Raw genomic sequence first — 136,092 nt, 5'->3', positions numbered from 1 at the left:
GATTAAAACCAGGAAAAGAACTGGGACCAGGAGCAGGAATGAGACTAGGACCAGGACCAGGACTGGGAGCAGGACCAGACCAGAACCACAGCCAGGACTAGGACTGGGACCAGGATCAGGACCAGAACCAGAACCAGGACCAGTACCAGGACCAGGACCAGGACCAGGACCAGGACTCACGCAGACCCCAGCAGTTTGCAGCAGACAGCCCCGGGGCATCGCTGCTTTGGGAACAGGACGGCACCAACAAGGCAGCTTGTGGCTCCGTCAGGAGGGAAGCTCGGGGCTGAAGCCATCGTCCAGGAGCTGCTTTTGCAATTCCCGCCAAAAAGCAGCTCCTTCGTCTTTCTACCAAGTGGAATTTTCCCGGCAGTTAATGGGCAATGTACCGCCGGCCTTTCTCACACCAGGGAATGGCTGAAGCAGCCTTTTCTTCCATACAGGAATGAGCAGACCCAGACTTTATGGACTTTACGCTCCCTTCAACGCATTAACATTACCAGGAATTAGCTGCAGAAGTCTCCCTGGCGTCATTCGGAGGAGGGCAGCCCTGGTCGAGCGCTGCTGCAGGGCCACAGCTCCCAGCCAAATGCCTAATAATAATAATAATAATAATAAAAATAATAATAATAATAATGATGATGTGAGGGGAACGGCCCCGGACAGCACGGGCCAGGCTTAATTCTTTTGCAAAGAGCCAGGAGGGGAAGTTTTGCCCCCCTATGGAAGCCCCGACCCAACGCACAGAGGGGCAAGGAGCTCTGGCGGCGCAGCGCCTGGCTCAGCAGGCAGCTCACCCAGCAGCAAGCACGGAGTGAAGGCGCTGAAATCCCACAGCAAAGCCACGTTTAGCAATTGAACCTCCAGCTCTGCTCCTCCACTCACGCAGGATGTGTTCCCCGTTCTCCCCAACCACCGAGGAAGGGATGGGGCAAGGACGTGGGACCCCGTGCGGGTCGGGGATGCTCTGGCGCGGCGGGGCAGGACCAAGTTGTGCCCAAGGTGATGCCCAGGAGCACCCACGGCCTCCAGCTGAGTCCCACTTCTTCGGGACAAACAAAAGGGTCACCAGCAGTGTGGACAGCCTCCCAGTCCCCCTACACACCCGCCTTATCCATGAGTTACTGCCCGCGGAGCTGCCCTGTGCCCGAGCTGGGCTGGGTGCTGCCGTGGGGCAGGGGGCAGCACCTCGGCTGTCCCCCCGCAGGGACCTTCCCCCATCCATCACTGTCCCACGGGGGTTTGATCACACGTAGCCTGTGCCCGGGATGTGATTTATTGCCTCACCACGGAGAAATCGCTCGCTGGGCTGCGAGGCTGGGTTTGGGTGACGGCGGCAGACGCGGCGTCCTGCCCCCACCACGGCTCGGTGGGAGCCCTCACGCGCCACTCGTGGGTAATTTGAGGTGCAAAAAAACATAAAATACAAATCCAGACCCAGCAATTAGTGGAAGAAATATGGAATTCGTCATGTTTTAATCATGTTTTTTTTTTAATCAAGTTTATCGGGTGGACCTGCTGCGGTGGCTTGCAGCAAGGGGAAGGTCCTCGAGGTCCCTGCGATGCTCACGGGGCCTCAGGACACCCCAGGAGGATTTTTGCCTGCTCCAGCCCCAAAACCTTAAACTCTGGGCCCAAAGTCACTGCAGGGCCCCATTGATCCTGAAATACCCCACATCTCAGGGCACAGCTGGCTCCAGGCAGATATGAAACGGTTGCAGATGGGGAGCTGCTGCCCAGCCTCTGGCACGACCCCATCCGTCCCCTCGACCCCATCCATCCCCTGGTGCCCCGAGCTGTCCCCTGTCCCCTCCTCCCCAGCTGTCCCCCGGAGCAGCAGCTCCTTGTGATGCGTTTGTAGGGCAGGCTGATTTATGCCCTGCTCCCCCAGGACCCACCGACAAATGAGATGTTGCCTTTCAGGAGTTTATCCTGGGGAGCAAATAAATAAACCGAGGAACGGAAACCTCATGAATTTTTTAAGGAGCTTATCAAAATCTTTTCTTCTTCCCTTCTCCCTAAGGCAGGATGGCTGAAAGGGGAGCCAGCCCCTCGCTCTGCCTTCTCTGCACTCCTTTTCCCTTCAATCTCTTAATCGTCTTGCTTCCAGCTTTAATCCACTTCGTTGCCTCTTTCTCAATTATTTTTTTTTATCCCGCCCCTCTCCAAATAATCACAAAAACAATGCCAACACATGGGAGGCCACATCCACCCTGGCCAAGCCGTGCGCCTCCATGGAAGTCTGTCTCACCCTTACAACACCCCTCTTCCTTTTTTTTTCCTTCTTCTTCCCCAAATTTTCCCCCAATTCATGGCCGTGGGGCACTTGGGCTTGCAGGAACTTGGGCTGCCGCGCTGGGAAGGACAGGAGATCCCATCGCTCCCGGGAGGCTCGCATCCCCACGGCTGGCATCCTGATGAGTTAATTAAGAAAAAGCAGGGCAGGAGAGGTGCGAGCCCCTGGGGACAGCTCCTGGGAGATGCAGTCTCCGGGAGAGATGCTCGTGGGTCCCAGGGGGCCGCTTCCCAGGGGGCCGGGAGATGCTGGTGCTGGGGACAGCCCCTGGGGAGCCTCAGCTGCAGGATGCGGTGCTTGGGGTGCTTGGCTTGCGCCCACCAAATTTCCCCCGAATTTTGGCATGCCCAGCCCCCCCCAAGTTCAGCTCCTTCTTCTTGCTCCTGCCAAAATCGTAATGATGTAAAATGGAAATGGAGAAGAAGAGGAGGACGGGCATCTGCACTGCCAGCAGAAGCTCATTAGTTGGCGGCGCCTGGTTTCTCCAGGCTCTGTTTTTTTGTTTTTGTTTTTTTTTTTCTGGCCCCCCTCGCTCAGGTTGGCCAGAGCGGGGACAGGCACCGGCAGCTCGAGGTCTGCTGGGTGTTGATTTTTCGTCAGCTGCTCCCCGATAACGCGGCCCCGCTCCCCCCCCCCGGCGTCTGGCAGGGACACCTTGGGGACAGCGGTGATTTTGGGGACATTTCCTACTCCCTGTGCACTCGTCCTTAGCAGGGATGTAAGGAGTGGGTGACCCAAACGGGTCACTGTATCCCCACCACCTCTGTGACCCCGTTAGGGCATCGCTGCAGGCTCCGGACTCCTCCTCGGGAGGAAGGCAGAGCCCCCCCTGCCCCGCTCCAACCCCAGCAGCACCCCCCTGCAACAGCCTTGGCCTTGGGCATTTATTTTGAGCACTGGCTGCTCAAAACGCTGACATTTCGAAACACAAGAGGCCTGAGTGTGGTGGTGGCGGCTTCAAAACCAAACTTGTTTTTCTACATCCCGGCTCATTAGAGGCACAGAGCAAGAAGGCAGCGAGCGAGCCATTTAAATTGTAGATTCTGACCTTTACGCTTAAGATCTCTTCAGACATCCTGTTTACAGCTTTTTTTTTTTTTCTTTCTTTTTCTTTTTTTTTTTTTTTTTTCTTTTTGTGCTGGCACTTCATAATCCTCAAAATGAGATTTTACGCAGCCCTTTTTCGCTCCCGTAATGCACCACATCCTCTTTTCTTTCCCCACTGAGGAGCCTCCCCATGAGTTTCTGAGCAGGGCCGCCGGTCAGCACCGCAGCCCGTGGCCGTGGCGGGGAGGGGACACCCGGCTGCAGTGTCCCCAAATAAATGGGGACACCGGGTGGCCTCACCAGGGTGCCCCCAGTCCCTGCGCTCACGCAATGGAAGCTGCGGGCTCTGCTGCCCTTGATAAGGCTGTTTGTAGAGACCTCAGCGGTCCCTTTTGGCTGCAAACCCTACGTCAAGGGGTATTTGGTGACCTTGGCACTTGGGGACACTTCAGGGCAAGGTCAGATGTCCCCTGGCAATTGCCTGGGGGTGGGAAATGTCCTTAAACACCTGTGGAATGGGGCCAAGCCTCACCAGGAGGAGCTCGGAGACCCAGAGCGTGATCTGGAGTCGCTTGGTTTATATCTGGAGTCACATCATTTATATCCGGAGTCACTCCATTTACATCTGGAGTCACTTCATTTCTATCTGGAGTCATTTCGTTTACATCCTCGGGGGAAACTCCGTGTTTGAGCCTGGCCTCCCCAGCCCAGCATCCCCAGTGGCTCTCGGTGCAGGCCCAGAAAAAAAAAAAAAAAAAAAAAAAAAAAAAAAAAAAAAGAAAAAGAAAAACGAAAGTCTGAGAGCTATTTTTTGTGCGTGCTATTTTAAACCGCTGCCTCTGAGCTCTCCCTCACGCCTGCTGACACGGCTGCGCTCGCCTCGCCTGCCGGGGCTGACCAAATCTTCATTCAGCCGCCCTGCGCATGCTGCAGAACCCCAAAGTTTGCACTTCTCAGCCACTTCCCGCACCGCAGCCCCTCGCCCTGCACCCCCACGGGACCACGTTGGCCCCGAGTTGGAGGCGCAGCCAGGTCTGGGCAGGCAGCAACTTTCTTTGGGGTGATGCCCACGCAGGGCGCATCCCGGCAGGAGACCTGGAATTGAAGACAGGAGCTGGGGGATGGAGCCCCGGGCGCTACACCGCGCCACAACGGGGTGCTGGCCCCACGGAAAAGGGGGGACAGCTCCTTGCTGAGCCTCCAGCCTTGGCTGCGGGGAAGGAGGCAGCGCTGGCGGGGTGTTTGCATGAGCGGAGAGCGCAGCCCGGCGCTGGGGAGATAAAAATAGTGCGCGCAGCTCCGCAGCCCGCTGCGTGGAGCCGAGGCAGCAGCTCTCCAGGCTGGTTTCCTATGGAAACGCCGCCGCCGTCCCTGCCTGCGCCTGCCTGGGGCAGCTTCGGATGCTCCCTCGCACATGGATGCTCCCGCAGCCAGCAAGGACGGAGCTGAGGCTGCAGTTTCCCTCTGCGGGGACGTCGCCAGGATCCGGCCCTCTCCCCGCCGCCGCTCGCCTGGAGCTCGAGGCCTCCTCACCGCCGGCTCGGAGACCTCGTGGGGTGCCCTGTGCGCCCCGAGCCCCTCGCGTGGGGGCCGCCAGCAGGATAAATCCCCCCCTCAGCCCCCAAACCCCTGCGTGAGACAAAGGCACTTGGCAGAAGAAGGGGTTGTGTCGCCAAGGGTCCCTGCCCGAGCGGTGCTGAGGCACAGGTATGTGCTCCGGATCCTTGCTTCCTCGCGTCCTGGCATCAAGGGGTGGCCGGGGGGGGGGGTTGGAGCATCGGGGACTGGAGGCAGCCCCAGGGGTTTCCAGTTCCCTGCACCCCAAAAACTCCCCCGCACCCCAAAAACTCCCCCTGCACCGGCACGGCTGGAAGTTGCCGGGAGAAAGAAGCGGGGGCAAAAATCCCCTCTCCATCCTGATGCCCGGAATTCTTCCAGCTCGAGGGAACTTTCCCATTTTTTATCCTTTTATCCTTTTATTTCTTTTAAATTTTTAATTTTGTAATTTTGTAAATCTCTCCCCCCCCCCTTCCCTCCCCAACCCGTGGCTGACCCCAGCAGGGGCCGGGAGCGCACCGGGGATGGGGGGGGACCGGGACCGGGGATGCTCCGCGCTGCACCCGGAGGCGGGGGAGGCGCCCCCGGTCGGGGCCAAACGTAGCCACGGGGACCCCCGCCACCCCCCCAGTTCCTCCGGGAGCCTCAGGGGGGGCCGGGCTCGGTGGGGAAGGAGTTAAGGGAAGGGAACCGGGCAGCGCCGTTAAATCCCGGCGGCGGGGAGAGGCTGCGGGCAGAGCGCGGCGGCTGCCGCCGGGCCGCATCCTGCATCCCGCATCCCTCCCGCATCCCTCCCGCATCCCTCCCGCATCCCTCCCGCATCCCTCCCGCATCCTCCATCCCGGCCACCGGGCATGGTTTGGCCCCGGGGGGCCGAGCCGCAGCCGGTGCCCGGCTCCCCCCCGCCCCCGGCCCCGCGGGAGGCGAGCGCATGGAGCGGGGGCGGCAGCGGGCGGGGAGGCCGCCGCCAGCAGGTAGGGGCAGGCTGAGGTTTTTTTTTTTTTGGGGGGGAGGCGAAAATCGAGGTCTGGGGGGGACGTTTGGGGGGTGCGGGGTGCGGGGTTTGGGGTCCAGGGTTTGGGGTCCGGGGTTTGGGGACTGGATTTTGCGCTGCGGGGCTGAGAGGAAGGGGTTAACCCCCCCCCCCGTTTTAAAAATAATAATTAAAAAAATCGTCAAAAAAGCAGAAAGCGCAACAAATGAGCTCGGGGAAGGGGGGGGCGCTGTGCTCGTCCCCCCCCTCCCCGTTGCTGGTGGGAACCCCCCCCCCCCCCCTGCAGCGACCTCCTGGGGTCCCCGGGGAGATGCGCTCTGCGGGTGCGGGAAGTTGTGGGGGGCTTCGGGGGGGTCCCCGGAGGCTCCAGGGGCTCTGTAGGAGCTGGGGATGGATCTCCCCCGGGCAGGGGGGGTTCTCTCTGTGTCCTGCTCCTGGGGCGAGGGGCTCCTGGCCCCCAGAGGCGCGGGGGGCAGGCGGAGAGATGCTCTCCTCCTCCCCAGACTTTGTGCAGAAGCGTCCTCGGCAGGGGAAATCAGCAGATGGTGATCCTTTCCAGCCAGCCTCCCCTCTTCCTTTTCTTTCCTCCGGCATCCGCACTGGCAACTTATTGGAATATTTTAATATAAAGTTAGAAAAAAAAATAAAAAATAAATAAGTAAATGAGGTGCGTGCGTGGAAAAGCAGGAGGCGATCGGAAAGCGCGTGAAGGTTACCTTGAGATTGAGGGTTACAGGCACCCGTCCCTGCCTCCCAAAAAAAAAAAAAAAGCAGAATTAAATAAAGTTGCTCAGCGATCTGGAGCTGGGGAGCACAGCACGCTCTGGTAATGGGGTCTGGCCCTGGGGTGTCCCCCTGGACCCCCCCCATTTGCACCCTGCCATGCTGCGACCTCCTGGGGCAGGGTGTGCTGGGTTACCCCTGCTGCTGGAGAGCTGCTGGGCACGGGGCTGGCCCTGTTGTGTCCAGCACCAAAAAGCATTTTTCTTGTCTCAGAGACAAAAACCTCATCTTTAGCAGAGCCCCCCCTTGGCACAGACTCTCACCCTGGCCCAGGCCGGATGGGGAGCAGGGGGGGAGCAGGAGCTGGCCCTCTCCAGCATGGTCCTGGGCATTTTGGGGGGGACCTAGGGGCTAGGAACCGAAGCCACGCAGTAACTCGGTGCAGTGGGAGCTGCTGGATATACGCACAGGAGCAGCAACCGTGGCGTAATTTGGCCAGGTGCAGCCGAACGGAGGCAGCCCCAGATGCAGTGCAACATTTTGGCACCGCACCTCGGTGTTCGCTTGATTTTTAAACACGTTTCCCTCCTGCCTTGCTGCTCCGCCGTTCTGGGGCTGCGCCGCTGGTGCGTTGCAGAGCAGCAGGAGGGATTTTTTTCTTCCCGTTTCTGTCCTTGATGTTCTCCTGGGCTGCAGAGACGGTGGCTGTGCCGTGAGGGGGTTCCTAAAATGAGCCCAAATATGTCAGGTCTGCAAGAGTGGGGGGAGCTGGGGGGAGCCAGCAGCCATGCAGCGCCTCCACCCCTTGGGGACAAGTCACCGTCCCCTGACCCGCTCCCAGCCCCATCCCCTCTGCCGGGCTCCTGGAGCCTGCAGCGCTGAGGGAAAATGCAGATTTCTTCCCAAGCTGTGCCTCCAGCCCCCCGTGCAGCAGGATGCGAGAGCGATGGGTGTGCAGCAAAAGAAATAACTCAGCCCCTCGGGAGAGGAGGCTTTGAAACGAGGGCTGCAGGAGCTAATCCTCCTCGCTGTATTAATTCCAGCAGGCTGCAGAAGGCATTGTCTGCTGCTTGAGGAGCTGGTTTTCCTAATTGCCCCAGTGATGTGAATAATCCCAGATTACAGAGGGTTGAGCAAAGGCCCCCGCAGCAGAGACCTGGAGGAGCAGAGTGTGGGCTCCGCGGGCAAATTGGGTTTGTGTCCCCTCCGCAGGGGATGGGATGCTGGTGGGGACACTGGGACCTCTGGCAGCATCCACGGGGGGTGTTTTGGGGCTGAGCAACCTCTGGGGGACACACACACACCTGCCAGCCCCTCATGGTGACCCCATGGTGGGATTTAGGCTGATCTATGCCCCACAAGGGGTGGTCCTGGTGGTGCTGCTAACGGGGGGCACCTGGGTCACCGTGTGAGGTTTTCCCTGGTGGGGCTGGCTTTGTCACCTGGTGTCATCATCTCATCATCACCCCTAAACCTGAGCAGGAAGGTCTGGCTGCAGGATCCCTTCCTGATCATGAAGCACAAGCGAGAAAACCGCCAGCACTGCAGCTCCCTGGGGAGCGATGAGCCTGGGGTCTGCGGGATGTGGCAGCGATGGCTCGGGGCCACTGCAGCACTGCACCGAGGCCGGTCCCCGTACCCCAAATCCTGTCCCCCAGGGCAAGCAGCATGGATAGGGGTGGAGATGGCCTTGGGGATGCTTCACTGCCTGGGCTGTAGCTGGTCTCACGAGGGCAGAGGCACCAGCGAAGGCGGCTGCTGCCGAACGCTCGTCCCCTCCGGTGCGTGTCTTGGCTCGCCAAGGCTCGCTGAGAACTGTAACTGGATTTTGCAGACTGGGCATAAAAGACCTAGCACATAATGCGTATTAAAACTCATTAGGTTAAGCCAATTTCCAGATGCAGTGTCATTTGAATGAAGTTAAATCACCTTTTTTTTTTTTCACAGGGCTTAAGTGTCGAAAGGGTGCCAGGGGCGAGGATGGCTTTTTTTTTGCTTTTTTTTTTTTTGTGGTTTTGGGGATGAAAGAAGAGGGAGGGAGGGAAATCAGGCTGGGAGCAGTGATTCACGTGGCTGAGATGGAGGAGGCCTCTCTGAAATGCTGCTGGGTGCCATGGCCAGCACCAGCCTGGCCCTGTCTGCATCCAGGGAAACTGCAAGAAAAATGTGCAGACCGGCAAGGTGGCTGCAGGCGATCGAGGCGCAGAGCCCCTGTTCTGGCCTTGCGAGGGAAAAACATGGCAATGATGGCAAAACTGAGGTTGGGCAGCTTTGCACGGGGGTGCTGCTGATGCTGGGACTGGGATGCTCCTTCTCTGAACCCATTCAGGTGCTGTGAAAGGAAACCCAAGTGCTCGTTTGGGGCATCCCATCCCATCCCATCCCACCTGATCCCCGCATCCTCACCCTGCCCGGAGCTCTGGCACGCACGGCTCTTCTCCCACTCTGCCTTCAGCATCGTGGCGTGTGCTTTTTAAATGATTCACAGCTTAAAACATTTGTCTTTACCAGGCGCTTTCCCACTTGCAAGGGGAATGCATCACACAGGAGGATGCAACGGGCTCCGATGTCACTGCGTGCGGGGGAACGGAGCCAGGCAAAACCCAACCTTGGCTGCTCCGCTCAGGCCACGGCAAAGCAAACGAGCAGGGAAGCAGAGGATCCTCCGAGCAGCTCGGTGTGGGGCTGTTCTGAGTCCCTGCCTGTGCCCTGCCCCACAGAAAACCCCGCCAGCCCCTGGGGACCGGCATCCCCTGCACGGGGCTCGGGGCGTTCGGGGGAATTTGCAGCCCCAGCTGGAAACGAGGCGGGCGCGCGGCTGGGTGTCAGCGCAGGGAGCCGGTAGGAGGCTGTGCAATTAGCACGGCACTGTTTCGGGGATCTCGAGGCCTTTTGCAAATGTTAATCAAGCCGTTCTGAGCACAGCGTCCCTGCGGAGGAGAGGAGATGCAATCTGGGTTGCCTCCCAAGCTCGGAGCTCCATGCGCTGCCGGGCTTTTGGCACAATTTTCCCCCTCGCCACGGTCAAGTGCTGAGCCGGTCAGTAAATCCTCCGGAGCAGTTCGAAATCAGTTCCTGCCCATGAGCGAGACAGTCAGCTGCCCAATTTCAGCTCTAACCCTCCATCGATTCCCAGCCAGGAGGAAGATTTGCAAACCTTCAGACGTGTTTGGAAATCTTGAAAAAAAAAATAAAAAAATCTATCAGCAGACGGCCAGATCCTGCTCTGGGTTTACAAATCAGGCCGATACACCCCAGGTTGTTTTCCCTTTGCATATCTCAGGGTCTCAGCCCACAGAAGGGGCTGCAGAGCCCACTGGGGCTGACCCCAAGCCCTGCATCGTGCTCATGGGGCAGAGCCACCGAGCACGGCAGCGCACACGGAAACCTTCCCTGCGCCCCCCTCCCGGCGGGGGCATGCGCAGGCACATTTCTCAGCAGGATTAAGGCAGGGAGCAGCTGAATTCATCAAGTTTCCTTCGGTTTGAAGGCAGCTGCCTGCTCAGTGAGCCCAGCTCCCCCCCCGGCAGAGGCAGTTTTGGGAGCTGGGTGCTGCAGCAGGGAGCACCCACGGGTGCTGTGACCCATCGGCGTGGCCGCAGCAGGGCTGCAGGAACCCCGGCTGCTAATTACCCGTTCCGCTCAGCTTCCTTCCCAGCAGCATTATTTAAATTCAGCCAAACGCATCTCATTTTCTGCTCCTGCTTTGCAGCACGGGATGAGCTTACACCACACCGGGAGCGCGGGCGGAGGCAGATCCCCGGGGAGCTCGCGTTGCCCCGCTCCTGCCGGGGCACCGAGGGGCACGACGTCCCCGTGCTGAGAAGCCACGAGGTCCCCAAACCTGGCTGGGGACTTCTGGGGGACACCAGCACCAGGGACCTGTGCCCTGGGTCCTGCTCCCCGTGTGGGACCGTGCCGTGTGGGTGCGTTGGTGCCCGCGCCACCGGGCACGTCGCCCGGCCCTGCCTGCCAGCCTCATCCCTCACTATTTTAAAGCCCTATTCTTTCCCTGTCCCACTGATAAGAAATGCTAATGACGTGATGAAATTGGATAGTTCAATCGCCTGCTCCTCCTAATGGAACTCTTGTGTTCGTTAATTTGCTGTTTTTAATGGGCTGATTGTTCTCCGCTGCTGGGGGAGCCACGTGAGCACTCGAGCGCGTTTCGCAGTGGTCAGATGTGAGGTGGTGCTTGAAGGCAACTGAACCTTGGTGCTCAATAATTGCAGAGCAATTTGGAGATAAGGCCCAAATGTATAATTTATCGGCGCTCCGTCCACCCCGGTCACGAGCAGCCGCAGAGCACGTCAGGGCCCCGTGCCTCCCCCCCCGGGCACCGGCTGCGCGTGGGGAAGGAGCCTCGGGATCCCCCCAGATCCTTTCAGCAAGACAGGAGCAGGGCACGGGGTGCTGCCAAGCCAGGATCCGCGCTCCCAAAACTTCCCGAAGGTTTCAGCTCTGGCAGGAGCACGAGGGTGGAGGTAGGTGAGGATCCAGCCCCCCCTTTGCTGCTGCTCCCCAGGCTGGATCCATCCCCTGGCACCCAGAGCAGCAGGAAAATAAATTGGTGAGGGTTGGGGGATAAATAAACCCTGGTGGTGCTGCTGCCTGTCCCCAGCCCGGGCTGGGTGTAAGGACGGGCTTGTTAGGGGCTGCTGGCCCCCAGCCGTGTCCCAAGCCCCCGCCGAGGTTGGATGTGGCCCCGTTGCTGGCTCCGTCGGCTGCGCTCGCTGTTGGTAAAGCCCGGCCAGCCAGGGAGCAGTGAGAGGAGCGCATCATCTCCTCCAGACAATTAGCGGAGGCGTTAATGGAATATATGCAAATGGGTGGTAATTGACCTGCGACTCCGCAGTTCATGGTGGAGAAGGATGAGCTCCAGATGGCTTCAGGAGAGCGGCTGAAGCCCCTTCTCTCTGGGGCTGGGGGGACGGGGCTGGGGGACGCGGGTGGCAGCGGGGACAGGGATGGGGACACGGGGCCAGGACAGGGACAGCAGAGCATGAGGTGCCTGCTGATGCAGAAGCCTGATGCCAAATAATCTCCTTGCTCAGCTGCTGCTCCGAGTTTACTCAGCCTTTACTTACTGGGGCTGGAGAGGGCTCGGTCTGTGGGGACCCCCGGAGAACACCCACCAGAGTGGGCTGTAGGGGGGCTACCCAAAATTCACCCAAGAGGTGATTGAATAACGACTCCGGGAGCCCCAATTAAAATATTTATGTATAATTCATGCCATATGTTCCGCCAATATTTTTTATTTAATCAACTCAAGACAGATGGCGGCAACATAGAGGCCATTAAACTAATGGCACTTCGTCTTCCCATTTATTTTCGTCTCCTTTCCGAAAAGAAGACGAGCAAGTGACAGGCGGCAAGGCCCGGGTGTGGGATGGTGGCCACGGGTCGCGGGAAGGCTGGCGGTGACATTTCCCGTGGTGACATTCCCCACGGTGACACCGGGCTTGGCTCGCCCCTGGCCTCTCCGTGGCACGGGGGCTCGGGGTGGGCGCAGCGGGGGGATGCTACGGGTGCCTCCCTCCCCGGGGCAGCCCTGGGAAGGGGCAAAATCACAACCCCACGTGCCCTGAGCCTTCCTGCAGCTCTCCCGTAGCACCCCCTTTGTGAATCCCCCCAGAATTGCTGGTTGCTGGTCACCGATGTCACCACGTTGCCAGCTCCCCCGTGCCCCCTTGGCTTCCCTGCAGGCGAGGGCAGCTCCGGTATCAGGATCCATCCCCGGTGATGGGGAGGTGGCTTTCCACAGGGTTCCCTAATAAGTGCCTTTCTCTTTTTCTTGCAGGTGGAGCTTTCTTGCCCTGGGACCGAAATGAAGGGGGCTGTGCTGGGCACAGGGCCCCAGCTGGCATCAAGGGGCCGGAGACGCGCCCAGGGGCTCCTCACTCCTCGCCCGGAGAGCCGACAGCGCCGCTGCCCCTAGAGATGCTGCCCCCAGCCACTGAGCAGGGCTGCACCCACTGATCAATCCCAAACCAGCCCCTACACCCCATGATCCCCCCCGCTGCCACGTCCCGGGGGGCTCAGCCAGGAGGGGAATAAAACGGAGCCCCCATCAGCGCGCCCCTTTGGATACCCCACGGCGAAGGAGAGCGGCTCCCTGGCTCCCGCCCCGGGGAGGGATGAAGACGCCATGGCCAAATTCCTGGTGAAATTCCAGCGGTATTTTCGGCGGAGACCCGTGCGCTTCTTCACCCTGCTGGCCCTCTACCTGGCGGCCGGCAGCCTGGTTTTCCTGCACGCCGGCTTCACCGGGGAGCCCCGGGTGGCGGGCAGCCCCCGCGGCCCCGCGGCGGGCGAGGGTCAGGAGCTGCCCTACCTGGGGGTGATGCAGCTGAGCCGCGGCTTCCCGGGGGCTGCGGGGGGCCGGCGGCGAGGGCCCTGGTTCAAAAGCACCGCCAAGGAGCCGGCCGAGAGGAGCAAAGTGGGTGACTACGGCGCGGCGCGGAGCCGCCTGCTCAAGGGCAGGAGCGGCCGTGAGAAGGACGAGGACAGAGGTAAGGGCTGGTGGTGGGAGTGGGGCAAGCCTCGAGCTCCAGAGCCTTGGTTCCCGAGGTGTTTTCGGGCGTGCATCCCCTTGGTGAGGTGATTCCGAGTGCAGGCTGTCAGTATATATGTTGGTATTTGCTTATAAGCTGTGTGCGTGGCACAAAGAAATGTTTTCTGCCCGTATCCTGGGGTCTTGTGCACCCCAGGGTGCGCGCGCCCTGTTTTGGAGCCCCCTGGTGCAGAGGATGGTGCTCTCCCTCCCTCCCCCCTCCCCAAATACCAGCTGTCCACTTCCATTTTCCCATTTTCTCCCTCCTGCTCCGGGCCGTGCCTTGCTGTGACAGTGACAGGCACTTTCAGGGCTGCCAGCTGGGGACATGCTGCCGGCGAGGACGGCTCTGGCCGCTCAGCCCCCAGCAGCCAGCACCCTTTGGAAGCTCAGCATCAGTCCCCTCGGCCCCAGGGGACATCCGAGCCTGGAGGTGTGTGGGTTGTGTGCTCAGGCTCTGGGGCCAGGAGCTCCCTGCCCGCAGTGGGAGTGGGAGCGTTGTTAATGAACACGGGTAAGCGAATGCAGTCGCTCGCATTGATTTTTAAAATGTCATCTATTTATCCCGAAGGCAGCTCTGTGCAGAGCTCACCAAGGAGCTGCCTGCGGGGGCTTTTCCAAGGCAGCCCCGCGCATGCACCACGCACCCGGTGCTGTCCCAGCCGCTGTCCCAATGCTCCTGCAGCTGGCACCCGTGGGTGGCAGAGCGAGCACCCTGCAAACGCCACCAAAATGCGGGGAAAACCCTTCGCTTGCCTCTGTGCTTGGGGTTTGGCAGGCAGCAGCCCCCGGTGTGCATTTAGCCCCCGAGCCCTCTCTCCGGCAGCTCCGTGCCCCCGCGGCGAAGCGGTAACTCGCCTCCTCAGCTGAGCTTGAGAGCTGCTGCCATGTGCTGGCGGTAATAACGTGGGCTGGGGAGAAGCAGCAACGCAGCCTGCTCCAGCACGCTGCACCCGTGACAGCAGCAGAACGGATTGCCTCGGTTTTTAGGGTGATTATCCGTGGCGGGGAGCACTGAGCGGTGGCTCCCGGAGAGGTGCCCGTGTGCCACCGGGCTCTCCTCCGCCCTACTGGTGCTGGCGTCCTGCCCCGAGCCCCACGGAGGTGCTGTGGGTGCTGCAGAGCACAAAATGTGCTGGTGGCTGTGACGTGATGCATGTGCCCGGGATGCCCTGGTGCTCCCCGTGTCCCCCATGTCCCATTTGCTCGAGCGCCTGCAAGTTTCTGGCTGCCCCCATGGAGCCAGGCAAGGCTGGCATGAGTGTTCAGGGCTTGGGGGCTTTTACCAGGGGGGAATATTCACCTAAGGCATTTTCTGGTGCTAAAATGAGACAAGGAGGGGTTCCCCGTGGGTGACATTTCCACCCTGGTGCCCCCATCCCGTCGTGCACGGAGGGGCCGTGGGAGCCCGTCCCCGTGACACGTGTGGCTGCTCTGCCCCTTTGATGTGAAGTGACACTTGGAGAGGCTTCACCAGCTGCTCTGCAGGAAGAAACCCTCAGAGACCATAAAAAAATAACAGCAGTGCTCCCATCCCTGGCCTTACACACCCTGTCCTTCACCAGCAGCCTCTGTCCGAGCAACCCTATCCTGGCCACGGGGGTCGGGGCGGGATGGAGCAGAGGAATTGGGCAGCTCCAGATGTCCCCAAATCCCCACCCTTTGCCATGCTCATGTCTGCTGGGCTGCAGGACGAGGAGCTCTGGGCTCGTCTCGGTGTACCTGGGTGCGTCCTCACCCATCGCCGGAGCTTTCCCAACGGCAGGCACCATCTGTATCGGTGCCGTGCGAGTGGTTTGGGGGAAAACATCTGCAAACAAGCTTCATGGGGCTGGGGAACAGCTCAGCGCCGGCTGCGGCAGGCCTTTGATCAGCCAGCTGGAAAATCAAGGGCAGGTATTTGTTTTAAGCATCGCCCTGCAGCACAGCCCCGAGAAAACGCCTCAAAACGCCTCGGTTCTGCCTTTAACGGGCTAAATAAGGGGCTAAATGGGTAAAAGGGGGAGAGAAGACAGACAGACAGAGGTGCTGCCTCCAGACGGACACACGGTGCCTGCCAAACTGTGTCCCCGGCCGTGTGCTCCGTGTGCTGCAGGCTGGGTTTGGCCTCGTGCATCCCTTGGGAATGCATCCGTGGGGTCCCATGGGAGCTGTGTGCTGGAGCAGGTTGGCCCCACAGCTGGCTCCTCGTCCCCGTAGTGTCCTCGCCTCTCCCCAATTATTCCAGTTGCCTTCCTAATCGGTTGCAGCACGCAGATGTCAAGGGCGATGGGTTGGACGTAATGCGCATCAATCGGCAGCTGGGTGGAAATTGCTGGAGAAATCCTGCTCCGGTTAGGTCTGTCCCGGGTAAAAAATGAGCTGACCTGGTGAAACCTGCTCAGCACCGTGGGAATGCCAAATTATGACGAGGGTAATTAGCAGTGAGGGGTGGCTGCCTGGTGGCAGGAGTTATTGGGCACGGTGCTCCTCCACCCGAGGGCCAGGCTGGTGGGGAGCTGCTCGGTGGCACATAGGGGGGGCATGGGGCTGGGGGGCTTGGTGCAGGGCCCCCCAGCAGGTGCAGGGTGCGAGCAGGAGGTGGGAAGTGTTAAAACACGTGGAGGTTTAGCAAGGTGCTAACGAAGGCACCTAACGAGGGAGCCTTATGGGGATGGGGCCGTGCTGGCGGTGCCGTCCCGTCCCTAACACGAGCCCACCAAGGCAAAGAGGAGCAGCACGGGGAAGAACTGCAGCCGAGGACGTGGCTGTGTGCTCTCAGGTTATTAGAAAAGGGTAAATTTGTCAAATACAGGATTTCCTTGGAACTATTTATTCAGCTCTGTTCCCTGTCCACCGGCAGCTCCGTTCGCTCCCAGCGCCGGCATCCATCAGCCTTTGCTTTGCCGAGTGTTGGCACTGGGCAAACACTGCCTGCAGCAGGGTCTGGGGATGGGAGTGAGCTGCTGGCCGGAGAAAATCTGGTTTATTTTTCCATCCCAGCTCCCGATGCGTGCCTGGTGGGGCAGAGTTAAGGGCACGCGTTATTTTACCACTTCTCACCTCAGGAAACTTCTCTTATTTTGGAGCCGCTTTGCTGAGTTTGAAGCAGGAGGACGGGACGAGGACCGCAGAGGAGAGGACCGAGGCTGGGGATGCCAATTTAGGACAAAATTAGGCAGGGGCAGGGTGGAAGGGTGGCCTGCTCCCGGTGCTCGGTGCCTCTCCAGTGTCCCTTTGCCCTGTCCCCATCCACATCCTCCTGGTTCCTCCCTGTCCCCCTCCTGCCCCGAGATGCTGGGGCAGAATAAGAATAAGAATAAGAATAAGAATAAGAATAAGAATAAGAATAAGAATAAGAATAAGAATAAGAATAAGAATAAGAATAAGAATAAGAATAAGAATAAGAATAAGAATAAGAATAAGAATAAGAATAAGAATAAGAATAAGAATAAGAATAAGGAGTAAGAGTAAGAGTAAGAGTATGAGTAAAAATAAGATTAAGAATAAGCATAAGCATAAGAATAAGAAGTAAGAGTAAGAGTAAGAATAAGAGTAAAAATAAGCATAAGCATAAGCATATGAATAAGAATAAGAATGCTGGTGATGACGATGACAATGATGATGACGATGATGATGATGAAGAAATAACGAGCCACAGGCTCCGGGCGGGCTCTGACCCCCATCTCTCTCCCCCCCAGCCAAATACATCGGCTGCTACGTGGACAGCACACGGCGGCGGACGCTACGCGGCGTGTCCTTCCTGGACTACAAGAAGATGACCGTGTTCCGCTGCCAGGACAACTGCGCCGAGCGGTAGGGTGCTGGGCGAGCACCGCGCCTCCTGCCCAGCCCCACGCAGCGGGGCTGCCCTGCTCACACAGCCCCCCGCCCCTCTCCCCTTCCTCCCTCCTCTGTTGTCTATTGGTGTGTGTGATTTTTGCTTTATTTTATTTTATTATTTTATTTTATTTTATTTTATTTTATTTTATTTTATTTTCTTTTATTTTATTTTATTTTATTTTATTTTATTTTATTTTATTTATTTTCTACTCTACTCTACTCTACTCTATTTTAATTCTTTTCTTTTCTTTTCTTTTCTTTTCTTTTCTTTTCTTTTCTTTTCTTTTCTTTTCTTTTCTTTTCTTTTCTTTTCTTTTCTTTTCTTTTCTTTTCTTTTCTTTTCTTTTCTTTTCTTTTCTTTTCTTTTCTTTTTCTTTTTCTTTTTCTTTTTCTTTTTCTTTTTCTTTTCTATCCATTTTTTATTCGAGAAACCCCACTTTCCTCCCCAGGAACAAGAAGCGGGGGGCTTCCCTCCGTGCCATTCCCCCACGGGGCAGGGGGTGCAGGGCTCAGATTTGACACCTCTAGCCGTGTAGGGCCCCCCCCCCTCCAACCTTCCAACCTCCATCCTCACCAAACACCATCCCCACAGCTCTCCAAGCACACCCATGACCAGCAGACCCACAACGATCCCCCCCAGGGAACCTCCTGCACCTCCCCATATTCCCCAAAATTACACAACGGATGTCCCGGGGGGGCTCTGCCTCATGTGAAGACCCCCCCAGGCTACCAAGAACCACCACGGGTGGCCGTGTCCCCATCCCAGGGCTCACCCCCCGGTGCCATCTCCTGCCCCGTGTCCCCGGCGTGGTGCTGAGCCCCCTTTTCCCCCCCCCCAGGGGCTACCTCTACGCGGGGCTGGAGTTCGGCGCCGAGTGCTACTGCGGCCACAAGGTGCAGGCGCCCAACGCCAGCGAGCTCGAGTGCAACATGCCCTGCAAGGGCGAGCGTGGCAGCACCTGCGGCGGGGCCAACCGCCTCTCCATCTACCGCCTGGAGCTGGCCCAAGAGTCCGCCCGCCGCCGTGAGTCCGCGGGACCCCAAAACGGGGACGCCCCCCCCCCCCCCGGGGACCTCGCCGATCACCCGCCGGCAGGGTCGTGGCACCGCGGGAGAGGGGGTGTTGATGGGGGTCGGAAGGGTTTGGGGGCACGGTTAGGGGGTTGGAAGGGTTTGGGAGACAAATTTTGGGGTTGGAGGGATTTGGGAGCAAATTAGGGGGTTGGAAGGATTTGGGAGCACAGTTAGAGGGTTGGAAGGATTTGGGAGCCAAATTTGGGGTTGGAAGGATTTGGGAGCCAAATTTTGGGGTTAGAAGGATTTGGGAGCAAATAAGGGGGTTGTAAGGATTTGGGAGCACAGTTAGAGGGTTGAAAGGATTTGGGAGCCAAATTTTGGGGTTAGAAGGATCCCCAATATCTAACTGGGGAGTCCAGTTAGATATTAAAAGATGAGGGTTTGATTTCTGGTGTTTGTGAATCTCTCCCCAAATCTACATTCCTTCACCTCTCAGCCCACTGTTGGGTGGATGGGGGGGGCTCATTAGCAGGCGTTTAATTATCAAAGGGCTGCCCACATCGCGACCTCGGGGAGGATCCATTTAGGGCCGGGCATTTCTGGTTGTCTTTCCTCACCAAACATCTCCCAGAGGCAAGCTGGCAAAAAGCCCAATTAGAGCAACGCTAACGAGCTGTACCCCAACCATCTCCCCCCCCGTCCCCCCCCAGATGGCAGTGCGGTGTTTCGGGGCTGTTTCCGCCGGCCGGACAACGTCTCCATCGCCCTGCCCGCCAGCCAGCCCATGCCCAACATGTCCGTGGATAAATGCGTGGATTTCTGCACCGAGAAGGTACCGGGGGGGTTGCGACCGCGCCCAGCACATTTGGGGCTGATTCGGTACAATTGGGATGTGTACGGGTTGGATTTGCTGCCCCACTCTTGGGGCTCGCCAAAGGCAGAGGGGAGGGGGTTTTCTTCCCACCCTAATGATTTGCTGAGACCAGCAGGGATGCGGGAGGGGAAGGCTGGCCCCCGTTTTGCACCAAATCTGCCCACAGTAAAAGTGTCCACACGGAGCAGCTCATCCAGGGTGGGCACCGCCAGGCCGGGAGTGGGCATTTAATTTATCCATTTTAATTTATCCATTAAAAATTAGGTGAATTATCCAGCCAGAGGATAAAAAACAAAAAAAAACACACAGGTGAGGACCTCCCTTTGCAGCAGGGAAATAAACTCTCCCTGCTTAAATCACCACGAGCAGCACCACGGAATGGGGATAAATCCGGATACTTTGGGTGCATGCAACAAGCTGGGGGTGCCAACACCCGGAGGGCACCCAAAGCGCCCCGGTGCTGTGCACAGGAGGGGGAGGAAGGCAGCAGGGACGGCTCTGCCCCTGTGTCCATCCCCGCAGGAGTACCCGCTGTCGGCGCTGGCCGGCACCGCCTGCCTCTGCGGCTTCCCCACCACGCTCTTCACCCTGCACGAGCGCGAGGACGAGCAGCTCTGCGCCCAGAGGTGCCCTGGAGAGGAGTTCGAGAGCTGCGGCACCCCCGAGTTCCTGCTGGTCTACCAGACCCAGGTGCAAGGTGAGGGTTTGGGTACTTTTGGGGGGCTCGGGGCAGCCCCGGCTTCGTGGGCACCCCTCCACGTGGGCACCCGGCTCCTGCCGCCCGCGGGCAGCCTGCGTAGCTTTTTGCTTTCCATTAAAAATCGCCATTTATTTTGATTTCCCGGGAAATAAATCCTCCCGTGAACAAACAGCTTTAATTACTGCTTAACTCCGGCGCAGGAGAGAGCAGTTTGCCATCTGCCTCCAGCAGGATCCCTCCCTGCTCCTGCGTTTTTCTCCTCGCCACCGGCGGCAGCCGGCAGGGGAAGCCAACGGGGCTCACCAGACACACGGGGTGGGGAAAAAAAAAAAAGGGAAAAAAGCAAAAAAATAGGCAGAGAAACCCCCGGGAAGGCTCCTGTCCCGTGCATCTCACTGCTGGTGGGGCAAGGGATGGAAATGGAAGCGTGGTGTTGGCTGGCATGGGGGGGGAGATGCTTGGGGAGGGCTCTCGTGGGGTTTTTCTCTGCCCAGAAAGCTTCTTTATCAGAGCTAAAACGAACGAGGTCCAAAACTCGGCTCGTTTTGTCTCAGAATGGCTTGTTCCCATTCCTGACACAGTTCCTGCTTTTGTGGCCGTGCTGGAAACGCTTTTGCAGTCACTGACATCAAAAGCAGCAGCGCCGCGTGGATAATGTGCCCTCATTACATACTCCTAATTAATCAGCGTGCAGCTGGTGATGGCACGGCACCCCCTTCCCTCATCTGAGGCCCTTTTGGGCTGCTCCCACGTCCCCTGGGCAGGGCACAAGGGTACCTCTCCCCGTCACCACCACCTCACACCCTGCCCTAGCATTTTTTGGGGGCAGCTGCAAGGAACCAAGACATCCCCACGGCACAAGCAAGCAACCCCTGCCCGAAATCCTCAAGCAGCCCGGTGCCTCGACCCATTAGCCCTGCCAAAACAGCTCCTGTCCCCCAGCTTTTCTTCTCCTCCCCGTTTCCTCCTTGCAGACAACCGCTGCATGGACAGGAGGTTCCTGCCCACCCGCTCCAAGCAGCTCGTGGCCCTGGCCAGCTTCCCCGGGGCCGGCAACACGTGGGCACGGCACCTGATCGAGCTCGCCACCGGCTTCTACACCGGCAGCTACTACTTCGACGGGTCGCTCTACAACAAGGGTGAGCTGAGCGAGGGGCTGGGTACCCCCAGTGCTGCCCCGTGCCTGCCCCGGGGAGCAGTGGTTTGGGTAGACGTAGCCTCCTGTGGTGCGTTTGAGCCTTCGCAATGAGAGCAGTTTGGGGCAGAACTGATATTTCTGCCTTGTGTTGGTGTCTTTCAACCTGTGGAGGGTGCTGAAAATTTTTAGAGGAGGAACCAAAGCGGCTCTGACCGTGGCAGATGAAGCAAGGCATTTTTCGCCGTGAAAAAGGCTGGGTTTTGAGCAGATCTCCCTAGGAAATGCTAGGGAAAGCGGTTCTGGTCTCAGCTAGAAAATCCTCTTTTCCAACTCCCCTGACCCATTCCCACCTTGGAGAAAACCCAGGAATAAAGCAGCACGCAGAGGAGGAAGGAGCCGTGGCATCCGTTTGTCCCTGCTGGGCACCAGTCAGAGAGGAAAGCCCCGGGAGCTTCTGCCCAGTGGGGCCACCCCAAAACGCCTGGGAGCACGAGCTGGGAACCAAAGCAATACCACAGGCACTGTCCCCAGGCACTTCCCTACAGCAGCTCAAAACAGCGACGTGCTGAGGAACACCACATCCATATTCAGGGGTGTCAGCGGCACGGAAAGTGCTGAGGAGCTCAGGGGTGGACGTTCCTCCTCACGTCTGCTCCACCCCGGCAGGGTTCAAGGGCGAGCGGGACCACTGGCGCAGCGGGAGGACCATCTGCATCAAGACCCACGAGAGCGGCCAGAAGGAGATCGAGTCCTTCGACTCGGCCATCCTGCTCATCCGCAACCCCTACAAGGCGCTGATGGCCGAGTTCAACCGCAAGTACGGGGGGCACATCGGCTTCGCCGCGCACGCCCACTGGAAGGGCAAAGGTAGGGGATGAGCACCAGCAGGGACAGAGAGGGTCCCGGCGTGGAAAACCCGAGCGGTGCCACCGCCCGGGGTCCAGGTCTGGGCATCTGCAGGGTGAAATTAAGCCTTGAACTCGTTAAGGCAAAATTAGGGGGGCAGAGGGTGCTGCGCGGCGCTCTCCTGCCACCGTCCCCTTCGGCCGAGCCCGGCTGCTCGGAGGAAGGCACCTTCACCACGCACAGACAGCTTGTGGAGGCTTGTTAATTATAGCAATTTACAAATTGCTGTTGTGGAATTGACTTCATTGGAAAGAGTTAAAATATTTAGCTTGATTGAACATCTGCTACCCTTAATTCAGAGTTTATTTAAGGGGATCTTTTTTTTTTTTTTTTTCCCGTTGTTGCGGTTATGTGCCTGGATTTCGTTATTGCCATGTGCTCGCTGCTGGCAAAGGCGTTTCGGCTGTGGGCTGAGCACCCCCAGCAGCTCAGCACCCCAAGACCCCGCACCCATGCCCACGCAGGAGCTGTCCCCCCCTCCTGCCTCCCGCTGTCACCTCTCCATCGGGGCTGGCTTCGCCCCCACTGGGGTGGGGTTCAGGGATTGCTGCTGGCTCTTACTCAAACCAAAGGGGACGCACGTTTTAATGTGTGATTAGCCACCGGGTTAATTGCAGGGTTAATTAACCATTGAAATGATGGAGATTTTCCATCATTTGGGGTCTTTAATGGGGTCGGGGTTCGCTGTGAAACGTGCGTGCCACCAGCGAGGAGCTGGAGACCTCGCTGCCCCCAGCACGGAAGCAAAGCCTGCATGAGGACATTCCATTTGTGCCAGGTTTGCAGTTAGTGCTTGGTTGTTTTGTTAAATAAATCATCTCGAGGCCGAAAGAACAACCAAAAAGGCCAAATGATTAAAGGTGGGGTCTCACACCACATGCAGGGTGCCAGCTCCGTGGCCACGATCGCTCCCATCACCGCTCCGTGAGCCTAAAGCCCCCGCAGGAGCATCCAGCCCCAGCCCCGCGGGATCCCAGCTCATTTCCCTCTCTAATTTTGGAGCGATTCAGTGATGGAAAATGCTGCTCCTCCCTCCTGCCTCGCAGGTTTCGCCTCCCCCCCGGCCGCATCTGTGCCGCGCGCAGGCAGAGGCTGGAGGCTCGGCGCAACCCCGCGTTTTGTTCCGTGCCATTAATTTTACGGCGTCCCTGGAGCCGTTCCAAAGCAAAGTTTTATGTGATATGATTACACAAGGTGAATTGTCCTGTATCTGTTTAATGAAACAGATACCGTGTTTAATGATTCTCCGGGGAATTAAATGCAGTTAAGCTATTAATCAGGCATCGGTTTCTTGGGGAGGACAAGACGGAGAGGCAGGTACCCGGAGCTTTTACGCATCGTAAGCGCGCTGCCAGGAGATCCACTGCTTGTTGTCCATGTTTCATTACCCTTTTTATCCCCCGATTTTTATGCGAGGATCAATTAGCCAGGAACCTGTGGGTAACGGTGATTTCGCAGCCATCCATACGCACAGCTGTGTCCCCGTCCCCGAGGATGACAACAGCTCGTGCTGCCCCCAAAAGCCGAGCCATCGGAGAGGGGCTCCGCAAAGCCCCTCCAGCTGTGAGAGGGGACACTGGTTGGGGGCACAGGGTCACCCCCTGACCGTCCCCGTGCTCTTCTTTTTGCAGAGTGGCCGGAGTTCGTGGCCAACTACGCGCCGTGGTGGGCCACCCACACCCTGGACTGGCTGCGCTACGGCAGGAAGGTGCTGGTGGTGCACTTCGAGGACCTGAAGCGCGACCTCTTCGCCCAGCTGAAGCGCATGGTGGGGCTGCTGGGCATCGCCGCCTGCGAGGACAGGCTGCTCTGCGTCGAGGGCCAGAAGGACGGCAACTTCAAGCGCTCGGGCCTGAGGAAGCTGGAGTACGACCCCTACACGCCTGAGATGAGGAAGATGATCAGCGGCTACATCAAGACGGTGGACGCGGCTCTGAAGCTCCGGAACCTGTCGGGGGTCCCGGAGGACTACTACCCGAGGTGATGGCACTGAGCCGGGTGGGGGATCTGTCCCTGCCTGGAGAGGAAAGGCTCCTTTTCCTCTGCCTGCTTCCACCCAGTGGGTGGCTTTCTTTTAATTCTCCATCTGCTGCTGCTAGCTGTTAATCAACCCCCCTGCATGAGAAACGATCGCTCCCCAGCCATCGCTGAGCTTGCTTGGCCGACACCTCCACGGAGCTGGGAACCGAGGGGCTGCACGGCGCCCTCCCCACCACGACTGGTCCCCGTCCCCATCGCGCAGGTGTCCTGCGCTTGTCCCCTGCCGTGCCAGACATCGGTCAGGACACTGAGGAGCGGGGAAATGTGGGCAGCGTGGGGCCGAGCAGCTCCCACGCCGGCTGCTGCAGCACCTTTAGCAATGCGACCGGTTCTTTGCGCATGTCCCGGGGGAAGGGGGTCACTGCGTGGATCCTGCACTGCTTGTGCCGTGCCCAAAGTGTCCCTGCGGTGCCTGCTGGCTCTGGGGGCTGTCCCCACGCTCCTTGGAAACCCCTGGAAGGCTCCTGCTGGCGGGGATGGAGCTGATCCCAAATGAGGAGGAATGTCCCGCTGGCAGGGGACTTGGCACCATGGGACATGGAGGGGTGCAGCGGGGTGAGGTGGCCGTGTCCCCTGCTGGGCACCATCCCTGGGCTCTGCAGGGACCCTCCCTGTGCCCCCCCAGCCATGGGCACACGTCTGCAGTGCTGGAGATGGGGACACTGACCCAGGACAGAGAAGCTGCGAGCCCCCACCCAAGCACCTTTTCCTCGTTCCAGAAGCTCCCCGAGGCAGAAGAGCCCCCAAAAAAGTGTTTGGGGGACGGTGAGCGGATGGGCACGGGGGAGGACATGTTGTGCTGGGGGTCTGGGTGCGACCTGGAGCAGGTCCAAGCTGTGACCATGGGCACGACGGAGACCAAGGTGAGCGGGTGGCACGGACCTGGGCACGGGGTGAGCCCTCCTGTCCTTGGGGAGGGAGGAAACCAAAGGAGCTCTGTGCACGCCCACAAGATGCCATTTGCAAATCTGGCTCCGTGCAGGGCTGCATGTGGCCCTGGCCCCTGCCCAGGCTTCGCCCCACACAGGCGCCTGCCCTCCTCCCAGCCCCGAGTCCCTCCGGGTGTAGGTGCAAAAGCCATATCTTGTGCGCAGCCTTTTCTACAGTTAGGTCCTTAAGGATTGGCTTGGAACTCTTGATCTTGATAGAAACACGTGCACAGGCCGAAATCTAGAGACACCTATCGAGCTATATTCAAAGAGAGAGAAGAAAACTCCGCTGGCAAAAGGAGAATTTCGATAAATTATATTTTTCTAACGCGCGTGCGGAGCTGACGCCGCCTAAGGGGGCAGGACGGGGTGCCGGGGCTGCGGGGACCCCCCCCCCGGCTCCACGTTTTCGGGTCTCTGGGCAAAGGGAGCCGCTCGCCCACGAATGTATTTTTGTCAGGAGCGTGCTGGTTTTACCTCGTCCTTTGCTGGAGGTCTCCAGGAGCCCGGGTGCGCCCGTCCCGGCAGCGGGCACCGTCCCGACCTCGCGCTCCTTGGTCCGCGGCGGCCGCGGGGCTGCCTACCTCTGTCCGAACAAATCCTCAGGTCAACCCGGCTATTAAAGGAGTTTTGTTGCTATCCCGCCTCCCCGTGTCTTTGTGGGGTCCCCCGGGGGTGACGCCGGGTCCCAGTCCCGCTCTCGTCAGCGTTAATTGCGTTAATGACGTTCCCCCATCCAAAGCGCTGACGGGTGCCCCTTGCTGGCAGTTTTATTGCCCCTACAGCATCCTTAAAGGCAGGTTTATTCCGGAGCGTAGTGAGAGCTGATAGATTTACTGCAAACTTTATTTCCATCGCCTCTTATCATTCCTGGGGCCCTATAAAAAGAATGGGCTTGGTGGGATTTATTCCTTTGCTCCTGGCCAGCCGCCCTCGTGGCTGGAGTTGCTGAAATGCTTTTAGTTTTAGCGGCAGCACCGAAAGCACGTGTGGGACGTCACTCGCTTGGAGGGGCATCATGTGCAAAGGGGACAAGGTGTCTCTGGCCCCCTGGCATCCCTCCTGCATTAAAACCCCTTTTTTTTTTTTTTGTGATATCTTCAGGCTCCATCACCCCCCATGCTCTGCATCCCCTGCGCCGCGCCAGCTGGGCTGGATGGGTTACTCAGCAGTTGCCCTGGCAACGGCGTCTGCACCAAAACCGCCCGCATTTCCCCCAATTCTGCGTGGGTTCGGCACTCAGCAGGCTGCTTGGGGGCGGTGGGAGGGGATGGGGATGAGATGGGGACGAGATGGGGATGGGGGTGTGATGAGGATGAGGATGGGGATGGGGAGCAGCTCAATTCCCAGCCACACCAGTGACATCTCCTGGTGATGAACTGGGGACCCCAAGCAGGGCTCCTCTTCCTCCCAGATGAACACGAAGCTGTTTAAATGAGAGGGAAAAAAAAAAAAAAAAAAGAAAAAAGAAAAAAGAAAAAAACCTTAGCAGCATAATACAGAAGCTGCGACAGCACTTTTACAAAAGCCATAAAATGTATGGGAGATGAGGGTTATAAATCTGAGCAGCCGTAATATTCATCCGCTACAAAAGAAGCATGTTTATTTATCGTTTTTACTATTTTCTGTAAAATTTACAGTTGACAATCTGCCCGAATGCAGCGGAGATAATTTAAACATGGCTCCAGCCCGCCTGGCACTGAGGGAAGGGAAATGATAGCATGTTTATTCTCTCTCTTTTTTTTTTTTTTTTCCTTAAATCCAATCCCAAATAAAGGGTGTGATTTATCGGAGGAGTAAAGCACCGCTTTATTTCAGGGCTGTGACAGCTAATTGAAAAAGAACAGTCATTAAGGACGGTAATGTGTTCCGCAGAAATGATTTCAGTGTATTCTGGAGTAATTTCCCAAACGCTCGTGCGAAATGAGCCCCAGCCCCGCAGTTACGGGGCGCTGGCAAGAGGCAGGAATTTGGGGAGGGAAGCGGTGGGTTTGGCACGCCGGGAGGGTGCTGGGTGCAGTGGTACCGGGCTGGGGGTGCTGGGCCCTACAGAGGATGGGACACCCATGGGTGGGGAGAGCTGGGATGGCTGTGGGTGGAGAACGGGGTCTTGGGGTGGGGATGGGGTCCTGGGGTGGGGATGGGGGTCTTGGAGAGGTGTAAGGGGGTCTGGGAATGGAGCTGGGGGTCCCAGCCCCCAGACCTGACGCTCTTCTCTCCCAGCTAGCCCTGCACTACCCTAAAACCTTGATCTGCAATATTTAGGCAATATGGGGGCAATATTTAGGTGCATTTCTTTCCAGCTCTGACAAAAGGGGAAAAAAATCGGGGTTTGGAAGTGCCTGCACAGAGCGGTTCTGCTGCTGAGGTTGTTCTGCAGCCAGGCAGGAATACACGCTAGGAAGCACCTGAAAAGCTTTGGGCTCCTTTCCCTTCGTGTGCAGAGCTTCAGCACATGTTGGGGGTATTTGTATGTAAAGCAGGTTTCATATTAACTAGGCAAACAACCAGGGAGGCGAGCTCAAATATTAGGTTTCCGAAGCTGTCATTGTAATGCTGGTTTAACCCAAGGTTACGTACCGAGTCACCGCTTTTTTTGGGGAGGTATTTGCTGTAATAACAGATGGGACGGGCTCACAGAATCCAGCCACAACACCTCCTGCTCTCACTGCGTGAGGTTTTCACCCCATCCCATAACCCGAACCTCGGCTGCCTCTGCGAGCACCCACAGCATCCCCGCGGCTCCGTGCTTGGGCTTCACCAATTGGTTTTTGTCTGCTCCTGGTTTGGACTTTTTTTCTTTCAATTTTTAAGGAAAAAAAAAGGATTCCCCAGCCTTTGTGTGCACCTGTGAGCAGACCTGCAATGGCCACAGTGGGTGATGCATGGGGAAGATCCTGGGGGCACCGCGAGGGTTGGGACCCCCCAGGGGCACCCAAAATGTCCCCAAAGCCTGCTTCCCCCTGTCACCTACATGGTCCTTCCCCGTCCTCCCAGGAGTTACAGGCTCTGGGGGTGACATGGAGAAATCAAGCCATAAATAAGAGCGACACCGGTGTCACCCGTTTGTCACCGTCAAGAAGCCCAGCCCGTGAATTATCTCCCAAATTAACTGTGCATGAAATTGGATTCAGATGCTGCTCGGCCACCCTTCACCGGGGCACTCTGCAAGGACCCACCAGGACTCACAGACCCAGCATCCAAAAGGCACCCGGCTCTGAATAAAAGGGTCTTTTTTTTTTTCAAAGAGAACTTCAAATTAATATTTTCTCCTTATTTTCTCCCACTTGGTGACCCCGGGCACGAGCCAATCCCCCACCCTGGCAGGTGGCTCCTGGCCAAAAAGCCGCGCTGGTTGCCTGGCTCCAAACCCTCTGTGCAGGAGTCCCACAACGCCTGGTGGGCACTGTGTTTATTCTGGTGCCTCTGCCGGCTACAGAGTGCTCACGTCACAGTTAAAAACAAGTTGTGCTAGTACCAATACACCACAAAATGTTAAAATAAGTAGTTATACGCATACACAGGGCAGGGGAAGAGTGCCACCAAGGTTGCCCGCAGCGGTACCCACCGAACCACCCATCCAGACAGCCAGGCAGTCCTCAGACATGTCCCCTGCCAAAGAATTCAGCTGTTTTCCCCCTTTTTGCTTATTTTTCCCTTTGTCACGAGCCTGTCCAGCACTTGGGCTCCTCGCAGAGCACCCGTAGCTCAGCCCTCAGCATCTCAGGCCCAAACGTCACCCATGGCCTCCGGTCTGTCCACGCGTGGGCACCGACACAGCCTGGTGCTGACATCTCTGAGCTGCAAATGTCTCTGAAAATGGAGGGGTGCCCTGGCCAGGAGCACAGGCCACACGGTGACATTATAGATAAAAATGTCCTGCAACGTTTTCTTAAATAACTGGGACAGCTCGGGGCAATCGGGCAGCACAAAGCGGGGGGTCCCCAGCACCTGGCAGCCCCCCGACAGCAGGACCAGTCAGAGAACATGCTGTAGGACAGCACCAGACTGTGCTCGTCCCACACCAAGCTGGTCACCATCCTCGTGGTGGGCATGGGCAAGGCCGGAGGGCCGCGGCCCTCCCGCAAGCACCCTAGAGGACCGTCGTCTCCTTCTCGGTCATCGAAGACATCTTGGAGAAGCTCCTGTGGACGATGCTGGAGTGGCCCGTCTCCTCGCTGAGGGCGTTCACCAGTCTGGAAAGGATGGTCACCTTAAACTTCTTGAAGTCCTGGCCCATGAAGACGTAGAGGACGGGGTTCATGCAGCTGTTGGAGGCCGCCAGCGCCGTGGTGATGGGGATGCCGATCTCGAACACGGAGCGCGAGACCATGTCGGGCTCTGTCTCCAGGAGGTTCAGCAGGTGGTAGGGGCTCCAGCAGAGGAAGAAGGTGACGATGATGGTGACAATGATCTTGAAGGGCTTTTTGGACTTGGCAAGGCGGTTTCGCCGCAGGTTGAAGACGATGGCGACGTAGCAGAAGGTGATGATGGTGATGGGGAGGATGTACCCCGCCAGGAACCTGGTGATGTTCACCGTCCGGTGCCTCATCAGGGCCAGGGCTTGGTAAGACTTGTTCCTGGACAGGGAAAAGTTGCTAAAACAAATCACGGAGTTGCGGGCCTGCGCCGTGTCTCGGAAAACCAGAGACGGGCAGCTCATAATGATGCCGACGGTCCAGATGATGAGGCAGACCAAATAGGCCAGGTTGGTGGATCGATGGTTTTGGGACCAGACGGGAAAAACCACCGACACGTAGCGGTCGAAGCTGATGGTGGTGAGCAGGAGGACGCTGGTGTACATGTTGAGGATGAGGAGGAAGGAGTTCAGCTTGCACATGACTGTCCCAAAGATCCAGTTGTACCGCATGGCCGTGTAGGCGATGTTTATGGGCAGGAAGATGTTGAAGAGGAAGTCGGCGACGGCCAGGTTGAGGAACCAGATGGCGTTGACCGACCTCTTCATCTTCAGGGTTATGATGGCGATGACCAGGCCATTCCCCAGGATGCCCAGCACGCAGGACACGCTGTAGATGACAACGGAGAGGATCCTGGCGATGTCCTTGGGGTCGTGGGATGGGCTGCTCCACGCGCTGCTCGTCTCCTCGTAGGTGTAATCCAGGTAGTCGTTGTAGCTATCAAGGTCGTCGGAGTAATCGGACAGGTTGGAGAGCGCCATTATCAGTAATAAATCACCCCAAAATCACCCCCCGGGCAGCGCCAGGCTCTTGGGGTGGTTTCTGCTGAGCAAACACATGGGGTTAGATCAGACGGCACGGCCAGGGGAGCCCCGAGGTGGCCCTGCTCAGGGAGCCAGGACCAGCAGCTCCCTCCTCACCTGCACGGCCTCGGTTTGGAGCTGCAAAGTCACGGCTCGGGTCAGACAAAATCCGCTCGCCCTCGGGTGGATGAGGCTGGGGAGGAAGCAGAATTAAATAATCAAATCCATGAACATGCGTGAGGTGGCTGGACTTGAATCGAGTTATTTCTGTGATAAAAGCAGTGCCCTGGGTGCTTTATAAAATACTGATTGTGAGCGCACATGGTGCCTTTTGCCATGATCAAAAGCTGGGCTCCTGCCATGGGTTAAAGCCAAGCTGGCAAAGGGGGTGAGCTCTGGGCAAGTCCCAGCCCCAGACATCATATCCGAGCTCGTCCTTTTGGGAAGAAGAGGGCTCCGTGTCGAACCCAGCCACATGCTGCTGCTTTCCTGGATTTGAAAGGAATCTAAAATCAAAGTTCCCACCGCACCGAGCATCCTCCTCCCCGTCGGCAGGGCTCTGAGCCCGCGGCGTGTTTGTACGACAAGCTATTGTTCCTCCCTGGGCTTTTCCTGAGGTTCCTTCCCGTGCGGCCCCGCTGCTCTCTGCCCCTTCCTTCCCTCGCTGCCGCTCCCTTCGGGGACGTGGTGGTTTGGGAAGTGGAGCCCTGTGGGAGCCGAGGGCAGGAGCAGCTTTCGGAGGTCCCATCCAACCTCTCTCCATGGATTTTGAGGCCAGGAGGATGCTAAAACCCCTCCAGGAGTGATGCAGCTCAGCCCCTTTGCTTCTCCCTGTGCCAGAAGAGGTGGCCAGGGGACAATTCCCCAAGGGGTGCAGAGCCCATGGGTGCACACCCCAAAGGGCATCACTTGTCCCGCACCCAACACGGGTTCGGTGACCAGGGAAGTGGCTCTGGGGCCATGCCCAGGCTGGAGCTGCTGCTGGGGCTGCTCCCAGACACAATTAATGCACTTCTAGCCCAAAACTCGCCCTCGAGCTTGAGCTGGAAAAGCCTCGCCCCAGCAAACCCCTGACGGTCGAAAGGAGGAATTAAAGCTGATGACCCAGGGGAAGTAACAGGATCAGCAGAACCGGCGGCCGTGCCGCTGGCTGGTGGTGCTCCCGGGGAACGAGCCGTGCCAGCCGCCACCTCCATGGCCCAGCAGCTCCCACAGCAGCCCCATCCCAAAAACAGGTGGCACGTGTGGCCCCCGCTGGTGGCACAGCTCTGTCCCTGCCAGCAGGGATCCACCAGACCCCAATTCCCCTGCTGCTCCCAGCCCTGACCCCGCTCCTCCTGCTGGGGGGACCCAGGCAGGGCAGGCCCCCCGCTTGTGCCCGCTCATCCATTTTTAATGTAAAAGCTGCTTTTTGCTGTTATTTTACAGTCCCTGAGCCCGGCGAGTGCAATGACATTCAGCTTGACATTTCGGAGCTGTGTTTAATGGATTATTTATTTGAGTTGTCTGTTTATTTTGCACCTCCCCGCCCTCTTTTCCCTTCGACTGGGTTTTAAAGTTTCTAAGGCAGAGGTACGAGGCAGGTGATGGGAAGGAAGCCCCCCAAACCCCCCAGGTTTAGCAGAAAGCCCTGGCACGGGAACGTGCCCTGAATGAGGTCCCTGTGGCAGCGGGTGCACGGCGAGCACCCCGCCTGTGCCAGGTCAGCGAGGGTCACCCAGTCCCACTCCTGCCAGCCTGGCCTCCGAGGCATCAAAAACTTTTTTTTTTTCTTTTTTTTTTTCTTTTTTTTTTTTTTTCTCCATTTTGCACAAATCCTGCTTCCTCCCACCCTCGTCATCCCCTGCCCTCTCCACGTCAGAAATGCGCAATGCCAGCGGGAGCCTGGCTGCCGGCTCCGCGCACCGGGGGCGAGAGCTGGAGCCCAACACAGCCGGAAAAGTCAGCCAGCAAATTCCTACCTGCCCTCCCGCCCCAAAAAGGCAGAGCCCGAGGGGTGGCCGTGTGAACCATCTTCGTGCCTCGCTGCAAGAAAACCCGCAGACTTTGTCTGAGCAAAAACCCCCACGCAACCCTGAGAGCACTTCGATGTTCCTTCTGGGCTGCAAATACCTCGCTTGAGCCAAAACCATGTTACTCCCTGTTCCCTATTCATCTCTGTCCTCCTACCTCACCAGAAACCAGCACAGGATCTACCCAAAATAACCCGCCAGCACGCGGCCGCCCTCCCCGTGATCCACGCAGCTGCGCTGCTCCGGGGACCCCGGGGGCTGAGCTCAGCACCGGGCTGGGACCCCCCTGGGGGCCGTCGGCGTCCCCGGGCGCACGGCGAGGATGAGGTCAGGGCTGTTGTTCTTGGGACGGCAACAGGAAGCGGAGGGAACAGCAGAAATGTTCAAATCCAGCTTTTCTGGGCGAAAGCGTTTCCGCGGCCGGCTGGGTCTTGGAGGACGGATGTGACTGGGAAAGGGGGAGCGCGGCCGGATCCCACCGCGGGGCTGCCTCTCGCCACGGGATGCTCACAAATGATTTGCAGCTGCTGGATGCAGGCTGAAAACCAGCCTGGGATCTGCCTCATCCCCTGCTGCCCTCGCTCCCCGTCCCACCGCAGCCGCGTGGTGACCGGTGCTGAGCAAGGGGCATCCCCACGACCCCCAGGAGCCGGACCCAAGGTGGGTGGGGGGCGAGGAAGCAGCCCCAACATCCCTCTGCACCTGCCCCACGGCGCTCCCCACGAGCTCTGCATTTCCTCCTGGCAGTTCCCAGACTCGTGCAGGGCACTGCCAGTGCCCAGGGGAGCGAGGAACGAGGGAAGGAACGGGAAAGCATCTCTGGGTGCCCAGCTCCGATTCCCATTTCTTTTAGCTGGCAATTGCCATGGAAACGGAGAGGGATCGCACGCCATCCCGGTGCAATGCTCCCAGAGGATGCCCCGGGAAGGATTCCTCGTCCTGGGTGCAAATTGGACACCGAGAAAATGCTCAGAAAAGGCGAGCTCGGAGCATGGCTCTGCTAAACCCTCGGGGGGGAGGTAACCCAGGAACTGGCCACGAACCGCAAGCTCAAACCCTATTTTTAGATGAGGTGCATGCAGAAAAACTTCCTGGCTTCTCAGCGGGGCGCCCTCAGCCCCACAGCAGCCCCGCAGCATCACCTCCCGGCCCCATAGCATCACCGTGGGTCCTTGGGGGGGGAGCGGAGCCGGTGGGGACCCCCGTGCTGCAACCCCCCTGAGCACCCCAGCCCCAGCACGGCACAACTGGGCATCAGCAGCCCCTGAGGCCGAGGAAGGGGGCACAGAGGGGAAACTGAGGCCCCGAGCCCTGCCCGAGCCCTACCTGCATCCACGGTGCTCGGGTGCATCCCTGCTTTGAGCACCCCTGCCCCGCTCCACCGGGATCCCCGGCCCCTGCCCGCACAGGGCCCTGTGCCGAGGCTCCCTCCCCGGCTGTGTGAGCGAGGGAAAAAAAAAAAAAAGGAATAACTGGGAAAGGCAGCCTTAAAAAGCCGGCTGTGCCCAGGGTGGGACAGAATAACAGCATGAGTCAGTGTTTATCTGGGCAGAGCTGCGCGGGCTGGGTCGGGACGGGACGGGTCAGGTCTCCGTGAGCTGCCCCCGGCTGTGGCACGGGGACCTGGGCAGGGTGTGGGGTCACCCCGAAAGCAAGGGCACCCCGCTCCGGCCAGAAATGGGTGCCTGGCTGCCCAAAAAGATGCTCGCCCCGGGGTGAAAGTGCTCCAAGAGCTTGGCGAGGAGAGAGGCAAAGCGCCGGGGATGCTGCGAGGTGCATGGGGGGGCACAGCCCCGGCCCATCGCCCCCCCCCCCTCCTGCTGTTCTCATGAAGGGCTCAGTGTTACGGGGAGAAACCAGAGAGCTGGGTTTGGGCAAAGATTTGCTTTAAAAAAGGGCAGTTTATGCTCCTGTGCTTCTTGAGACGAGGCGAGCTGCCTCCGAGATAATAAAAGCTCTCTCCTCTCCTATTCTCCCTGTTATCTATATATTTATATAGATGCCTACATCTATATAAATGCTATTAATTCTCGGCCCTCCTGGCATTTAGCAGGCAGTAAAAAGGCCAGGAAAAACCCCTTTTGCTGCAGGCAGAGCCCCGCGGGCACCCCGGCCCCCTCCAGCCCCGCGGGACGCAGCAGCGCCCGGCCCTGGGTGCGGGACAGAGGGCGAAGGCTGCGAGCTGGGCGATGTGAGGGGCACCCATCGGGGCACATCTCCCCGTTCCCTGCAGCTCCCATCCCTCGGGGCACATCTCCCCATTCCCTGCACGTCGCCGTCGCAGCTCCCCGGCTGCCCGGCACGGTGCCAGCAGCCCAGCTGCACGGCTCCGCGTCCCCACGGGCACAGCAGCAGCCCACGCGGGGGCAATAGGGCGTGAAATGGTGTAAAATCGGGGGATTCGCCTCCCCCAGGAGGGCTGCAGGGCTTGCCCAGGGTGCCCCGTGTGTCAGCGGGGCTGTTTGGGGACAAAGCCAGCACAGCATGCTCTTGGGGACGCCGTGCCCAGGCACCTGCGGAGCTGCCCCAGCGCTCGGGATTTCAAGGGTGCGCAGAGGAAGGAAACCAAGAAAAGGAAACGGTCTGTCCCTCCTGCTGCCAGACGGACAGACGTGGCCGTGCTGGGCTGGGGGGGCTTTCAGGGTCAGGCAGAGTGCAGCTCCACAGCCCTGCTTGCCCCCCGGAGCAGGAGGGGGCACCCCGAAAGCCCCCGATGCACGGGACCCCGTCCCCAACGCGTGGCAGCAAAGCGAAGCGCCCCGTCCTCCTTGTGCCCCCAAATTGGACTCTTTAAGATCCCCTCTCCCACAAATTGCATCCAGCAGCCCCTTTCCTGAGCCCCTCCACGCAGCTTTCCCACACGCAGTGCTCCTTGCTGACGCGCAGGGTGCAAAAATCTTTTCTAAAAAACTTTTTTTTTATTTTAATGTTTTTGTTTTTAATGGAAAAGCACAAAAATTGAGGGTGGCGGTGACCTCCAGGACCCCAACACATGGCACGCGTTGGGACCCCGGAGGTCACCACCACCCTCTGCCAAGCCAAACCCCAAACCCAGTTGATAATAACAGGGAGGAGAAAAGCCTCGGCTGGCCGCGGTGCCCTTGAGAAAGGAAAGATTTTCTGCTGGCTGCAGCAAAACCCTCCCCGCACCCCGAGCACTGCTCCCAAACTGCACGGGCACCACCTGAGGAATATAAAAACCCGGAGGGATTTACCTGAAGCTCCCAGCTCGCCAAATCCCCGGGGTTTTGCTCGCGCAGAGGCTGGATTACATCTCCCCCGCTCCAGCCCCGTCAGGATCGTGCCAGCAGCCCTGGGCTTCTGTCACTTCACCGCGAGCGGCCGGGGCCGTGGATATCGCTGAGCTTTCTCATCCCGAGGAGGACACGCGCATCTTGCCGACGGGAGAAGGAGCAAAACCTCAGCCTGTGGCACAACAGAGCAGACGTTGCCTTGGCACGGAGCTGGCCCGTGCCTGGGAAGGAGGAAGCGATGCTCGGCGGCAGGATGTGGGGACGCAGACCCTTCTTTAGAGGCTCTCGTGCCCAGCCCAGCTCCCCCCGTGCCGTGCCCACCCCCGGGTGCTGCTGCCTGCCCCTCGCGGGACCCCTGGGGCAGGGTTTGGGCACCCCTTGGTGGCTCACGGCCGTGGGCTTGGTGCTCCCGGTGAGCAGCACCAAAGGGTCCCCCCCGCGGGCTGGGTTGAGGCATCCGCACCCGGGCTGCCCGCTGAGCCGCTCCCCATCACCCCACAGCAGTGGGGAGGGAGGGGAACAGCCCAAAAATGAATCTCAGGGTGGACGGGGGACACCCAGCCAGCAAGGAAGCCGAAGAGCAACATCTGTGGCCATCACGGGGGCGCGCAGCAGAGCCACGGCACGGCACGTGAGCGCACCCCCAAGGGGACTGCAGCCACGGGGCCAGCCCGAGCCAGGCACGTGTTGGCCCCCGACGCCCCCGAGGTGCCTGGTTGTCCCCAGCTGCTCGTCCAGCTGTGACCCACGCACCGAGGGGGGGCCCGGATCTGGCAGTGCGCTCCCGGGAAGGGATCAGCCCGTCCCAAATCGCTCCGGGATGAGCGGAGGTGCGAGGAGGCAGGGGGGCTCCATGGGAAAAAAGGGGTTTCCCCGTTGATGCCCCCTCCCCAGCTGCTCCACAGCCTTGGGGGGGTCATTGAGGGTCATGAAACCGTCCAGAAATGGGTGCAGAACTGCAAAACCACTGCAAGTGTGTGAGCTGGGACAGCCCAACGAGAAGTGGCACCTCTGGGGGCACTCAGGGCCCCACGACGTCCCACGCAGGTGGTGATTTCTTCCCCCCCCCCAAACCCCAAGTGTTCCGGGACAGGGTCACACAGCAGGGGCTAAAAAGAGGAATTGGGGCCCTGCTGCGATCCCGGCTTTGCACAACGCCGGGTTACAAAACCGCCCCGTGGCTGAATCAGGAGGAAAAATGCTGATGCGCCCGGATCGGCGGCGCCCGGCCGGAGAAAGGAGAAGAGAAGCGAGGCCCCTGCAAAGCGCCCGGGCAGGGGGGGGATCTGGAAATGTGAGCAGCTTGTGGGCATCATGCTGGGGCTGTGCTTGAACCATCCCCGGCCGGGGGCTGGCAGGACCCTCGGGGTGATGGTGGTGGTGCAGAGCCCAGCGGAGCACGGCCCCTTGGCCACCCCAAGGTGCTTGGGGAGCGCGGTGCCCCAACCCTATAGGGGGGTGCACGGGCTGGTGCTGTCCCAGTCCCCATTACAACCCCATTGCCATGCCAGCAGCACCCGTCCTAACCCCTCCCATGGCCAAAAACCCCAATTCCTCACCACAGCCCCCCTCAACGAACCCCTCCACCACCACCCGGTGCCGGCACTCGCGCCGCAGGGGGACCCCGGCTCGGCCACCACCTTCCCATGGGGACAGCACGAGGTGGCCCCTGCCAGCAGCAGGCGGGGTTGGAAATGAGCCCCCCAGCCCCAAAAGGTCCTCAGGGCATGGGGATTTCAGCGTGGGCTGCTCCTCTCTTCCCCCTCTTCCCAATACCTGCAGCGGGGCCGCGCTCTCCCTCTGCTGCGAGGCCGGGGAGGATGAAGGCAGCGGCTGGGAGCGAGGAAGAGGAGGTCGGAGGACGCTGGCGGCGCCGGGCCACGCGTGTCGCAGGGCACGGTGCCGCTCCCAAACCGGGTTTTAAGGGGAAGGGGAGGGGGAAGCAGCCGCAGCGGCATCCTCGGGGTGTTTCTGGCAGCACTTCTGCTCCGCGAGCAACAGCTGGGAGAGGGTGGGAAAGCTGGCGGGGATCCTGCGGTGAGCCAGCGCTCGGAAGCACCGCGCCGCTTCCCGTGGGGACCCCTTTCCTGCCCACCCACCCCCAGCCGAGCCCTCGTGGCCCTAACAAAGCTCGGGGGCTGCGGGGTGATGCCTGGCGGGACCGGGGGAGTCCCTGTGGGGCCAGGAGGCTGCCAGCTGCCCCCTCCCCACCCCGTGTCCCCCCACCCTCCCCGCCGCCCCCAACTCCTTCCAAGACGTTGAGTCACTTCCCCTGGCGAAATCTGGCTCCCAAATGCCGCCGCCGCTGCTGCTGGGGCTGGTTCATCCCTGGGCTTTTATCACCCTTTTTTTTTTTTTTTTTTTTTTAGCCCCTCGGTGATGGCTTTTGGTGCTTTTCACGGGAGGGGGCTGCAGAGCGAGGCGAAGTGGGGGGGGGTTCACCTGCGAGCCTGGCCCCGCTGCCAGCCCGGCGGAGGCCGTGCGGTTTTCCGGGGCTGTCCCTGCCTCGGCGAGGCTGAGCCTCGCAGCACGCCCCCGCGGCACAGGAGGTTCCAATAACCCCGCTCTTGATGTGGCACCGAGCGGATCCCCTCCTTCCTCCCCGCGGCTCCCACACCTCCCCGGAGGCTGCTCGGCACTTCGCGTGCCAGGGCAGCACCGCACCGGTTTGCAACAGCCCCAATTGTCCCACGCTAAAAAAAAAAGGCCACTTTGGGATAAATCAGTGGTGTCACCTCCGGGCAGGGACACGCCTGTGGATGCTCTCCTTGCGCCCCCCAGCAGCTCTCACATCTCCGAATTAGCCATCACAGGGTTCCTTCACCAATGTGTCCCCCCCAAAAATGGGATTTATCATCAGATTGAATTTAAGGGGTGTCCTGGGGGCGAGCAGGATGAAAGCTGCCTCTTTGGGGGGGAAAAAAGGTGAAGGCAGCACCCCGGGGCGCTCACTTTCCCCCTGCCTCCGTGTCCCTTCCCAGGCATCTGCAATTCCCACGGGCGGGCAGGATGCAGGGTGGGATCCCGCTCACCCTGTGCAGTTCTCCCTGTGCTAAGCAGAACCACGAAGGTAAAACCACGCTGACGCGGGGCAAAAGCCCTGCTGACACGGGGTAAAGCCGAGCCCCGGGGTTTGCTCTGTGGTTTGGGGCTTCCCTGCACGCAGCACGGCAGCGCCGCTTGCTCAGCGAAAGGCGGCCGGGGAGGGGTTGGGAAGGGACCTGCGGAAACGCCGCGGGGTTACGGGAGCTGCCACCACTTACAGCCTCCGGGAAGCCTCCAGGATGCCCAGATCGGTGGGAATTTGGCCTGAGTCACCTCCGAGCTGCTCACACCGAGGTGGGAGAGCAGCAGGAGGCGTCTCCTGCACCCCCCCCAGGGGCTTGCTGCGTGATCCAGCAGCGCTGCCCCTCGCCCAGGGTGGAAAAGCAGCACGGAGCCCCCCGCTCCAGGGCTGGTTTTAGATGTGGGGGCACAACATAGGGCTCCCCCCACCGTGATTTCCCATTTCAGGGATGGTTTTGGCCCAGGTGATGCTCTCAGCTCCCAGCTGGGGCCAGCCTTTGCCCTCAGCCCCCTCAGCCCTGCTCGTGTCGGGTGCCTGGACCAGGAGAGTTGGGGAACAGCCGCACCACCTGCCCATGAGCAGCTCCCAGGCCGTGAGCAATCTCCCTCTTATTCCTTTTTCAGCCTTTTTCAGAGCCAGCAAGGCTCAGGTGGTACCTCTGGGACTGCACGCAGCCCCCCAGCAGCTCAGCAGCCCCCCAATATCCCCGTGGGGATCCCCAAAACCTCTCCCCACGTTTCCCGTGCGTAACCAGGAGGAGCTCGCCCCGGGACCTGCAGCGCTTCCCATCGCCGCCGCGTCCAAGTGGAAGCAAAAACTCATCACAAAAATAAAGCAGCCTGCACACAGGATGTCGGAGAGACTGCTCGCCATCCACGTTTCGCTGATTTGCTACAACCACAGAAAAAAAAAAGAAAATAAAAACAGTCCCAGGCTTGTGCAACACGCGGCTTATAAATAGCAAGGCAGCGGCACAGCAATAGCACGGGGCTGAGGGGTTGCCAGGCACAGGCAAACCCCAGCACAGGCCACCCATTTCTGCATTATCCTCGTCCAGCACCCCTCATGAAGCCCCTGTGGGGATTAAAGGGGGGTCAGCCAGGATGAGAAGCAGGAGGAGCACCCCGTGCCCTGCTGCTCAGCTCCCTGCCTCCTTTCCAGCTGTGTATTGCCCCAGCCATTCATTATCTGACATTTAATGGTGTCTTCTACCCGCCCTGCTCTGCTTTTGCCCCTTCCCTGCTCTGTTTCAGCTCCACAGGAGATGTTCAGGGGGGTCTTTCCCCCCGGTTGGGGTCTCAGCACCCCCAGGCTGCCTCCAGCACAGCCGCTGCGAGCCCTCACCCTTCAAAGTCCCCATTTATTTTACAGCCCGAGCAAAATTAAGAAAATGCCTGATTAAAATTGCCCGCAGCAGAAAGCGAGCACCCGTGCCAGGGGCCGAGGTCGGTTCTGGATGGATTTTTGTTAATTAAAGGGAAAAATAGGCTTGGTTCCTTTCGCACCGAGGGTCGGAGGGGGACGGGCAGACGCTGGCAGCTCCCTGCGAGCTGGGGTGGCCATCACAGCGGGATTTTTTGGGAAGCATCAGCCACAGACACGGGTACTGAGGCAGGGCTGGGGAGCACTGGGAAGACAAGGCTTGGGAAACAGCTTGAATGTTTTTTTGGGGACTGAATCCCACCTTTCAGCCCCGTTGCTGACGCCACATCCAAGCCGCTGCCGACTGCGGCGTCCCTCCGAGGGTTACCGGTGAGCTCCCCATGCCCCAAGCAATTCACCCGATTGATCACAAGATTAATGGGGACGATAAAATTACTTTTTCTTGGGGACGATAAAATTACTTTTTCTCCTCGGAACATCCCCACAAATCTGGGATAAAACCCACCTGGCAGTTTCCCATACTCGGGGACTGAAGGTGTCACCAGGCCCCTCGCTGCGGGGATTTGCAGTCCCAAACAGTTTTCCCCAGGCAGTTTTCCCATGTGCAGTCCAGAAAAACAAACAAACAAATAAAAAAAAAAAACAACATGCAAGACCTGGGTTTATAAAATGAGGGGATTCAGGGAGGTAGAGATGCGTTTTGGTCATCTCACAGCAAAGCAAGGAGCAGCAATGTGACGTGGCTGATACCCTTTAAGACCCTCGGGAATAACCCAAATATTAAGCCTCCAGCTGGATTTATCTGAATAACACCAAAGGGCTCTGAACTTTACAAATACCGTCAATAAAACCTCCTTTTTTAGGAATTGTATTTTTTTTTTTTTAATCCAGTTTTCCTTGCAGTAATTTCTGGGCCACCGCTTTCCGTGGTGGGCTCGTTGCAAGGTGAAAGGGGGAGCGCCACCGAGGGCCACCCCCCCCGGAGCAGGACGCTGCAGACGGGGGCATTTTGGAGCTCAAAACCAGCAGGTCCCCATCACGTTCCCCATCTCCAGCTGCCGGGAAGAGGCACGGACGCTGTTTGGTTTCGGGAAGCCTCGGCCCCGCTGCCAGCTCCCAGCGGCGGTGCCATTTTCAGGCTCTTTTCATCCCGAGCCCTGGGCACGGGTCGGCCCCAGCCCGGGTGATAAAAATAAGAGCAAAAATGTTCCTGTTGGGGCCGTGCCAGCCGTGGGGCTATTTCTGGAGTGCCATGCCCAGGGTGCCCGCACCCATCGCTGGGCTTCTCACCGCTCTGCTCCCCGGTGCCCGTGGTGCTCCCTGCTCCTGCTGTGTCCTCCAGGGCCTTGGGGGATCCTGCGGCACCCCCAGCCCACCATGGGCAGCTTTTCCTGGTCTCCCGCGGGCATTTCACCAGCTCCATCCATCATCCTGTCCGCCGGGATCACGACAAGGGCCAAGAGCCTGAATTCCACCCATGCAGTGGGTGGAATTGTTCCTCTGCCAGGTCCAAGCCTGGTCCTGGCCACCCAGATCCACTCCTCGGCCGTGGTGGGAACACGGGCTGCAGTCCTGCCCCTGCCTCCTAGATCCACGCATTATCTGAAAATTATTTTAAAATCATCATAATAAACATTGGAGTATCTAGAAGGGGATTAATTAGCGCTGTTGATGGAAGCCAGATCCAGAATTTGCCTTGGAAAGAAAACAAATCAGAGCCCAAAAGGGAGCACAGGGAGCAAAAGCTGCGCCGGAGAGCCGCATGCAAATGTTCCGTGTCACATTATACAGAATTAATGCCTCGGTTTGTCTGCGCAGATGAAAAGGCTTTAACCTAAAGAATCAATTAAGTTTTCTTGCAGACAGCCTAATCTAACCCATGGGGGACTTTGGAGGGAGCGCAGCCCCTCGCCTTCCGTGATGGCAGCCGTAAATCTCCGCCTGATTGCGGCACCGAGGCGCGGAGCGGGGCGAGATGTTTGCTGCGGGGCGAGCAGGGGGTCGGGCAGGCTTTGGGATCACCTGTTTGTGTGTCCGGACTGCCCTGAGCCTGCTCGACATCCACCAGCTTTTTGCTCCTATTTTCTATTCTCATTTCCCTGCTACGAGCCTCGCAGCCCAGGTGCCATCTGCCCGGTTGGAAACCACGGCGTTTGCTCAACAAATCCCTGGGAAATGCAGTCCCAGCAGCACGGGAAACCTCCCTGCCTCTTCTTGGGACGGCAGCTGGGACCTGCTGGCACTGCCACCCCGTTAATCGGGAGCAAGAGGGACCACGCTGATGGAGCAGGGCGTTAACGAGGCCCTGAGCTCCCCTGGAGAGGTGCAGGACGAGGGTGCTGGGCACCCAGATGAGGCCTGATGGCCTTGGCAGCGTGCCAGGGGAGCCAATCAAGTGGTGAGGATTTGCATATTAATGCGATCTCGTGAATAATGCACACCCTGCCAAACCGAGCTGGCGAGAGCTGCCGGAGCACCGGGAGCACAAACTGCCTATTTACAGTGCTTCACTTTGCTCTTTTTATTTTTTATTTTTATTTTTACCTTGGAAGAAAGGGCCCTCCCCTCAGCCCTCGGGATGATAGGCATCAAATCGAGCTGCTGAATAACAAACACACGAGCCGCAGCCGCTGCTCCCATCATCAGCCAGGGCAGAAAGGGAAGCCCCCTGCATAATTTTACGGCTGGGGCTCGCGGCTGCCTGGAAGCACTTTGTAAGGTCCCCCCCTGCCAGCCCACGGAGCTCAGCACCTCCACGTCCCCCCGTGGGGCTTTCCCCACGCACAGCAGCCACCGAGCACCCAGGACCAGGTAATGGGAAGAGTTTTGGGGCTGTAGCCAGCTCCTTCTGCCACCGGTGCGCTTCTTGCCGCTGGAGTTTCCCTGCTCGTGGGTGACGACGGCTCAGCACAGGGAGGTTTTCCCCCTCAGCCTCTCCAAATCCTGCACGGACAGGAATATCTGCAGCTGGGAGCCTTTGGGGACCTCGCTTTAAATAGCACCAAAACCCTCCCAGCCAGCAAAACGGCGAGCACACAGCCCCGTTGCTGCAACACCAGCGGGTTTTGGTGCCCAGCCCCAGCTCCCCCGGCACCCACTTTCCCCAAATCCTTCCACCGTGCCGCATCAAACCCATTTCAGATATCTCCTCGGGGCGAGTGGATCGCAGGAGCGCTGTGCCCGAGCCGTGTTTCTGGTGGAAGGAGGTCGGAGCCGAGCAGTGCAGATCCTCCCCATCCCCATCAGGCCGCGCTGGAGGGGCCGGCAGCTTAATTGGCGCTAATTTAATTAGGCTCGCCTCTGCTTTATGTCCCGTGACATGGAGACATAATGAAATTATAAAATGCAATAATTTTACACCAAAAGATTATTAATATTCCGGCACTCGCTAGCAACGGAAAACAAAATGATCAGGCGGGTGCTGCCTCTCCTTTGGGTGGATTTTCAGAGATTTATGGGTTTCCGGAGCTGCCATGGCACGGAGGAGGTGCAGGGGTGGGACTGGGGGGTCGAGGGGACAGGGGCAGCCCCCAGGGGCTGGGGTCCAGGGGTGGGGGCAGCCCCGGCCTCAGCCTTGCCCACGCCGTTCCTTAATCTCCAGCTCCCTCGGAAACCGCCCGACCATGCTCGGGCAATAAAAGAAGAGAAGGGAATTTAATAAGATTTCAAATTGCCTGCTCCCGAATTCAAATTGCTCCATATATTATGCTCGTGAGAACCCCCGCGCTTCCTATTCTCCTCCAGTGCTTCGAGAAAATAATAGTAATGATCATAAAAAAAATGGTGAAAAAAAAAAAAAAAACTGGGCTAATGCTGCTGGCCCCAGCTGTGTGGGGAGACCTCGTCCCACCGCACCCCTGCACCGAATTTGCCCCAATCCTTTTAATTCTCGCTAATTATCAGGGAGCTGCTGCCTACAAAGAGGTGCATTTAGAGCTGGATTATTCTCCTTTTGGCCCTTTGAGGGTTTCACGCTGGGCTTTCTGATGGTTTGCCGATTTTTAAAAAAATGTCTGAACGGTTTTTGGGGGTGTATGGAAATAGTGGGGGCAGGGGGGTAACGCTCAGAGCCAGGGCTCCCACCCAGACCTGTCCCGATGGAGGCTTTGCCACAACGCCTCGCCCCGGCTACCACCAGGCTGCCACCTCTCAGCTCATTGCATTAATTAATTAATTGGGGACCTTAACTAATCCAGCCCCGAGCTCCCAGGGCGCAGACGCAGGGGGAAATTTGAGGCACCCCCCCAGCAGGATTGGTGCTGAGGGGCCGGGGCAGAGCAGGGTCCCCAGGGAATCCCCCCCTTGGGGACGTGGGGGGCTCGCGCCCATCGCGCTCGTTAGGGACAGTTTTGGAAGCAGCCCCTTAAACGAGCCGCTTATCAATTAACCGTGCGGTTTTGCCAGGCAAATTAATACCCGTGCTCTTGTTTGATTAATAGGGCAGCTTTGTGTTTGACAAATTAGGGGCGCTCTTGATGAGCTAATTTGTTAATTAATGGGAGCCTTGAGGCTCTTGTTTCATTAGGCGTTGGCAGAGCCTTTAATGTGCCGAGCTGCTCAGGACGCCCCTCTCCTGCACGCCCAGGGGGTGCCTCCTGCCTGTCCCTGCCTTCATCTGGACCCCATTAGGCTCAAACTGTACCCAAAACAGCCCCAGCCTTCCCAATACCCAAATTTATGGCCAGCTGCTCGGCACCAACGTGTTTCTCCTTCCCCCTCTTCCAGGAGGATTTAAGGACGTCAGGGCAGAGCGTGACATGCCCGAGGGGCTGCCCATCATGGGAAGAGGTGACCCTGGGGATGTCCCCGTGGTGCCAGCAGCACCCGTGTCCTGCTCCCAGTTTGGACCAGTAAGACGGTGTGCTGCTGGAAAGGGTGCTCCGAGCACAGCCATGGCAAGGGAGGCACCGAGCCGGGCCCCAAACCACCGTGGTGGGACCAAAACCTCCCCACCAGCAGGACCAGCAACACCAGTAAGAGCCCCAGTGTGCCTCCCACAGTGTGCCTCCAGCTAGGGACCTTGCCACGGCTGCTCTTTATAGAGCAGGGCCCTGCAAATTGCACTTTACATTAACGAAAAAAAAGGGAGCCTGATTTAGCGAGGCTGCAGGATGTGCCATTTTCCCCCAAACCTGATTAACAGAGAGCCCGGAGGAGCAGCTCCCTTTTTTATTTTTAGATAAAAAATAAAATGGCACCAGCCAGCACGTTACCAAGTAAATATGGAAAGCCAGGAGGCTGCCAGCAGAGAGGCACCCGGAGCCACTCTTATCTTTGGTTTTAATGGGCTGTCAGGTCTGGGATGTATTCGCTTTCAGCCTTTCAGAGGAACACGAGTTTCGCTTTACGCTGCACAAGTTTGCCAAGTTTCCAGCTTTCACAAACTTCTTTTTGCCGTATCAGGCCCCGCGGTGACCAGGGAGCACCTCGAGAGAGGGCGCAGCCTGTTCGGGCGGAGAAATCAAGGACAAAAAAATCAAAAAAATCACATTAAATGGCAACCGCCTGCTACAGTTTCCACTAATATTTGGCAAAAATAATAATGTCCAAGCTCAAGCCAACCCTGGGGTCTCTGTGGGCTCCATGTGGTGCTGGTGTCCCCGCTGCCATCCCACGGTGGGCTCCTCAAACCCACACTTGTCACCGCTCGGCCGCCTCTAATAGGGTCGCGTGTTTGGGCAGGGAGCGCCGCCGGTTGTTTTTCCCCTTCTATTTCCTAACACTCCAGCCTCAGATCAATAAATGAATTCAAAATCATCTAACGAGCACTCAGCCTGTAATTTATTTTTCATAAGTGTTAATCCAATTCCTTCCGAACGTCGTGCCTTTGGGACCCTCAGAAATTAGGAAGCCATTCAAGACGCTTCCCCGGCATTACTTAGGCAGAAAACAACATCAGGCTGAAAATAATAAGAATGCTGAGCCCTTGCTAAAGATGGTTTTCAGAGCCCCGAAACATGCTTCATTTTATTTGATCCTCTGCCTTCTCCATTTACTGATGCGCCTGGGGGCCCGTCCCCGAGCAGCTCACTTCAGCCTTTAATAACCGCTGTAAAACGAGTCCTGCCAAAAGCCCCGATCTGCTGAGGCTTTTATTATTTTTTTTTATTATTATTGTGAGCCAGAATAATACTTATCGGGGGAACAACTCCTGCATTAGCTGTCGCAGGACCGTAAAACCCACGCTGGCTTCAATCCGGGGCTCGCCAAGGCTTCTAATTCCTGCTCGCGTTGTTGTGGCTCTCGCTTCGGTTTGGAAAGCCAAGCAGACTGCAGGAAATACGAAGGGCTGATTCCAGGCTATTTTAAGCTGAAAAACAAGAAATAGCACAGCTTCTCCGAGGTCTCCAAGAGCTGCCCAACCTCAGGGCCTCGTTGGGAAAATCGGAATTGGAACGGGAAGGGAGCTTCTGCGGGGTGAGGAGCTAAATCCCCCCCCTGGTCAATCAGCCCCACGGCCACGGGAGGACTCTGAAGCTTTCCTCGAGCTGCCTGCACTGTGATGGTGTTTGTGTGAGCTCAGCACCTCTGCCCTGGCCATGCAGACACCAGGAGGGTGCTCGGCTACGAGCTGAGGGAGCTGAAGCAGGAGCGGTGCCATCCTGCCTCCTGGCTGGAGCTGCCTCGCTTTCTGCTTGCTAACACGGCGTGCTCGGGCTGCAAAGGAAAAAAAAAAAAAAAAAAAAAACAAAAACAACCTGCAGGAATATTTACAAGCTAATTAGGCACAGGAGTGACCTGAACTTTGCTGGAATAGCGGAAAAAAAACAGTTAGGCTGGGTGGGATTTTCCTGATTTTCCATGGAAATTAGACTTGCAACTGGCTGCTGCTGGGCACGCGGGGGGCTGGGGCTGTCCCTGGGGGTCTCGGAGCTCTGCTTGTGCCCATCCTGAGCCCCCACCCCGATCTGTCTCCCACCCTGAGCCCCCACCTTGTCCTCTCCCATCCGAGCTGCCGGTGCTGGTTCAATGCCCATTAACGACGCCGGCGAGCGCCCTCCGGGCTCAGGGAGCTTGGCACCGCCGTGCCAGGAGGGACTGCAAATAAAGGAGGCTGCTGCAGAGGGAATTCAGGGAGCAAAATCTAATTCCCCAGGCCCCGAGCCTGAGTCCCTGCCCAGCATTAGCAAGTTCCCTGGAACCGCTCAGCTTATCTCTAATTCTATAAGATGACTGCTGGGAGAGGCAGGGCGAGCAGCGTCTTCTTCCCCCACAAAAGACCGGGATTTGAATTTCTGTGCCATGGGATTAGGGAAAAAATTAAAGCTATGCTTGACAGAAAGGAAGAACAATTGCCTTTTATTTATATTTAGCAGCGCTCCGTGTACAAAACCCCAGCCAAAATGCAATTTACAACGGCACAACGAATTTTACAGTACACAACACCGCGCGCCACGGCGGGTGGAAAGGCGACAAGGAACCGCCTGCTCCTTGCCTGTGCTTCTCCAAGCATCACAACTCGGGTCCCACGAGGGGTGCTGGGGCTCGGCAGGATGCATCCCTCCATCCACAGCATGGGGAGGTCTCTCCCTCCCCGCCGGGCTGATTTATGGGGTGCGGGGTGGAGGGAGAGCTCCGTGCCAGCAGATCTCCGGCCCCGCCGTCACCCCGGTTATCCATCAGCCAGCAGCTCGCTGTTCCCCTGTCACTCCGGAGTTATAGAGCTCCCCGGCAAAATCGCGGGGAAATAATTGTTTGTTTGCTGCTCGGCCCTCAGAAATCCAAGGAGAAAATGAGATTTTGCGTGCTTGCTTTAGATCACGGGGTTTTCCTTCCTTGCTGTGCCGGTTTCCACGTCCCCCTTTGCAGCGGGCAGCCCTCGGCCAGGGGCTCCGCACCGGGAGGGCTTTGATGAGCCCGAGGGGGAAATTTCAGCCCTGTAGACCTTGGGTTTGCAGCGATGCTGCAAACCTGGATTTAAATAGCGCCTGGACGCAAAGCACACTCCAGACGAAGGGAGATGTTCCGCTGGATCCGTTTAATCTCATTAAGCCAGGAGCTGTTTGTGTGCTGCCGTTCAATCATCGCGGAGCGGGGAACCCACACCCAGCAGCAGTCGGAGGCAGGAGCCAGCGGGGAAGCTGCGTTCAGGCGCAGCTGAGATCAACCTGTCTGCTTTTACCTCCCCCCGAGCAGCAGAAATGCTGCAAAATAAATTACCCCTAGCAAATTAGTGCTGCTCTCAGGAGTGCCAGGTCCTGGGGCTGGTGATGCTCGGGGCTACGGCGGTGGCTCAGGGTTTTTGGGGCCGGGCTGGAGCTCGTGGTGGCCCCACACAGAGCAAAGCAAGATCCAAGGGGATGTCCTGCAGAAGACGGCTGCTCTGACATCCTCCTCTCCTCCTGGAGGAGACCAGGATCGAGGACATCAGAAGGAGCTGGGAAAGGGGGGTTGATTTTGGAGAAGGGGAAGGCAGCAAGCGCAGGGCTGGCTCCAAGAAAGCAGGATTTACAGCCCGCTGCCAAAGCCTTCCGCGCCCGGACTGCGTCTCCGCCCAAGCCCTTTTAATTGAATTGATTTCTTGGGACGAGCAGCTGCCCGAGCCAGGAGACGTATTTATGGTTGGTCTTGCAGGTGGCAGCTCTAATAAATGCCGGTGAGGAGGAGGAGGAGTGTGGGACCTCACCAGAGCCTTGCAGGGATGAAGGCACAGCCGCTGCTGCTACAACTCGCTCTTCTTCCTCAGACACGACTTAGCACCCTCTGTGCCCCCCCAGGCCCTTGCCAAGAGCACCTTGCAGCACCCCCAGGTCCAAGGATGAACCTACCAAGCACTATGGGGCCTTCAGCTCCTCTCTCGGCCATGCTTGATGGCAGCAGAGCCTCTAGGAGCAGCAGCAGCACTGTGTGAGGTGCTGGCCTGCTGCTTTTCATGCCCCCGCCTGAGTCCTTATCCATTCTCTGCATGGTTTGCCACTTGAAAGAAAAAAAAAAAAAATTTAAAAAGCCAACCCCAATCTCTGTTCCAGATGGTTTGGAGGAAAACTCACATCAGTTGCCAGCAGCCAGAAAGCTAGGATTTTGCTTTCTCAGTCCTGAATTTCAAGCTCGGAAAGGTCAGACCTCCCATGGAGACAACTGCAGCTCGCTCTACACTTTTCTCATCGCCAGGCTCCCAAGGTTTGCAATTCCAGCACGAAGCCGAGGCTGCCACGCTTGTCGGATCCACTCCTGGCTGCCGGCTCCTGATGCTGTCCAAGCAGAGCCCACACATGCAGGGGGACGGGGCCATGGCAGCTCTCTGCCCTGTCGGATGCTTTCTCACCACTCGTTTTTCAAGATGTGGAGCATTTCTCACGTCTCGCCCTGCTGCAGGCATCGGAGCACTTCCCTTCAGGTGCTGTGTCTGCATCGGGGATTATCCAAACCGTCCGGTGGTTCCCCTGCCACCACCCACTCCGGGCACGGGTGGCTTCCATCTCAATTCCTTGCACAGGAGGTAAAGAGAGGACTGAAAAAAAAATGAATATGAACATTGCAGCTCAGTTCTGGAGCCGGCTTTGTGGCCTGAGAGCAGGCAGCTCGGCAGCAACCCACGCCACCGGTGCCACGGTGCTGCTCAGAGCCTGGCACCGTGGGGCACTGAGATCCCAGGCTCTGGTGTCAAAGAGCTTGCAAAAGCCTGCAAAGATCTGCTCTATTTGCTCACCCTGGTGAAATACGGGGAAAATAAACTTTTAGGAATCAAAGGCTAATGCACGGAGCAGATGTGCCAGCAACGAGAAGGCGAAGCGGTGCCTTTAGAAACCAAATTTGAGCTTTGCGCAGATTAGACATTAAAATGAACTCGCTTAATTTCATGCCATATGCAAATCTTTGCCAGCTGTCAGCTCTGTAATCACTGGAGACTAAATGTAATAACTAAACGGGAACAAAAACGCAAGGAGCGGGTCCTGCAGGAGCCCCTTTATTAGCAGCTCGTGCTCTGGGAAGCCAGGAGCTCGCCTGGCCCGCGGCTGGCGGTCACGTAGCCCAAATGTCAGCAGGAGCCTCAAGAAACGTCTGCGAGGAAAGTAACTGAAAAAGATGAGGCTACTACTTACTCCTGACATTCACGGGTTCCCAGACGAGCTACAATTACAGCTTTCTGCGTGATCTGACTCTTACTAATTCGGCTGCTGGGCTGGGCGAGTGACCCAGACCTCCGGAGGAGAAGCCAGGCCGCCAGCAGGCACCTCCCTGGCCCACAGCTGCCTCCAGCCTCCGTCGCTTGGACGTAGGACAGGGAGAACGAGGAGAAATGTTCCCATTTCCCTCTGGATAGAAAAGCTGGGAGCGCTGATCCCCACCCAAGCAGAGAGCATCGCCCTGCCTTCCCCCCAGCACTGAGTCACAGCCCAGCCCCGGACATTTACTGTGACACTCGGCCAGCATCAGCTCGACTGCAGCGCTCACACGGAGCTCCCGGCTCTCCCCTGAAACCATTTTTTGGAGAAATGGCAAGCTGAGAAGTGCCTCCAGAGCGGGCAGACCTCTGAGCAAAGCTCCTCGCTGCAAGGGAGCTCGGCTGCGAGCTGTGGAGCCTGGAGGAGGCGAAAGATTTAACATCCCATCTCCCGAGTAATTACACCCAGCCGCAGAAAGCGAAATGTTTAACAACTCCCGGCTTTTGTAGAGTGCTGGAGGAACCTGATAAAGATGGAGTTATGCTGCTGGTAATAAACCAGGGCTGCTCGCTGCTCCGTCACTGGCAGGGGGAGAGGAAAAGCAGGGTTGTAATTCGGATTAATTTCAGAGGACACATTTTACGAGAGCCCCCAGAGGCCATGAACTGCACGTGCTCTGAGCTGTGCCCCACATGCTGGTGGCACAGGAGAGGCTCCAGCCCTTATCCAGCCTCCACCAGGGGAGGCAGGAGCCTCCCTGAGCACACAGGAGGCCGTGTAATAGCCAGGGATCCCTCCCCGGCATCCCTGCACCCGCTGCAGTTGCCACGGAGACCGAGCATCATTTTTTTTTAATTTATTTTGAAGTCGAGTCCAAGAGCCGGGAGGCATCCAAACCTAGAGGAGCTCCTAGAGGAGCTGCCTCCAGCTACGGCCGATGGCTGTCAGCACCTTCGCAGGGGGGCGAGCTGAGAGCCTGGCAGGGGAAAGCAGCTCCTTTTGTGATCCGCTCCCACGAAACACCCACCTCTTGCCTGTTTTAGCCTTTCTTGTCCCAGATTGCGAGCCTGGGAGGCAGCGAGCGTGCCAGAGCTGCTGCCTGAGGCATTGAGTCCCTCGGGAGCAGAGGGCTCCGTAGCACGGCTCTCCCCCTTGCTCCACCACGGCACCTGGAGAGGAGCAGGAGGCTGGTTTCACCCCGCCTGGCTAAGCCATATATCGGTGTGCCACGTCCTGTGTGGGTTCCCTCGCCCCCTGGCACTTTGAGGCCGATGAAGGGAGTGGGAGCAAGGAGCCTGCGAGGGTTTTGAAGCTAAATCCCTCTCAAGAAGCATCGCCTCTGCACGTTTTTAGCCAAACAACCCCATCCCTCAGAGAAGTAAAAGCGAGATTAGCTGAGATCTCACCCCAGAAGGCCTCCTTGTCCCAGGAGGGCTCATCCAGCTCCTGGGACAATTAAACGGCCCGAGCTGGGGATACCTGGCGCTTGGCAGGATAAAAGCCCAGAGGGGAGGCTGTGGGAGGCAATTTCCCCTCTGTTATTGACATGCAAATCATCCCCGCAGCAGCTCCCGGGTTTAATATATTTCCAGATTGCCTGGCGTGGAGTCACATTAGTCAAGTCGATGTGGCAGCCCGTCCAAAATGGCTCTTATTATGGAGTCAGCACTTCCACATCAGCCTCAAGGACAGGCTGGAGACGAGCGTGCAGCCACTCGCCTGCCCCTCTGCTCAGCCCCCCCCAGGGCAGGGATCCCACAGATTTTGGGGGCTGCAGGAGCCCCTGGTGAGGGGTGGTGGCAGAAACGGACCGGGGGTCCCAAGGGACGTCCTCAGCCTTGGGAACACGTACGGCTGCGGGTTTCCACACCCGCTGACTCCTGCAAACCTGATGTTTCTGACTCAAAGGCTCCCGCCATCAGGCACCGCCGTGAGAAACAGTGCTCTTGTCTCCCACAAAACGTGTAGGTTTTTTTTCCAGGATTGCTCAGCTCTGCTCCCAGAGCTCCGTGGCTCCCAGCACCAGAAGTTCTCCATGGGTAGGACACTGAGGGAGATGCGCCAGGCAGTGCTCAGCTGCTCGGAGAACTGTGCTGACCACAAGTGCAATAAACATAAAGCTCTTCCTCCACGCAGCTGGGACTCCTCATTCCCCTCCTCCCCCTAAATTTCGTTTCTCATTAGAACCAGACGTTCTGCGTGGGCTTGCTTGGGACCGGCCAGCGGAACCAAGCGCGTTGCTCTCAGGGTAAGGCAGCTCCACACGGCTCCGGCCTGGCCTAGCCGAAATAACCCAGCTCAGCTGCAGTCTTGCTTTGAAAGTTTCCCTTTTGTCCATTTATTCCCAGTGCTGCAAACCAATCTGTCTGAGAACCTCGTTCCTCATTATTTGTCAAGAGAGCCAACAAAGCCCTCTGTTTCTGCACCCTCTCGGAGCTTTGTTTTCGGCTGCCTATTCAGCGCCGTGTTTGTGCTCCCTCAGTGCCCGCGCTAAGAGCTTTAAATTGTTCCCTTAGCCTTGAACCCCCCCGCTCGGTGTCTTTAGTTGCAGCTAGAAGTAATCAGACAATGCAATCTTGCTCTTGCTTTTTGCTTCCCCTTCCTTCTTCTCTTTAATTAAAAATCCCTTTGGTCTTCGCACTGCTCGCTAGCACTTGGATCCGGGGTATGGTTTCCATTTGCCTTGCAAGCGCTGCAGCTGAGAATGTCAAAACCGTTTTTCACAACAACCTTGCTTTGACCCGGGTGACAGCTTTACCACCAGGCATTTGATCTCGTACTTGCCCATCTGTTCATTGATTAAAATCCCACACTCCGATGTGCAGCTCTGCCTCCACAGCCAGCGGCTTCTCCCCACAGCGCAGCCCTCGAGCAGACAACGCGCCTGTCCCGGGGATGCTCCCGGAGCAGATCGTGGCATCTTCAGGGCCTCAGTTTAACCCCACAGCTCTGGGGAACCGGCTGCTGGTCAGGCTCTGCCACACTGCCCAGGAGCAGGGGAACCAAGGAGGAGAAGGGCAGGCTGAGTGGGCACGAGACCCCGGCAGCTGCAGCCCTTGGGCACGCCACAGCCGCATGCTCCCAGATGGAAAAGAACACCTCCATCCTGCAATTTTTCTCCTTTTAATGCGTTGCCCACACCAGTACTGCTGCCTGTCACCTGAAGGCACTGGGGAGGTGCAGGGATAGCAGGGATCAGTGGCATGGTCCCTGCAGACACAGCGCTGAGCGCTCAGGTCCGTGCCGCCAGCAGCAGTGCCACCAGCCGCAGATCCCCCAAACCTCCCCAGAGCACAGCATGGCAATTTTACCCCAGGATGAGCAGTGCCAAAAGGAAGCTAGAGCCTTATTCAGCCTTAAAAATATGTTTTGCATGATCACTGCCTCTAAAAGCTGAAGGCATCGCAGTCCAGTAGAGAGGCTGCAACGCTGGGAGGCTTCTGCTGAGCAGCGAAATGAGTCGCTGCCACCTACCGGCTCCAGGGATCCCTCTGCTTCCACGTTCACCCAATTCGGCCTCAAAGTTTTAGTAACAACCTGCTTTTATGTGGCTTCTCCTGTGCCACAAGGACATCCCAGCACCCCTCTGCAATGCACAACCCGCAGCACCTTCAGAAGAGGTCCAGGGTGCCAGCTGAGACCTCCTGGCTCTGGGCACGGCCATGCCAAGAGCTGCCAGCCCGCCCCATGGCCCCAGCTCCATCCTTTCAAAGCCCATACTCTTTCCTACGATCTACTTTGGGATCTCCCTTTGCTCTCCCTGACAAAATCATAGATAATTGCAACGATGTGCTGGAACGGCAACCCTCGAGCTGGCCCAGGCTAGTGCCATGCAGACACGCAGCAGCCCCAGAGAAGGAGTGCTCCCAGCTGCCAAAACCTGGACGAGGTGCCAGGCATTTTTGTCTATCAGGGTCGTTCTCCCCCGATATATCAGGCTTAATTGTCAGATTCTGAACGGGCTTTGCGCCATTTTGAGAAGGAAAATACCTCATCACTCTGTAATTCTGACGTTAGGCTTCATTGGCGCTGAAGAAAACACACGCTTCTGTTGCAGGTTCCTCTCGGAGGGCAGGTGTATTTGCTCATCTTTCAAATGCTAATTATCCCCCCAAGTTATCCTTCAGCCTTAATGGGCTTTGTCAGGCTCCAAATGGCTGGAGGACACGGTAATTGTGCTGCAGGGATCGCCTTGGGCTCCATTTGCCGCTGAGTGGTCTCAGAGCCCAGGTGCTGTCAGTCTCTTTTTAGGGTTGCTGGCTGAACCAAGTTCATCAAGCTGCTTTTGTCAGTCCTGGTAACATCAATAAATGTCTCAAAGAGCTCTGGCACTGAGAGAGTGGTTTCTACCTTCCCCACCACTGAAAACAAGCAAGGAAAGGAAAACCATCCAGCCACCTTGGTGTAACACAGCAGCAGCTCCTGTTCCGAGTTGTTTGCTCAGCACAGGATCAGCACGAAGCTAACCTGGACCAGGCTGCTGTGCCCCATCCCATGCTCTTACTTCAGTGCCAGCAGCATGTTCCTTGGCAGCTGGGAACAAAGGTGGCCATGCCTTCACCCCTGGAAGTCACCGTGCAAACAGAAGTCACAGACGGAGGCATTAAGGACAGCGTAGTTGTGCTGTCCCCATTAGGGTTTGTTAATTAGTGCTGTGAAAAATGTCCAGTTTCTACTGTTCCAGTGTTTAATATACCTCAGCCACTCTTACAATTATTCTCACCTGCTACAGCCACCCCTGCTCCCCTCTCTTCTATAGAATAAACACAATTTGTCACCCTTCTACAATTCCTTTATATTTATTTTAGGCCCGATATCACCTTCTTCTGTGCACGTCATGCAGCGGAGCACCAAAACCTCCTGACTCCTGAAAGCTGCATTTACCCAAACCTCTTTTTTTTTTTTTTTTTTTTTTTTTTTTTTTATAAAATCAACCACACAGCGAAAAACCAGCTTCAATTACCACATTTTATTTATTATGATGTGTCGTGTGAGTATCTGGGGAAAAAAAAAAAAAAAAAAAAAAAAGTCCACCATCCTGCTAGGGACTGAAATCAGGGTGAGGTCCCCGCAGCCCCTGGGGACGTTCCCTTTTCCTTCAGCTTTTGGGTGCTCGTGCCTGTTTGTGCAAAGGAGCTGTGCAGCCCCGTGTTCCTTATAGGACCCCCAGGACCCCCCCAGGACCTCCCCAGGACCCCCCTGCACCTCCAGAACCCCCCAGGACCCCCTTAGGGTCCCCCCAGGACCTCCAAGACCCTCCCAGGACCCCCAGAACCCCCCAGAATCTCCTCAGGACCCCCCCAAAAAAAAACACAGGACCCCCCCCCCAGGACCAAAAGAACGCCCCAGGATCCCCCCAGGACCCCCCAGCACCCCCCAGGACCCCCCCCCCCAGGGCCCCAGGCGAGGCGCGGCCTCCACAGGCCCAGGCCTAGGCCCAGGCCGCAGCCGTCGCCTAGCAACAGAGAGCGGCCCCATCAGCCCCGCCCCATCCCAAACCTCCCTTCTCATTGGTTACTCTTCCCAAGACTGACATCCCCGCTGACCAATTCCCACCCTCCACGAGCCCCCTCCCGCGCCGGTGGGCGCGGCGCTACCCGGAACCCCCTCCCCTTGCAGGAAGCGGAGCGCGGCGAAGAGGCGGGACACACCTCCGCGAGCAGCCAATAAGAAAGCCGAACCTCCGGCGCTCAACCAATGGCAGAGCCGGAACCGAGAGTGGGCGGGGCTCCGCAGGGGGACCGCCGCAGGGGCCGCGGGGACGCCGCAGGGTCCTAGCGCCCGCCCGCCCGCCTCCCTCCCGGGATGTGCCGGGCCGCGGCCCGGCGGCGGGCGGCCCCGTGGGGCCCGGCGGGGCGGGCGGCGCTGCTGGCGGCGCTGCTGGGCGGCCTGGCCGTGCTGGCGGCGCTGCCCTTCGTCAGGCGGGGCTGTGCCGGCCTCAGCGTGGCCCCACGGGGGCTCCGGTTGCTGCCCCGCACGGCTGAGGCGGCCCCCGGTAAGAGAGGGGGAGGGGAGGGGCTGGCTGGTGCTGGGGGGGTGGGGGGGAGTTGGGGGTTTTGGGGAAAATTGAGGGGTTATAGGGAGGTGGGGGTTTGGGGGAGAAGTTGGGGTTTTGGGGGAAATAGAGGGGGTATTGGCAGGTGGGGGTTTGGGGGAAAAAGTTGGGGTTTTGGGGAAAATAGAGGGGTTATTGGTAGCTGGGGGTTTGGGGGAAGATGTTGGGGTTTTGGTTAAAATAGCGGTGCTGTCAGCAGCTGGGGGTTTGGGGGAAGAAGTTGGGTTTTTGGTTAAAATGCTGGTGTTATCGGCAGGTGGGGGTTTGGGGGAAGAAGTTGGGGTTTTGGGGGAAATAGAGGGGGTATCGGTAGTTGGGGGTTTGGGGGAAAAAGTTGGGGTTTTGGGTAAAGTAGAGGGGTTATCGGCAACTGGGGGTTTGGGGGAAAAAGTTGGGGTTTTGGGTAAAGTAGAGGGGTTATCGGCAGGTGGGGGTTTGGGGGAAGAAACTGGGTATTTCTTTAAAATAGTGGGGTTAACAGCAGGTGGGGGTTTGGGGGAAGAAGTTGGGTTTCTGGTTAAAATGCTGGTGTTATTGGCAGGTGGGGGTTTGGGGGAAAAAGTTGGGGTTTTGGTTAAAATAGAGGGGTTATCAGCAGGTGGGGGTTTGGGGGAAGAAGTTGGGTTTTTGGTTAAAATGCCGGTGTTATCGGCGGGTGGGGGTTTGGGGGAAGAAGTTGGGGTTTTGGGTAAAATAGCGGGGTTATCGGCAGCTTGGGGGTTTGGGGAAGAAGTTGGGTATTTCACCAAAACGCCTCTGCTGTCAGCAGCTGGGGGAGAGGTTGGGGTTCCCCTGAGACACCTGTGCTGTCGGTACCTTAGGATTTGGGGGAAGATGTTGGGTCTTTCGTTAAAATGCCTCTGCTATCAGCAGCTGGGGATTTTGGGGAAGATACGGGGTATTTAACCAAAACATTTCTCATATTTGCGGCTTGGGATTTGGGGAAGAAGTTGGGTAAGTCGCAGCACACCGTGATCACGCTACAAACGGCTCCGCTGCCGTGCTCGGCCCCTAAACGTGGCCCTACAGCTCTCCTGCTGGTGGCTCCATCCCACGTTTTGTGGTTCTTTTGTTGAATTTCGGTATCAGCAAATGCTGATAGTCTCCAGGTTTCCCGCAGAACCCCCTGCCCTGTGATCTAACCGCTCCCCGTTGCGTTTCAGAAGTGAAATTGGAAGCCAAAGCGGCTTTGAAGCAAGCCCTGGAGATGAAGCGCCAAGGAAAGCGAGAAAAAGCTCACAAACTCTTTGTCTACGCCCTCAAAATGGACCCCGATTACGTGGACGCCCTGAACGAATTCGGGATCTTTTCGGAAGAGGAAAAGGACATCCTGCAGGCCGACTACCTGTACTCCAAAGCGCTCACCATTTCGCCCTGCAACGAGAAAGCCCTGATCAACAGGGACCGGACGCTGCCTTTAGTCGAAGAAATCGACCAGAGGTATTTCAGCATCATTGACAGCAAGGTGAAAAAGGTGATGGCCATCCCCAAAGGCAACTCGGCCCTGCGGCGGGTGATGGAGGAGTCCTACTACCACCACATCTACCACACGGTGGCCATCGAAGGGAACACGTTGACGCTGTCGGAGATCCGGCACATCATCGAGACGCGGTACGCCGTCCCCGGGAAGAGCCTGGTGGAGCAGAACGAGGTGATCGGCATGCACGCGGCCCTCAAGTACGTCAACACCACGCTGGCCTCGCGGATCGGCTCCGTCACCATCGCTGACATCCTGGAGATCCACCGGCGGGTGCTGGGCTACGCCGACCCCGTGGAGGCGGGGAGGTTCAGGGCCACGCGGGTGTTCGTGGGGCACCACATCCCGCCTCACCCCCAGGACGTGGGGAAGCAGATGCAGGAGTTCGTGCAGTGGCTCAACTCGGAGGACGCCATGGGCCTGCACCCCGTGGAATTCGCCGCCTTGGCCCACTACAAGCTGGTTTACATCCACCCCTTCGTGGACGGCAACGGGAGGACCTCCCGGCTGCTGATGAACCTCATCCTGATGCAGGCGGGCTACCCGCCCATCACCATCCGCAAGGAGCAGCGGGCCGAGTACTACCACGTGCTGGAGGTGGCCAACGAGGGCGACGTCAGGCCTTTCATCCGCTTCATCGCTCAGTGCACCGAGACCACGCTGGACATGCTGCTCATCGCCACCACCGAGTACTCCGTGGGGCTGCCCGAAGCAGACGGCAGCACGGCGGGATGCAGACAAACCATCCCCGTCAAGACTTGAGGGCTGTGGGCGTGCAGGAACCAGGGAAAAGTGGGGGAGAACAGAAAGTTCCCTGTTCTCGCTGGGAAGGAACTTGACAGGAGGGTGTCGCTCTTTAGCATTTCATTTATTTAAAAGTCTCTTCTGTTTGATTAAATTAATATAATTTATTTATGTACCAGGATGCCAGGCTGAAATGTGAACTGTTGACGCTGACTGTAAGCTCTAACCTGTGTGTGCTGCAGGAAGGAGGTGGGAGAGGGATTGAGGGCTCAATGAACTGAAGTAGAAATAATTCATTTTTCCTTAAAATGAAGCTTGGAGGAGCTGCTTCCAGCGCAGCCCTTCACCTCGTCACTCAACAGCCTTGTCACACCTTGGCAAGGAGCTGCTAGGCCAGCCAAAGCCTTAACCGAGTTGCTGCTCTCAAATTTCCCCCTTCCCTGTTGTTCAAAAACCCACCACCAAACCCTTGCAGTAATAGCACACTCCCAGCTATGCCAATCAGGTTTTCCTTTTCACTCCCACAGCAGTGTTCTCTTCTTGTTTCAGACAGAACAGATGAGGAAGGAGGCTCGCTGCAGCTCAGCGATGGCATTTCTGCCCTCCTCTTTCTGTTCTCAGCAGCACTTTGCATATTTATTTTCGGTTGCCTTTCCTAGGGCGAGTTGTGTGCAACAAGGGGCAAGTGATTTGTCTGTGATGCCAGAGCAGGCGACTGGAAAGAGACAAGAAACGCTGACTTACTTCACTGAACTGCAGGCTGCTTTTGCTGTGATTTCAAGAGAAGTATTAGTTTGTGCCCGGAGGCCCTGCCTCGGATCCGTCATCAAGCAGGTTCTCTGGGAAACTGCAGCTGTCTCCATGTGTTTGTGCTCAGGGTTTGGGAAGAGCTTGCTGCTGCAAGGCTGCAGGCAGAAAAGGTTGTTGTGCAGAACCCTAAGGCTGCCTTCATCAGTTGTGCCATTTTGGGAAGAATTCATTCAGCGAGAACTTGAGTTTCCTTAATCTACACCAAGAACTTTTCGCTATAGCTTTATTAATTACCAGGTTGTGTTATTACCGTGGTAAATGTGTAAAGAATCACAAGGCCTCTCCATACTGCAGTGGCAGTGTGTTGTACCTGGAATTGCCATCCAATTCGAAGTGTACCTTATCTTCTGCAGCTTAACAGGCAGAGGAGTAGCTGCCTACACCATTGCTGGTTGCATAGCAGCCAAATTCCTTCAATCTTAGATCCCCAAACCTCCCAGTTCAGAAAATGTGGATCAGAAAACGTGGATGCAATCCCAATGAGTACTGTAAAGCTTAATCCCTTTGTAAAACAGTGTGGGTTGTTGTAATGTCCCAAGGCCCATTTAAGTTTCATCCCTCTCTCTCTTGCCTGCAATGTAGTTACGATGTTTTATACAAAAAACAGGCAATAGAACAAATTTGGGAGTTACCCATGTACTCTAGCACCAGCCTGTGCTTATGTACTGATCACTGCTGCCAGGAAAAGCAACCAATAAGGGAGGAAGGTTGTTCTGTTTTTACAAAACATGCTTATTTTTGTAGTGCGAGGTGAGTATAAAGATATTCTGCACTTTAGAGCTCTGGGAAAAAAAAATGTTATTTTAGTAACAGATTAATAAAGTATTTTAATATTAAAGTCTGTTTGGACTAGGCTGTTGTCAGAACACTGCTGCTGGCAGCAAAATAAGCTGCAAGGTGCACGAGCTGTGAGGCAGTGCAGATCCTGGCTCCCTCAGCAGCACACAGCTGCACTGGAAGGGAGCACCGTGGAGGAAGTTGAAGCAGCAAGTCCAGCCCTAGAAGTCAAAGGAAACCTCATTCATCAGTCCTATGTTGTGCCTGCCTGATGTCAGGGCGAGGTAACCATCCTTTCCTAACCCCTAATTAAAGCTTCACCTTAAAATGGCATTAGAGTGAGTAAGCAGATGGAGCTACAGTGTTGTTGCATCATTACAGTGCTGAGTGGTTAGCCCACACTTGATGCACAGAGCAGGTGGGCTCCACAAGAAGAATTTGGACCCTATAGCATAGCAATACTACCCCCAAACCTGCTGATGCCACAGCTAGGAAGCAGACAAAGTAAAGCCAAGCCAAATGAGCACAGGATGTAAGCACTGAAAACAGTGTTTATTTGCAGCAGTGCTTGTGTTGTACAAGTGAACTCGGTCCTGCTGTGCCCCCTCCCCTCCAAACCCCAGCTGCTGACTGCGAGGTAGCAGCAGGTTCAGGCAAGCAGTGATATTTCTATCCACAATAACCATATTATTCTCGAGTCTGAGGTGATTACTGAAGTGGTTCAAGATATTAACACTAAAGGGAGTGAACGACTTACAGGTACATGAGGACACGATCTCAGTGCACCCGAGAGGTGAGGTACATCAGTATTACCTAGCTGCCGTAGGGTAAGTGCAATTCCAACACCCATATTTCAACAAAAGCAACAGTATTTATAGAAAACCTTTGAGAACTTGAGTTTAATAAACCAGGGAACGTCAGCTTGCACTTCACATTTGTACAAAACCATACAGAAACCACCTGCCAAAGACGTATGGGCTAGCTAGCAAAAAAAACAAACAAGAATGGTCCTCAGCAAGAGCATGTACAGCTTCCATGGGGGAAAAACAAACGGAGCTAATATTACCCATGACACTTAAAAATAATTTCCATGTCTTTTACAAATACACAATATAAAAAACAGGTCAACTCGAACAGAACATCAACGGAATACATAGATATGTATATACATATACACACCGATGTATAGAAACTCTCCCAATACTAAAATAGGCCATTGTGGTGAAGTTACTAGCATTTGCCATTTAACTCTTAATGGAAGGAGATGAATTTCCGTGCGTGTGAGTGTTTTGGTGGAACGTGGGTGTGTTGTCAGAGAGAATGACTGCAATCACAATCTGAACTTCTGAGCGGCGGAGCTCGACCAGGTCAGCCCTAGGCTTTCACATCGCATCTCGTTCGTTAATGAAAGAGAAAGATTTGTAAAGTATTCAGAAAAAAAAATGTTGTGGCATCCAACCTGTACAGGAAGTATTTCCCCCCTCGGTACCCTCAATATGAGGGATCACATAATGCCATTTTACCAGAACGTAGTATAACTCTTTGCTCTTAAAAACAGAGGAAAACGGATTTGTACCATCCTACACTGATCTTAATGAATGCAGCAGTCCCGAGCAGTATTTACACCTGATTGTGACTGGCGTTCTCTCCCTGCTAGCATAAGGACACAACATGGCTTCCATAAAGGCATTTCACATTTTACCAGACCAGCTGATCGCAGACTTCCTGCTCACTTGTTCAGTAGCATCTTGGCAAAATCAGCATTGGACATCTTTTTCGGCTCCTCAGCAGGTTCGGATGAAGTTGCTGGTGAATTCTGGACCATCCCGTTCTCAGCCTTAGCCACGGGATTACTCTGGCGCTGCAACGCACGAGGCATCATCGACAGCTGCGTCCTTCCCTTCCCTCGCCTGCAGAGGGAAAAGTGACATTTCAGAATACCCCAGCGCTCTCTGAACACACTGTTCTAGCTTAGGAAGAGAAAAAGGGCTTTGTTCCCTAAAAGGAACACCCCTTTAAATATTATTCTTGTCATCCGTTTCAGTAGTAAGTAGTGCGAAGCTTTCAGACGACCTTTGAATCAGCACACCAAAGTCCTGACAGAAAACAACCGCCCAACAGTCCCCAGGAATTGAAGCTCCGTGGTTTTATCCACAGAGCACCTACACTGCAACACCAACCGTAAGCAGCAGGAGCACTTGGAAGGAAAAAAGAACAGCTTCAGTCCAACGCTGCTGTACTCAGTCACTACCAACCTGTTCCTATCAGTAAAGTACAGAGAAATCTGCTTTTCCTCAATCCATCAACTCCAATTCTTTGATTCAGTACCTTTCAGGCGTTCCCTCATCTTTTGGATGATGCTGCATACGTTGTAGCCTGCAAACAACCCCAGTGTTTGCTTGTTAAGCACTGGGAAACCCTTGCTAATACTTACGCTCCATAAATCTGTCGTGGTACTGCAAACTGCGAGGCTCTGCCTGCCTCGGGCTTGTCCGGCAGCTTTCGGAGAGGCGGGTTACTGATCGCCACCTTGATGACGTGTTCCTTAATTGTCAGGCCGTCCATTTTCAGCACGGCCTGCGAGGCCTGAGCTTCGTTTTCATATTCCACATAGGCCAGGCCCTAAATAAGGGAAGAGGTAACCTAGTTTTAGTCATTCTTTCTCTGCGTGAGTCTCTTATTTAACAAGCACCCATTTATTGGGAAATGGACGTAACAAACCCTGTCAGAGAGGTGTCTCATTTCTCACTGGCAAATCCAGTACTGCAGCAGGTGTTAGGCACAATAGCATGAAGGAACTAAAGATAAAGGAGGATGGGGATCAGTTATACCAGGTGAACCCCAGCCCTTTATTTTAGAAACAAATGTTCTTTGCAGACTTACTGATGCCTCTTTTTACTATATTGAAAATGCTGCAGATCTCTTTCCCTCCATCCTTTTCATATCACACATTTTTCTCATGTAATTTAATTAGTATTTCAGAAAAAAAAAAAATCTTCCCCCTCCTATTTTTTATTTGTTGGCACAAAGACACACCAGGTTACATAGATCCATGCACTTCTATGAGTTTTAATGCAAAGCCCATTTGGCAACAATAATTAAGTCACTTACCTTAAGCTACAAAACCTATGTTTTATATCCAAATCTCATGAAGAGTTCCCTTCTGAAGGATTTCATTGAAATTAACAGAGTATTAAGGACACCTACCTTGGGTTTTCCTGCTCGGTTGGTGACCAGCCTAATGTCCTTCACGTTCCCATGTGCTTTACACACATCTTCCAGCTCTTCCTTAGTGCAGGAAAATGGCAAGCCAGATATGAACAGTTTGTGTTTCTCCAGTGTGGTACTATACCTGAACACCTGAAGAAACAAAAAAGGCTGTCAGTTCTCAAGCCAGCCAGAAACAAAGAATTTCAACCTATTACAAAGCTCTCAACCTTTTGAGTGAAAAGGTGAGATTAACAGAAAACACCCACACCATAAAAAAGCCATTAGTAATATCTTGAGAGATATTTGCATATAAAACACAGTCATCCACCAAGGATGTGCGAGGAATTCTTAGAAGTCAAGTTTTTAAACATTATCTTTGTTTTACAAAAAAAAAAAAAAAAAAGAACCATTGATATGTCTGTCTTCTTGCTCAAGCGTCACTAATTGAATACTGAGTTTTTCTGCACATAACCCAGTGAAGTAGAAAAGCACAGATCGTAGAATTAACATCAGGTAACTACACCAAACTAGTACAACATCAATTTGTTAGATGCAGGAACTCAGGAAGCAACACATCCTGCCAGCTTTCCAACGCAGTCCCACTGTTGAACCCACTTCTTGAGCGGATAAAAGTTTACCTTGAAGTCTGGGTTCTTGTTCTTGTCAACACAAGGAGAAACAAACATCGGTCTTCCCTCCACAACTTTACGATCCAACCCAAGAGCCTGGAGAGCAGATTTCTCATCCTTGAATTCTACGTAGCAGTAGCCCCGGAACGTCCCCTTGTTACTGAACACCGGGCGGATCTGCTCTACCTCCCCGCAGCTCTCAAAAAGCTCCTTCAGTTTCACTTCGGGTTCTGCCATGTTATAGGAAAGGTTGCTGACAAAGACGGTAACGTTATCTTTACTGCTGTCGTGCAGAACTTTGGGGATGTCTTTTCGACTGGTGGATGGCTTTTGCTTTTGGTTTGCCGGCCGGTCTGGTTTTTCAGCTCCACTTCTTCCAAACAGCCCCGTTTCTAACTCCATGTCTTCTTCAAGAAGTAAACCATCGCCGTCTCCCTTATGCCTCTTGCTGGGCTGCTCTGCTGAGTAATGAAATCGAGAGCCTTACTAGAAAAGTCACACCATTTCACTCAGCACTCAAATTAGACTGCCCTTCATTACCACCATGGAATCATGAAATAGCAAATATGAATGAGATGGAAAACACAATGACAGCTCAAAGGCAATAAAAACCTCCCTCAGGTTCTTAATAATGCGAAACAGATTACTTGACCAAGACAGTAAGGATTTAAATGGAAGCACTGACAATATTTGGTTTTGTCAGTTACAGCTTCTGACTCATGCTCTCTGTCAAATAGGATCTTTATTAAAAAAGAAATAAAAGCTTCCCATACTCCCAGTGGCAACAATCTTTAAGATCTTCTGGTACCACCCTCCAAGAGACTACTCTAATATCAAATAACCAAGTTTAGATTCCGCATGCTTCAGCATCATTTGATGACTCAGGAAAATTAAATTGAGAAGAAAAATCACAATATTTCTGAAATAAGAAATCTACAAAAAAAAAAAAAAAAACTCTAGAAGTTCTTTTAGGCTAAAAGAACTTCATACTTCGGCTAGCCAAAAAACACTTCATCTTGCTTTCATTTTGCTAATACAATGAAGGTCTCCTGGGAGAAAAAGGCCCTGAAAGAACTGCAGCTCTGAAGACAGTGAGAGCACTTCTTCATCTGCCTCTAACTGCAGGCAAGCACCCAGTAACCCCAGTGACAGAGGACTGACACATTTGTTTTATTACCTTCTTCTTCTCGTCCCCATTCACTTTCATCATCATCATCAGCTTTGCGTTTGTCTCCAATTCTATTTTTTTTAGCCTTTTTGGAAGCTTTCTTTTCTGCCCGAGCCTGCTTTCGTTGCTCAGCTTTCTCCTCCTCCTGCTTTGCCAGAGCAGCTTCTTTCTCAGCGACCTAAGAAAGAGATTCTTATTTAAGCAACTGCATGCTGCAGAGCATCCTCATGCACTGTTTTCTACAGTACTGAACCTGGAGGGTTTTCTCCTAAGGTATATAAACACAAAGCTAATGGAACCACCATTTAAAACACATGTCAATTATTTGCTCTTGTATTTTTTTCCTAGAGCACTCCTGTTACTCTTATATTCATCCAAGTGTCAAAAGGTGAAACTTAAAAAGCACTAAAGAAGTTAAATTATACTTTTAAACTAAAATCAATAGCGCCGAAGCTTTAAGACAATTTAAGCTTATCTGTACAAAGCAACATTAGAAATCTGACAGTCAAGGTTGATCTTAAAATAGGTATTTCCTATAAACTGCTTATAGTTCACAAAGTTCTGACCTTTGCTCTTTGTTCATTAACTCGTGCTAATCTGTTTTCTGTTTTTTGCACAGCTGCATCCCAGTCTTCTAACGTTCCTAGAGAATTAAGAAATAAAAGCTTTGTATTTAGCCTTCCCATAGCTTGGAAATACAATTCTAGGAAAAAAAGAATCAATGAAGTTATAGATCTTACTCTTAGTATTAGAGTTCATATACATGAAAATTTAATATAAATTAAATGAATGGCCTTCAAAGAAAACAAAATCCAAGCAGAGCAAAAACCTCTTTTTAATCATACAATGCCCCCAAAAGGCATGGAAAAAAACAAATCAATTTCAGCAGGCTCTAAACCAGGCCTGAAAAGGTGAAGAAAAGAAAATAAAGAACTGCTTGCATATGCTACAGTAGACAAAAGAAAGCGAGCCTTCACCAGATGACAAAATATTGGATCAAAGCTCACTATTATTGACAGTAAAATGAAACGACTTGCAGTTTGTTACCTTCTATCCTCTCCAGCGTGAGCAGCACCTCGCAGACGTGCTCTGGATAGTCACTTGTGCACTGCACGGCTCGATGCAAGGCCTTCCTGCAGTGCTGAGTATCACCATGGGCTCTAGGAAAGGAAAACACAGCAGTAAGGAGCCAATCCTCCACACCACAATCACAAAGCAGTACGGTTAACGATGTTCTGTGCAAACACTCTTCCTCTCTCCCTAGCTAGCTCCCACTAGGTTTTGTTGCTGTAATATTTCTGAACTAAGAACCTCAAAAGCAGACTGTGAACTCCTAAGGAGCGTACCAACACTGAGCAGACCAGCCTTGTCTCACGCAGATGAGGTCAGTTAAATTAACTATTGTCCAGCCAAGCTCTTACCTTTCCAGGTTGTAATACTCCAGCCACATGTTCGCATATTTGGCGTTCCCTTTAGTCATGATGTTGTCCCAGAGCTCTCTGGCCTTCTGCATGTTGTTACATAAGCGGGCCTGTGAAGCAGCACTCCGCACACTCAGTACAGGTCAGGATTCTTTGTTCCATCACCACAACCCTCCTGCCATCCCCACCACTTCTTCCCTCCCCCACACAACTCCAAAGCTCATGCATGCAAACCCAGAAGACAGAAGTGAACACCTAGTGTACTCTACCACTGAGTGACACCTCCCATGCCCACCCCTTGCATCAGTCTTGGTTTCCAGCTCCCACAGACACTTCATTTTGGTCATTATAAGGCATTTGAGACAATTGCTTTTGAACTTTTCCTTCTGTCGTTATTCGTTATTGTACCTAAAGTGGCAGTTCAACACAGTTCTTGATCTAAAACAATCACTCCATTTCTGTTACTAACTGGGAGAAGGTGGAAAAGGGGGGAAGTGGGTTAAAAACCCAAGTGAAGTTCACCTGATCTCACTATAGAGGGGTCCTACTTCTCCCTCCAGGAGCACACAGAAAGTGAAAAGGAATTAATTCAAATTCAGGGCCAACTTTGGGCAGGACAATTACAAGATTTGAGACTGGCAAGCCATCCCATGCATCATACAGAGAAATTATAGCACAAAAGTAATCTTATCCAGGTTCATAGGAGCCTGGGGCAAAGGAAGGATGAGAAAATGTCAGATGTCTCTCCTATGATGTCTTCCTTCAGTCCTAAAGCTACACTATGTGCTTGACCAGCCCTGACACAGAAAGATTTACTCCTTGAAGTTACAGACAAAATGCATACGAGAGGTTGGAATGTTTAAAGAAAGATTTCCTCTACTCTAGGAATTAAAATAGAGCAGACAGAAGCATCACCTCGACTCTTGCCCAGTTCTGCATGATGGTGCAGGATGGATCTCCGCTTTCACTAAAGCCTGGGAATAAAAATAAGTACTATTTGTGAATGGCTCTTGGAAATAGGGTGTTTATTAAACAAGTTTTAGGTCATAGGTGGAGTATTCATCTTTTTCTAAAATGTCTGAGACACTTGAAGACAAGTTAAACATTATATGGAAAGCTACTCTTATGAAAAAAGGATTCTGCACAAGACAAAGCAATACACGGGATGATTTAACTTACGCTCTTCGACTTCTTGTTTCAAATACTCCACAGCACGGGCAAATGCAGATCGCAGCTCTTCTAATTCTTTACTTGAGTCTTCAAAAAAAGAGAAAGAACCACCTTAGAACAACAATTTTCCTTTCCTATCCACTAAAATCTCTTCACTTACACCCCTAATGATTTTCTTTTGGCAGGAAATAAATAAAACTTGCTACTTCAGTAAAGCTCACTACTTGCATACCAGAACAAAACAAGACGAATACCAACCCCCACCTAGTACCTAACATATAAAACACAATTTTTGTGACAGCACAATCTATTTTTTCAGCAAGGAGCTACTCTAAAACAAGTACATTCTTATATTTTATGCACACTGACAGGCAAGAAAGTACTGTTTGTGAAGAATATGAAACTAGTGTTGACTGATTTATTTTTTAAAGTAACATCACTGTTTCAGATACATAAAACTCATTTATTCAAACATATCATACGTACCTTGTGTAAAATCCACTCTTCTTCTTAGGTAATCAAGATATGCCTGCCAGATTTCTACGTAGTCCGTTGCCTGAATAAAACCTGCATTCAGAGCCTTTTCAAATATTTCTGTAAGAAACGGGAGGGGGTAAAAACAAAACAAAACAAAACAAACATGTATTTGCTTTTCAATTATTGACAAAGTTAATAAGCTGCAGCATACAGAACAACAAAAACACGAGACACAAGAAGCCCTAAATACAGTAAATTGTTTAAGGAATTCAATGTAAAAGCCCATTTAATTCAGCAACATTGAAGTAAAGCTGAAATAAAGAGCTTGCTTAGAAGCAAAGCTGCTCAACCGTAACAGCTGTGCCCTGGAAGCACGCTACTGTAAATCTCATTGGCTTTAAGACTGCTGGAGAAGGGCTACACCAAATCCTGCAGGTCACCAATTGTCACACATCATTCATAGCACAACAAGAAGTGGTTCTGTATTGTGAAGAAGGTTTGCTGAGATATTTCTTTACCAGAAATAATGCAGTGGTCAACTCCGTGCCTCTCCATCGCCAGAAGATAGCGAATCCAGAGCCCAACTGTCCAGGGACAGTTCCTAACAGCGCGATCGTGAGCAGACAAGACCAATTCTTTCACTCTCAGCTGCCGGTCCTGAAATAAGCACACCAAGTTTTAAGTACCTGTGAGCCAGAGAGCCCAAGACAAATTCTGCAGAGAAAATACAAAGCTGGGGGAAGAACTGAGCAAACGCTCGCTTGATCAATAAATACACCACTGAAAATAAGGTGAAGTAGAAATCAGCTTCTGGAGAATTTAAAGACAATGTGACAGGATTGGGAGAACATCTCCTGTTATTTATCAACCACTAACATATTAAAATGAAAAAAAGACAAAAACAAAAAATAAAACCCCAAACATTTCTGTTTGCCTTACCAAATACTGGTTGTAGCGTGCCCAAAGATCTGGTACAAGGCAGTTCTCAGCCAAAGCCCTCTCGTAGATCAACTGAATGCGAGCTGGATCACCTGCTTTCATCTCAAAATCGATGTAAGCTTGGTACTCTGCTAGCTTTGGAGTCTCAGCACCCAGCTATAAAACACATAGGAAAAGGAAATATAAAAACCTTCTCAACAAAGCAAGATTCAAACAGCACAACTGTCACTCAGGGTAGGTCTCAGGCAAAATTTCAAACACGAGCTTGGCCTCTAAATATCAGCAGCTTCAAAAGTTTCCAGCACATCTGGTTGCGAAGTTCCTTGCGTATTGCTCATAGCTGCCAGCCAGCCGACCATGCTCAAGGGAGCTCCCTTATCTCACAGACTAGAGAAAAAAAATCACCACAAACCAATTAATTGTTATTTTTACAGCAACGTGAAAGTAAAAGCATTACCAGTGCCTCTTCGTACGGTTTACACTTCTCCAGTTGCTGCAGAGCTTTTTTGTAGTTCTTTATTATTGTTTCTGGTATTGGCTCTTCTGACCATTCCTCGTACTCAGCATATGAGGCCTCCATATCTATGAAAAGAGACAGGAAACCACATCATTAATGCCCTCAATGGACTAAATAAGAATTCAATTTTTCATTTTAATAAGTGAGTACTTCTGTTTGTATATTAACTGCTACACTACTACACCTTTAAGGGGTTGTAGACTATCATATATAGAGTAATTTGAACACAAACTCAGGACAAGTTGTTTTAAAGCTAATGGCTTTGCTTTACAAGAACAAAAGTCCCAAGATCTTCCCAAGTCTTTAAAGCAGAAGCCAACCCAGATTCTTCCAATACGTAAATGAAGAAGTCAAAGATCTCTGCCTCGACTTCTCTTGTAAGGAGACAACGAACCAAGAAAAGGGACTCAAGGAGTTTAAAGTTAAATGAACCTGATACAGCAGACTAACAACCCAGCTGTCAGCACGTATTATCTTCCTACCAACCAAGCTTCTTGTACAGTGAGCTTCACAGCTGAATTCCTAGCTCCTGATGGTCGTGTTTCATGCTAATTACTTGTACTTGGCCTAAATGATCTCAAATTATGCACTGAAGGAACAGACAAACCAAGTTTCAATTAATATTTCTGAATAAAAGGGAAACGCGCAGCATTCAAGGGACCCCAAAGACAGGCAAACGTAACCGAGTAAGGAATGTTCAGATATCACAGCTGCAATTTGCGTGGCTCTACCAGAGGAATAATCACAACTAAAGCCTCACTGTACCGGTCGATTCACGCCATCCCCCCCAGTGCAAAGGCTCTCACCTAACAGCGGGATCCCCAGCTGGCGCCTGAACAGCGTGTGGATCCTCTCAAGCTGGCTGCAGAGCATCTGCTGCTGCTCGGGCGACGGAACGCTGCCAGGAGCTGGCTACAAACAAAAGGATTGGAATTTAATCAGCTCCCTCAAGCCTGAGCCGAGGAACACGAGGGGGTATTGTTTATGGGCTGGGGATCTGGGCTCCAAATGACTACACGAGCCTTGAAGCAGAGACGCAGGCAACTTGCATTTCAGGTGCCTGCTGTGAAAGCTAAAACTTGGGAATTTGAATTGGGTGAATGTAAAAAATGTTCCTCAGTGAAAGCTGAGGCACACTTTGGGAAATGAAAACCTGGAGATAACCAGCGTGTGATCGTGCCATTCCACAAGCCCACTGGGCTGCCAGAGAGGTTTTCAATAAATCCCTGCTGCTCACACGGATGATTTAAAGCTTCCAGATTCCTTTCTGTTTATCAGGGGAAGGGTGTTCGCCCGTTACCCTTGTGTTAGGGCATTTCATTACTGATTAACTGATGTATCTTATGTGGCAAGCTGAAAGGAAATGGAAATATTCATGTTCTGGACATCTTCTAAAGGTATCTATCCTTTGTAGACATTCAGCCTGCATGTTCCAGGGGTAATACACTAGAATCCCTAAGTTGCAAAAAGGGTGAGACAATGAATGAGCTCAATGCTGAAGGGGAGGACAGCCTAGAAATGCAAACATGATCAATTATGGGCAGAAGTATTCACTGGAAAGAATAATAATGCTAATAATGAAGCTGCTTAATAGCAAAGCTAGTTGGTTTAACATTATTTTTGTCAGCTCAAGCTAAAGCACAGGAATTTTGCTTCCAGATGTGAGATTTCATGACCTTATTTAAGCACAGACTCGTTATTACACCAACAAACGCAGAGAACGCCTTTCCCAGACCAGAGGGCCAGTTCCTACAGCTGAGAAGTAACAGCTGAGCGACACCACAGCCTCTTTGCTCAGTGTGTGACGAAGAAGCAGCACAAGATGACTTCAGAAGCGATACCAGAGGTTTTTCCTTGCAGTAGCCCAGGGGATTGGCCTTACCTGTGCTGTTTCCAGGATGGCGTTCTCAAACTCGCGGTACGCTTCCCACAGAGCCGTTCCTTTTGTCACGTGCAGCCCGACGGCTGTTAAGGCTCTCTCAAATATGGAGCGAACCTTCTCGATTCCTCCCTCCTGCCCGATGCCGCCGATCGAGTACTGGGCGTACTCCAGCCAGATTTCAGGACCTGAACAAGGTTAGGAGAAAGAAACAGGTGAGCTAAGGACCTTGAAAACCAGAAAGGGGTCTCTGCTCCCCAAACACAAGTAGACCAGGACACAGTTTTCTTTACCACTCGATATAGTAAAGGAAAAAACATTTTATTCTATGCTCTTGGTTCGGTACCAACAGCTACAGTTGGTCTTCTGGAAGAAGTCACCCTCGTGGTCCTTAATGACAGCAGATCCAGAGGGCCCCTCTTCTCAGCTCTTCACCTTCCTGAACTCCCACCAACACCCAGCAGTGCCAGCCATGCTCGTGCTGGGACATTTTACATCAATTTTCTGGAAGAGATTCCCCTCTGATGATACCAGTCCTTCCCTGCTCCTAACATCACGTTTTCAGCACCTTGCCACAACACCCAAGCAGCACGCAGTGCTCTGCAGGCAGCTCCTGACAGACAAGCCACCACGTGCTGCCCTTGCTTTAACAAGGCCACACAGTGAGGTTCTTCCACGTCAAAGCATTTCAGGAATGCTACCTCCAGGACAGCAACCACAGGCTGTTTTTGGAGCTGTCACATAATGGAAACAACAGAGGCAGCGCTAACCAACACAGGAGGTGAGAGCAGGAGTGAGCATCTCAACAGCACTCATTCTCCTCAAAAAAGAGCTCAAGAACGTACCGTGGGTAATGCAGAAAGAATTCCTTAACCAAGCACAATACCTGCTCCTTATGGACATTAGAAAAGTGCAAAAAATGCATTTTAAATATTTTTTAATGTTAGCTTAGACTATCTCAGACTGCAGTGGTACTTAAAGCATTGCCTTTAAGTGGCCTGTAACTCGAACACTTCAGAACAACGTGAGGATCACTCCATGCTAATATTTTTGATGCAATTTCTGCATTAGAACGAAAAGATTTCCCTAGAAAGGTGTAATCTGAATGTAACAATACGTTTTATAGCAAATATTAAGAACTCACAGATGTAGTCTTTCACGGCTCTCTCAAACAGCTCGTAAACTTTCTCTCGCTCCGAGATCTCAGAAGCCATCTTTATCTCATCCTTCAGCCAGTCCAGCCAGATTTCTGAAACCAACAAGTTCAGAACCCATCACAAAAAGCTCAGAAAAAATAACTTCAATTGTTTGTTGAAGCGTTTGGAGTTTTTAAATAATAGACTTAAAAACACAGAGAGGGACAAGGGAAAAAAAGCAACTTTAACCACAATTACTCACAATTAATTTAAATGAAAACTTTGGCACAGACCTCTCCAGCTGGGTACAAAACAAGCACACATTTATTTAAAGAAAGCTGCAGCTGCAAGCAGCAATTTATTGGTAGTTTGTGTAGAAGATCCGAGTGCACCAGCAACCCAAGAGCCGCCGAGTGGCACACCTTCCTCCCATTTTACAGGAAACAATAAACGGCTCCAGAGGCTGCAAGTTCCCACACGCATAAAAGGAAACTTTCCCTTGCCAAGGCTAAAAGTACACCGGCGGAACAGCCTCTGTGGTATTTACATTGCCTCTGGGTTTATTAGGAAGAAAAAGAACTCCGCGCTTTAAGGGCTACCCACAGCTTCTGCCACCACGGTATTTTTTGCTGCTTGCCTGTAAAGTTTAATTTTTGGCAGCGTTTTGCCTGGGCTCTGAGTCACGCTCACTGACTAAACCATTTCTGTGCTGCCACCCCCAGCTGCACGTTACCAGCCCAGCACAGGTAAAGCTGTCTGCCCCGTAAAACATCCCCTCCTGCCAGCTCCACCCCACAGCAGAGGGCAGGGCAGGGCAGCTGCAAGCACCAAAATCTTGAGTTCCTGCAGGAAACCATGCACAAATGCATTTCACTGCTGCAACAAGGGGATTTCACCCCGAAACACCTTTGAATCGCTGACTGATCCCTGAGCAGCAGCAAGCTGAGCTCCGTACCTTCGGTAAGGGGAAAGAGCTCGCTCATCTTCTGGCGAGCTCTCCTCAGCTTCACCAGCTCTCCCTCCTGGCGGAGCAGCTTTATCAGGTCCAAGTGGCAGTTGTAGTCAAAGGCGTTGATGGAAAGCTTCAAGAAAAAAATAAAAGTGGATTTTTAAGGCATCATAAAGACACGCAGAAGTGAGAGTACATTTAGCAGAACACCACATGCTCTCACAGCACGTGAATCTATCTCCTCATGGGTTCATGCAACCAGCCCAGCACCTCCCTCCCTGCACACAGCTGGCTCCAGTGGTGCCCACAGACGTTTATAAAAACACATTTCGAGTTTAACTGAGCTTTAAAGCTGTACTAAAAAGCAAATGTTGAGCTCTAAAGCCTGCTCGGCAGCACAGGTGCCAAAACCTGGCGCACGGCAGAAAATTGCTCAGGCGTTGTGAGTGAGTAAGGACCAGCTCCAGTGATAAACCTGAGGTGTTTTGGGTGTCCCAAAACTTAACGGAAAACAACGGGACCAGCCCCAAAGCCCCTCAGCGCGTTTCGCCTGCCCGTTGGGGCTCTCTGAGGAGAAAGGGCCCCATAACCCCCACCTCCAGCCCCACACCACACCGGGGACCCCCCTAAAACCCTCAGGACCCACAGGGAACCCCAGAAAAGCACAGCCAAGGCCGGGGACGCCCCGAGGGAGCCCACAGCAACCGAGAGGGGGGCTCTGGGGTGTCTCTGGGGTCCCCCTCACCTCACCACCCCCCTCACCTGCTCCTCCAGCCGCTGGATCTCGGCCTCGTTCTCCTTCTCCTCATCCTCGCCATCCCCTGACGAGTCCGAGTCGCCTTCGTCCTCCGAATCACCGCCCGATTCCGGGTCCGGCAGCGGCAGCCTCCGCTTCTCCCCCTCCGCCTCCTCCTCAGCCGCCGCCGCCGCCGCCTCAGCTCCCGCCGCCGCCATCTTATGCAGCTCCCCTCAGCGCCCGCCGCGCTCCGCCACCCGTTGGGGCTGCCCGCGCCGCGCCTGCCTCAAAGCAGCGCACACCCACCGCTCATCCGCCGTGAGGAGAAACCCTCGCAACCTCCCGCACCGCTCCCGGTTTCTCACCGCTCCTCGACCGCTGTACGCTGAGCGCTGCCCGGTTTTGCCCCGCGGCGGTTCGACCGGAGAGCAGGCGGCGCCGCGGGCAGCTCGGGGCCTCGCTGTGAAGGGGTCCTGAGGAGCGGGCAGGGCAGAGCGCAGCCAGACGCAAGATGGCGGCGCTGGGGAGGGCGGGGGCGGCGCTGCTGCTGCGGCCTGCGCGCGGGGCGGCGGGGCCGGCGCTGGGTTACCACAAAAAGGTGAGGGGCTGGGGGCCGGGGAGGGCACCGAGAAACCGGGAGGGGCTTTGGAGGGGCTGGGGGCAGCTCCGGAGCTCGGGCGCTGTGTGGGGTTGTGGCGTCGTTGCTACGAGAAGGACGTTGAGGGCCTGGAGCGGGTCCGGGGCAGGGCTGGTGAAGGGCCGGGGGGCACAAATCCTGTGAGGGGCGGCTGGGGCTGGGATAGAGGCTGTGGGGAGAGCTTATTGAGCTTTATAACTATCTGATAAGAACTTGTGGGGAGCTGGGGGTGGTCTTTCCTCACCGGTAAGCAGCGACAGGAGCAGAGGGAACGGCCCCGAGTTGTTCAGGTTGGGATTTAGGAGAGATTTCTCCTCAGAAATAGCAGCCAGGCGTTGGGACGGGCTGCCCAGGGAGGTGGTGGTGTCACCGTCCCTGGGGGTGTTCAAGGAGAGGTTGGACGTGGTGCTTGGGGACACGGCTCGCTGGGTGACGTTGGTGGGAGGGGGTGATCTCGAGTGTTTTTTTCCAACCTTTATCATTTTACGGTGTTGTCTCTGCCTGCCAGGTGGTGGATCACTACGAGAACCCGCGCAACGTCGGCTCCCTCGACCGCAATGCCAAGAACGTGGGCACCGGGCTGGTGGGCGCCCCGGCCTGCGGGGACGTCATGAAGCTGCAGGTGAGGAACCTCGGGGCTCCTGCTGACACAGGGAGAGCGTGGGGACACTGCAAGGCCCACGCCTGCTGCTGTCTCCCTCCCCTCAGCCAGGGCTTTGACACAGCTTGCCCTTGTCAGCATGTTTGGATGTTAAAATGTCCCCTGGAGCCTGGGCAGGGCTTGTCCCTGCTGCCCTGGGCTGTGCCTCGTGGAGCTGAGGTGTTCTTCCCCGTGTTCTTCCAGGTCGAAGTGGACGAGAACGGCAGGATCGTCGAAGCTCGCTTCAAGACTTTCGGCTGTGGGTCAGCGATCGCTTCCAGCTCCCTGGCAACAGAGTGGGTTAAAGGGAAGACGGTAAGGGCCTCAGCCGGGGTTGGAAGTGGCACTGTGTGCTTAAATATTGAAGTATTTGAGCATTCAAACTGCCTGTTGGGATCGGGGAGGGGACAGTCCCTGCAGTGACACTGTCACAGTGTGGTTTGTTACCACAGTGCTCTGTCTGAGGCATTCCTTAAACTCGTTGTGTGTCAGGTACAGAAAAAAACAGGGAATTTTGAGAGGTTTTGCACATATTAGCATGCTCTCAGCATCTCTTGCTGCCCCCGGCAGTTTGAGATGTTTTTTTGTGTCGATTCAGTTGGCTCTGCAGCTTTAAAGCTTGCAGCGAGTGCCTCTGTGGTGTGTGTGTGTGCGTGAGGTGGCTGCTGACCACACGCTGACTGCATTTCAGGTTGACGAAGCGTTAAAGATCAAGAACACGGATATTGCGAAAGAGCTGTGCCTTCCTCCGGTCAAACTGCACTGCTCCAGTAAGTACGGGGCTGAGCTGGGAAAGTTACACAGCTGGACTGCAGGGCGAGCCTTCTGGGGGCACTGCAGAGGCTGCTTTATTTATTTCTAAATAAACTTTCTGCATGTGGAGCAGCAAAGATCGGCCTGCAAGAGAACCTTGCTTACGTGCAGACCTTGGTTGTGAATTTTCACATCGATTCCATCTTTTGGTGTCTGTATCGATGAGAAAATGAGAAACAAAAAGTTCAAATCCTGACGTTGTGAGGCACCGTGCTCCCTGCTGACCGCAGTGCTGGTGCCTGCTGCCTGCTCCTGCTCTTAACGTCACCTTTTGTTGTAAATAACTTGTTCTTGAAGTATTTATTTAAAAAATAACTTAAAAATTTGTTTTTTTTTTTTTCCTAGTGCTGGCTGAGGATGCAATCAAGGCCGCCCTGGCCGACTACAAGCTGAAGCAGCACCCAAAGCAAGAGGAGCCGGAGCAGAAAGCCAACTGATGGCTGCGGGGGCTGCCGGGGGGGCTTCTCCTCCTTCCTGCTGGATTTGCGGTGCAATCACTCGAGCTTTCGTGGAACCCCACACGCAGCCCGGCGCTGCTGCTGCAGCCGAACTGGTCTGAAACCCTCCGAGGGAAAGGACTGAGAGCCAGCCCTGCCGTTTAGGGCTGCGTTTTGGGGGAGGATGGGGCGTTTTGCCTAAAGTTTTGCAGAGTTGAGTGGGAAGCGTTGCCTTGCTCTTCTTGTACCCGCGAGAGCCGCGGCTCGGGGTGCGTGTCGCTGCGGCGCGCGGCTCCTGGGGGGGTTTGGTTGCTGCCTGCAGCTCTCGGAGCTTCTTTTCACCATCTGGGACCCCCCCACACGCCGCCCCCTGCGCCCAGCTCCTCCCCGGGAGGCACCGAAACGCCTCGAGGGCGATAACTGCGTGGGGAGCGCGGCCCCGGGAAGCCCCAACCCGGCCCTCGGGGGGCTTCTTCCTTGCTCGTTCACCCCCGGGGAGGGGATTGGGGTTAATTGGGGAGCTGTAATTAAAGTGTTCAACCCTCAGCTCTGCGGAATGATCTGTGGAGAGGGACAAAACGCGCCCTGAGGGGCTGGCAGCTGCGTTCTTGGGACCAGGTCGAGGGAGGAAGGGGAGAGCCTTGGGGTGTGCTGCAAGGGATGGTTTGGGGGGGATTTTTTGGGAATTCCTGTGCTCCCCCCGTGCCTTGTGATCGCTGTTTTTCCACGGGAGCCTGGCTGGAGGTTTCCAGCACCGAAAGAAAACAGGTTGGGAAGCTTTGCCTGCTCTGGGAGATTTTTATCACCCTCCCTGTCCCCACCTTAACGAGGGCCGCGTCTGTTTTGGGGCCAAGGGGGCTCATTGTGCACGCAGGAACCCCTCTGGCAGCGTGGGGGGGGATAAAACCCTGCTGGCTGCAAGGGGTCACGGGGATATGGGGACAGGGGGATAACGGGGACACGACTTTCACATCAGGAAGCCTCTCACCCTCCCGTTTGCCCCCACTTTATGGGGTGCAACGAGGGCTGGGACAGGGTCCTGCTGCCCCCGCCTGTCCCCAAGCCCGAGCTGCGCCGGCCTCAGGAACACACGGGAGAGGCAACGTGCGTGGAAACGTCTTTATTCAGAGCCGAGGGGGGCAGAAAATAAGGCAAAACTCCAGCTCTGCTCCGAGCTCTCCCTCCCCCGTGCTTTGCGAGGGGCTGCGACATTTGGGGTACGACCGCAGGGACAGGGGCGCCGTCCCCAAATCCTCCTGCTGCTGCCCAGGTGCTGCTGGTTTAGTTTTTCCTCCTTTTTTTTTTGGTGGGGACCTCAGCAAAACGCCTCCGGGGGGCACGGCACCGCTCCCCTCACCCCCAGGCACTGCAGGCGGAGGGCGAAGGCGGCTGGGAGCGGGGCTGGGACGGCCCCAAACCCTGCGGAACGGCCCCAAACCCCTGTGGAATGGCCCCAAACCCTGCAGAAGGTCCCGGCCACCAGCAAAACCTTCACCAGGTGCTTGGGGCCGGGTGCCTGGGGCCGTGCTTCATCTTCAGGGGTTCGGGGAGAGGAGGGAGCGGGCACGAACCCGGCTCCGAGTCCGGCGGCGGCCCCGTTAGATACTGGGGGGGGCTTCTTGGGGCGCCCCGGGGGCCTCCTCCGTGCCCCCTGCAGCTTGGTTTTGGGGAGGGGGCTCGCTTTCTTCCTCCTCCTTCCCTTTTTCCTCCTCCTCCTCTTCTTCCTCGTGCTCTCCCCGGGCGCTGGCCCCGTTGGCCAGCGGGGTTTTGTTGGGGGATTTGAGGCTCTGGGCGGCGGCGAGGATGTCAGCCTGCAGCTGCCGGCTGCAGTCCAGGGGTTCCTCGGCGCCGGGGTCCGGAGCTTTTTCGGGCACCTCGTTGAAAGCCCGGCCGCCCCCCGCCTTGTCCCGCTGATCCACGTACTTCTTTTTGGGGAAAGACGAGGGGTAATAGGCGGAGGCTTTGTGCTTCTGCCGCACGACGAGGGCGGCGCAGACGATGAAGAGCAGGACGAAGGCCAGCGAGCCCACCACCACCACCAGCAGCGTGTACTCCTTGAAGAAATCCACCAGCCCGTCCAGGACGTTGCCCGGCGCCGAGCTGTTGGTGACGGCCGTCCCCGTCGTGGCCCCGATCGTGGGACCCGGCCCCGCTGTCACCGGCCGGGCGGGCGGCGTGGCTGAGACCTCGTCGCCGTCCCCGCTGCCGCCGGCGTCGGGCAGCAGCGCGGCGTGCCGGGGCGCCGCGGCGTGCGCCGAGACCACCACCACCAGCAGCAGCAGCAGCAGGAGTTGCCACCCTGCCATCGCCCCGGGACTCGTGCTGCGGAGAGCAGGGGGAAAACGGTGAAAAATGAGCAAAAAAAAAAATCCCAAATTCTGCCCCGAGCAACGGCCTCGATGCGCACGCCCTGAACCGCGCGCTTGGCTCAGTCTCCAGCGCAGAGGGCTGAGCGTGTGCCCGGCTGCTCCTACGTGGAGGGCTTCACCCAGGTGAAAATTCTTGAAGAATTCTTTAAGAAAAGGAAAAAAGGAAAAAAAAAAACGGCTTTGGTTTTGTCGCCCCGCTGCCAGCGAGGCCGAGCAGGGCTTTGTGTTTGTTTTGCAACGCCGTGCTGTAAAAATAGCTGGAAACTGGCTGGGATTGCTCAAGGCCCCGGGACGCTGCGAGCGTGGCGAGGTGACCGGGGCAAGAGCCAAGAGCTGGCTTCCAGCAACGGCCGCTTGGCCGAGTCGAAAATTCCTGAAAATTGAGGTTTTTCCAGTGGAAACTCTGACACAGACGGAGCTGCCGAGGGGGCCGGCCCCCGGCGCGAGCGGCGTTTCCCAACGCTCGCCCCGGCTGCAAACCGTCCCCAGCCGGAGCTGCCACGGGGCCACCACGAGGGCCGGGACACGAAGCATCCCCACGGGGATCCCTGGACCTGCTTCCCCCTCTCCTTCCACCCCCAAATCCCAATCCCGTCCCCGTTTTCTCCCCCCCGCAGCCAGCAGGACTTGGCTGGCGGCCGCGCTCCCGCTGCAGAAATCTGGTTTGCGTTAGGGCAGAGCGAGCACGGGGCGCGAGGCGGCCCCCCCGGCCCCGGTTCTGCAGCCTGGCCGCCCCCCTTTCAGCCCCCAGTGGGGATTTAGGGGACAAGTTTTGGGGTCAGGGGCTTCTTTCTTCATCCCTCTGCCGCCTTCGCCCCGTGGAGGGGCCCCTGGGGGGAAGGCGGCGGCGTTGAGGCACCGTTAGCGAGCGGAGCCAACGCGCAGCCGCTGCCCCGGCCCTGGTGGCAAAAAGCGAAGCCCAAATGGGCACCGGGGCCACCCCCAGTCCCCCCTGTCCCCATCCCCGCCGTGCGGCCCCATTCCTGGCTCAGCCTGGCCACGCAAAGTTCCTCCACGCAGGAAATCCCAGCCTCGACGTGGTGCGGGCACAGCATCCTCCCCGGCGCGCACGCGGGCGCGTGGCTGCGGCCCCGTCCCGCCGAGCCCTCAGCCACCCCAAAAAGTCAGGGCTTGAGCAGAAAAAAGGGGCAGAAAAAAAGAGCCACGGGGTGCAGGGGAAGTGGGAGTTTTGGGGAGAGCGGGCCCCACGCCACGAGTGGGGCTCGGGGAGCTCACCTGGCCGGGAGGGTGCCGGCAGGACGGGTCTGTCCCACGCACCTCGCCTCTCGCCCCTTTCTGCTGCCTGCCCGGATGGAGCCCTCGTCCCTCTCCCTCCTCCTCCTCCTCCTCCTCCTCTTTCTCTCTCCTCCTCCTCCTCCTCCTCCTCCCGCGCCGCAGCCCGGAGCTCACTGGCTGCGAGCGCCGCGGACCAGCTTGTTCTCATTAGGGCCGCTTTGGGGAGGGAGCAGGGGAGGCCGGCGAGGGGCAGGCGGCCCCCAGACCCACCACGGCCCCCTCCAAGGGGGGACAGCCCACGGCTGGGGGCTTCTCGGCTTTACGGGGCGCCCCTCTGCATCCCCGCGTCCCCACACTCCTTTTTGGGGTGCAGGAGCAGAAAGAGGGGGCAAGGGGAGGGCTTCGCTGCGAGGGCTGGAGGTAAAAGGGTGGCTCCTGCAGAGCCGTGGGTAGCCCCACAGACCCAGCTTCGGGGCCAGATCCTGTCACTGCAAACCCAAACCCTGCTATAGGGTGGGCTGATGGGGCACAGCCACCCCATCCCGCAAGCCATCTGCCCTGGGAGAAAAAGGGATCTGAAACCCATGGGGGAGCTCTGCCCATTTGCCTCGTCCATCCATCCATTGATCCATTGATCCATCGATTGATAGATCATCCATCCATCCATACATCCATCCATCCATCCTAGAAGGGGGGACAGGGACAAGGATGGGGACACGGATGGGGACTGGGATGAGGACGGGGATGGGGAGGGTTTGGGGCTTGCTCCCCCACCATTTTTAAGGGCTCAAGATGCAGCCTGGGGGCAAACAGGGCTTGGGACCAACCCCCTTGGTTTTCGGAGCCCGTTTCCTAACCCCCACCGCCTGGAAAAGCTCCCGAGCAAGGATCTCTGCCTTGGGGTGCGGGCAGATATAGGGAAAATCACCCCTGCGGGTCCCCATATAGGGGCACGGGCTCTGGGAGGGGGGCATCCCCTTGTCCCCCTGCCCTGGCCACGCTCCCCCCCCGCCGCCCGCGCTGTCTGGGCTGAAATTGCTCAAGACGCTGGCGGCCGCAGTGAGCTCATCCCCTTGCTATTCGGCTCCGCGCCTCCCCGGGGACCCTGCCAGAATCCCCCTAAAAAGCCAGGGCTTGGGGATAGAGGGCTGGGGGGGGGGGGTGAGGGCAGGCGTCCCCATCCCCGTCCCCATCCCCGTCCCTATCCCTGTCCCCGTTTCGTGTTTCGCCCGGCGTCACCCAGCGCAGCCGGACCCCTCGCTCCCAAAAATACCGCGTCAGTCCGTCTGTCTGCAGCCGGCCAGCTGCTCGCAGCTGCCAGGACGGCTTTCACCCGGCCTTAAATTATCCTAAAAAGCTTTAAGGGGAGAGGGGGGACGGAGCCGGGGCCCCTCCGAGCAGCTTGGAGGAGCGCCAGCGGCATCCAGCCCGGCTTCATCACCACAACGGGGGGGACGACGACAATTTTTGGGGGGTGTAATGGCACCCAGGGAACACCAAAACGCCTTCCCCAGCTGTGGGAGCCTCTTTGGGGTCGGGTGGCAGGGCCACTGCCCGTGGTGTGACACCTCGTGGCTTGGGGACATGCGGCCCTCATGGGCTGGGTCCCCTCAGCTCCTTGTCTGGGTCCGGGTCTGGGTTTGGGTTTGGGTCTGGGTTTGGGTCCCTGTCCCTGTCCCTGTCCCTGTCCCTGTCCCTGTCCCTGTCCCTGTCCCTGTCCCTGTCCCCGTCCCCGTCCCTGTCCCAGCCCAGCAGCGGGTGCCAGTGCCCACAGCCATCCCGGAGCCGTTTTGGCCGCCGGGGAGGGACGCCTCAGCCCCTCGGCGCTGGGCAGGGCCGCGCCGCCCGGCCCCGCTTTGTAATTTAGGGCAGATGAAAAGGGGAAAGCGGGGGGGGACACCCGCAGGGCTGGGCTCTGCGGGGCGGGTGGCACAGCCACCTCCAGCCCAACCCGGCAATTTGGGAAATTTCGGGCCTGGCTCTGCCTCTAATTTGCTTTGCTGGGGCAGCAAAACGCCGGGATTTGGGGGGGAGGAGGCCTTGTCCTGTAGGGCTGCACCTCAGCGCGTGCAGCCTCGTGTGTGGCACTGCACAGCCCTATACCCCACAAAGGGCCCCGTACCCCACACACGGCCCTGTCCCCACACACGTCCCCATGTCCCACATGGCCCCCTTTCCCCTCATGCCGCCCCCCTGGGACTGCGGGGCCGCCCGTGCTGGCCTCCTGCAGATTCCTGGGCTGTGAGCTGGGCCGTGGCAGCCCGTCAGGCCAAATAGGGTGATCCCTGGCGGCTGGTCCCGATCCCAATCCCAATATTTCCCCACAGAAAATGGATCCTGGCCCGAAGTGAGGCACCCTGAGGGGGCAGCACCCCCACACTGCCCCCTCCTCTGCTGGGCTGGGGTGACAACCCCCACAGACCCCATGTGTGTCCTTGTTGTCCCGGGGACACACAAACCCCCATAAAAGCAGGGACGTGGCCTCCTGTGAGGGGTTTTTACACGGGGATGTTGGCTCTGCGGGGATGTGGGGGCGGCGGGGGCGATGCCCACCCTGTGGCACCTCCCTGCTGTAAGGAACCCCATGGGTGACTGTCCCCGGTCCCCTAGCATGGCTCAAAGCCCTACACCGAGTCCTGGGGGGTGTCACCAATATGGGACACGAGCGGTGTCCCCCCCCCAGCACGCTGGGGTCCCTCTGAGAAGCCGCACGGGCTCGCCATGAACATTTACATTCACCGGGGGCCCGGGCCCGGGTGGAAAATATTTGAAGCGGGGCGTGAATGTAAACACGGGGCCGGGGACGCGGCCAGGGCCGCTCTCGAGGCACAGGGGACGGCACCACGGGGCCACCAGCATGTGCCGAAACGCTTCGGTGCCCAAGCGTGGGCTGCGAACCACAAGGGCGGTGTGAGGAGGGCGGTGGGGATGTGGGGACACGGGGACGGGGTGGGGACACGGGGACAGCATGCGGGGACTGGGGTGGGGATGTGGGGACGTAGGGGTGGCAGGGAGAGCTCTGGGATGTTCCTGCTCCCTGGGGTGGGTCCTGGTGGCGTCCCCTCGCCCCTCTGTGTGGGACACCACAAACGTGCCCAACCCGGCCCCAGCGGTGTTTCTGCCATGTCCCCCACCCTTTTCATTCCTGCCATGAGGCTGGGGACCCAAAGCCGCCATCCCCAGCTGCTCAGCACCCAGGGAAGGGAGTGTGTGTGTGGGGGGGGTTTCATTTCTGCTGCCGCCAGAAGAAGAGGATGGAGAACCGAAATTTCGGGAGGGGGATGTGGGCAGGAGCCAAGAGACCACCACGTCTGGGCAGGAGAGGCGCTTTAATGGGGTGACCGAGTCCGTTCCAGCTGCTTCTGCTTTGCGGGGGCTGCCAAGCCCCCGGCTTAGGAGTGCTCGGGGAGGAAGCTGCTGAGCGTCAGGTTGTCGCCGTCGGCTTCGGAGCTGCCGTCGGCCAGCAGCTTGCGGTGCCGGTGGGGGCCCAGCCGGGGGCCGTTGGTGGTAGTGGCCTCGCCGTCGGGCAGCAGGGAGGAGATGCAAACCATTTCGGTGGGGCTGAACTGGTGGCGAGCCGTGCGGGCCCGGCGGCAGAGCAGGGCGGCCAGCACCCCCGTGCACACCATGAAGGCGGCGGCCACCAGCGCCAGCAGCAGGATGGCCAGCAGGCACTTGTTCATCAGCGCGTTGTCGTCCCAGGGGACGGCGGGGGGCTCCTCCACCGCCTTCCCCCCGGGTTTCGAGTCCGAGGGAGCCGCGGTGGCCTCCCCCGGGTGATACAGCACCGGGGGGTCCCTGGCTTTTTTGTGGATGATGCTGGTGGGGGGCAGAGCTGAGCGTGGCTCCGTGGAGGCGGCATCCGTGCCTCCAGCCACGCTCCCTGTGGAGATGTCATCCATGCTGCCGGCCACGGTCCCCGTGGAGGAGCTGGCATCCGTGCCACCAGCCACGGTCCCCTCGGTGCCAGGCCCTCCGGATGCCATGAGCCAGCCGGGGATGGCGGTGCCATTACTTTGGGGTGCTGCCTCCGTGCTGGGCGCGGAGCTCGGCAGCAAGTCGGGGTCGGGGGAGTCAGTCTCATCCTGGGGCTCCATGGTGCTCAGCGCCAGCTCCCGGTGCAGGCTGGCGTTGGTGCCCGCTGCCAGCGGCGGCTCCGTGCCCAGCGAGTCGGGCTCGGGGGAATCGGTCTCATCCAGGTCCACGGGCAACGCGGTGACCTTCAAGGGCAGGCTGCTGTTGGTGCTGAGCCCCGGAGGCAGCGTGGAGCCCAGCAGCGAGTCGGGTGCAAGGGATTCGGTCTCGTTGCTCTCGGGCATCGCGGTGGTGGCGTAGCCGTGCCCCAGCATCGCGGTGGTGCCGGGGGGGGGCTGCCCATAATAGGCTCTTCGCCTGCGGGAGGGCAGCAGGGGCTCGGCCGGCGCTGGTTCTGCTGCCCCCCAGACCCACTGCAGACCCCTCTGCTCCGGGGGTCGGGCCCCGCACGCCCGCAGGGTGCTCAGCACCAGCACCACCAGCACGGCCCAGCACAGCGCCATGGCACCTGGGGAAGGGGTGGGGGGGGAAGGTGAAACGGGGCCCCTCCACCTGCGGGAGGCTCTGCAAAAGAAAAAAAAAAAAAAAAAGCAAAATTGCAAAAGGAAGTCGAGAGCCTGGAAATGGGAAACGAGCCGTGCTGGAGGGGGCTGCTGCGAGACGGGTGGTTGCAGGCTGACGTCCCGCGTGGAAATGAAAGCGCGGGGACGTCGCGCACGCTTCGGCTCGACCCCACCCCGGGCTGCCCGTCCTCCCCTCCGCGGGCGGCAGCGGGCCACCGTGCGGCCAGAGGGTGCCCCAAAAGCTGAGCCATTCGCTCGGAGTAGAGCTGAAGCCACCCCAAAGCTCCCCACGGGCTGCCCCTCGCTCGCACTCAGCCCTGGTGGTTGGAGGACAGGGAGGGCCCCGCACCCAGCCCCAAACACCGACCGACGCCACCCCGAACGGGGGCTCCCACACCCACCATCCTACCCCCCCTGGCGACCAGCACGGAGCAGAGAGAGGCACCCCTGGGGGCCCGTGCGCACCCAACGCACCCCTTAGCATCCCCTCGGCACCCTCTCCATCCTTGGGGCCAAGCCCTAGGGGTGCCGGGGCCCGGATCTGGAGCACCCCCCGGTGGGGCTCACCTCTTCCAGGGGATGCCGTGGGACCCCGAGCTGCAGCACCGGTGGCCGTCACCGCCGAGGGCCCGGCAGCCCCGGTACCGGGTGAGAGCGGAGGGGGCGTCGCGGGCTGCGCCCCGCCTGCACCTCCCCGCCGGGGCGGGCAGGAAACACGGCTGCGGTTTCGGAGAGCCCTGGGGGGGGGAAGGACGTCACGCTGCCAGCGGGGGCCGCTGAGGGCTGGGGGCTTCGTGCACCCGTTGGGGTGCTCCCCTAAGTCCTGTCCCCGCTGGGGTGATAGCGGGGGGTCCCTTGGGTGCCCCCGCCCTGCTCCCCTGGGTCTGCGTGCCGGGGCTGGTGCTGCCCCGAAAGCAGAAGTGGAGGCAAAAGCGGCCCCGGGGCCCTTGGCACAGTGTGGGCATGGCCAAATGGGGGCAAGACACAGCCCCCACAAAGAGGTGACCCCATAGGAGGACCCCGATGCGGGGAGCAGCCTTCCCATGTGGCGAGGAAGCAGAGGAGGGATGCGGGGGCTTGACTCGAGGAATTTGCAGAGCCCTTGTGCCCGGGCGCATCTCCTGGCCCCCATGGAGCAGCTGTGGGGCACTGTGGTATCTGGGGCACGGGGCCGCGGGCGTTCCCTGGGCACCCAGGGGTGCAGCAGCTCGGAAGGAACCCGCCCTGACCGCAGGCACCGGCACAGCAGCAGCAGGCAGGAGCCGCAGCCGCAGGAAGGGTGCTGCAAGATCACATCCGCAGCGAGCGCTCTGCGGCTGCCACCCGGGGCCGTAAACAACCCCACCGCATCCCTCTGCCCCCCGGCACAGCCCCACGGGGATTTTTGGCTGCGTTCAGCCCCTCTGGAATCCCCGCCCCCCCACCCTGGAGCCTGGAGGATGCTCCTGGTCCCCTGCACATCACCCGGGGAAAAATCCCCTTGGGCTGCGGATGGGCCTCGCTGGGAGAGGTCCAAGTGGTGCACGGGCAGCGAGGGAGCAGCTCCTCAAGAGCATCCCCGTCCTGTCCCTATCTCGGCTTCCTCGGGGACCCCCAGCAGCATCCCACACCTGGAGAAACCCGGGGTTTGCTCACTGGGAAGCCTCCAACCTCCTGCTGGAGGAGGCACGGCGGGGACCGGGCTGCTTGGCCACAGTCTGACGCGCTCGGCTTCCCATCGCCGCACTGAGTGCTGTCAGTTACGACACCGCCAGGCCAGAAAACCTAAATTGTGGGCGCTACCGAGGCTCACCCACCCCACACAGAGCCCGGAGCAATGCCGGGTGTCCTGAGCGGCCGGGGCACAGCTTGTCCCTGTCCCTGTCCCTGTCCCCGTGCCTGGCTGCAGGGTTTGCAGTATCGACCCCCGCAGCCCCTCCATCTGCCCGTGCCGGGCTCCAGGAGGGGACCTGGGCGCACGTTCAGGCCGTGACGTTGTCCCCACTCCTACGCCTTCCTGAGCAGCTGCTGCCGCAGCTCCCGGCCCCGAGAAAGGGGCGAGCAGCAGCCGTGCCCCCCCCCCAACCCCCAACCCCCCCTGCCAGCCGCCCCGGGCAGCGCCGAGAGGAGCCAAAGAAGAAGCAAGCAGAGGAAGTTTGTAATCAATGAGCTTTTATCTCTTGAAAATGGAAGCAAATATTCGGACAGGTACTTAGGGCCGCTCTATAAGAGCGCATCTTTCAGGACGTCGCTGGTTCTCTTCTGGGATATCACGGCTACAAAAAGCTTCAGGCACTGACTCGGGCTGAGCCTGGCTAGGCATCATCAGTTCGTTTAAATTAAATACAGGCTACAAGCTCCAAACCACGGCGGCGCTGCCTCCGCCCTCCTCAAACCGTCCACCGCGCCAATCTCAGCTGGGCATCTCGCTCCAGCAGTTCAGGAACTTTGTTCCCTCCGATTAGAAAAACTCAAAACAAAACAAAACAAAACAAAACAACCCGCAAGGTCCCCAAGCACACAACCCCGACGTCACACGTACAAAAATCGACACAGAGAGAGCACCGTTTGGGGGGGGGAGAGCAGTAACGTTTGGTTTTGTTTTCCCAAAATGATAAGAATTAAAATTAATACAGATCGTCTCAGCCATTGACTGCAATACGAAACCAGCACCAAACACTCGAGCAGCCCGCGGCTGGGCTGGGAACCCAGCACCAGGGCTTGTTCCCCCCCCTACACCAGCATCCAGGCAGGGAAAACCTGCCCCGTCTGTGATGCTAACCACTTAAAACGAAGAAAATCCACTTTTATTAAGCTTTCCTGCTAGGAACCGTAACACCTCCTCTGTCCTTCGCACCCCCTCCTCGTGCCTCTCCAGCTACTTCGCCCAGCAGCACCCACGGCCCTCCAAGGCAGAGGATCCTCGACCTGCAAGCTGTGAACATGCAAACGCTGAAGGAAAAAGGGGGAAAAATGGGGAATTTGCGGACTTGTAGCCAGCCAGAGGGCGGGATGAAGGGACGCACCCTGCTCTGCGTGGTGGCCCCAAGCACACACACAAGCACGCACAGCGTGGTGGCAGGGAGCTGACCCCAGGGATGGGTATTTGGGGCTCAGCAGCTGCCAGCTAACTCCTGGACATCGCTCGGACCCCCCGAGGGTTTTATCCACGTCTGGATTTAACCAGGGGTGCACGCAGCAAAAGGGTGAAGCCCGAGCTTGCTTGAGCAGCCCAGGTCCCATCGCAGCGTAGGGCCAGCAGGGAACGCTCCTGCCCCCAGCCTCAGCACCCCCCCCTCCTTTGGCAGTGCAGACCCTGCACGAGCAGAGGTGGAGAGGAGATCCCAGGATGAGCTCTGCGAGTCCTGCGCACCCCCAGGGGCTTTGGGGTGAGGATCTGGAAGGATCAGGGGAGAGCAGCACCTCTCCGAGCTGGGGGCAGGACCTCCCCCAGCCCCATCCCCTCCCCGGCTGGGACTGCAGGGGGCGAGGGTCGCCGAGCTCAGCTGGGAACAAACCCTTTCCTGTGAAATTTTAAGGCAAGGAGGTTAAAAAAATATATATATATAACCGGGGACAGTTTGTTTCTGGAGACCCCTGGTGCCAGTCCCCCAGCTACCCCTAATGCTGCTCGGGAAGCAGAGCCAAGATTTCTACCACCAGTACTAAAGTCGAAGGCCAAAGAATTGCAAGCTCACAGGATTTTTAAATCTTTTTAAAGCTTCTGAAAGCAAAGAAGCCCCAGAGGCTGAGGGCAGCTGTGGAGCAGCCCCAAGCACTCCTAGTGCCATGCGCGGCCGCGCCGGACGCGAGGCGAGACGGGAGCAGCCCCCTGCTCGCAGCCTCGTGCACACCTTGAACTCTGCACTCCAGGGCTAAACACAACGCAGCTCCTGCAGGGAACAGCTCCTGCCTTAACACCACAACCAGCAACTGCAACCTGCCCGCTCGGACAGGGCTGGAGAAACCCAAAAGGAGAGGTTATTTTACGAGGGGGCTGGAGAAACCCAAACCACGGGGTTATTTTCCGAGGGGGAGGCGATGCTCAGGTCAAAGTTGTGCAGGGAGTAAGAAGGAGCAGAGGCAGTCTGTGGCATGAATCACTTCATTCAGCACTATATATATATATATATATATATTTTTTTTTTTTAAACCGTTAGACAGCGGCCATCAGAACACATCGGGAAGGCAGGAAGGTCAGCTCGCACGGAACCTCTGAGGGAGCTCAGCAGCAGCAGCCTCGGCCACACTGCAGGGGGAACCGATCTGATTGTTCAAAATTGGAGATTTATACAAAATAGCTTCGGTTTTGATCTCTAAACAGTATAAACACCCACCACACGCACGCACGCGCACACACACACAGTGCCGTCCCTTTCAATTCAAAACACAAATACTGCAAAGTGGCAAATAAGAAAAATAAAAAGCAACTTTTTTTTTTTTTTTGTTTCGTTTTTTTGGCAACTTTAAAAAATGGTTAAGAACAATGTGGCATTGGTCCCTAAATCTAGAAAAAAAGGTATTTGGGCACAACATCGAAAGTCATAATGGGTTTGTTTTCAAGAATTCATAACATCTGGAGGAAAAAAAAAAAAAAAAAAAAAAAAAAGACCATCAAAGTAGCACTTATTCTTTTTGAATTGTTTGACACAGTCACATAAATTCATTAAAACATCAGGAAAAAAAAAAAAAAAAAATTCACTAAAAAGCTTGGCTTTTAATCATCAGCTCTCGTTGACGTGAATTTTGGGAGAAGAGGAAAGCTCGTACTGGAATGCTGCACGCTGCTGCTTGCCGAACCGGGGAACTGGAATGTGTCTGGGCTGGCAGCGCCCGCCAGCGCCCGCTCGCCCCGCTCAGTCTGCGATCTTCGCCATCTGCTGCTCCAGCTTGGAAATGCGCTCGTCCTGGTTGGTGATCGTGTCCTTTATGGATTTCAGCTCCCGCAGTATCTCGTCCAATTTGGCTTCGTTTTGCTGCAGCGGAAGAGAAGAGGCGTGGTGGTTACAGGAGCTGGCGGGATGGGGTCTGTACGAGGGAGTGTTCAGAGCGAGGCAGCTCGCCGGGGGGACACCCCAAAGCCTGGGGCACATGGGGCAGAAAGGGGAGCGTGCTGAGGGTGCCTGGCACACACACCGGGATGAATCCTGCTCTTTAGAAGCGTTTCATCACTCGCCCGAGCTGCCCTCTCCCTGCCTCCACGCATCACCACGCCATCCCTCAGCTATCCCCCCAGCCGGGCGATTCTCTTCAACCTCCTCCCAGACCCGCGTAGCCTGAGGTTGGTTTGTCCCACGGGGTTTTGCACACACACAAGAAGGTGCCCAGTTCAGGATCTTACGTTTCTCTTCAACAAATGGCTTTTGCTCACTCCCTGCAGGACGTGGCACACACAGCCCGTGGAGATGAGCAGCGAGCCGGCTGCTTACAGGAGGTGTTTCTCACCCAAACGACCCAGCCTCGTGCAAACCCGTGCTCACACGGAGCCTCAGGCTGAACAAACCCAAGCAGGCGTGTGGCCGGGCCGAGCTGCCAAGCTTTCCTTTGCACCACAGCTCTCGGCCACCCTCTGCAGGTAGAGAAACCTGCAGCTGGCCCCAGGGTGCTCAAATCGTGCACCCTTGGGCTTTGTTACAGCTGTGTCCGAAGATACAGCACCCTGGCAATCATCAAGGCTCAGGCCACCGTCCCCAAAACCTCACAGATTTTACTCACAGGGTCTGAGGCATCAGCTGCTTTCTTTGGAGCATTTATGAGATCACTCTTCTTGTTTGCGGCAGGCTTGTTGTCCAGTATATTCTTCTTGACCACCTTGAGATCCCTGTTCTTGCCAGGAATGTACCCATGCTTCAAGGAAATGAGCAGGGGATCGGCGTTCTTCCCCTCGAACCACTCCTCTGCCTCCAGAGCTGCCTCCGGGCCGGCTGTGTCAGGGTACAGGTCGTCCTGGAAGAGGTCCGACTGCAAGGAGAAACGAACTGGTGAGGCGCCGCGGGGCTGGAAGGCGCGAAGCTGGCTTCAAACCACGCAAGCAGGAGGCTGCGCTCACCTTTCGCGGGACCGTCATGATGATGGGCTCACATTTCCTCTCGTGAAGCTTGAAGAACCTTGCCGAAAAAAAAGGAGGAAAAAAAGAGAAAAAGAAAAAAAGAAACGTGACTCGGGAGCCAGGACAGGCACCACGCCATGCAAAGGAAGCCTCGGTTCTGCTGCTCATGCACAGCAGCGTACTGCGAGACGGAGGCAGCGGACAGCGAGCAATCCTAAGGAGTCACAGCTGGGCTGCGCTAGGACTTGCAGAGCCCTGGTTAAGGGCTGGAGAAAACTACCTGGGTGCGTGCCGAGCTCCCTCTTAGGTACTGGGTGACTTCAGAGAGTCGCACTTTGGCCAGAAGGGGCTGTCAGAAAGGCACAGCCCGCTGCTCGGACTGTCGAGACAAGCAGCACACAAGTAACGTTCAGGTCACATCCTAGGCAGCCCGCTGCTCGCGACGCGCGGCGGCTCCACGCTCAGGTCACCCCTTTCCAGCCTTCACCTGAGCGGTGCTGGAAACTCCGCAGCCCTCAGCTCTGCTGGCAAATTCTGCAGCCAGCCGTGAGCTCTAGGCCCTTCCAGGAGCTGCAGAGGGTTTATCCTGCTGGCTCTCGCTGCCCTTTACAACAGGCTCGGCCCAAATCCCATCACGTTTTCAGGCTGCATCACCTCACGCCCAGCAGAAGCGTCCCCCAGCAAACACCACGCAGGTACTGGTGGAGCAGGGGCCTCTCGAGCAGCGTCCCCATGCCCAGCAGCTGTGGGTTTGCCAGCAGGGAGCACACAGCAGTTTTGTGGAGGGCTCCCAGCCCCTTTGGCACGCGAGGTGCCGGCTGCGGCAGCAGGCCTTACCTGGCAATCTCACACTTGTTCACGTCAAGGCCCCTCTTTGGCATGAACCCCATCCCTCTCTGCGGCTCCTTGCTGCTGAAGGTGTTGAGGTAGTGAACGTAGGGGGACTCGTCCGTGATCTCGAAGTAGCGAATGCTGCTGTCGCCCTGCAGGACACCAACAAGGACCCCTCTGGAGGCCGTGGGGACAGCACCCCGCGTGCCCACGCACCCATCCCCTCCCGGGCTGGGCAGGTATCGCTCTCACCCGATTCCCTCTCCTCCCAGGGATGCCACCACAGAGCAGCACGGTTTATATACAGCTTTCTTGTTCCCTAAGCTAAAGCTCCTGCTGCTTTCCAGGCTAATGTCTCACCTGCGGCTGCTGGCAGCATGCTGCTGTCTGCTCAAATATCCATACACATTTTCTCTTGTGAAAAAGCTAAGCTTGCTGCCTCGGTTTCCCCAAAGTAAGGAGAAGATTCCTGCTTTTCAGCAAAGTCACTAAGAGCTTTTTTCTTTTTTTCTTTTTTTCTTTTTTTAATTAGTTTGTTTTAAAACATTTCGAAAAGGAAAAATAAACGTATTGGTGCTCTGTGCAATTTAGCTACATGACAGGTGATCTTGCACACAAAATAATTTAAAAAATGGTGCACAAGCAGATTTATAACACTCAGCACTGACAAGGACAGGAAGTTATCTGCACACCCAGTTAGAACCAGAGTCGGGCACAAAGGCTGTAAAACCAAGTCCTCTGTTTGGCTCCAGAGGATCCTCCTACACCACCATCTCTGCGACAGCGGAGGAGGCAGCAGAGGTACAGAACGAGTATTTACAGAACGAGTAGTTCTCATTACAAAGGCAGGGTTGTTGAGTTTTCTTTTTATGGATCCTTTTTTTTTTTTTTTAATTCCTTGTTCATCTTGTCTTGTCTTTAGCTCCTGGCTGTACCACGTCCAAAGCCGTGGCACTCAGAAGTGCTTCAGAGCACCTAATGCCTACAAATTGCTTTTACAAAGGAGCACGTGTGATTCCAGTTTTCTTTTATTTAACCCCACAAAATTCGAGTGAGTATTGCTACACGCTCCATCATCATCAAGAGCAAGGATAACATCGTCCGAAATGCACCTTCCTCCCACATTAATGCACAACCTTTCAGGTCAGCGACAACAAAAGATGTTTTAATGACAGTATGTGACTTGCTGCACTAAGAGCAGCTTTACCCGAGTAAATCCATCTCACAGAAACATCCCATTACATACCAGACCTTCAGAGTCTCTACATAGTGCTGTAGAGTGAGCATCAAACTGATTTCAGAGCAGCCTGGATTTTTTCAGATTTGTCCACAACCCCAGCCAGCACCGCAGCACTAAATTTCTAGTCCTGCCCCTTTCAGTGAGACACTTGGTGGGCACTTCCTCAGCCTTGTTCGTTCAATCAGATGCCATTTTAACAAGCCTAATCATCCTAAAAGGTCCCCCTTACCTTGCCACACAAGTAGATAATGTTGGTGTCCGGGTCGTAGAAGGGCAGCAGGACCCCGTTGCTGGTGTCCATCTCGTGGAGGGCTATTGGCTCCTCCATGTTTTTCTGGAAATGAAAAAAAAATAAATCTGTTGTTAATGAAGAACAGAACAACTCGTGTTAACACGAGATCTGTATTATTAACAGCTCTTTGGAGCTGGTGGGACACTCAGCAGTGGCTTCCCCACCCTGAGGGCTCTGTACGTTAGATTAACAAACGCTGCAGATGTTTCACCAGCTCATTCGCTCCCCAAAGATGTTTTCATCGCACATTAAAACCAGGATAATTCACAAAGCGAAGAGAAAGGCATGACACGGCCATGCTAGTGAGTGCCTTGTGCCAGCGTGATGAGCTTGCTGCTGTCTTGCTCCGTACGTAAAACATTCAGAGAGGAAGGAGCGCCCTTCACACAGAATTTCCTTTACCGAGTGAACACAAAGCCCAAATAACAGCCAGATGTTCTGGCACAGGAAGGCTGAGTAGGCTCAGACGTAGCCAGAAGAGGGAATACCCTCAAGTTTACAAACCAGGAGTGCAGCAGGTGATGGCAGGCTGCTGGTTAGCAGCTCGTGGGGGCTACAACAGGTAGCAGCAGGGCAGGGACCTACCGGATTCCACAGGGCGAGCTGCCGTTCGCTCATGCGGCTGAAGCCGGTCGTGAAGATGTTTCCATCGGCGAGGAAGATGGCTCGCATGGGCCGGGCTCCCTCGTGGGTCTTCTCTTTCTCCTGAAATAGATTTAGAAATGAGCCTCTAGCAAGGTGCTGAAAGCCCAAGGGGTGCAGCTCTTCTGGCTGCACGGAGTCCCTGGCACACGTGGATCCTCCACGGAGGATGCCGGCTACACGGAGCAACGTCCAACTACCTTTGCCTGATGCTCGAGGGAAGAAACCAAATAATAAGCTACAAAAGTAGTCGCAGCTGTTTTGTTTCAGCTTTACCTGATTCTTACAAGGCTGAAGGAAGGCTCCTTTGCAAGCTACAACACATACGCGGGCTGCTAAATCTCCGCTTTGCATCCACAACTTTGAAGGCGTAATTATGCAGAAGGATTAGATGCGGAATTACACTCCGGCAGGTTTTAAAACCGAGCCCTAAAATCCTAGTTCAAACACTAATTCCAATAAACCCAGACAAATCCTTCAGCCGCCGCTACCCTTCTTGTAATTTCTTCCTCGCTTTGAACATGACTAAATGGAGCACGCACTGGGCTCAAAGGCTCGCTCTTCATTCACCCTCTGCTGTAGGGGAATTACTCTGCACACTTACGGCAACGATTTCTTGTTTCCTGGGGTCAATAATTCGCACTTTCTTGTCTTTGGAAGCTGTACAGATTAGGCTGCCGTTGCGATTCCAGCTGACGTTGTAAATCACATCCACGTGCATGTCGTCCAGGTTTATGAGGGCCTCGCCTGTCCCCACGTTCCAGATGATGATTGCGTTATCGCAACCTGGAAGGGAAAACAGCAGGCACAAATCACAACCGTGGTGGAAAGGGAAAAAAAGCCAGAGAACAAGGACTAAAACCTGCTGCAGCTCCAGTGCCTCAGGCACAGTCTCTTAAACACGGTTATGTACGCAGAGCCCCACGCAGATGCAGGCTCAGAGTCGGGACAAAGCAGCCAGAGAGCCCCACACGCAGGTGGCACAGGGCTGGCAGCGCAGGGGAGGGCTGAAAATATCACAGCAGCAGCTCAAGAAGGCTCTGGGGCAGTGTGAGAGGTCCCCAGGGGAGAAGAAGCTGAAGGTAAGGCAGGAGGGGCAGTGATGCAGCTGAAGGAGGGCTGTGAAAGCGTGGCCAGGCCACTGCTGCTGCCGTCCTCCTGCGTCTGGTGCAGGAGCTCTCGGGTCTCAGCTCAGCTGCAGGACTGAAGAGTAGGAAAGCCGAGGGCAAAGAGGCAATGTTCTTCCAGCTCTGCACATCCAGGACGGGCTGGCAGTCACTGCCTTCTCGGGTTTTGAAGAGATTTGCAGCAGAAAGAGTAAGAGTGGCTTTCGTGGCAAATTAGGGAAGCGACAGCATCAGGAGGGGAAACGGCAGAAAAAAGGTATAAAAAGAATGGCAGACATCAAAAGCCGAGGTCAGCAGATTCACAAGGACTGCAGGCATTAGGCAGGGGGTTCTGCTCAAGGAGCAAACAGTGAGAAGACAAAGAACAAAGCCTCAAAGAGGACGACAGCAAAATAAGAGAGGACTGGAGCCGTCAGTCCGCCAGGTGAGGGAACAAAGCCCAGCGCTGAGTTATCCAGCTCCCCTAATGCTCAAGGAGGGGTGAAAACACGCTGAGGCTGAGATAATGATCACTGTGCCCTCCCAAACAGCCTGGGACATCCAGCATCGGTTTGTCGCCACCAAGAGGAGCCCTGGGGACCTCTGCTTGTGAGTGCAGCACTCTGGAAAAGCTACCTAGGAAGAACAAGCCTCTCCTTCTGTGTATCCTCACACCGAGTTTTATTAATTTCAGTGCCACAGGGTCTGCAATCAAAGCGTTTTTGGGGAAACCAGATCAAAAGCCAGCCAGTTCCTCAGGGGGCGTTTACACCCCCCAAAACCCCACAGAGCTCAGCTGAGAGTGCGGCCGGAACGATTTGCTTCTTTTATTAGGCTCCAACCTAAAGGTCATGCTATGAAAGCCTCCGAGTGAGCTAATGGATAATGACTTTTCCATTTTGTTTCCATCATGATTTGACTGTTTTTCAGCGGTCAAAAGAATCTGACTGCATAGACCGGACCGGCCAAGGAGATGATTTGGGAAATGCTGAAAGCTTGGGGATGGACCAGCAGGACACCTTGTAGGGACCAGCAAAAAGGAGAAACACTTGGGCCTTTTATAAATGAAATAAAAACATGAAAACAGGAAGGAGGGGAGCGTGTATGTGAATAGTTATCAGCTGGTGGAGCTTGGGATGAAAACTGGGGCAGTTTTCATACAGTAATTCATGCCTTCAGTTTCCTGGTTCTTGTCCCTGTAAAAGCAGGGATGATTAAAGGCCGGGACGTGGAGAGGGCTTTGAGCCACGTGTCCCAGCCTTCTGAGGAACTGTCACGGGTTTGTGATTCACTGGCCCCAAGCTGCCGGGAGAGGGAAAGGAGCAGCCAGGCTCCAAATCCCTGCTCCAGGACACGGCACCAGTGAAACGAGGCGGAGGTGGCCGGGAGCTGACCCCGTACCTGCGCTGAGCAGCACGTTGCGTGCGGTCGGGTGCCAAGCCACGATGCCCACTCGCTTCGAGTGGCCTTCTAGAACCACCACCGGCTCTGTCAAGGACAGGGTGAGCCCGTTCTCGGGGATCTGCCACACCTGGAAAGGGGGAAAAAGGAAAAGAGGGTTAGCCAGAGGGCATCCATCCCCGCTGCAGAGCGCGTTACTCATTCACTTCACGCCTCCCGTGCCAAGGCAGAGCAGAAGGCCGGGCTGTCCCTCCTGATATAAACAGGAAAATGGGAGCAAATCCCAGGAGAGAGCCGTCAGGAAGAGGAACGACCCCGAGGACCTCCAGCCCATGCCTTCGCCTTGTCAGCTGCAAAGCCTGGCATTTACCAGCCCCAGGGGGCAGCTTCTGCAACCAGCAGAGCCCAGGGATGGGAGGGAGGAAAAATCCCCATGCCCCAGGGCAGGAGCTGCCCTCCCAGAACTATTCCTGCAATTCAGCATCGGACGAGAGCCTTTGAACTGAGCCTGACCTGCACAGAGCGCATTAAACCTGCAAGAAACCCATCGCCCAGCAGTGAGAGCTGCCCACGGGTAGGTGGCAGCATCAGAGCACGTTTCCCTCGCCTCCTATTGTTTGTTTTTTGTTTTTTGTGTTTTTTTTTTTTTTTGTTTTTTTTTTTTTCCTGGAGGAGCAGAGCAGGGACCCCCAGCCCTGCCCGCAGCACCCAGGCAAGGGGTCAGGGCAGGGGCTGCGACCCAGGCGGGTTTTGGGGTGAGGCAGACACAAATGCCTGGATTTTCGCTCTCGTCCCAGGTTCTCTCTTCTCCCAGGGACGGCTGCTGCTGCTCAGATGAAAACCTCAGAGATGTGAGCATCCCCTGCGTGTCCCAGCTCACCTCCAACCAGCCCTGATGGGATTCCAGCCCCTGGTGCCATCCTCTGGGCGCTGTCCCTCTCCGCATCCTCAGGCCCCCCGCGGAGGATTCCTGCTCTAGGATTTCAAATCCCTTCTCCTCCTCCTGGCTGATGGGACCGTGGGTGACAAGGTGACACATGCCGTGGCTTTTTCCAGTGGTCAGGGTTTTAAATTGGGCTACAAAGCAGGGCTGGGCACTCCGAAGGGCAGCACATCGCCCCGCTCGCTCCGGCCACCTCCTGCCATCAGAGGATTGTGTTCAAACCCCTCACACGTCGCAGCATGGCACCTCACCTGCCTGCTGCAGGGTGAAACGGGGTTACAAAGCTGTCAGTTCGTACAGAGGCAGCTTTGTTCACGCCAGCCAGGGAATAAAAACCTGACAGCAGCAGCAGCAGCTCGGCGCACGGCTGCTGACGCGCAAAGCAGCCTGCTAAAAGCAGCACCCGCACTTGGTGTAATTATTGCACGCAGGTCTCACAGGAACCGCCTCCGAACCCTTCACAGCTCCGAGCACTAAGGCAATGCTGCAAAAAATAGGTATTACCTAAACCGGGGAGACGGCTGGCACGGGAGGGGGGCCGGGAGACGGAGCCGAAGGGACCCGCGGGGGTGACAGCCTAGGAAAGGGCGCTGGGCGCAGCTGAGAGACAAAAACCACCAAAACCAGAGGCAAAACCCACCCAAACAGCTTCTCCTCTAGACATAAAGGCCCTGGCGGTTAGGGCTGGTGCAGGCAAGCTGATGTTACACCAAGGATTAAGCAAGGAGCCAGATATTTGCTTACCCCAGGGTCCCAAGGAGCCCTTAGAAACAGCAAAGTGAGCGCAGCGTCTCTTCCCCCTCGGGGAAACCAAGCTTTTCTGCCAAGCGTCCTGCCCCGATTCACCCAGTCTCACCCCAAGGGCAAGGCTTTGTGGGAGCAGCTCTGAAAATTGGATTTATTCACGCAAAGCCAGGGGCAGCACCAGCTCCTACCCGAGCAGAAGCCGGCAGCCCGGGCGCAAAGGGGCAGCTTTTACACCCATGGCTCTCCGTGCCGAGGCAGCAGCACAGACTGTCAGAAGGGGCTGGGACCCCTCCCCAGACATCCCCCTTTTTTATTTTTTGGGGTCTGAGATGGGGAGCAGGCCTTCGGGGTGAGAGCAGCCCCGCTGCCAAGCCCTCTGCGTGCCGGAGAGCTCCAGGACTGGGTTCAAACCTGAGCCAGCGAGCGCAGGGGGGAGGAATTACAGGCAGAATACCAATGGAAAGGAGTTGTTTTTTTTTTTAAAGAGCCTCTGGAGGACAGAGTTTGTTGTTTTTTTTTTCTTCAAGGGAAAGAGGGAAAGCCCCTCTAGTTTACAGCAGCTGCAGAGCAGTGTAATCCTCTGCAGATTACAGAAACGATTGACCTAATCATCCTGCTTGGTATTGCAGAAAAAAAAAAAAAACAACCACGAGGAGTGTAAAAGGTCAGGGGATGCTCCCAAGCGACCTGACCCCCTCATTCCTGCCCGGGGTGGGGTGCCTCGGCTCAGACACTTTGTGCATCCATCCTCAGCCCAGCCTGGTGCCCAAATTGTTCACCTCGTGGGGACAGAGCTCGGTGCCACATCACCACCACCAGCAGCACTGCTCCGGGACTGGCTGGTGCCAGGCTCCCGTCTCAGGTCGCTGCGAGGGCTCTGGTTTAACCTTAAAACAATTTGCTCCATCGACTGAACTCCTCTCCTGCCGTTACCAGCAAGCTCGTTAGCATTCAGCTGCTGATGAAGCACATCTTCCATACCTGGGAGAGGCCAGCTGGTGTCACCTGCACGTCTTTACACAGTCATTTTCCAGCTGAATTAAAAAAAAGCTGCAGCACGTTACAGTCATTCAGCAGAGTGCCGAGCACAAATATTTAAATAACTCCTGATTTGTAGGCACAAGAGAATCCTTCCCCAACGGGAAGACCAGAAGGAGGCCACAGGAGGTGTCTGCATGCCACAGTGCTCTCAAGAAACTCCTGAGAGCAGGTTAGGGCAGAGGAGATGGGGACAGCCCATCCCACTCCTCTGCAGCACAGCAGTGAGGGGCCACGAGGCTTTTTTGGTGCCCTACATCTCACCACCCATCGTCTTCTCTCCCTCCAGGTAATTCTGAATGCTCCAGGTGTGACAGAGCACCCACATCACACCCAGCAAGCGCCTCTCATCTGAAAAATCTCAGTGCATCCACAAGTGGTCAAAGCTCTAAAGCTGCCCAAGCTACAAAGCCCAGAGGTAGCAGAAAAAGATGCCTGCTTTCCCCTATTTTGCCCCATTTCACTCCCTCATCTAATGAACTCAATGCCATACCTGTCCGCATGCAGCTCACGGGGTTATTTCCATCTTCTACAGATCTGAGTTTTTATTTTTATGAAGATGCTTCTCGCTTTTGAGCGTGCCAAGTCAACCTTCTCTGAGCAACAAGAGCCCTGCAGACAGCTCAAAGGCACGGCTGCAGGGAAGGGGCTCACTTCAGCTCGGACACACAGCTGAAGCCCAGCGGCGCTGCATTTGGTGGGGTTTTATCCAAGGGAAAAGCCCACAAATTCAGGAACTGGTAGCACTGCGGGCAAGGAGATGCAGTCAGAAAACCAGGAGAGACAGGAGAGGGGGAAAAAACAGGCAGGCAGGCAGAAAAGATGGAAAACCTGGGCAGAAACAGCGTCAATGAACTGATGGCCTTGGAAAATGTAAGTTACTTTTTGAAAGCAGCTGCCACTTCTGCAGAAAGCCACACGGTTTTCCTCTGTCACATCACTACTTTTGCATTTCTCGTGGCTAACGAGGAGTTCAGAGCTGAAGACTACAGATCCTTTAAACAAAGTCAGGAGGGTTTACTCGGTGACAGGCTGTTCAGGAAGCAGGGCTCCAAACCCAGGATGCCAAATTACTTGTGCCGAGAGAAAGAAAAAGCAATTAAAGCTGGGAGGGCTCAGCAGCCCGTCCAGTTCCTCTCCCGGATGGTCCAGGCGTGTTCTTTACACGCAGCCTCTGGCTCTGTCCAGCCCAGCTACCACGTGCCAAGTGCTTTGGGATGCAGCACTTCCCATCACAAACTGCGTGACACCCAACGAGAGGCTCCTCTTGATCCTGCAGAGCAGCAGGCTCAGTTCCTGGGGACGCTTTGTGTCCGTATCAGGAGCCCTGGACAACTTGCACAACGTTGGTTTTCTGCATAACTCAATCCCTGCGGAGCCTCGCAACATACTTGGCATTGCACTTGGATTAGAGGCTGATTTTGCCTCCAGAAAGGCAGCCGTGGACCTCGGCCTCGTCGTCTGCTGCTGCTGCTGCTCGAATTTCACTCCGACTCGTGGGCTTTCTGGGCTCTGCTTTCCAGAGCAGCATTAAGGCATCCTTCAAAGCTCAGCTCTAGCCCAGTAGTGACGGTTAGAAACACAGAAGCTTGTTGTTTTGTTTAATATTAAATATAGGGCAATTTGTTAACATGCTTCAGCTTCCAAGACTGGGAGATCACAGGCAAGAGCTGTCCCAGGATAAGCCTCTTGGGATGAATCCCCTCCCAAACATCTTAACGATGAGCAGAAGCAAAGGAATTTATCTGCCGTGATCTATAATAAGATTTCAATATAACATTCAGCCTACAGCATTTCTAAATATGGCCAAAGATCACTCAAGTTAGTTGGCGTTATTTCATCTCACAAGGATTTTCTTTCACTTCTTCTGCTGCGTTTGCATGCGCGGGATTCCACATCCCTCACCGGGCGAGGTCGACAATTGTTCAGTGCACCCTGGATGAGGTGAACGAGGACTCAGCACCAAGGTTGGCAGATGCAGGATTTGGATCCCTGCTACTACATGTTTTAAACGTCTGGCATCTACTCACAGTCTGTAGATGGAAGGAGAATGGAAGCAGCATCCTTACATCGAGGGCTGAAGCAGTTCTGCAAGCAGATGCGCTCGTTCCCCTCTCACCCCCACCTCCTTCCAGCACACGCCACCAAATCTGCCAGGATATCTGAGGAACGGAGCCACCTCTGCCTTTCCTAGAGCACTGCAGATCAGAACAAGTCACCGCTGCCTGGCACAGCTCCTGCTCTTCTCGAGCAGCAGACGGATCCCCAGAGGAAGGCAAAATGGAAGAGCAACTCGAGATGAAACCAGAAAGCCGCCGGCCAAGCCAGCTCCACCAAGCGTGACCTTGGAGCTGGAGAGGTTCTCCCCTCCAGAAAAAGAACCAGTTGTGAGGGTGCAAATTCTGTCACACGGGTACCAGAGCTGGTTTTGCTCCAGTACCCATCTGTCTCCTGCAGACAGGACACCGTAATTCCTTGAGCAGAGCCAAAATGTGATGGAGAGAACGCCTGGGACTTCTGACACCGGGAAGGATCTGCGCTCGGTGTCGGGGCAGCAGATCCCCGTCTGCCCTCCGAATCACAAACATTTGCAGCACCCCAATTTGGGCGAAGCAAGCCCTGCTCCCTGAGGGAACCCCGGGCCACTTACCATGACGGTGCAGTCCTCGGAGCCGCTGGCGATGACCTGGTCGTTGTGGGGACACCAGTCTATGTCCAGCACCGGGCCCGTGTGCCCGCACACTGTCGGATAGGACTTGTCAATCCGGCCCGTCTGGAGGGAAAAAAAGAAGGAAAAGAGCTGTAAAACCCCAAAGACCCAGAGCACAGTGAAGAATAAGACGCCTCCTAACGCTCCCAAAGCGTTTGGCATTCGTGGCACGAGCATCTTGAGCACCAGCAGAGGAAACGAACCTCTCCCCAGCACCAGCAGGGCCACGCTGGAGCCTTCCCCAGCACACGGGGGCTCCATCCTCTGCACGGATGTATCCTGAGCGTGTCCTGCTGGCAGAGGCAGGGCTGAGCTGCTGGCCACGTTTCGGGAGGAGGGCAGGCAGCCCCAGCGCCGTGCCCGCACGAGGAAGCTCTGGTTTTCTCTGCGCTTTACGGCGGCGGCCAGCGACGGCTAAAGATAACCAAGCTGGCTCTCTAATTGAAGGGTGTTGCTGCTCGTGGAGTTTACCCAGTCTGCTCGCTTTCATCATGAAAGTATTTTGCTCGGGCGGAAGGCTTTTAAGCCCTGGTGATGCAGAGCAAATGCTATTTTCAGAGATAAATGCTGCCGAGACGCGGACGGCGGCCGCAGCCCCCTCCCTGACCCCCACCTGCCTCTGGGGGGGCTTCCCAAGGGACTCAGGAGATTCAGGCTCAGATGTTCCCACCCGAAACATCCTGGGGGGACCCTGAGATGCCAGCACAGCTCTTGCACCGTCCCTGCTCTTAAATCTTGGTGATTACCTCTGGCTAATCACCATTCTCTCTCTTGGTCAAGTCGTGATGCACACCAGGGAAACGGTGTCTGAAGCAATGAAAAAATAAGGAAAACAAAACCAGAGTGAGCAGGAGAAGCCCACACCGCAGGGCCAGGGCCCGCTGGGACCCTGAAGGGGCTGGTGGCCTTTTTATGGGACCTGGTGATGGGAGGAGAGGCAGGGAGGGCACATTTTGGGACAGATGCTTCATCTCCTGTGTTTAAAAGACGCATTTCAGCTCTGCCATTTGGCGAGATGTTCCCCAACCATCCCAAGGTTGGGGAATATGTCCCTTAATCTACACCTCCTCCTGAGCACCACGCAGAGGGCTTTTCCTATTCCTTTTTCCTATTCCAAGCTGCCCTGGGTACAAAGGATCGGAATAATGCTGGACGTGGGCTTTGGAGGGCTGCTGACCTCGAGACCTCCACTGCCAGGAACCAAGATACAGATCCACAGAGAGCAGGAGTTACGTTACGGAAACAACACAACAGCCATCTCCTAATGGGTCAAATTATGTCTAAAAAAAAATCAATGCATCGTCTTGGTGACTCAAAGGGTTTTGAAATTATTAGAAGTGAAGACATTGTAGGTGAAAAGAGACAAAGCACATTCAAATAGCGAGGTCTGTGCGACTCCTCCTGCACGCCAGCACGTGCAGTTGGGTTTCACAAGGTAATACGCCTGATACTAGTGTAGCCCATCCAATTTAATTTACCTAATTAAAGAAGAAACATGCAAAGCACACGAACAGATCATGAGGATATTTCAGGAGCCACGCTACAGGCCAAATATAAGTACAGGGCTCAGCCCAAAGGGAAAAAGAAGACCAAAGCTGCGACGTGCCGGTGAGTACCTGCCTCTGCGAGGAGCCCAGGGTGATTATTTGCAGGCTGCACGAGCTCCTGTCAGCTCAGCTTAGAGTTTTTACAGTAATTAATTACTGGAAGGAGGTGGGAAAAAAAAAAATAAATCGATTTGAAGGAATGAAACCACGAAGTTCACCTTTCGGTTTTGATCACGATGAACCCGGGCGGCGCGAGCGCAAGGAGCTGAGCGAGTGTGACAGCCGGCTGGCCACGGCGGGCTTCTGAGCACCTCACACGGAGCTCGTTTTTGAAATTAGCTCTCTTTAATGCCTTTAAACTCGCTTCTTTGTGCTCCTTTCAGCTCCCCAAGCGGCGCTGCTCCGGGGGCAGCCGGGAGGAGGAGAGGCGGAGGCTCCATCACCGCCAGCGCCTGGAGGACCGGCCCCGGCAGCATCTCCCTCCTCACTCCTGCAGCAAAAACCAGCCCAAAAGCAGAGCAGGGGAGGCAGCCCGGTGCCTGCAGAGGAGCAGGAGGCTTCCCTTGGCCACCTGGGGAAGTGGGGCAGCGAGCGGGCACGGAGCTCAGCCCGGCCACCGAGCTGAGGAACTTGAGATCTGCCCAGTGCGGCTATTTTTGAGCAGAAGGGCAGGCGTCTCTCAGGCCCGCGGCATCTGGATTGTGAAAAAAAAAAAAAAAAGAGCAGATGCACAAAGGAGAAGTTCAACCGAGTGGAGCAGAAATAGCTTGGTGCCCCGCAGCAGGTGAGCAGCAGCTCGGACCTGATAACCTGCTGCTTGTAAGGTGCACCCCTGTGCGGGGAGTCACACGGAAAAATCCTGAGCGAGGAAATAGAGTAAGGAAGGGGAAAAGGAGAGGTTCTTAGGATGCAGTGAGGGAGATGAAGCACGTTTATCCACAAAGCCCAAAGGACAGGCGACGTCCCACTGCCCTGGCAGAGCAGGATGCTGCCAGGGAGAGGCAGTGGGGTGCCAAGGGGGGCGTCGGGCAGGAGAAACCACAGCGCTGCCCTAAACGCCCCCAGCAGAAAGCAGGAGCTCCCCTCTGACGTTCTGAAGGCATTTCATCTTTTTTTCTGCTTCTTTTTCCTCCTTAGAGAGTGTTCCCCTTCCCATGGGACCGGCGGGGCACCAGCCCCACAGAGGTTGTCTGGGGGGCTCTGCCCAAAGGGACTTCTCGCACTAAAACACTGACTTAATCCTCCCAGGTTTCCTTGTATTTTTTTTTCCCAGGTAATCTTTTAATTAGTTAAGGATTTAAAATAAATCTCAAGTGTTGATACACAGCTTAAAATTAACTCGGTGTGACTTCCAGAAATTAAATCCTTCTCATAATCCACGGCCGCTCCGGCTGAGCAACGTAGCGCAGCAGCAAGAGCTGATACTGCAAGAGCTGTAGGTGTGAAAAAAAAAGTTATAAAAGCCAAAAAGGGTGAACTTGAGGATTAGGTTTAATATGCTGGGGGATGTTGACTGGAAGCTCGATGTTCAGGTCCTTCAGCAGGTGGGAGGCTGACCTCACCGCGGGAATTCATTTAGGAAAACCAACAGATGAGGGGAAAAAAAAAAAAAAAAAAGCTTAGTTCTTAACCCAGAAGGGTCAGATAAGCAGCACAGGAAAACCCTTCCTAAAAGCAGTATTTTTATGAATTAATATGATTGTCTTACAATCGCTCCTTGGCCAGAAAAGGGCAATTGGCTGCAGGAAACAGCTCCCGGCTTCTGGTAAAAATATCGCGGGGAACAGCTGCTTCCCCCGGCCCGCCGGGTGCGAGGGGGAAGTGGCATCGAATTGCACAAGCCCCGGCGATTTCACCACCCTGGCTTTGCAGAAGTTTGCAGCAGGAAATCGGGGCGCAACTGCTTTGGGGTGAAATCCAAGCCGACCGCTGCCTGTTCTCCTCGGAGGGGGCTCCTGCTCCCTCTGCGCCTTTCGGAGACTCGGAGCTTGGCAGACTATCCGTAGCGAATTTGGGAGATTAGGAAGGGTGCTGCTCCCAAAAGGGCTTCTGGAGGGCTGTGCAAGGAGAGATTTGAGGCGTGCAAAGCCTCGTAGGTCTTCTCGCTACCAAGGTCTCTTGCAGCCCCCCCCCCTGGGCACCGCGCTCACCCCGGCAGCTGCACGGCGCGAGCCGCAGCCGCCGCCTGCTGCAGGAGCCAGACGGCCGCCCTTGTTCGGGGGTGCCCAGACGTGAAGGGGACACAAAGAGGAGAGAGGAAGAAGGCAGTGACAGGCAGGAGCCTTTCACACAGCCAGCCCAGCCCGAGCAGCGCCGGGCTGTAAGGGTTTTGGGGTTTGGGAAGGGCCCCGCGGAGCTGGCACCGCTGCTCGGGGCGCACTGGGGGTTTCAGCATCGGTGCCGCGCGCTTCCAGCAGACCAGAGCCAGCTGCAGGGGCTTTCCAGGAGTGTTTTTGTAGGATCCTCTGCAAAATCAGTGTCCAAAGTCAGCTACCTGCGTGCTGGCTTTAAGGAAAAAAAAATAAGCAGCAAAACCCAGGGCACACAGACACAACCCCGAGCTGCTACGGCTCCTGCATTTCAGCAGAAAACTCGGAGCGAGCCTCAAAATTGAGCTTCCAGTCGTGGAAGCCCTTTGGGTAGGGATCCAAAACACGGGACCTGTTGCCCAGAAATGAGGTTGCAATTAAGGTACAGACCCACTCCTTCTGTCCCCTCGGTGTGATTCCACCAGCACTTAGCCCCCCTGCAGGGAATGAATCCCACCTGTCTGAAGGAGCTCACCGGGGCCGTAAATGTCTCAGCCCTTGGATGAGCTGTTTGGGGGAAGTTCCAACTATTTCTGTTAAAACCGATCTCTGTTTTTTTTTCCATTTTTCCATTTTTCTGTTAAAACTGGAACCGGCTTTGGCAGGGGGGCTGGACCCGATGATCTTTCGAGGTCCCTTCCAACCCCTCCAATTCTGTGATTTTGTGATTTTGTCCCCGGACTCCAGATTTCAGCTTAGCTGTAAATTTTAAACGTTAATTTTAATTTTACCTTCCTTTCCTGGTCCCCCTGCAGCCCTGCTGTAAGTGTGCTTGCACCCTGCATAACCCAGGGACACGATGCCACGGGGACACCCCAAAGGGACGCCGCTGGGGGAACGACCGCCAGCACCAGGGCTGCCAGGGGCAGCCTAAAAAATCAGGGAAAAAGCGGCTGGTGGCCATTCACCCCCCTCCAGCCGAACGTGATGGAAATGCAGGCGGGGTGCAAGGAGGAGGGTGCAAAAAGGGCAAAAAACGAGGGGTGTGTGTGTGCCAAGGGGGCTGCGTGAGCTTATGGGGGCTTATGGAAGGGTGGCTGCGGGCTGTGAGCTTCCACCCCCCAGCACAGAGCCAGGGCCACAACAAAAGGGCTCCTTTCCAGAGGGTAAATTAAAAGAAAAAAAAATAAATTAAAAAAAAATAATAAAAAAATAATAATTAAAAAAAAATCCCAATTTTTCAGCTCAAAAAAATAAAAAAATAATAAAAAAAAAGCAAAACACCAAATTTTCAGCTCATGGAGCTGGGTCAGAGCATCCCCTCGGACCTCCTCCTTCGGGTCCCCGACCCCCCCGAGCATCACCCAGCACCCCAGGGAGCCCCCAGCAGCACCCATGGGTGCCCCCCAGCAGCACCCATGGGTGCGGGTCACCCAAATACCCCATCCTGGGGCTCGTCCGGATGGGGGCAGCTTTGGGACCAGCTCCCAAAGCCCCCCCCCCAAAAGCTCCTGCCCAGCCCAGCCCTACCCGGCCCCGGCCCCCCTCAGCCCCCCTTTTAGGGCGGTTTCCCGCCAGCAGCGGCTCGGCGCCGGCAGCGCAGGGGTTAACCGGCGCGCACTTGCCGCGCCGCGGCTCCGCCTCCGCCAATCAGCGCGGCGCCTGCCGGCGGCCCCGAGCGCTGCCGTGACCATATATGGTAAAAAAGCCGCGGCCGCCGCAGTGCCGCTGCGGCGGGCGCGGGAACGCGCGCGCGCGGCTCGGGGAGGGGCGGGGGGAGCGGGGAGGAGACGCGCGGGGGTGGACTCGGGGAGGGGGGGTGGCAGGGAGGGGGAAGGGGAGAAATGATAGAAAATGCCTAAAGGCACCCAAAATGAACAGAAGCATGCTGAGGATGCTCCCAGGCAGAGGGCATGGCTGGTTAATGGGATAAATGCCCCAAAAACCCCAAATCCACCCAAAATGAATAGAAGCACCCCAAGGGTGCTCAAAGGGGCACAGCTGGGTTAATGGGATAAATGCCCCAAAAGCCCCAAACACACCCAAAATGACCAGAAGCACCCCAAGGATGCTGTAAGGCAGAACACTGGGGGCACGGACAGATTAATGGGATGAATGCCCCAAAACCCTAAATCCACCCAAAATGCCCAGAAGCACCCCAAGGATGCTCTAAGGCAGTGCTGAGGTCATGGCCGGGTTAATGGGATAAATGCCCAAAAGCCCCAAACCTACCCAAAATGACCAGAAGCACCCACAGGATGCTCCCAGGCAGATTGCTGGGGCACGGCCGGGTTATAGGGATAAACACCCCAAAACCCCAAACCCAGCCACCATTTCTAGGGATGAACGGGGCACGGCTGCACGTGGAGCTGGGAAAAAGGACGGGGCCGGTCACGGGCTGAGGGATGCTGGAGGGTCACAGACACACGAAATGAAGGAGAAGGAGTATTCGGAGCAGGAGCATCAGCCTGCAAAATTCTGGTTTCAGACAAAAAAAGCAAAATTCTGGTTTCAGACAAAAAAAGGAAGGTTTTAAAGGAACGAGGAAACACCACGAGGCTCCCGCGCCACGCCGCAGACCTCGCTTCCTCATCTCGTGCTGCTCTGCTGGGAAGAACCATTTTGTCCGCAGCGCTGCGACTCGCGGCACAGCCCCGCCGCTGACTGCTCCAGCGAGGAAATACCTTCCCCTGGCTCTAAATTTGGGTTAAAATCCGCTTGCATTGGCCTACCGACTTTATCCAAGTGGGAAGGGGCTGCAAGGAACGGCGGAGCAGCAGGGAGGGAGATGGGAGCGCTGCCCTCCAGCAGAAGGGAAAGGGAAGATGCTCTGAGGTTTTTCCGTGCAAGACCTGGGGGGCTAAAGGAATTCGGGCTGCTGCTGCTTGTCCCTGTGCTTCTGAACCACAGAACCGTACGAGAGCGCCAGGGAGGTTTCTGTGCCCATCTCTGGCTGCATCAAGTGTCTGGGGGAGGCTGGGTTCTCCTAGCTGCCGGGCAGGGACCTCACCTTCCCGTGCGCCTTGCAGAGCGCATCCCTGGGGTTCTGCGCCGTTCGAAGCAGATGGGGAAGCCTCGGTGAGCATACGGCCCCGCTGCAAGATGATTTCTTGGAGATTTGGCAGCTTTTTGCACAGGATAGGGCATAAGGGATGTTCCTTGCATGGGCTCACGGAGCACCGCTCCTCCCCGTTAGCCGAGTGCTAACGAGACCTGGCTGCGGGGGGATAAATCCCAGCCACGCGCCCCGGGAGAGCTGCGGAGCTGCTGGAGGAGCCCTTTTCCTACCGAGGCTGTTCTTGGTGCAAACCATATAATGAAAGGGTTACCGACGGGATGAGCAGCAGCCTAGATCAGCTCCGAGCCCGTGGCCACGAGGGCTGTGCCGCTGCACCTCCTGGAAGCAGCACCCAGGGGTGCCACCCGTCTGCAGGGCTCGTTCCTGAATGAAGTGATCCTCACCGAAACCAAGCCCCTGACGGCTTCAACGCCTGACTGCAGCTACTGCAGGAGGCTTTGTAGGGAGCGTTGAGCTTTGAGAAACTCCTGATGCCAATAATTGTTTTAGATTAGTCGAGCAAAACGCTTATTTCCCGTGCTCAGCGCGCAGGAGGCATCACTCTGAGGAGAGACATCAAACACGGCTCCAAACACGGCACCGCCGCGCTTGTCACAGCACGGCGGGGACTTCGCAGGCACAAAATTCCCAAACGAGAGCTGCAGGGACAGCAGGGAGCAGCGAGGAACCCACCTTGTGCAGGGGCAGCACCAGGAACGCGCCGCCGCCGCTGGCGTCCACGATGATGGCGACGAACCTGGGGTTGACGGCACAGAAGGAGCTGTCCCAGGTGACGCGGGAGACGCGGATGTCGTCGTAGCACTGGTCATTTTTCACCGCCTGGCCGAAGACGTGCCGAAACTTGCTCTGCCGTACCACTCGCCTCATCGTGTCTGCGGGGAGGAATTGCAAAGGGTGGCGGTCAGCGGCGCCCCGGCGCCCAGCTCCCACCGCCACCAAACCCACTCCTCACACCCCCCCAGGGAACTTCCTCCAGACCTGAAGTTCTCACTTTTACCTCTATTTTAAAAAAAAAATCAAGTCTCAGAGCGTCTCGTACCAAACACGACCCAACTACGCTTCCTCCTGCAGAAGGAGGTCGCCGGCGAAGCGGCGGCGCTGCTGCTGTGGACGCGTTCCCTTTCTGCGGGGAAGGAAGCTCCTAAGCCTGAAAGCGGTTTTTAGACAAGTCTCCGCATATTTTCAGGGATAAATCCGGGCTCGGATTGAACTTGTTTACTTTCAAGTCAGACCGGGGTCCCGAGGATGTAAATAAAAATGCAAGCTCTCAAAATCCGGTGTGCCTGTGAAGTGGTTCCACATGTCAGCTAGCTCCCACTGCTTTCTTCTGGCTCCAAAATCTCACAAAAAAAAAACCAAAAAAAACAACAAAATGAGGCTCCTAGGCAGAAAGGAGTAATGGAAATAACCTAATGACTCAAATCAACTTAGTGTGTCCGCGGCACTTCTCTTGAGAAAAGGATTTTCAAGAAGGCTTCAGTTAAAATAGAGGGAAAGCGACCGGCGTGGAAAATTCCAGCGCTCAAGTCTTGGAAGATGATGGGCACGGGACCTCGTGCGGGTCCCGGCCCTGGGAGCGAGCAGGATTTGTGGTTTTATGCCCACAATCTTGGTATTGGGGCCTGGGGCGGTAAGGTTTGCCTGTCCTACGAGGCTTTCTCCCTCCAGCTCTGCAGGAAAAGGAGGAGCCTCCAGTGAGCATCTCGCCTCTACGTCTGAGAAAACGCTTCTGCCTCAGCCTCTAGGGGAAATAATAAAAAATAAAACAGAAAATGTCAGCGTCCACCTCCTGCCTGGCCTCCCAGAAGGTCCCCGAGCACGAGCAGAGGCTGGGAAGAGCCTGGCAGAGCCGCTCGTGGCAGACCCAGCGCTGGAGCACGAGGCTCTGAGCCTCGAGGGCATCTCCTGTCTGAGGGCAGGAGCGATAAAGGGGCTGCCTGGGAGAGCCCCCCCTGCTCCAGCACAGCTGAATGTGGTGCACGAGGTCCTGCTGAAGCATACACCACATGGCCAAGGACATTTTCTGATGGTCCTTTAGGTCTCCTGAATGAACCCGCTCCCTTTGAAGCAGCAGCAGAGCTGCAAACGCCGTTTAGTTACAAACGTGTGCATTTTTAGCAAAAACGGTGCTGTTTCTAAATGCAAAACGCCGTCACTGATCAGGGTGTTCAAGACATCCAGAGGAAAAAAAAGCTACACACAACTTGTTGGTGATTGCTGTCGCATTACAGATGAGCTCAGGCTTCCCCATACTCCCTGGAATTACATCATAAGCGTTCTGCCAAACGTTTCTTACCCAAAAACACCAAAAATACCAAAAGACGGGGCCTGTCCCAGCTGGATGCACCCAGCGATCCCTCCGTAGCTCCTGGGTTTGCTGCCTCCAGGCCTGCCCTCGGCTCTCAGCACCCAGCCCAGGGCAGGGCTGACCCCATTCCCCAGTTCCTTTACTGGTCACACTGGTAAGGCTGGTGGCAGTGCTTTGGGGACACGTCCCCATCACCAGCAGTCCCCTCGGATGCTGCCTGGAGCTCTGGAAGCCTGCAGCCAGCTCAGCCCTTTCCCAATCGAGCAGAAAAAACCCCACACAGCCAAATCCCACTAATTCAGCCACCCCATAAGGGTGAGGTAACCCGCCTCGTACACCAGCAGCAGGATTTCCATCACCGTTCCCATCCCGCTGGGCACCAGGATGAAAATCTGGTGTTTTAGGAGGCAAAACCAAGCCTCCCCCACCTCCCTGAGCCCAAATTGCCCAGCGCCAACATCTCACGTACATGGGGGCTTGGCCATTTGTCTGCTTTAATGCCAGGACATGGATACAGTGGGTAATAGGGAGGATTATTTGTGGAGCTTGGATAATTACATCTTCCCTGCAGCTCCCGTGGAAGGGCAACGTTTTTATCCAATGGTGATATTCCACCGCCTGATTTCCCATTTGAGAGAACTGGCTTTTTTTTGTTGTTTTCTTTTCTACAAACCTCTCTTAAAAACGCAGAGAGTCGGGGTAACCCCAAACACCCCTCTTGTTCCAAGGGGGATTGTCCGGGCACCCCCTCGCTGCCCCTTCTCCCCCCAGCTCCAGCTCGTCCCCGTCCCCATGAGCAGAAGCCCTCCTCCAACACATGGCGAGCAGCCTCCGCTCCTCATTTCCATAGCAAAGGGAGCGATTCTTGGCTTTGGATCACAGCCATTTTGATCTGGCTGCTCTCCAAAGAGAAAGAGGGGGGGGGGGGGGGAAAAAAAAAAAAAGCCACGCGCAGGCTCCGGCGAGGAAGAGGAGCGAGCGGGGATCTTTCGGCACAGGAGCAGGTGGAAAACAAGGCAGGGCTGCTTTGATCCCGAGCACCCCCAGGAGTCATCCTGGAGGATCATCCTCTTGCTAGAAGCGTTTAGCATCCTGATTGGGATTCCTCAACTCCTCCAAATCCCCCTAGGATTTGGAGGAGCAGCGATGGCACCCACCACAATTTGCCATCCAGAATCGCGGTTCGGCCCCGGCACGGCAGCACGGGCTGGCGATGGGACACCACGATGAGGCTCAGCTCTGTGGGGCCACAAAGTGCACCCAGGCCAGGCTGTAGGGTGACATTTGGGAGCGTGAAGCTTTAAACCAGGCCGGCTAATTACGTAATTCCATCCCTGCGTCTGCTGCGACATCTGAGGCGAGGAGCTGGAACGATCTTTGCACACTTGCTAGACAGGAAACGCTTTTTTTTTTTTTCTTTTATTATTATTATTTTTTTTTTATTTAGGGGGGGGTAAAGTCCAAGTCGGGAGGATTTAAAGCCTCGCTGCCGGGAGCTGAGAGGAGTTTAAATTTTGCCTCAGCACAATGAAACCAGAAGCTCCCTGCAAAGGCGGCTACAAAAGAAGTGCTGACAGCTCCGCGCCGGCGCCGATCTCCTGCACCCGCTGCGTGGCACCAGCACCTTGCCCGTCCTGCATGGGGGCGCAGCAAAAAGCCTTCTGTTAATTTGCATTAATTATTTTTTCCCCCCCACCTCAAATGTCAAGTGACTTCCAGCTGAGTTACACCTCCCTCTCCCTTCCGTCTCCCTGTGCCCGCCATCTGGCTCGGGCTCCGGCCTCTGTGTCAGCATTTAAAAGGCTCCGGGATGCCATCAAGCCCCGCTCGCACACTGAGACTTTTCATCCCGTCCCTTTCTGATCTCCCATCACGATGTGTCACGAGAGTTGCCACGAGTTTGCCCACTTTCCTGTTTATAAAGGATTTATCTGTCTGGAGAGGCCAACAGATGTATTTCTGCGGCTTCGGAGGGTTTTTCGGTCTGCTTATGCAAGAGGAAACGCATCCTGCTAGGGAACACTCACAGGAAAACCCCCCACTAATGGCAAAATCCTGCTCGGCCCATGTGACTGGGAGCCCTTCTGGAAAGGGAGGCATTGAAATAAAAAGCGAGTTGAAGTCCCAGCCAGCCCGAGGCTACGGCTCGGGGGGCAGGGAGAGCCCAGCCACCAGACCAGGAGAACCGTGCTTCCCTCTGCTAGTTGGGGCTGGGAAGGAGTAGGGCTTCTCCTCAGCTGGGAAACCCAAAGAAAAGCAAGGTGCAATGCTTCTGGAAAGCCCCCAAACACCATCCAGCATCGGCCTCGTTGAGGGAGCTCCATGAGCTCCAGTGGCAGCTCCGAAGATCATCCTAAAGTCACCTGGGGTGAGGCTCCTGGGTCTAATCTGCAAAAGCGATGAGTGCTCAGAGCTGAAACCCTTTCAAAAATATATCAGAAAGGATGGTGTGGTCCTAAACACAAAACCAGGCCCCAGGGGTTGCAACCAGAGGCTCAAATCCTGCGCGCGGGGCAGAGGAAGTGCCCTCACCGTGGTGCTTGGCCACTTGCACCAAGCTGCTGGCCACCAACAAGAAGCCCACGAGGAACCCAGCGAGTGGCTCTTCAGCTCCCTTTGAGCACCACACAGCAGATAAGGCCCGGAGCCATGCGTGGAAGGGAGGATGAGAGCACTGGGACGCCCCCAGGAGACCCCATCCTGCTGCTCCTGCTGTGCGCGCAGAGCCCTGCCCGCCGCCAGCAAGGGGCTGGGGGATGTGGGACTCCCAAAAAAGCCTCATCCCAACGCACGTGAGAAGGAGAAGAGCTGAGCACTGCCCAGGTTATTTCCTCATCGCTTCGTGCTCGTGTTTCTTAATCTCACAGCCTCGCTTGTGCAACCTCAGCACGTTCCCTGCAGCCCACGCGTGCGCATCGCACGCGGCTGCCTGCAGCCATGCCCTGCCTAACGCTCAGCTCGATCACACACACGTTCCTTAAAATGCTGAAATATTTCAAGGCCTTACCATATAAACATGGCAGCACCTTAGAAGAAGCGTTCATCTAGAAGAAGAGCTCGCCAGATCGTTTTAAGGACAGCATTTGAGGACGCCTTTGTGTGAGCAAGGAAAATAAGCAGGCGAGCATTTGCTGGCACGCACCGTTGAGGCACACGGATAGCAAGGATGGGAAAGGCAATCTGCTCTGTGAAAGCAAATGGGCATGGGTCGAGAAGCCCCAAAGCAGCCCCAAAGCAGCCTGGAGGGGACTTTGGGGTGAGGACCTGTTCTGCAGGCGAGGCCAGGGCTGGGACCAGCCTCCACACGCAGCTTCACAGCGGCTCCCGGGGCGGAGAAGCAGCGCGGCACCAGCAGGGCTGCGGGAGGACTTCGTCTCCCTCTCCCTGCATCAAATCTTGGGATATTTGGGCAGGGAGGAAGCAAAAGGGGGGAAAAAATAAATCACACAGCCACAAAAATGCAGCTCACCCCAGCGCTTTGCATGAAACCTCTGACAGCAAAGGGAACCACCACGAATACCTGGACTCAGAGCTCTGCTCTTAGACATCGAGCAGCTCCCCCCACGGAGCACCACTTCAAATCAATCCACGTTGAGTCCACTGCTGACAGAACTTTTGTTTTCAGATGTTCGGAGTTATTTAAACCACGGGCGAGGACTAGTACAGATGGTCACAATTCCAAAATACATCACATTTGTGCACAGATTATTTTCAGTCTTTGGTTACTTTAGCCTAGGTTGAGCAAGACCCTGCCATCTGATTTCACTTCATTTTAAAGACAAAAAGCTGGAATCTGAACTCAATACTGAAATTTCCAGCTGCTATACCACTGGCAAGATGCTATTTTGGGATGGGAACCTAAACCACAAACTACCAGGGAATTCGATTATATCTCAACTGGGGAGCACAGCACATTCAAAACCGTAACGCAACCCAAACTTACCATCAGCTGCAATAGCTGCTCGGGACGAAATGCAAGGTGCTGGGTCTAACTTGTGAAATACTCGATAGGACTGTTTTTCCAAGCTGCCCCCCAAAACAACCACGCTGTGAGTGGCAGTAACACCAAGAGCTCTGACTCAGAAGCGCCCGTAAGGCCCAGAGCTCCCAGGCATCAAGGAGCAGGGATTATTTCGGAAGAGGCTGCCCTGCTCGTGCTCCTCTTGCTGCATACCCCTGGCGCTGGGGCTCCTTTCAGGCACACATTGGGATGCAGCAAATATCTTCACCTGAAGACCTCTGGGCATGCAACTCACCTCCTCATTGCTCACACCGTTTTGTAGCTTTTGCCTTCCTCAGCTGCCATTACATCCCTCACCGTAACTCACGGTGACACAAGGACAACCTGGTCGGATTTCAGCTTCTCCTTTTGCTGCCAGCAGACAGTAACTCAGCCCTGAGCACCACCCAGGCAAGGGGAACCCTGCCCCGGAGCTGACCACCTCTCACCTCCAGGCACTGCCATGCCAGCAGCTGGCCAGAGAAGGCCTTGCTCTGCCTTCCACCTGCTCCCCTGCAAGAGCTTTCCTTCTCCTCCACTTTCTCCGCCGGAATAAACACCCGAGGTGCCTCTTCACACGCTGCGTGCTCAGCTACTGCCAAGAGACAGAGTAATATACTTCCAGCGCTGAGCAACAGCCCTGGGAACACCAGCCAGAGACATTACAGCACGATGGAGGATGCTACTTACAGCCCTACAAAGGGGAGAGCCACGGGGCTCCAGACCACACTTTGACCCTGAGGAAAACACGAGGCAGGGAGCACAACCCCCGGTGCTGAGCTGCACATCAGCAAGCTAAGCTCTGACGGCCAAGCTGCAGGACTCCTGTTAAGAGAAGTATGCAGATAAAATGCTGGCTCCATCCAGCTGACCTAGTTCTCTTATCAGCCTAGCCAAGCTAACGAGGAAGTATCAATCTGTTCGGAGCTGCTACCTCAATTTGCTGGATTCTGCTCTCCTGAAGGCTGCACACAAGCTTCTTCCGAGATCATATTCCTGAGTGACATATTATAAGCTTTTTTTTTTTTCCCCTTTCTCCTTTTAATCTGGGAAATGAGCTTGGGGTGAAAGCCCGGTGGTTATGAATGCAGGAAGAGCTCCTCTCCACCAGAGCTTCATTAGGGTCTTCCCAATTCACCATCTCAAACCCAGCTGGAGGCCTCCCACTGTTCCCAAGCAATTAGCTGAGGCACAGGCACTTCTTTCCAACACGACCGAGTCCTAGCAGCAGGAAGGGACTGCATTTTCCCCCGCAACCTGAAGCAATCCAACATGCCTGAGTGAAATAACGCAGTCTGTGTGTGACAGAGGAGCCCAGCAGTAGCCCCAGCACCCATCAGCGATGAGCCCAAGCAGCCCCTGGGTGCTGGGAGCCCAACACAAAAGCACAAAGAGCACCACGTGCAGGATTTCCCCTCCTGCACCAGTCAAGAAGAGGCACAGACACGAAGATAATTCGGTTAACACAGTATTTTCTAAGGTAGGCACGCTTCCTGCTGCCTTAGTGGCTTTAAGATATTCCTGGAAACATCACGCTGCTTCTCCTTGCTGACAGTTAACAATCACGCCTCAAAAAAACCGGCAAGATTTATCAAAAGGAGAAACCTCCAAAGGCTTGGATAAACTGCTTTCTATTCCTCCCGAATTATAACATGCCGTGGCATCCACGGGAAGGAGCTGTGGATGCTGAGGATGTTTTGAGGAGGAGCTGTCTCAGCGCTGGGTCCCAGCCCCGTGGCACCGCGGCCTGAGCCCCCTCAGGAAACGCAGGCCTGCAGGGAGCTCATACGGAGCCAGCAGGGCCGTGAATTCCTCCCAGCCTCGAAATAAAGCAGAAACAAGGGCTCAGCACAACCCAGGCTGGCCAGCAGGGCCGCCAAGAGTGACTCAGATTGCCCAGGCGGGGATGCCGAGCTCTCCAGATGGCCCTGCCTGACCGCAGGCCCTCTGCCGGGCGAGGCCAGGCCCCACAGCAGGACCTCTTGGGCTCATTTTGTGGTGTCCAGAGTTTGCTTCTGGCCCCATGACAGCAAATGTGATGACCCTGATGTGAGCAGTGTCACCTGCAGCCCTAAAAAAGACCGGCATGGCCGGCTGTGTCCTCACACCACACTTTGGGATGGGGATGCTACCCCAAAAAGTAATAACAGACTCAGTCAGCACTCAAAACACCTCGACCCTCATCCTATGTACGCCGGAGCCCCATCTGGTGACTCCCACTGCTTGCTAGCACCCACCCGACAAGCGAGGTGCTCACACACGAGCTGTTTTTGAGGTTCTCCACCCAAAAACGGCGACCACTTGTCAAAGGCGAGGTAACGGCCTCGACAAAGGAGGTACAGAAGGCTCAGGGCCAGACGGTGTGAAGACATTTCAGGTTTTAATGCTGTACAAATAGGCTGCGAAATGGATCTCAGCTCTCACCGTTGGACCTGGCACGTACTTCTCCCGATTTCCATTTGCTGTCCTGCCAGCTCTTCTGGCCGAGCAGCCTGTAATTCGGAGCACCATTGTCATCCCGTCCCATTTCCCTACCGTGCAATTTGAAATCGGGGGTGGGGGGGGAGGGTGGAGGCTAAAACTCAACCCCAGGTAGTCCCATCTGCTCACTCCCTATCTCGTGGTACCAGTTAGGGCCCCTCCAACATCCGCTTCAACAAAAGGGCTCCGAGTTCAATCCCATTTCCTCCGTCCTACAGCTGCCCTTCGGTGCGGATCCATCCAGGACCAGAGCTGCCGCCCTGCCACAAGCCCCGGGCCATGATTTGGGGCAGAAACTGGCATCAGGAAGAGGGGATCGAGGGATCACAGCCTGCATCTGGTGACCTTTAAGCTTTATTCACCCGGTGCTGCACACACAGCGCCAACTTTCAGCCCTTTGACTGGGCTCTGGGGGCATTTACAGCACCGCTGGAGGAGAGCAGCCAAAACAGCAGGGGGTATTGCACCCAGATAAGCCCCAGCTGGTTTTTATGTGATCTTTCGTGGCCCTTCAGAACTCCCCTAGTAGAAAAGAAGATCAATGTAGCGCTCGCTACATAAAAAGACCAAAAAGATAACCTCTGCCCCCAGAGAAACGTCCGGGAGCAAAGCGAAGAGCGCAGAGATAACACACACGCATCCAAAGGAGGCCAAACCTGGGCAGCCTACCCCTCCAACCACGTCTTGAGAGGCCTCGCAGAACTAACAAATCGCTCCAAAAAGCAGCAGCGGCCAGGAAAAAGCTGCTGGGAAGCACGGCACCCGGCTAGGAGCGCTCTGTGCGAGGACAGCTCTGCCTACACGTCACGCGGTGCTGAAGCAGAAGCGCGTCTGGCAACTTGCGTTCGTCTGAGCTGGCTCTGAAGTTTTTTTTCCTGCCTTGCAAACCCATCTCAGCAGATCCAGAAATGAAAAAGAACCAGAAATAAAATCATCTCGTCCTCCTCCTGGTTGAGCAGGACAGCTTTGTGGCTGCTCATTCTCCAAGACACCGCGGTCCTTACGCCAGCAAGGAACCAGCAAACCCCCACACCTCGATGCGTGCTGGTGCCAACACGTGAGCCGCCTGTGTACCACACATGCTTACAATTCCCAGCAAGAAATATTCCTTATCTAGTTCCCGAAGAGCTGAGCAAAACGCTTGACCTCACATTTCCCACTTGGAAAGAAGAATATCAACCTGCTGCACCCAGCTAACCGGGAGAGATGGTTGCAACGCTGCCTCGGGAGGATGAAAAACACCAACCCAACGCCACGCGTACACCCCAAGCCATGGCGTGTTTGGGATTCCAGCGCGAGATAACACACGGTGAAGTTTATGAGCATTCAAAACGAGGGGAAAATTTAAAAAAAAAAAAAAAAAAAGCAGCTTTGAGACCAAACATGGCACTGCGGCCGCTGGCGGGGCTGCGCTGATGCCTATCTCCGTATCGAGTGATCATCTGCCCAGACCCGCCAGCCTGCCCGGCTCCCCGGGGACAGAGTGCTTACTACGGCTTGAATTTGTTATTGCCTGCTAATCCCTGGTGGTGCTAATTATCCCCATTATCAGTCTGTCTGATGGTGCCTGACCCACGTCCAATATCCGAATCCGCGGGACCGGAGGGTGGCGAGTCCCTGCCAGGTCTGCACGGAGCACAGCCCTCTCCGAGACGCGGTATCTCCAGCACTTTTATCCCTTTACGTGGGATAAACAATGGGTTTTCAAGGACCAAAGAACACAGTCACTATGGCAACTATATGCAGAACCAAGGGGGCGGAGGGGGAGGGAAGGAAGTTCCCACATTTCAGAGGGTTGGGACCAGGGGGAGCTGAAATGAGGTACCCGGGCTGCTGGTGCCGGGAGCTGCAGGTGAAATGCACTCCCCGGGTTCATGGATGGATGCAAAGAGGGCTTATTTTGGGGGCAGAACAACCCCTCTGGTTTTATGACATCTGGAGCCGGCGTATTTGACAGCACTGCAGAAATGGTTGCCTTAATTTTCATCCACAGAGAGCTGTACGTTGGCTGAATGTACGCAGAGATGCTCTGGCCAGCCAAGCTTTGCCAAAAACTTGCACCTCCTCTGGAGGGCCACAAGAAGGCCAGGAAGCTTCCTAGACCAGAGCACGAATCCACAGGACTGCCAGAGCAAGCTGCCAGCTCATCTCAGTGCGCCTGACCCCATCAGGCTGACCCTTAATCACTTTAAGTCGGATCCCACCACCACCCTAATTTTATTTCCCCTGCTTTTCCAAATTCAATTATTAAAAGGGAAAACAAGAAAAACCTAATTATGACGGGCTGAGAGGCCCAGCTCAGTGTCAAGCAGCATCACGATAACCGAGCCAGCCACATCCAGCTCCCCCCAGCGAGGGCTAGACCTCAGCAGAGACATCACACGCCGATAGCAGGAGGCGCGTGAGCTATCGCTTGTCATCATCAACAAAATTTGTGCAAGAGCCAGCAAACAGCACTCAACGAGCAAAATGATAACGCTGAGGAAAGGCACCTCTAAACCAAGGATACTTCTTCTTTTGATGGGCACCAGCGGGCCTTGCCAGAGCTGGTGTTTTTTCCCCTCCAGGAGCCGATGCCATTTTCAATATTGCTGTCAAGCTCCTTGCTAGCTCCTGACCTGCAGAGCAGGATTGTAAAGCCTCTGTGGTTTGCCATCACAGAAGCCTCCTCCATTTCAGGAGCACGTTGTGACCTTCTACGAGGATGACCGCTGTTAAGAGATCACATCTGTCTCGGTAGCATGAAGAATTTTATGGGAAAAGGGTAAAAAAAAAAAAAAAGATATCTATTTGAACAAGCGCGCCACAGTGCCTGAGCAGACACCTTCCATTTTATGCTAAATCATCGCCTCCTCTCACATCCTGCCATTAATTGTGACCATTTTCGCATTCACTCCACAAACCCACAAGGCACGTCGAATGCTAATTCACAGCGGAACCGAAGCACGGCTGCTGTCAACAGGAAGAATTTTACACCGCCCGCAATTGAGGAGCAGCCGTCGGTGCAGGGACCCGGGCTTCTTAAAGGATGGCACCTGCTGGTTTGCTCACGCCAGACGAGCCCCACGGGGTGCTGATACACGCCGTCGTGTACCTCTCTTGGTGGCTTTGCTCCTCCGAGGGGCACTGGTGCAGGACTCAGCACCCGTCCCCGCTGCTGCACCCCGAGGCTGGGCGCCTCCCGCGCCACCCAGCACGCTCCGTGCTGATGCTATCGGCTTCGAGCACGTGCAAAATCACCTAGCAAGCAATTATACCCTCAGCAAGAAGCTAATAATCCGTTTGAGCATAATCATTCACACGGGAAAAGCAGACCAGGGCGATCCTACTCGCAAACGCAGCTCCCAGTAACCGATTCCTACCCATACTGGGGGAGTTACTCCCACGCAGCTGGGACAAGCAGCTCCCAGCCCTAGTTTTCCTGAGTCACCCCAGCTAACCTAACCCTTTTCTGCCTTAGTTTTGACGTGGCATTCACCCCGGTCACGGCAGCATCACCTGCGTTTGTGCGTGTTGGGACAGAAAGCAACAGCTCAGCCCCTATCAGCATACAGCCACCACCGATCTGACGGTTCAGATACACACGACCGGCGTGGCTGTGAACCGAAGCCGTAAGCAGTTTTTAATCAGACTAAATTCAGAGTTAACAGCCAGAATTGAAGCACACCAATGGCATTAGGTGGGGGAGGCTAGAGGGAAAAGAGTAAAAGAGAACGCAGGCGTGCAGCTCTTGCTCATGTGCCCTGTAAATGCTGAAACTGGGGCACTCGAAATCCTCAGCGAGTTGCTGTTCCAAGGCGTCCTCGTGGAAGGCCCGCGATTATCACGAGAGCCTGGGTGAAACACAACCAAAACAAACAGAGCCAGACTTTAAAAGTCAAGCGAAATGTGCCTGCGAGTTTGCATAAAAGGACATTCCTAGCCCTGGGAGTGGTGCAGCGATGACCTCACCGAGCCGAAAACTCAGGCCAGGAAGTGTTTTGCTCATGTCTTCAAAATAGGAAGTTGGCATCCGAGCAGAGTCTATGCCTCGGAATCAATAACCAAACGAAGAACAATGACATAAATCCTCCCCTAATCGAAATGCGACTTCGTGCTTTAATGAGCCATTTTATGAGACAGTCGTTAAAGCCTCCGATATTAAATTCGACATGATGCCTGTAACAGTTACCGAGAGCAGATCTCTCGTAGCCCTTCGCTGTATCAGTCAAGAAAGCTGATATTTTACCCTTCTGTGCATTCCAGCTCAGTGCCATTACACTGAATCCCTGCCTTTCGCTTGGAGTGCATCCCAGAAGTGACAGATGCAATAAGCATGAAGATTTAACTTGAAAAATCCAATGATGTTTGAAAAGGCGGCTCACTAGAAGATAGAGCAATGCCAGCAGCGAACATAAAGAGACACACAAACGCTGATTAAAGCAATCTGTAGGAAAGCCTACGAGTGACCATTGAAAAATTACAACCGCGAAGCGCTGCGTGAAAACAAACGCTCCCCGAAATGCACCTGAGCCCGTCAGCTTCTACCTTGCTCCGGAAATTAATTAAAAAAAAAAAAAAAAAACAAACACAAACCAAACAGGCGCTGACTTTTATCACGACAGTATCTGATCTCCTACCTTTGTGTACACAGCCTCTGGCAAACGTCAACGTTAGCGGGGACGTTTTATTGCCATCTGCCTTTCCCCGTGAGCAAGAGGGGGTGATTCAACGCCCGCTGCCCTGCCCCACGGGGGGAAAGAGCTGCCCCCTGCTCCGGTCGTGGTGTGCACGGGGCTGCTTCGCTTCCTTCTCCTGCAGCAGGCACAGGGCTGAGGGAGAGGCTGACGCCCAGCAGCGTGGCTGGAGCCTGGCCTAGGATTAAAACGGAGCCGGGAGCTGCGAACCCAACGCCAGGCAGGGCTGAGGGGGGAAGCATCGCCCGTCCACGTCGCCGATATCTCCGGTCACCGACACCGCTGGAGGTGCCGGGAGCCCCACGGGCAGGCTGCACCCCCGAGGGGCTTCGCTCCGTGTCAGACCCACGTCCATCCCTCGCTGCTGTCCCCACGCAGCCCCCGGTCCCCTGCTGTGCCCCGGGGAGGGGGGTCACAGCCCACGGGGGCATATGGGGATCGTGGTAACGGAGCCCACCGGGTGCAGCCCGAGGGGGTACAGGGCCTGAGGCCACCCCACGGGGGGCAGCGAGGCAGGACCCGACCCCAGCAGCCCCAACAGCCCCCGGTAACCCCCCGGTAGCCCTCGGTAGCCCCGGGCTCCTTTTGTCCCGGGGGCTCGGCGCTGCCAGCGAGCGGGGCCCTGCTGCGGGACAAAGGGCGGGCGGCACCGGGGGACACCGGGGGACACCGGGAGGCACCGGGCAGCCGGGTGGTGGCACCGGGGCGCTGCCGGCAGCCGAGCGGGGGGGAACCGCGGCCCGGCCCCGCTCCGCCAGCGGCCGCCACCTCCGCCGGATGCCGGAACCCGCGGCGGGGCCGCGCCGCTCCGCTACCTAATAAGGAGCCGAGCTCCGCCGCCACCCGAGCTGCCCCCTCGGGACCCCCGAGCGCTGACAGCCGCTGCCCCGCCGCCGGCCGGGGGCTAACGGGCGGCCCCGCCCGGGTACCGGAGGCTGTGGGTTCGCTGCTCCCAACACCCGCTCTGCCCTCCCGCCCACGCCGTCCCACCGGGAGCCCGCCCTCCCTCCTTCCCCCGCCGCGCCCCTACGGTACCCCCGCGGCCGCCTCGCACCGCGTTCCCGAGCTGCCGCCCCGCGTCCGCTCCTCAGCCCGGCGGAGCCCTCCCCCGCCGCTGCCGCCGCCGCCGCCGCCGCCGCCCGACTGACCGCGGCGCCCGGGGGCGGGACCCGCCCCCGCTTGGCTCCGCCCACCCGGCCGGCAAAGCCCCGCCCCGCCCCGCCGGTACGGGCCCCGCCTCGCTCGGTGGTCAGATGAGTGGCAAGGGAGTGGACCAATGGGGAGGCGGAGCTCGCCTCCACGCGCGGTCGCGCGCTCTGTTGGCCCCGCCCCTCCGGTAGGGGAGGCTATAAAAGCCGAGCCGTGAGGGAGGGGGCTGGAGGTTGTGCTGAGGGGATGCTGAGGGAGGGCACGGTCCCTTCATGGCCCCAGTGGGATGGGGGCACCAATGCTCCCTTCAGTCGCCTCACCCCAATACCTCCACTAGTGTTTAGCCCCTCGTTTTAGCCCCATGCCCACAGTGGTCCCTGCAGCCCCTCAGAGCCTCTTCCCTCACAGGCACAGCCATGCCCAGCAGCAGTTCCCTCACATTCAGCCCCTCACTGCGCTCACAGCCAGCCCCTTGCTGAGCTTTTATCTACGGGGGGCACACAGATGGGGTCACAGAGGTGCTGAGCACACAGTGGGGTGGGCTGGGGGCACTCTGAGCACTGCCAGGGCTGCTGGTTCCTCATGAGCACCCCCGACCAGTTTCTCAGCAAAAGCACCCAAAAAACCACCACAGCAATTCTGCAGTAAAAGCAAGCGTTGCCTCCTCTGTCATGGTGGTTAGCAGCACAACCAACAAGACAGTGACAAAGCCTCTGCCCCAAACCACACTTCAGGGGGGGAGCGCAGCAGCTGCCTTAAAAACACAAGGTTGCCCCAGAAGGAAAGCAAGTTTGGGGGAAATCAGCTCATATTTGCGAGGCGGGTTGTCTTCCTCACCCAGACAACTGGCAGAGGCCTCTTGTCCCTAACAGCGAGCGGCTGGGTTAGCGTAGGAAGCACCTCAAGGCGCCACGCTTCAGCTCCTCCAGGAGCGCGGCGGGGCCGGTGACACCGGGCCTGCGCCCGCGCTGCGAGATATTTACCATACAAGGCCAAAACCCAAAGCTGGTTCAACTTCCTCACACGTTTTAGCCAATATTCTCAAGTGCATTTGCATGTGGTTAGGTGCTTAAGGGGCCCCGGCTCTTTTTTTTTTTTTTTTTTTTTTTTTTTCCAGGGGTGAGGCACGCCCGTGACTTCCTTTGCAATAGTGCCGGGTTTGGTGAAATTGCGGTGGTGAGCAAAGAGGCTCCTCTGCCCCCATCAAACTGCAGCAGGAGCGCAAACCACGCCGCGTTAGGTGGTGGCTGGGTGTAAAAGCCTGCACAAGGCCTCGGAGAGGTGCATTTGTCGTGGTTTTGCTGGTCCGACTGGCTGGCAGCTGATGGGAACACCTGATGCCACGGCAGCTACAAATTAAACAAGCAAATGCTATTTAACGTTGGCCGAACCTTCACACGAGTTTAACCACTGCTTCGAGAAGCAGGAAAGTCTCCCTTGTGTACCGAGCAACACCTTGATAAAAAAAAAAATGATACACCCAAAGATTAGGGCGGCGAGGCTGCATCCCCGCCCTCGGCACCAATTAGCACGAGCTCCGTGTCTGCCTCCTGAAAGCCAGCCCAGCGCTCATGCTCTGCCCTCATCCCTCAGACAACCTCTTTGCAGCTCAAAAAGAAGGAAAAAAAAAAAATGCACTTTGGCAGTCCCGGAGCAGACCTGTAGATAATCTGTAGTTTAGTGGGTTTGGATCGTGATTCATATTTTCCGTGCAGGTACGTGACTTGCTGAAGGTCACATAATGAGTCAGTGACAGAGCTGATGTCTCGGCTGCCGGTCCCTCTGCTGTCAGTTTGATATGTTTTGAACCCGTGCATCTGGGTTAAAATGTTATTGCAATTGTTCATGCAAACATACAACGGCACTTGTAATGCTGTGGTACTGCATGTGTATAGCTTCTAGCTCAAAACAAGCTTGAAATGGTGTTGTAATCGCGTACCAGGCGATGCTTTCCTTGGGTCTGAAACACAACAGCAAAGGCAGAAGTACCCAGCACTACCCAGCAGCTTAGAAATAACAAGTGGGATTTTGGCATCCATTTAAAATGGGAGTGATTAAAAGGAGAGGAAATGATACCTGTTGAATTTTCACTAATGCTTCATCGAACGTTTGGGTGGAAACGTTCCAAACATCACTCAGCTCCCGACCTGGATTAACGAGCCGGGTAAATCCCAACAGATCACCATACAAGGCGATGAAGAAATGACAAATATTTCGGGCTGAAGTCTCAACAACAGAAATAATGGCTGGGGATTTACACATGCTCTGTGGTTCCTCTGTAAACAGTAATCTTCATCACTTCAGCTGAATGAAATAATTCTAACAAACAGTACTTAAATTATAGCCAGTGTGATGCAAGCCCAGCAGCTTGTCAAAATATGTCACAAATTCTAATTTTTGTAGAGGAAAATATCCTATTACCAAATTCTTGCAGCTACAAGGAATCCGACAACAAATTTTAGTCCTATTTTATGGGCACGAGTACGCCTGATGATTAAATTTTGCAGAAAAGGCTGAGAATTTGTTCAAAAGTAGTACATCTGACTGCTTTAAGCCATCATGCACCTTACCCCGTGCTACACCGATGCATGATTGCTGCAAACAGCCCATCTCGCAGCCTTTATAGGGAAACAGCACCGTGTCTGCAGGCTCCACCTCTGAAACTTATGTCAGCAGCTAAAATTAGCTTGCTTGCAAATATGCATCTATTCCATCCATGCCATAAATTACTAAGACGATCTTGACGTGCCTTATAAGTCACGCATTCGGTATGCCCCCAGCCTTCTTTGCCAGCCCAGTCTCATCAGCTCTGGTTTAGAAAAGGTGAAGGAAGGAGGACCAGAAGGCACAAGGGCTATTTTCAAAGGTGTGGAGCACAGCTCCTCGTCACCTGCCCGAGATGACTCCCAGCACAGCACAGGGCAAATCCTTAGCAGAATTGAAACAAACCTCAAGAGTTTGCACCCGTGCAAGTCCCCTCCCCGATGCTGGGTGGGCACCGTGCTAACAGAAGCATTTTAGGACAATTAGATAAGACATTCGAGCAAACCCTTCATGGAAAGTGGTGACTGTCTGCTGGGGAGGGCCTGAGTAGCTCCCCGGGGCAGGGCAGATGTCGGTGCTGAGTGTGGCACCTCTCCGAGGAGAAGATTTTGGGGCTTGGCTGGCGTTGAGCAACGTGGCCCAGCAAGCCCGGATGGATGGCGACCCAGGCAGCCAGCCCCAGGAAAGTCACTTGGGGGATGAATTTCTCTCAAACATTTCAATTTGCCTAAATCCTCATGGCTAAAGATATTGTGAGTGGAGGAAAAACGGCTTGCAGAGGGTTTAGAGAGATCAGCAATTGAAAGTCCGGTTGTTTTGCAGCTTAACTGCTAAGTCATACAAACCATGCCAGACCCGGCAGTTCATCTTTCAGATTTTGGGACTGCGAGCATCCGAGTTATGCAACTTTTCCAGAACATTTGTGTCCGCTATCTTTCTATTCATTCCATGAAGCCTTTGGATTTATTACACTTAGAGAAAAAATCACAGGGAGCACCAGGCCGTCCTACCCAAAGGCTGTTTTTGTATTTCTTCCCCCAGGCTCTCTTGGAGGAGTTGCACCAGATCCAGCAGTGCTGGGGGGAGCTGCTCCCCTTGGCGTGATGCTGTTTCACTGAATGCTGCTGGCTGTGCTTATTTATTTATTTTTTATCATTTTAGTGTTATGTAGAGCAATCTGAGCCGATTGCAATGACAAATCCCAATGCTTTCTATCCAAAGCACGGCATCCGATCCGCTCTCTCCTGCCTTGCTTCCTCACCACCCATTAGGCTCACACCGAAAGGCGAGGGTGGCTTCACCACGCCGCTCACCAGCCTCATATTTCGGGGATTTTTGAATAATCCTCAAATCCTGAGAGCTGCCGAGGTCCGGTGGCTCTCAGAGGTGCCAGCGGCCAGCTCGTGGCGGTGGCCCTGTGGTGCTCAAGCTCCTGCACCCAGCACAGCCCGCTCGGCTGGGCCTTATTCAGTCCTCGGCCAGAAAGGGGAGCTGTGGAATTAGGAAATGAAAATACCAAGAGCGAGGCGTTCAGCCGGGATTTTAAAACAGCAGCCAGGAAGGGCCAAGTGTGAGAGCGCCTCGGGGATGCGGACAGGGAGGGAAGATGAACGAGTGAATTAAGGCGGAGGATGAAGTGAATTAAGGGCAGATCTGCCCCTCCTCGTGCCCCCAGCACAGCAAAAAGGGGGGCTCAGCTCCAGCCCCTTCCCCGCAGCCCGGCCGGGGACCCCCGGGGGCAGCAAGCAGCCAGGAGGCAGCATTAGGCCGGGGCGGTTATCAATCATTGATGCTGCTGTTGTAAATGATTTAATGCACGTTTCATAAAGCTCTCACTACGTGCACACAGCCTGCTGCATGCCGCGTCCACCCCAAAATGCTGGCAGGAAGGGCACAGAAATGCCCACTGGGGTTACACCGAAAGGAAACCTTGAAATCAAATCCCAGCTCGGCTTTTTCCTCTCCATCCCCCTGTATTTTTCTTCCCCATCATTGCCCAGGGTCATAAAATACATTTTCCTTTCTTTTTTTTTTTTCTTTTTTTTTCCCATTTTGTACTAAAGGGGGGGTGGTCCCCAAACCTCATTAAGCCGTCGGGACACCAAATAAAAACGAAGCAATTAGTTAGTTGCAACAGATGGGGTTGCCTTTGTCGCTGTCTCCGCTACGCCACATGATTAACTAGGAGGAGAGAGACAAGAAAGCAGAACACACACACACACACAAAAAAAAGGAAAAAAAAGGTGAAAAAAGCAAGCTGTATTTTATTTACAACGTGAATTTCCCGGGTTTGGCACTTCCTATCGTTCAGAGGAGCAGGACAAAAATCGGCCAGGCAGTGAGCAGGGGCTTTGAGCGTGGCCAAAGTGAGGTGAGGCTGGGCGCCGTGGCTCCTGCGGCTCTCCACGTTACACTTAGCACATATCCCAGTCCCGTCCTCATTAGTCAACCAGTCCCGAAGCCTTTTGCCAGCGTGCTCTGTTTCTCTCCCTGCTGTCTAGGACCGAGCTGGACCCAAGGCGCTGGAAAAATCAGAGGTATAAGAAAGGGATCACACAGAGGTCAAGACACGCAGGATGTGCTCGTGCAGCCGGGCGGCTCGAGGCGTGGGGAGAAGCAGAAAGGTTGGAAGCAGACACAGCACAGCGACAGCAGAGTGAGAAGCCGGCCCTGCCGTCCCCTATCGCGGCACCTCCACGGCTCTCAGCTTGCCATCACTTCCCCGTCCTATTTCTTTACATCCTGAGAAGGATAACGTGTCTCCAGAGGTTCCCTAAGAGGCTAGGATCTGTTTTGTTTTTTTTTTTTGTGGCTGTGGGCTGTTTGTTACCACGGACCCCGGCACAAACCCCACATCAGTGTTCGTGTTCTGGCTTGGTGCTGCGGCTGCTTTTCAACGCGAGTCATTGACAACACGATGTACCCGGCCTGGCGGGCTGATCACACCTAGTCCTTAAGGAAATACCTTATTCAACCCCAAACCAGCACAGATTTCCTTGCCCCGAGCACCTGTATTTTCCCTTATAAGGCGCTCCACCACCGCAGGCTGTCAGTGAGCAGGGGGTGCGGGTTGAGCAGGGTCCGACCCCATCCCTGCGGGACCGAGCGTTGGGTTCTCGCCTCTCCCCATCCACCCCTGCCCAGCTTTCACCAGCACAACTCCCCCAAAAATTCGGTTCTTGGCAGTGAAATGGCTTCCAAGTCGGTGCCATTCCCTGGATGCCTCGTCCAGCTAAATCACAGCGCGGGAGGGAAAGGACCCGAGGAAAATAACCCCCCCCTCGCCCTGCTGTGATTACAGAGATCGATGACACCGGGTGGCCCAGCGGCCGGCTGGAGAGGGAGATGAGCACACGTGAAGGGGGAGCAGGTCCAGCAGAGGCACTTTGGCACTGGATCTGCTCATGGCAAGCAGCCCAGCTGGACGGGCACGGCACCACCTGCATCCAGGAGAGCCTTTGTGCAGCAAAGCCCCTTCCCGCGGAACAGAGTCCCTGCCAGAAGCGTTTCCTCGAGGCTGCCGGACCCAAACCGCCTCCTGCTTTTCCTCCCACCTCGCCAGGACCGCAGCTCGACCCAGCCGTGCCCCGTGTGGCTCCCAGCTGCTCCGTGCTCCTTCCAGCACCGGCTTTCTGCGAAGCTCCGCGCCCTCGCCGCGCCCCCACCGCGCCACCTCTGCCTCCCCGGCGCTGCTCCGAGCCCCCCTCCTTTTCCCCTCACCTTTCCTGGCGCTGCTGGCCGCCGCCTTCCCCTCCGCTGCCTTTGCCTTTTCGAAGGTTTTCTTGGCGTCGGCGACCTTGAGCACTTTCTCATCCTCCTCCTGGCTCTTCCTCCCCTTCCGCTCCTGCTCCTCGGGGCCCCCTCCTCCCGGCGCCCTCCCTCCCGACGGCTGCTCCGCGCCGCGCTCGCCCGCGGCCGCCCTCTGCTCCTTGGCAGGCTTTGCCAGGGAGCTGCAGGGCTCCAGCAGCGCCTCGGTCAGCGCCACCGTCTTGCTCATGCTCAAAGCCAAGCTCTCTTTGCTGTGCGACCTGACCGGAGGGGCCGGAGGGGTTTTTCTCACGCTGTACGAATCCAACATCTCCAAATCCACTTCTTCCAGCCATTCCCTGCTCTCCAGGACCTGGCTGCTGTTCTGCCTTGAGAGCTTCCCGGCGTCTCTCGCCGCCGCGGCCGCCGTCACCATCCTCTCCAGGCTCTTCGCCACCTTCCAGTCCACCTCGGGCTTCCTGACCGCGTCCTCCTCGCCGTTCTGGCAAGGGTCCGGGGTGGTGGTGCCGGGCGGCGGGGCGAAGCCCAGCGCCTGCCTGAAGCCTTCGGCCGCCTTGCTGCCGTCCCTGGGGAGGTGGGGAACGGCTGCCGCTGCCTCCTGCTTGCTCTGCAGGATGTAATCCATCAGCAAGGCGTTGCGCTCGAAGCTGTCGGACCTGATGGGGACGCTGGGTTTGATCCCCTCCGCGGGGCAGCTCGGCACGGCTTTATTCACCGGCCGGTTCTCCACGCTGCTCTCCGAGTCCGAGCGGCTCAGCTGCCCGCGCAGGGCTCCTTGCAAGGCGTTGATCCTCTTGAGGCTCGGACTCGCCACTTTCCCGTTCCCTGGGTAGCTCTCCTGGAGCACAGGTACCTCGTACTCCGCCTCCCATTCCTCCTCGGGCTCCGCTTCTGCCTCCCGCAGCAGCCGCCGGTACTCGCTCTCCTCCAGCCGATACACCACGGGCTTCACCGTCCGGCCGGAGCCCGGCCACCTGTGCCCCACCTGCATCTCGTACACCTTCGGAGGGGCTTCTCCTTCCTCCCCTCTCCCCCTCGCTGCCCGTGCGGCGCCTTCATCCGAGCTGCTGCTGCTCATCGGGGCCCCGGCAGGGACGTGCGCCTCGGCCGTGGGCTGGGGAAGGTGCCCCAGGCCCTCCTGGCCACCCGGACTCTGCTGCAGCAGGGCGTAATCCTGGCATGCCACTGCGGAGGCTGCCCGGGACGTGGCGCAGTCTCTGCCTCGTGCCTGACTTGTGTCATCCCGTAAATATCCGCGGGACTGCCAGGTGGATGCTTCCATGGCTGCCAGCTCGCTCCCCGTGATCCCCCGGTCCACCCGCCCGGGCTCCCTTCCCACCTTGGGGCTCGGCAGAGCTCCGGCACCGCCTTTCTCCTTCCTCCAGGCGCCGGGGGAGAGACACGGGGGGCAGCTTGGAAACCTCCGAGCCCCGGGGGCATGTGAACCGGCAGCCTCGCAGCCTCCTCACGGCCAGCCGGGGTGGGAAATTCACGTTGGCACGGCCGAGCCCGCGGCCGGTAACGGGGCAGGGGGCTCCCTCCCGGCACAGAGCTGCTCCCTGCCCCGGCCGAGCCCACCCCAGCAGCCGCAGAAACTTCTCCTCGGCCGGCCCATGGCCCCTCACGGCCAAAATTCGCTGCTCATCCCTCTCCGGGGCCTCTCCTCGTTTCCCCAGCCCGCTGCAGCGACGCACCCCCGGCTCCCCTCCACTCTCGCTGCTCGCACTGCTGCGGTGCCAGGCCAAACGCTGCAGCAGGATCGCCCCCCTCGGCTCTGCCGTGGATTTTTGGGCAGCGCCTGGCACCCCCCTCAGTGCCCCCAAGCCCTCTCTCCTTGCTGGGAAGCGGCGCGGTGCTGGCACGGGGCCCCCGGGGCTGGAGACGCTCTGTGTAAAGCTCGCGGAGACACGGAGCGGCTGCACTTAGCAGCAGGAACACGTTATATTGCTCGGGGAATTACTGGGGCAGGAGGAGTACACCCGAAATAAACAGCAAAAAACAGCATCCTTGGAAATGAGCCCCCCTTAGGAGCCTGCGAGCCGAAACTCCTCAAAAAATGCCCGCTAACGTGCCGGGGGGGGTTCTCCAAATGAGCCTCCGAGCGGGACGGGACCTCCCTTCGGATGCTGCTGCTGCCAAGCAGGCTCCTGTAAATCCCCCGGCGGCTGCGGAGAGAGGAGCAGGGGGGGGCTGCAAGGCTCGGGCCCCGGCCACGCAGCCCTGGATGCCTGGCACGGCAGCGGCTCCGCGGCGCTTTGCCTTTTATGGTCCAACGCTGCCGGCCGCCTGCCCGGCCCCGGGGAAGGATCCCGAGCTGGGATGTGAAAAAAAAAAAATAAAACACCTAAATTGTCCCAAAGGGCGCACCGGCGGGTGCTGCTTCTCGCGTTACCCCCGGGTCAATGTGGGAGGATGCCAGGGACGGCTCCTGCCCCGCACCGATGGAGCTGCTCCACAGAGAGACCAAACAGCGCTTGTCACCGCTGGAAGGGCTCAGTCCCTGCTGAGGGTGCCCAAAAAATCCCCTCCGTGGGCACCAGACACTTGGTCGATAACTCAGTTTTTTCTCTTTGAGGCACTGCCCTGCTTGCCCGTAGCAAAACCGATTTGATTTTCTCTTTCTCCCAAACGATGAGCCAGTCTCTTGATTTTGGGGCTGCCAGGCGCACAGCAGGGTTGGTAAACCCCAATTTTGTCACCCCCAGCCTGCCAGGAGGGGCTCAGCGAAACCAAACAGCACAGGGCTTCTCCCCAGCTCTGCGGGTAAAACACGGAGGGGAAAAAGCCCCGAGCCCGGGAGCAGCCTCCGGGGATTGGGGCCGCGCTGCTTTCCCCTGGGAGCTGCTCATGGGACTCCACGGAAAACCCAACGGGGGAGCAGCGCCGTGCCCGCTCCCGGGCTGTCTGCATAAAAGGAAATGGCAATCACGGCCACGCTGCTGCCACCCGGCCCTGGAGCCGGAGGGGAGGACGCTTTTAGGGCAGCGGCGGTGCCAGGACGGGGGCCGAGGTTGGCATGAACGGGGCGAGCCCGGCCACAGCTCCCCGAGCATCCTCGGTGCTGCCACCGGGACAAAAGGAGGCAGCAGCCGGGCGGTGCCACCTCCAAGGCTCTGCTCTGGGAATCATTTATTCCATTTATTCCCATCCCTGCAGTCCCCCAGCCCCAAACCGTGCAGCCGGGACGGGCTGGGTGGGGGGAGCGGTCCCGTGGGAGCCCGGCACCCGGCTGCGCCCCAGCCACGAGCTGCCCACGGGGGCTATATAAATATATTTGTATAAATAACGCCCTGACGGCCCTCGGAGGGAACGCGGTGGCTCCAGATGTTGCTCAGGCTTTGCCATGGCAACATCACAACAGGATGCGACTTTGGGCCGCTGCTCCTCCAACACCAGAACAACAACAACAAAAAAATAAAACAGAGCCTGGTGTCCCCGGTGGGGTTTGACGTGGGGCCGGGGGGGCTCTCACAGCTCCCCCCCCCAAGGGCTCGGTGCCCACCGAGGTGCTCTCAGGGCTCAGCAGACCCCAAACTCCCCAAGCCCACCCCAAGGAGCCCAAGGCTCGCTCCCTGCAGCCAATTTGCCCTGCTGGGGCTACGGGGGGAGATAAATCATTTAATTCAGCCCACTGCCCCCGGTGCCACTCGAGTGAGAAGGGCAGGCAGGACGTCAGGCTTGGCCGCCCTTGGCAGGTGGGTGATGGATGCTCTTTGCCCCAAAACAGCACCCAAAAACCTAAAAAGCAAACATTTCGGGTGGTTTGGGGGGGGGTTAACAACTCGTTGAGGCAATTAGCCAAGGGTGCCAAGAGCGGAGAGCATCCCCAGCCTGCGCCTTGCTCCCCTGCCAAGGTAAACACTGACATGTTCCTCCCTGAAGCGGCTCCGAGAGCGAGAACAATCCCGGGCAGCAACGAGGCTCCTCGCAGGGCTGCGGGGCCGCCGCTCGCTGTTTGCCTTTAAAGGCAAAATTTGGTGGATGCCCAGGAAGGGCCGGGCCGGGCGGATCGGGGGGCGGCAGCAGGCTGGGCTCGGGGGCAGGAGATTCAGCTCCCCGGCTTCCAGGCTGGGTTTTTGCTTTTCGGAGGAGAGCATCGGGCAGGTCGGTGGGATCGCAGAGCTGCCGGAGCACCGAGACCCTCTCCGAATAAATCCTTTCCCCGCACGGGGACGGCTCGGCACGGAGCAGGCGTCGCTGCGATGTGGCTGCCCTGCTGCCCGCGTTCGCTCCCCGCGGGTCCTCAGAGCCAGAAATGAGGCTGGACGGAGAAATACCGATTTCAGTTCTTTTTCTGCCTCCGGGATTTAAGCGTATTTGTGTTTTGTTCCCTTTTCCCCTTGAAAAAAACCTGCAGGTGAGCCCGAGCCGCAGCCCGGGTGTGTTTCTGTGCTGCTCGCCGTCCCAGCAGGGCAGCTGAAACACATCCAGCACGGCAAGGACGCAACCAAGAGGGACAAAGGCAGCTCCCAGTCCAGCTTTTGGCACGGCAGAAGAGAGCCAGGACCCAAAGGAGGCAGAGAGCAGCCGGGAGCAGAGCTGGGAAGAGATTTCATGGGGCAAGGGAGACGGGAGCCAGGGGGCGGCTGCTGCTTGGATATTTCGTGCTGGTCGCATCCTTCCCTTTCCACCCCACCGTTCCCCATGGCCAGGGTGATCCTCCCCCACCCCCCAAAACCACCGCAAACCACATTTGTAAAAGGAAAAAAAAAAACAACAAAAAAAAAGTTTATTTTTCTCACGAGAAGCACATAAAATATACAGTACGTTTTTTTACAAACCAAGGTAAAAAAAAAAAAAAAAAAAAAAGTGCATTACGCGTCCCCTACCGCGAACGTACAGTACAAAAAGATTCTGCGCATTTAAATATAAAACCAGAAGTAAGAAATACGATGGAATAAAAGGAACACTGTCAGCACAGAGTACAGCAATGCACGGGGACGGCTCCACGGGATTCACCCACCCCCCGGCCCCAGCCGGGACACCCCAGGGGCATCACACGGCCCGACAGCGCCCGGACTGGAAATAAGGTGCCAGTTTGGTGCATTTGGGGTTTTCTGGGATGGGGCCGGGTTGGGGCCGTGCCTGGGAATTGGCTGAGCACCCCCCAGAGCCTCCCCAATTAAACAATGCATAGATAAAACGGGGGCACCCTGCGCCGGGCCGAGGGGAAGCGCGGAGCAGCGCCGAGCCCCGCGGGCTGGGAGGTCGACGTGAGGAAGTGGTAACGGTCTGACTGCCACCGGATACACCAAAAGCACCAAAAAAAATAATAAAATACGAACAGCAAAACAGCGGAGTTTAACAGCTCAGCATAAATACACAGTATTTGTAAACTATTCTTAAGGCACTCCATTGGAAAGGAACAATTACGATACGTGGAAGAGGAAAAATAAAATAAAATAAAAAAAGACATCTACCTTCTCATGCAACAAATCTAACAAAGTCTGCAAGCGTCAGGTTTGGCTACAAACCCCCCCGAAATGGCACACGAGTGCTCCTAGCACACGTTGGCCGCGAGCACAGCTCCTGAAGGAGGTCCCTGCCCAGTGGCATCGGTGGCACCGCCGGGCTCCAGCGCTGCGCCGGACCCCGGTCCGTGCACAGCAGGGCTTGGCAGGCACTCAAGAAAACGGGAAGGAAACGAACGTGGGCGCTTGCATCAGCTCGGGGAGTCTTTCTGAGCTTCTTCCCTGGCTGGGCAGCGATGGGGAGCGCAGGGAGGTGTCCGCAGGGCTGGGAAATGTGAGCGGCCCCGGCAAACCTCAGGGCTGCCGGGTGTGCGGGGGGAGCACGGCACCAAAACGGGCCCTGGGGGGGCTGCACGGAGCCTGCAGGCATCAGGCAGAGCCCCAGCCTCCCCGCTGCACGTCCCTGTGCCATCCACAGGCATCAGGACCTGCCACAGACACGGACAGCAACGGGGATACGACCGCGGGGACCGTCAGCCCCTGGGGGCCAGGACACCTCGGGCAGACACGGAGCACTGGGGAAGGTTTGGGTCCAAAACGAGCCCCCGTTTCCCACCCTAAACAAGGCCAGGACTCGCATCTCCTCCGGGTTCCCTCACATTGAGCTTCACTTCCAAGCACCTTTCATGGGACAGGAGGCAGTGTGGCTCTCAAAACGTCCATGAAATTTAAGAGTCCTTAAAGAGGGACGCTTATTTACTGATTCCCAGTCCCCGTAATTCCTCACGCTGTTAATATAAAAGAGCAGGGCCTTATACTTGAGGGAAAAATAAGTTCTGGGTTTTAGGGCAGTAAAACACAGCTCCCTTTCTCAAGGCATCGTCTTTGATTAACGCAGACTCAGTGACAGCTCACAGCCCTGCTTCCTCTCACCTCACCCAGGGGATTTTTAAGAGCTCGTACAGGTTTGGAGCCCACACTCCCAGCCTGCACATCCACAAGCAGACATCAGTTTGCCAGCCACGACCTCCGAGGTCTGCTTTGCCCCCCAGGCCTGCTTCAAGCTATGCCCTGAAGGAGTTGGGGCTGTCACGGGTCTGGGGGGGACGTGGGGAGCCCTGGAGCTGGGAGCACGTCCCCTGCGTGCTTCCCAAGCTCTTCCCTCACCCACATCTTCGCTGCTCCTCTCTCTCCGCAGTGAGCCCATTTTTCTGCGTGATGTTCAAGGCCTGAAGCCCGAGGCTCGTGCTCTGCTCTGCAGGGCCCTCAAGTCGGCCTCACAGGGGTCGGGGTGACGGAGGAGGCAGCACGGTCTCTGCACCAGGACTCGCTCTCCGGTGGCCAAATCCCACCTGAGCGAAGCCATAATTTTGGCAGCCTCACGGGGAGGAACCCGGTGTTTGTCAGTCACCCTGCAGAGCTCTGGCTGCTCACAGCAC

General features: G+C 56.1%; 9 protein-coding genes across 16 annotated transcripts; 3 read left to right on the top strand and 6 right to left on the bottom strand.

Annotated features, from left to right (window-relative positions):
- Positions 1–12,765: 12,765 nt before the first annotated feature.
- Positions 12,766–23,840, top strand: WSCD2 (WSC domain containing 2; the record flags this gene model as incomplete). The annotated part of the gene is made up of 8 exons (XM_082774098.1): positions 12,766–13,129; positions 16,851–16,965; positions 17,832–18,016; positions 18,720–18,841; positions 19,406–19,580; positions 20,558–20,722; positions 21,388–21,588; positions 23,259–23,840. The coding sequence occupies 8 exons, from the start codon at positions 12,766–12,768 to the stop codon at positions 23,609–23,611; spliced, it is 1,680 nt and encodes a 559-aa protein (XP_082630224.1). The 3' UTR covers positions 23,612–23,840.
- Positions 23,841–27,973: 4,133 nt separating this feature from the next.
- CMKLR1 (chemerin chemokine-like receptor 1) lies at positions 27,974–37,020 on the bottom strand. Of its 4 annotated transcripts, XM_082774251.1 has the most exons (4): positions 36,860–37,020; positions 35,045–35,255; positions 29,935–30,010; positions 27,974–29,836 (listed from the first exon to the last, which is right to left on the bottom strand). In XM_082774251.1, the coding sequence occupies exon 4, from the start codon at positions 29,773–29,775 to the stop codon at positions 28,690–28,692; it is 1,086 nt and encodes a 361-aa protein (XP_082630377.1). In that variant the 5' UTR covers positions 29,776–29,836; positions 29,935–30,010; positions 35,045–35,255; positions 36,860–37,020; the 3' UTR covers positions 27,974–28,689. The 4 variants fall into 4 exon arrangements, with proteins under 4 accessions (XP_082630377.1, XP_082630379.1, XP_082630378.1 ...); XM_082774253.1 differs by lacking the exon at positions 35,045–35,255; XM_082774252.1 differs by lacking the exon at positions 36,860–37,020 and having other exon boundaries at positions 35,045–35,740.
- Positions 37,021–55,411: 18,391 nt separating this feature from the next.
- Positions 55,412–59,793, top strand: FICD (FIC domain protein adenylyltransferase). 2 transcript variants are annotated; one of them, XM_082774204.1, is made up of 2 exons: positions 55,412–55,634; positions 56,858–59,793. In XM_082774204.1, the coding sequence occupies exons 1-2, from the start codon at positions 55,445–55,447 to the stop codon at positions 57,931–57,933; spliced, it is 1,266 nt and encodes a 421-aa protein (XP_082630330.1). In that variant the 5' UTR covers positions 55,412–55,444; the 3' UTR covers positions 57,934–59,793. The 2 variants fall into 2 exon arrangements, with proteins under 2 accessions (XP_082630330.1, XP_082630331.1); XM_082774205.1 differs by lacking the exon at positions 55,412–55,634 and adding an exon at positions 56,487–56,648.
- Positions 59,794–60,373: 580 nt separating this feature from the next.
- On the bottom strand, positions 60,374–73,981 carry SART3 (spliceosome associated factor 3, U4/U6 recycling protein). 2 transcript variants are annotated; one of them, XM_082774459.1, is made up of 19 exons: positions 73,760–73,981; positions 73,004–73,130; positions 72,057–72,161; positions 70,916–71,100; positions 69,840–69,945; positions 68,974–69,098; positions 68,517–68,672; positions 68,096–68,234; positions 67,587–67,694; positions 67,110–67,187; positions 66,846–66,904; positions 65,931–66,040; positions 65,557–65,669; positions 65,076–65,152; positions 64,519–64,687; positions 63,351–63,802; positions 62,710–62,862; positions 61,937–62,124; positions 60,374–61,412 (listed from the first exon to the last, which is right to left on the bottom strand). In XM_082774459.1, the coding sequence occupies exons 1-19, from the start codon at positions 73,949–73,951 to the stop codon at positions 61,232–61,234; spliced, it is 2,823 nt and encodes a 940-aa protein (XP_082630585.1). In that variant the 5' UTR covers positions 73,952–73,981; the 3' UTR covers positions 60,374–61,231. The 2 variants fall into 2 exon arrangements, with proteins under 2 accessions (XP_082630585.1, XP_082630586.1); XM_082774460.1 differs by having other exon boundaries at positions 63,351–63,799.
- A 246-nt stretch (positions 73,982–74,227) lies between these two features.
- Positions 74,228–76,806, top strand: ISCU (iron-sulfur cluster assembly enzyme). The gene is made up of 5 exons (XM_082773830.1): positions 74,228–74,331; positions 74,879–74,992; positions 75,215–75,325; positions 75,702–75,780; positions 76,169–76,806. Exons 1-5 carry the CDS (start codon positions 74,245–74,247, stop codon positions 76,258–76,260), a joined length of 483 nt encoding a protein of 160 aa, XP_082629956.1. The 5' UTR covers positions 74,228–74,244; the 3' UTR covers positions 76,261–76,806.
- A 566-nt stretch (positions 76,807–77,372) lies between these two features.
- TMEM119 (transmembrane protein 119) lies at positions 77,373–79,950 on the bottom strand. Its single transcript, XM_082773784.1, has 2 exons — positions 79,866–79,950; positions 77,373–78,582 (listed from the first exon to the last, which is right to left on the bottom strand). The coding sequence occupies exon 2, from the start codon at positions 78,564–78,566 to the stop codon at positions 77,859–77,861; it is 708 nt and encodes a 235-aa protein (XP_082629910.1). The 5' UTR covers positions 78,567–78,582; positions 79,866–79,950; the 3' UTR covers positions 77,373–77,858.
- A 3,238-nt stretch (positions 79,951–83,188) lies between these two features.
- On the bottom strand, positions 83,189–85,191 carry SELPLG (selectin P ligand). 2 transcript variants are annotated; one of them, XM_082773714.1, is made up of 2 exons: positions 85,031–85,191; positions 83,189–84,464 (listed from the first exon to the last, which is right to left on the bottom strand). In XM_082773714.1, exon 2 carries the CDS (start codon positions 84,401–84,403, stop codon positions 83,258–83,260), a length of 1,146 nt encoding a protein of 381 aa, XP_082629840.1. In that variant the 5' UTR covers positions 84,404–84,464; positions 85,031–85,191; the 3' UTR covers positions 83,189–83,257. The 2 variants fall into 2 exon arrangements, with proteins under 2 accessions (XP_082629840.1, XP_082629841.1); XM_082773715.1 differs by having other exon boundaries at positions 83,189–84,408; positions 85,031–85,124.
- Positions 85,192–88,531: 3,340 nt separating this feature from the next.
- CORO1C (coronin 1C) lies at positions 88,532–122,940 on the bottom strand. Of its 2 annotated transcripts, none has more exons than XM_082774110.1 (11): positions 122,836–122,940; positions 108,989–109,188; positions 101,382–101,504; positions 96,004–96,133; positions 94,101–94,282; positions 93,440–93,559; positions 92,792–92,896; positions 91,329–91,474; positions 90,492–90,549; positions 90,158–90,403; positions 88,532–89,418 (listed from the first exon to the last, which is right to left on the bottom strand). In XM_082774110.1, the coding sequence occupies exons 2-11, from the start codon at positions 109,181–109,183 to the stop codon at positions 89,299–89,301; spliced, it is 1,425 nt and encodes a 474-aa protein (XP_082630236.1). In that variant the 5' UTR covers positions 109,184–109,188; positions 122,836–122,940; the 3' UTR covers positions 88,532–89,298. The 2 variants fall into 2 exon arrangements, with proteins under 2 accessions (XP_082630236.1, XP_082630237.1); XM_082774111.1 differs by having other exon boundaries at positions 122,817–122,937.
- A 4,832-nt stretch (positions 122,941–127,772) lies between these two features.
- Positions 127,773–131,177, bottom strand: LOC309884801 (uncharacterized protein). Its single transcript, XM_082774112.1, has 2 exons — positions 129,195–131,177; positions 127,773–127,996 (listed from the first exon to the last, which is right to left on the bottom strand). Exons 1-2 carry the CDS (start codon positions 130,522–130,524, stop codon positions 127,920–127,922), a joined length of 1,407 nt encoding a protein of 468 aa, XP_082630238.1. The 5' UTR covers positions 130,525–131,177; the 3' UTR covers positions 127,773–127,919.
- Positions 131,178–136,092: the final 4,915 nt, after the last annotated feature.

This window comes from Aythya marila (genome assembly GCF_965140915.1).
Source record: "Aythya marila genome assembly, chromosome: 17".
NCBI classification, from domain to species: Eukaryota; Metazoa; Chordata; class Aves; order Anseriformes; family Anatidae; genus Aythya; species Aythya marila.
This window is presented reverse-complemented; position numbering and strand designations above follow the sequence as displayed.

Bases quoted from the DNA above. Each gene is read 5' to 3' on its own strand.
- CMKLR1 (XM_082774251.1), bottom strand. From the start codon at position 29,775: ATGGCGCTCTCCAACCTGTCCGATTACTCCGACGACCTTGATAGCTAC.
- FICD (XM_082774204.1), top strand. From the start codon at position 55,445: ATGTGCCGGGCCGCGGCCCGGCGGCGGGCGGCCCCGTGGGGCCCGGCG. The intron at 55,635-56,857 runs GTAAGAGAGGGG...GTTGCGTTTCAG, and splicing joins CACGGCTGAGGCGGCCCCCG to AAGTGAAATTGGAAGCCAAA.
- SART3 (XM_082774459.1), bottom strand. From the start codon at position 73,951: ATGGCGGCGGCGGGAGCTGAGGCGGCGGCGGCGGCGGCTGAGGAGGAG. The intron at 72,162-73,003 runs GTACGGAGCTCA...TGTTGGTTTCAG, and splicing joins GCTCTTTCCCCTTACCGAAG to AAATCTGGCTGGACTGGCTG. The intron at 66,041-66,845 runs GTGATGCTTCTG...GCTGCTTCACAG, and splicing joins AGAACTGGGCAAGAGTCGAG to GCCCGCTTATGTAACAACAT.
- ISCU (XM_082773830.1), top strand. From the start codon at position 74,245: ATGGCGGCGCTGGGGAGGGCGGGGGCGGCGCTGCTGCTGCGGCCTGCG. The intron at 74,993-75,214 runs GTGAGGAACCTC...GTGTTCTTCCAG, and splicing joins GGGACGTCATGAAGCTGCAG to GTCGAAGTGGACGAGAACGG. The intron at 75,781-76,168 runs GTAAGTACGGGG...TTTTTTTCCTAG, and splicing joins GGTCAAACTGCACTGCTCCA to TGCTGGCTGAGGATGCAATC.
- TMEM119 (XM_082773784.1), bottom strand. From the start codon at position 78,566: ATGGCAGGGTGGCAACTCCTGCTGCTGCTGCTGCTGGTGGTGGTGGTC.
- SELPLG (XM_082773714.1), bottom strand. From the start codon at position 84,403: ATGGCGCTGTGCTGGGCCGTGCTGGTGGTGCTGGTGCTGAGCACCCTG.
- CORO1C (XM_082774110.1), bottom strand. From the start codon at position 109,183: ATGAGGCGAGTGGTACGGCAGAGCAAGTTTCGGCACGTCTTCGGCCAG. The intron at 90,550-91,328 runs GTAAGGCCTGCT...TTTTTCGGCAAG, and splicing joins AACAAGTGTGAGATTGCCAG to GTTCTTCAAGCTTCACGAGA. The intron at 90,404-90,491 runs GTGAGCGCAGCC...TTCTCCTTGCAG, and splicing joins TCATGACGGTCCCGCGAAAG to TCGGACCTCTTCCAGGACGA.
- LOC309884801 (XM_082774112.1), bottom strand. From the start codon at position 130,524: ATGGAAGCATCCACCTGGCAGTCCCGCGGATATTTACGGGATGACACA. The intron at 127,997-129,194 runs GTGAGGGGAAAA...TGATTTTTCCAG, and splicing joins GGCCAGCAGCGCCAGGAAAG to CGCCTTGGGTCCAGCTCGGT.